Below are 121,896 nucleotides of genomic sequence, written 5' to 3'. Positions count from 1 at the left end.
GTGTCCAAGAGGCAGTTGGTAGTTTGAGACTGGGTTTCAAGAGACATCTTGGGACTGTGTGTGTGTGTGTGTGTGTGTGTGTGTGTGTGTGTGTGTGTGTGTGTGTGGCACAGTAATCTGCATTCAAATGATAGTTGAATTCATGGGAACTGATAATATCAACAAGAAATAGAATACAAAGAGAGTGTTTTGACATATTTCTATTATTACCAAGGTTGTATTTCAATGGGGACCACCACTGCTGAAGTTATAAGAGGTAGCTATAGCACCCCCACCCCCCATCTTCATTGCTGTCTGACCTTGAGATCAGTCTTCCCCCTTACGAAAAATTGTGGTAAAAAGGTAGTAGACTGAGGTGGAAATTAGAGACTTGCTTTACCATATAACCTTTTTTTTTTCATTTTTCCTTTCATTTTTGGCATGAGATGGTAATAGATAGTGACATAGAGATGGTGATAAAGTAGGGCAGGAGAGGCAAGTCACTGGCTCATCTTAGCCCTGCCTTATGTTAGTGGCCTTTTCTAAAAAGACATTCGTCAACCTATATGGCTTGTCTTCTGATCAATAAAAACCAAAAACAAAACCAAACATGATCAAATGGTAATTACTCCAACCTATGGTAAACAAACTTTCACTTCCTGTTCAATTTATATACTACCTATGATTCAGTAATTCTTTGAGAGAAAAACCCTCTTTCTTCTTCAGCTTCTTGTATTCTGACTACCTCTTCCATATTGCATCTTCTCTCCTTCCATTGTGCCTTCTGAAAATGTACACCTTATTTTTAATACACTCTTTAGCCATGGTTGTGTTCACAGGAACCAACATTTATTCAAATTAAACATCATCATTGGGCACCTATTCCAGGGTTAAATAGCATTTTTCTCATCCTCCCCTGCTCAATACCTGGGGACTCAAGAAAGAATTAGCAGAGTTCTTGCCCTTTTCAGGCCCCTGATATGCCACTATTAATCAGTACCCTTTCTTTTCTTGAGGTTCACCAGATTTTTTATATGATGTAATATAGATTCTTGCTTTCATCTACCATATAGAGGTCATTATTCTTCAATTCTTTGAAATTCTTTCAGAATTCCTCTCCACCTCAAACCTTGCCCTCATCTGTGGGAAATTCAACATCCTTATGAATATCTCTTAAATAGCCCAAACTTTGAATTTATTAACACCTCAGATCACTTGATTTTTAATTTCATAGTAACTCACTCACCCATAAAGGTGCCCATAGAATTGGATTCACTATCACTTTAAATTCTACTCCATCCTTGATCTTGAACTGTAAAATTTTCCTTTCTCACATGCTCTTATTTTTTCATATCTTCATTTCTTATTGCTCCCAAACCTATTCTTCATCATAACTGCAACCTCTAGTTCACCTTCTTTCACTTTTTTCATTCCAGGTCTCTCTCATTTTTCCTGCTGTTAAAGGCTTAACTTCATAGGTATCCAATTCCACCATGAATTGCCTTGTACTTATTCTGTTATTTATTGCCTGCTAATCCATGACAACTCCTCCATTCTAACTCTTAAGTTGCTGCATTCTTTGGGGGAAAAAATCATAGAGTCATGCCAAATATGTTAACTACAAAATCATGTTATCCAATCTTAACTGGGTTACCCCTGTTGCAAAGCAATTCTTTTAATCTTATATAATTGAATCTGTCATATAGCAATTTATAACAGCTATACCAAACTAACTCCTCTCTTCCAAAGAGTTATACTTACTCCATCCACCCTGTTTTTTTCAGTTGGTATAGTTGCTTTCTACTGTGGAAAGAGATACCTTCTCTTATGATATCACTCCTGTGTACTACTGAAAAACAAAAATATCTCTATATGTTAACATTCCTTTTTTGATGTTCTAAGAAGCAACAATACAACTTTTTATTTCCAAAACCAGTTCCTCTACCTGTGCCCTAGATTCTATTCTTTTTCTCTCCCCTAGTTGATTCACATTTCAATAATTTCCAAACATCATTTTTCCCTTAAGATATGAAAATTTACTTTTGGTTATGGGATGATGGGTGGCTTAAATCTGTTATTTTTAAAAATAGATTTACATTGATATATATGTTATGTGGATTAGATTTCCCCTATATTCCTTCTTCTTTTCCTTGAAAAAAAGCCATGCTTTATAAAAAGGTTTTTTTTTTCTTTTTTTTCTTTTTCTGTTTTGTTTTGCTTTGTTTTTGTTGGGAGAAAGAAAAAAAGCAGAAAAACCAACCAATTTGGGGATTTTTTTGTCTTTTTATAACATGCTATCCAATTATGTGTAAAGACATTTTTTAACATTCATTTAAAATTTTGAGTTCTGATTTTTCCCTTCCCCTTTCCCAAACCCTCCCAAAACATTAAACAATTTGATATGGGTTATAAATGTTCAATCATGTAAAATATATTTCCATATAATCCATATTTGAAAGAAGAAACATAATAAAGGGGAAAATATAAAAAAGTGATAATAGTATGCTTCAATAAGCATTAAGGCAAGAGCAGTTCTTTCTCTGGATATGGATAGCATTTTCTAACATGATTCCTTTAGAATTATTATCTTGGATCATTGTATTGTTTAGAAGAGCTAACTTATTTATAGTTCTTCATCATATAATGTTGCTGTTACTGTGTATAGTATTCACTTTGTTCTGTTTATTTCACTTTGCATCAGTTCATGTAATCCTTTCCAGGTTATTTTGAAATCTGCCTACTCATCATTTATTATACCACAATAATATCCTATTAGATTCATTGGTCACAATTTGTTCAGCCATTCCCCAAATGATGGATGTCCCCTCAGTTTCCAATTCTTTTGTCATCACAGGGGGAAAAAAAATTTCCTTTTTATGATCTCTGGGATACAGCCCTAGTAGTGGTATTGATAAATCAGAGGGTAAGCATAATTTGATTTCCCTTTGGGTATAGTTCCAAATTGCTCTACAGAATGGTTGAATCAATTCACAACTTCACCAACAATGCATTAGTGTTCTAATTCTCAAACATTCCTTCCAAAATTAATGATTTTAATTTTCTATAACATTAGCTCATTTCATATATGTAAGCTGGTACCTCAGAGTTGTTTTCATTTGCATTTCTTTAAGCAAAAGTGATTTAAAGAATTGTTTTACATGATTATAGAAAATTAATCAATATTTTGGGAAAATATGACATCATAGTAATGTCCTGCATCAGTTGTTTCCTCCCCAGGTCTGCGAATGATTGGTGGGCAGTGTCTTTTTTTTTTTCTTATTTCTCCTTTGGATTTCTCATTATTTCTAATTTTAATAGAATCATTTTGATTGATTGGTGGTATTTCCTCCCAATTTATGTAGTTGTAGTGATTGATGTATATTATTTTTCTATATCTACTTAGTATAATTTGCATCAGTTCATATATTTCCATACTTCTGTGTAATTGTCACATTCATAATTTCATAGCACAGTAATATTCAATCATATCCATATATCTCAGAGAGCTTAGTCATTCTCTAATAAGCTTTTACTTAATTTACAATTATTTTCTGTCACAGAAAAGTCAGAAACATTTTATCAAATCTAGGATCTTTCTTTTCTTTATAATCAATAACCTCCTTTTATTGTATATCTATGAGTGGAATCTTTGGATCATATCTTTTGGAATCATGGGTATTTTGGCCACATATAATTGGAAATTGCTTCTCAGAACAGTTGGAACAATTCACAGCTCTACCAAAATGCAGGACTGTTTCCAAAGCTCCTCCGAAATTGACTGTATATCATCTATATAAATTTGCTGGTTGTGAAGTGAAATATCAGTCTTTTAAAAATATATATATTCCTTTTACTATTAGTTATTTGGAGCAATTTTTCATATGGTTGTTGATAGTTTGTATTTTTTCTTTTGAAAACTTTATATTCCCATTGAAGAAAGGCTTTTGATATCCTAAATTTCTAATAAGCTGTATATAAATTTTATGTACCAAACTCTTGTCTGAGAAGTATGATACAAATATTTTCCTTTAGTCTATCACTTCCTTTATTATTCTAGAACTGTTAACATGTTTTAAAGCTTTTCCATTTCGTGAAATCACAATTTATTTTATATTCCTAAAGTTTTTCTTTCTTTTATTTGCTTAAGAATTTTTCTACTAATAATTTTGAAATAGATGAAAATATATTTTTCACCTAATTTTTATGTTATGCTTTAAAATATTCTGGTAATATCTCCAAATTTAATTTATCATAGAATGTGATATAATAAGTTTGTATTGTTCTTATTTTAACCATGACACTTGTTTTCCTAGAATTTTTTCAATCAAATAGAGAGTTATTTTACTAAGTAATTCTAGGTTTAATTAAACACTGACTTATGATGTTTTATTATTTGTTATTTCACATCTATTTTTCTAAATTGATATTTTCTATTGAAGATTACTGTACCATTATATTTTTTAAGATTTGGAAGATCTATTACTTCATCATTCCCATTTGGAAGATCTATTACTTCATCATTCCCATCTCCAAATGAATTTTATTATCATTTTTTTCTACATACAAAGTATTTTGTACAATTATTTTTCATCCTACCATATTACCGAATATTCTAAAAAATGGCAGTTTCCTCAGTGACTCAGTGGCACAACTTTATGTCAACTGCAAATAAGGATAATTTCATTTTCTCTTTGATTATATTCATGCCTTTAATTTTATTTTTCCTATATTGTATCACTTATACTTCTAGTACTGTTCAAAAATAAAGAGGAGAAGGTATATCCTTGTTTTACCCCTGAACTAACTGGGAATCTTTCCAGTGTATCTTATTTACAGATAATGCAAATTCTTGGTTTAGAAGTGTTCTTTTAAAAATATTAAAGAATTGCCTTTCCATGACTTTGTTTTTAGTGGTGTTTTTTAAAAATACAAATGACTATCTATTCCCTGTTTAACTTCATTGTTTCTCTAAGAATCATATAATCTGAAAATTTATAAGAGGTATCAGAAGCATTTTGATATAATCTGTATATAACATGAATTTTGACTAAAATGTACTCAAGTACAGACTTGCCTGGCCAGTATTTGCTTGACGATGATTACTGAGAGGGACCCCACTATTTTCTAAATCAACCTCCCTCTTGATAACTTTATTTGTCAGAAAGCTTAAGAGCTGAAGTTGCCCTCTCCAACTCTTACTGCTTATTGTTTCACCCTCTGGAACCAGAACAAGTCTAACCAGTGTTTACTCTGAAAGTTCTTTAAATACATAAAGGCACCATGCAACCCTACCTTTTCTCTTCTTCCTTGGGCTAAATATATTCATATAGAATAATCTCAAGCTGCTTAATAAACCTAGTTGACCTCCTGTGAATATACTCATATTATTCATGCTTTTCATACAATATATTCCTCAGAACTGGGCATAGTACTTCTTTTGTTTCATTTTTTTCAGTATAGTGGTGATCCATACTACCTACTTTTGATCACAGTACTATAAATCCATCCAAAGGTTGTATTATTTCTCCTAATTCCCATGATGAGTTGTTAAGCTCTATTTAATTTTCATATTACTAAGATTTCTTGATCTTTCTTTGATCATATAATCATAGATTTGGAGTTGAAAGGCATTGCAGTGGTGATTTAACACTTTATTCTATGTACAAATGAGGGAACTGAAGAAAAGAGAGGTTAAATAATTTATCCAAAATTGCACAGGTATTAAGTGGCAGAGTTGATGAGTTTCCCCTTGGCAGTACTTTCCTTCTTTTGTATTTCCTTCAAAGGTAGGAATTCATATTAATTCCCATTTAATTTGATTTTATTATATTTGGCTCAATATCCTAGCATGTGAAAGTCTTTTGGGATACTCACTATGTCATCCAACATGTTAATTATGCCTTTAAGTTTTCTATAAATTGCAAATTTAATAAGCATGCCATTTCTGATTTCATTCAAGTCCTTGATTAAAATAGTAAATAGTATTTCAACATTTCATTCCCAGTTTATATTCTTCCTTCAAACTGATCTCTTCTCTTTTATTTGCTAAACTCTAAATAAATAAATAAAAGTAATCTGCATCAGCTGCTTTAACTTTTTGCCCACCAACTCATCAACCCCTAGAATATTGTCTTCCAACTCTACCACCCTAACAGAATTATTCTCTAAATGGCATTTTCCCTTTTCTTTTTATAATTTTATTGTCTCCCTTCTCCTTATTCCTTTTTCTTCCTTTGACTTGAATGATGCAGCTTTTTTGTATTTATCATCTTACTCTTCTGAGTGTTACCTTTTGGTTTTCATAATGGTACATCATCCATTTTCTATCCTATAGTTGCAGGTATCCTTCAAGGTTCTACCTCTTCCTCCTCCCCCTTCTATATGCTCTCTTCCTTAGGATCTCATTAGGATTAGGATTTATATGGATTCAATTTCCACATCCATTCAAATGAGTTTCAAATCTACATAAGCAGCTGCAATCCCTCTTGTGAACTCTAGTCTTTTATAGCAAAGGAACTATACAATATATTAACTGAGTTGCCCCATTGGAATTTCAAAATGTACTGATCAAAACAAAGCTCATCATTGTCTCCTCATAACCCTGTCCTCTTTTAAACATTCCACTGTTTCTATTTAGGTTATTATCATTTTCCCTGGCTTCAAGAATCATATTCTTAGATCATAATTGTGTCATCGAGGTAAAAATTTAGAGCTAGAGAGGCAGGGAAAAGATGGCAGAGAAAAGACAGCAACTTAATTTGAGATCTTAGCAAATCCCCTCTAAATACCTTTAAATAATGCCATGAGGGGCAGCTAGGTGGCACAGTGGATAAAGCACTGGCCCTGGATTCAGAAGTACCAGAGTTCAAATTTGGCCTCAGACACTGGACACTTACTAGCTGTGTGACCTTGGGCAAGTCACTTAACCCCCATTGCCTCACAAAAACAACAACAACAACAACAACAACAAAATAATGCCATGAAAAACTTCTTGGAACAACAAAACCCACAGAAGGATAGGGTGAAATAATTTTCTAGCCAAAGACAAATTAAAAGGTTGGCAAAAAAGGTCTATCACACTATGGTAAAAGTGGACCACAGTCCATTGCAAGCTCCATAAAACCAGGAGCAGGCCTGGGGAGTCAATGAATCAGCAGCAGCAGCAGTAGCAGCTGTTGCTTCTGGTGCTTTCAACCCACAGACAGTATGGGGGTCAAAGAACTGGTCAGAAGATCACAGGGGTCTTTTTTGTTAGCAATAACACAGGACTCTGATGTTTTGCTCATAATTGGATCCAGGTCACAGTCCTGAGTGGAATTCCCAGTGCCAGGAGGAGCACTAACACACTAGAGTTTGTAGTTCCAATGAAGCAGGGACCCTGGTCACAGTTCAAGGGCAGGAAAAAAATGCCTGTGGTTTCTCACAGACAAGCCAGGAGAGTAGTAAACACACCTCTTCTTTGATAATACCACCTAGGAAGAACCAAAAACTTACAGGTCTATAGAAGTATCCCTGAAAACAGCTTCACAAAAAACCCTGAAGCTTGGCACAGTTTGCCCTCCACTTGGAAGCAAAACCCAACTTTGTTTCAGGATATTGAAGGACTTCACTTTTATTTTTTCCTTTTATTTAGAATTGTTAAAATTTTTTCCCCCAAATTACATGTAAAACAAATTTTGACATCATTTTTTAAACTTGTGTTCCAAATTATCTTCCTCCCTCCACCCAAAGAACTCAAGCAATTCAATATAAGTTATACATGAGTATAAATGCAAAACATTTTTACAGTAGCCAGTTTGTGAAAGAAAACAGACAAAAATTAAACTTTGGATAAAGGAACTAACAAAAATATTATGCTTCAATCTGTATTCAGGTACATTTTGAAAACTGAAAAAAGATTCAGTGCTAGAAGAGATTCTATTTTATTTTATTTTATTTTATTTTTATTTTATAATAAGATTTCTTGTTTCAAAATTTTGTCCCTCCCTCCCCTTCCTCCCCCCGCCCTAAGATAGCAAGTAATGGGGGGGGGCAGCTAGGTGGCGCAGTGGATAGAGCACTGGCCCTCAGTCAGGAGTACCTGAGTTCAAATCCGGCCTCAAACACTTAACACTTACTAGCTGTGTGACCCTGTGTGGCAAGTCACTTAACCCCAATTGCCTCACTAAAAACAAAACAAAGATAGCAAGTAATCTGACATAGGTTATATATGTACAATCACATTAAATATATTTCTGCATTAGTCATGTTATGAGAGAAGAATCAGAGCAAAAAGGAAAAAACCTCAAAAAAGGAAAACAACACAAAAAGAATAGAAATAGTGTGGTTTGATCTGTATCCAGATTCAACAGTTCTTTTTTCTGGATTTGGAGAGCATTTCCCATCATAAGTCCTTTGGAACTATCTTGGACCATTGTATTGCTGAGAAGAATCAAGTCCATCACAGTTGATACACACACACACACACACATACACACACACACACACACACACACACATATATATATTAGTGTTAATACTGTGTACAATGTTCTCCTAGTTCTGCTCATCTCACTAAACATCAGTTCATGCTAGTCCTTCCAGGTTTCTCTGAAATCTGTCTGCTCATCATTTTTTACAGCACAATAGTATTCCATTATATTCATATACCACAATTTGTTCAGCCATTCCCCAATTGATGGGCAACCCCTCAATTTCCAATTCCTTGCCACCACAAAAAGAGCTGCTATAAATACTTTTGTACATGTGGGTCCTTTTCCCTTTTTTATGATCTCTTTGGGAAAAAGACCTAATAGTGGTATGGCTGGGTCAAAGGATATCCAAAGCTCTATAGCCCTTTGGGCATAGTTTCAAACTGCTCTCCAGAATGGTTGGATCAGTTCACAGCTCCACCAATAATGCATTAGTGTTCCAATTTTTCCACACCTTCTCCAACATTTATTATTTTCCTTTTTTTTTTTGTCATATTAGCCAATCTGATAGATAGGTGGTACCTCAGAATTGTTTTAATTTGCATCTCTCTAATCAATAGTGATTTAGAGCATTTTTTCATATGACAATAGATAGCTTTGATTTCTTCATCAGAAAACTGCCTTGCTAGAAGAGATTGTAAAGGTTATTTGGTATAGTTCCCTTTTTCTGAAGATGATGAAACTGAGGAATAGCAAAGTTGAGTAATTTACTAGAACAAAGTATCTGAAGCAAGATTTAAACCTATGTCTTTATCACTCCAAGTCCAGTATCCTATCCAAACTTTTATGCCTCTCAAAGACTCCAATTTCCCTTATTCCCATATGTAATTGATTGATAAATATGGTTTCTTCTCTCACTGTAGCATTTCTTCAATCCTTTAGCTCTGGATGTTGAAGACCTGGGTTCAAATCCTGCCAGTAGCACTTAATACCTGTGTGACCTTGTGCAAGTTAATTTTCCTGACTAGGCTTTCATTTCCCCATTTATGAAAGGAAAGAATTAAACTATATGGCCTCAGAATTTCCTTTCAATTCTATATCTCTTATTCTCTCACCCTGTGAAATATGACCCTGGTTCATATATTCATCACCTATCACCTGTAATATTGTTATAACCTCCAAGTTGGACTTTGTTTCTAGTCTTTCTTTCCCTCCCCAATTCATTTTCCATACCACCATCATAATACTCTTCAGAATTTACTGTTATGGTCATTCCATTCACTGGTTCATGGATACTCAATGGTTTTGTATTGCATCTAGGATAAAACAAAACCAAAAACAAAACAAACAGGCAACACTCCTTAAGCTTAAATTTATGTCTTTCACAGGCTGGATTCAGACTATTTGATAGTCTCATTTCATGTTACTCTCCTTTATACATTTTTTCTCCAGACAAACTGGGTTGCTGACTCTTTCTCAAACTTTACATTTCACCTCTTATAAACCAAGATAATTCTAAAAGACTCATAATGAAATGTACCCTCTACCTCCAGGAAAAAAGATCTAATAAGCTCTGAGTGCAGATTGAAGCATACGTTTTCACTTCCTTTCTGGTTTTTTGTCTCTTATTATTTTACTTCTTTTGCAACATGAATATGGAAAAATGTTTAACATGATTTCAAATGTACAACTGATATCATATTGCTTTCTATCTCAATTCATGTGGAAAAGTAGGAAAGAATTTAGAGCTCTAATTTTAAAAATTAATTTAAAAATAAAACAAAATTAAAAATGTTATTTTCAAAAACTCTCTTTCTCATTCTTTTCCCTTCCTTGATTTTAAAACATTTGAATGACTCTTTTCTTACCATCATTATCACACTTTGTTGATCATCTCAACCCCTACCTTTAAATAGAAAGAAAGTAATGTTATATATTTATATCAGATAATAATTCATTCTATAGCCTGACAGAGATGTTAACTTGGGCTATAGAATGAATTATAGCATATACATACATACATTTAGTCATATACATACACCTATCTATATATGCACCCACACATATTTATACTGTATACATACGTTATTTTTAACATGGCCAAAATGGGAAACTGTTTTGCTTGAATATTATTATCTGATGAAAGACTGATATTCCCATTCTTTTTACTGTAAAACTTATACATAGACCACTTGGGTTGTGTCTATTTTGTGGGAGGAGATACTGTGTATAAATATCCATGGATCCTGAGGCTTGAGGTCTTTTGGTCCTAGCCCAGAGGCCAGTATTATTGTGAGAAAGTATCCCTCTCTCAATAAACCTATTGTCTTCGGTTTGGAGACTTTGGTTTTTCTTCATCTAACCCTGCAACTCTAGAAATTTTTTGCAACATCATTAGTAGTTCTTTGCAATCATACTTAGTCATTTCATTGATCAAAATTTTTAAGTCTTTCAAATTTATTTCCCTTATTTTTTGTTGTTGTTTTTTGTTATTGCATAAATTGTTATCTTGGTTATATGTTTATATCACAATTGGTTTATCCTTGAGAGATAAATTGGTACCACTACAGGTTTTTATTTATCTCTTCACATAGGTATAGATTGATAGATAGAAAGAGATACATAGATATACACTTTTTTCATTTTAAAAATATTTTTGAATTATAGGCCTAGGCCTAGGCCTAGACTCAGTGTCATTGCAGGTCAGAGTTTGATAAACTTTGAGAAAAGTTCCAAGTTGTTTTCCAGAGTGATTAGACCAGTTTTTAGCACCATCAATAGTGCATTAATATACCTCTTTCCCCAAAATAGTTGGCTCTTACTCTCATTTCAATTTTTGATACTTTTGCCAATTTGATGGAGGTAGAACATCAGAGTTGTTTTAAATTTCATTTTTCTTATTTTCAGTGAAATAGAACCTTTTTTTTTCTTATATGGATTTTGATAATATTCAATTTTTATGAAAACTTTTCCTTCATCAATTTACACTCTTTATGTATTGAGGAGTATCTCATGTATTTGAATAACTTCTTTATATATTTAGAAAGGAGACCTCTGCCAGAAAAATCTCTTGGAGATAGTTGTTGTTTTTGGTATTTTCCCCTACTTAACTCTTTCCCTTCAGATTTTAATTAAATTAAATTTATTCATGGATATTTGTCATGGACATTATTCACCAACTTTTAGGATATTTAAATTGTCTGAGCATTTAAATGGGAAGTACATGCAGTCCATATGTAAGCATATTGACAGAATATTTGATTTGTGAGGCTTCTCTATTCCTCACCCTAACCCTAGGGTTGAAATTCTACTCTTTTTACAAATGTGGTAGTCATCTCTTAGAGAGTGTTGACAAAGCACCCACACATTTTAAAAAAACATATTAAATTACCTCCTCAATTCAACTAAAAGAGAGGTAGTAGTTTTCTTAATCTATTGATTAAGCTTCTAAAATGTCAATGTCTATCTTAAAGATCTGGAGACTTTATTCCATGCTAAAATATACCTTATAATGAATAAATTGTCCTAATACACATTTATCTAGAGTTAATTGCTATTCACCAGTTATACTTATTTAAGTTTTCTACATCATATTACCCTAGAGAATACTCTGAGATATTTATATAGTTGTTTTCTTGTCAAGTCTCTATTTCTCATGTATTTAGATTATTAAAATGGAAGGAAGCTTTCATAAATAATTTAAGACATATGATGATGGTTGTTCTTTACCCCCTACTAGTCACTTAAACGCCTACACACTCAATTATTTACAGTGCCCTGCTCAGTAATAACCCCTTCAATATCTGGGTCTGAACTCCTTACTTCAGAAATCATGTTTTTTTGCTTCTCTAGTTGTTCATGATCTCCCATACTGTTAAGTCTTGAAAGATACACAGAAACACTCCTCAGTTGTGAGCCTGCTTGATTTTACATATGCACTAAGCAGAAGCTGGAAAATTGTGGCCAGGACTATAGGAATTGTGAAGGATAATTTAGTTTAATCAGTGTTCCATCCTTTTCTCACCACCCCATCAAGTGTGACCCAATCCTTCTCTCTCCACATTGATGGAATCTATATTATAAGATAGTATGTTTTAGGAAATAAGGCTTTATAACTATTCTGATAACTAATTTTATAAGGAGTGCAACCAACAGCCTTATTTTGGAATCTAAAATATAATTTTATTACATTTCAGCTGTTTTGCTCTTGTGTCTTTATATTAGTTTCTTATCAAATATCTCTATCTAAAGCTAGAGTAACCCTCAGATATGCAAATGATCCATAATCTCATTAAAAAGAGAGTTCAAACCCATGATACACATAGCATCCCATTTGTGCCTGACTGTCCTTTGTATTTTCTCTTTATTCCCATACCTTGCAACAAGATGTCCACCCAACAGGTTTAAACCTCCTATGATTTCTTTTGATGATGTCCTTGGAGTGCTCTGGCTGATTCCTCTTTTGTTTGCTTTGGGACCAGCCCATTTTTGTTTTTCTATCATACAATTCTTTGGTGACATCTTTTATTCCCATTTTTCTTTGGTGTTCTTCCTTATTCATATGTTAAAGACTGGTCACAGCTATCATATGCATTGTCACTATTTCTCTGTTATCCTCATTCTTAGTTCTTTAAAGGCAGTCATAGTTCACATTTCATTTCCACAGTATTCATGATTATTAAATGTTCACTGAATTACAGTTCAGTTCTCTGCATATAGATACAAATATAGGGTTCTCTATTTTGAGTGTTATGTATATAACAATATTAAGAATTTTTTTTAAATGATCTTTTGTCTTGCCTATAGTGCAAGTACTCAGCATCACTTGATTTCCTATTGGGCCTAAGAATAAAGAAGACCCTATTTTTATTCTTGAGTGTTTTACAGTCTATTTTCATGAGAAACATACATTTGATGTATACTTGTTTTCTTCTTGATGTGCATAGGGATTGCTTTATTCATTTTATTTGTATCCCTTGCACTTAACTCAGTTTCCAGAACATAGTAGGCACTTAATAAATGCTCGTCAATTGAGTGAAATCACTGAATATTTTTCTTTACAAAGATGCATTACTAATTGAAAACTAAATATAGTACAAACTGAATATGTAAACACAACCAACTAAGAAAATCATAAACAAGGTCAGGTAGACCTAATTGCATAAAATTTCATGGAAAAATAAGTTATATAAAGAAGGAGAAAAGCCATTTTGTGCATTTATATTTTGAGTACTGGAGTGGAGAGAATATGATGCAAGAGGTATTTGGGCTGGAAATAGAAACACCATTATATATGTGAAAGGAATAATACAGAACCACATTCGTAGATTTAAAAAGAGTTCAGACATCATCTAGTTCAAAACATTACTAACAAATATCATTTTATCCTGATATTTACAGTATTATCAACAAGTGGTCCTAAAGTCATTAGTTGAAAATTTCCTGTAAAGAGAATCCATACTTTTCCCAGGAATGCTATTCTAATTTTGAACAGCTCTAATCAGAAAGAAGGCTTTTCTTAATTAAATAAAAATAACTATCAATAAAGTGCTTGAGATTAAAAATAGATTTTACTTTCATATTTGTATCCTTGACACAGTACCATGCCACTGACATCAATGCTTAATAGATGCTTTTTGTTCATTCTTCTACTTAAGTTTAGAAGTCTTCTTCATCTTTGTAATGTCTGAAATCAAAATTATTAAGACCATTACTCCAAGGCTGGAATTTCTGGGGCTATTTAAGGACCCTTTTATCTTTTTATTGACATGGTAGTTTTGACCTGTTCAATTTTCTGACCTGGGCCAGTTTGTATCTTCTTAGGCAACCTAGTAAGGCTCACCATATTAATATAAAGCTTAGTGACTACACCAAATAATAAGCTCACTGCAGCTTAGAACTACTGAATTTTTGTAATCCACTTGTGTTTAAAAAACACATTACCAGTTTTGGGGATGTATAAAATCTTCCTTTAATACATGACACCTAATATCAACTTTGGAGAAAGATAAAGATTCAGAGAGCAAAGTTGAAGAGTGGAAATATATTAGGAATAGGTAAACTTGAATAAATGTATGGAAGCTGGATATGAAATGTCAACTTCAGGGAAAAGTGAACATAATTCAATTTTATTAAAATATGGACCATTAAAAGGAAGTCATATGAAATTACATTATAGTGGTAAGCTGGAGTCAGAACTTTTGATGCTTTAAATCCTATGATAATGACTTTAAATTTTTTTCTATAGGCAAAACAAAGCCACTGAAAGTTATTGAAAAGAGGAATTAATGTATATGATCAAATTTGTGTCCTAGAAAAATTATTTTGCTCCAGTGGGAGATTAGAGATAGAGAAAATGATTTGGAAAAAAAAGGTTGAGAAATTGTAATCATATCTTTTCCCTCCCCAATGTTTTGCTCCAGTAGGAGATTAGAAATAGAGAAAATGATTTGGAAGAAGACAGTTGATTTTTAAAACCTTGGGTTCCAAATTCTCTTTCTCCTTCCCTTTCCACCCACCTTAAGAACTCAAGCAATTCAATATGAGTTATACATGGGTAGTCATGTAAAACATTTCCACATTAGTCAGGTTGAGAAAGAAAACAGACAAAAACCTTTAGAAAAAGATGGATTAAATTTTTCACAAGTCCTTCAGAGTTGTCTTGAATCATTTTATTGCTGAAAATAAGTACATCATTTGAAACAGATTACTTACAATATTGCTATTATTTTGTATACAGTACATCTCACTTTGCATCAGCTCATGTAATTCTTTCCAGGTTTTTCTGATAGCATCCTGATCATCATTTATTTTAATACTAACCTACATTTAAATACTACTTTAAAGAGAGAATTCCTTACAATAAACTCATGAGCTTTATTATTGCATTAATAAAAATAGATAACATTTGTATAGTACCTTATAACTGACAATGAACTTTCTTCACAATAGCCCAGCAGCATCATCTTCATTGTCATCATTGTTGTTGTCATTATCTTACATTGCCCTTGCCTCTGCTTCAAAATTTTTTTCACATTTACTATTGCTAACTGTATTTCCCTCTATCCCATTCCCTCCCCATGCTATTTACTTCATTTTCTATCTTCTTTCACCCTATTCCTCCTCAAAAGTGTTTTGTTTCTGACTGCTCCTTCCCTCAATCTGCCCTCCCTTTTTTCACCCCTCCTCCCTTATCCCATTCCCCTCCTACTTTCCTACAGAGTAGAATAGATTACTATTCCCAATTCAGTGTCTATGTTATTCCTTCTTTGAGTCAATTCTGATGAGAGCAAGGCATCTCTCCCATCTTTCCCTTTACTCCGTAAGTTTTTTCTTGCTTTTTTAATGTGAGATATTTTACCCTAATCTACCTCTCCCTTTTCCTTTCCCTGAGTACATTCCTCTCACCTCTTAATTTTATTTTTAAGGATGTCATCCCTTCATTTTCAACTCATACCTGTGCCTTCTGTCATAATATATTCTAATCGGTTGTCCTAATAATGAAAAAGTTCTTATGAGTTACGAGTATTATCTTCTCATATATAAATGTAAACTGTTTAACCTTTTAATATCTCTTATGATTTCTTTTTCTGTTTACCTTTTTATGCCTCTCTATGGTCTTGTATTTGAAAGTCAAATTTTCTATTCAGCTCAGGACTTTTCATCAAGAATGTGTGAAAATCTTCCCTTTCATTGAATTTCTATTTTTCTCCCTGAAAAATTATACGCAGTTTTGCTGGGTAAGTAATTCTTGGATATAATCCCAGTTCCTTTGCACTCTGAAATATTATATTCTAAGCCCTCTGATCCTTTAATATAGAAGCTGCTAGATCTTGTGTTATCCTGACTGAGGCTCCACCATACTTGGATTGTTTCCTTCTGGCTGCTTACAAAATTTTCTCCTTGACCAGGGAGTTCTGGAATTTGGCTAAAACATTCCTAGAAGTTTCCATTTTGGGATCTCTTTCACGAGGTGATTGGTGAATTCTTTCAATTTCTATTTTACCTTCTGCTTCTAGATTACCAGGGCAATTTTCCCTGACAATTCCTGGGAATATTATGTCTAAGCATTTTTTCTTTTGTTTTGGTTTGGATTTTTGTTTGTTGTTTTGATTATGGCCTCCATGTAGTCCAATAATTTTCAAATTATCTCTCCTGAATCTATTTACCAGGTCAGTTCTTTTTCCAAGGAGATATTCAACTTTGCCTTCTATTTTTTTTTTGTTCTTTTGGTTTTGCTTTATTTTGTCTTGATTTCTCATAAAGTCATTGATTTCCATTTGCTCAATCCTAATTTTAAGGAATTATTTTCTTCAGAGAGCTTTTGTGTCTCCTTTTCCATTTGGCTTTTCAAGCTGTTGGCTTTTTTATGACTTTCTTGCATCACTCTCATTTCTCTTTCCATTTTTTCTCTAGCTCTCTTACCTTATCTTCAAAATCCTTTTTGAGAGCTTCCATGGCCTTAGACCAATTCATATTTTTTTTGGAAGCTTTGGATGTAGGAGCTTTGACTTTGCTATCTTCCTCTGAAGGTGTATTTTGATCTTCCTTGTCACCAAAGACACTTTCAGCATATTTTTCTGTGTGCTGATTTTCCCAGCATATTTCTTGACTTTTAACTCCTTCTTAAAGGGTACACTGCCCCAAGCTTCAGGGGGTCCCAGTCGGTAAGATTTAAGGAGAGACACATTCGCCACTCCCAAGGCTTGTGCTCTGGTCTAAAAGCAATCACAGGCCTGCTTGCCCTCTGACCTGGAAGAGAATCTTCTTCCCCTGTGTCTACCAGCTCTGGCATGCCTGCGACCTTCCCCCACCTGGGACAAGACTGCAACCTTGATCTTAGCTGAGGCAAACCAACAGAGTCTGGCTTCAGCACCAGCAGAGACTCCTGTAATCTCCCCTTGATCAACTATTTGACCCACTCACCATCCATGGACTCAGGTCCAGAAGCCGTTGCCACTGCTGCTGGTTCAGAAACTCCTCTGGAGTGGCTTGCTTGGTGCTGGGCCTCTGCAGTGTGGCTGTGCTTCCTTCTTGCCCTGGTACCACAGATCCTTCCTGCCAACCTTCTATCCTGTATTTGGCTGGAAAATGATCTTGCCCTGACCTTTTGTGGGTTCAGCCACTCCAGGAATTGTCCCATGGCACAATTTGAGTGTTTTTTTTTTTTGTTAGGAGGGGTCCTGGGGAGAAAACTGAGGGAAGTCACTGCTTTTCCTCCACCATCTTGGCTCTGCCCCACAACAAATTCTTTAATGATTCTTCAATGTCCTTCCTAAAGTGGTAATGGATTTAATACTCTGGATGTAAGCTATTAATGATACAAATAGAAAAGCATTAGCCATGCCCTCAAGGAGCTTACATACTAATAGGGAGAGACAAGACACGAAAGGGTATGATATACATAGAGAGGTACTTTTTTATTTTATTTTTTTACACTGTTGGTGAGTAGGATGATCCAATCTCTTAGGAAGACACTGGGCTTTTAACAATGTATCATAAAATTTTTGTTGTGTTTGACTATTGTATCACACTTAATACATACTGAGCTTGTGTAATACTAAAAAGTGTTTGTGGGAGTTGGTGGTAGTCGGTAGGTTTATCATGGGGGAGTGTGTGGAAGTGAGTTTTGTGAGTGGGAGGGTTAAGCTTGATTTAGTTCATCATGGTTTAGAAACTCCCCTTACCAATGTAAATCTGCAACAGCTTTGGAAGTTAGTGTTAGTGAGTTCCTAATATACTAAGAAGTTAATTTATTTTCTTATCTTTAGCATATGCAAGAAACAGGTTTTAAATCCAGTCATTTCAGAATCCAAGGTCAGTCATCTGTCTATTAGGCTACTATGTTTGCCATGATGCCTCCCCTGAATTTTTCAAAATTATTTTTGACTACTTTTAAGTATTTGATCTGGTACTCATCAAGATGATTTTTCAATGCAAAGTGTAAATCTTAAACTATATCCCTATCAATCAGGATTATTAAGCTCATTGTCCTAATTAAAGCTTTAGACTTTTTGGATCTAAACAATGCCATTCTCCATGTTAGCTATCCTTCCCAGCTTTTTGTCATTTGCATATTTTGATAATCATACCACAACTAAGGGTTTGTAAATGTATTCAAATAATGCCAAGAGGACAAATTTCTGGATACAATCCCTCCCTTGAGTTTGACATTTTCAAGGAACTACTCATTTTTGCTTCTGTTAATTCAACCAATTAAATTCCTGCATTATTGTTACCTAGCTCAAAGTGTCTTAAACTGTGGGTCACAATCCCACATGGGGTCATGTAACTGAATGTGGAGGTTGTGAAAAATTTGCCAACAGTAAAAGGTTATGTATGCCTCTTTTATATACCCATATATCCCAGGTCACATAAAAATTTCTTGGGCAAAAATGGGTTGCGAGTGGAAAAATTTTAAGAAGCCCTGCTGGAGGCCAGGTAGGTGGCACAGTGGATAAAGCACTGGCCCTGGATTCAAGAGGACCTTAGCTCAAATCTGGCCTCAGACACTTACTAGCTGTGTGACTCTGGGCAAGTCACTTAACCCTCATTGCCCTGGGGGGGGGGAAGCCCTGACATGGCTCACTTTTGCACATCTTCTCTATTAAGAAAGATTGAGACTATTGGTCAAACCTTTTGCTGAAATTCAAGTGTATTGTGCCAGTAGCCCTGTTATGACTCTAAACTCACTCACTAAACTAAATTCCATCTAGAGTTCTAACTGTTGAATAACCCTCTCATAAAAAGAAATATGTGTAGTCTAATGGGGCATATTGTTTTTGCTGAAGTCCTGCTGTACCTTAGTCTTTATTTCTCCCTTTTCTAAATGTTCAAAAACAATCACTTGGGGCAGTTAGGTGGCGCAGTGGTTAAAGCATTGGCCCTGAAGTCAGGAGGACCTGAGTTCAAATCTGGCCTCAGACACTTAACACTTACTAGCTGTGTGACCCTGGGCAAGTCACTTAACCCCCATTGCCTCACTAAAAAAAAAAAAAAAAAAAACAATCACTTTAGTGATTGATTCTAGAATTTTTCCAAAAATTGAAGTCATATTTACTGGTTTGTCTTTTGAAGATTTCAGTCTCCATTATTATTTGTCCTCCTCCATTTTTCCTATTCTTACTTTCTCTTCCTCCTCTTCTTTTTCTTCCTCCTCCTCTTCCTCTTTCTCCTCCTCCTCACCCCTTCTCAGACATTACTGTCTTTGTCCAACCCTATTTCTCCTTCCAATGTAATGTACTGTGTCTAGGCCTGGTGAATTGAAATTTTATTGTACCTAGCTGCTGTCTTTCTATCTCCTCATTTATGTTGGGTTTTATTTTCCTGGCAGCTAAGTGGTACAGTGAAAACAGTGGTATGCCTGGAGTCAGGAAGATCCAAGTTCTAATCTGGCCTCAGACACCATCCTCGTGACCCTGGACAAGGCATTTAATTTCTGTCTATCTTAGTTTTCTCATTTATAAAACAAGGATAATAGTAGGACCTACATTCCAGGATTGTTCTAAAAATAAATTAAGAGAATAATCAAGGGCTGGATAAGTTCTAACTATGTAAATATTATTATTGTTAAATATTTTTATTCTACCCTTACCAGGAAAAATTTCATTCTTCTTTGTGGGGAAAGACAAAACAGAAAAAAGAGTTAAGTAGCTCAGGCTTCTCTGCCATCTGTTATCCTTATCCAGCCATCACTAGAGTTATCCATTCTTTGGTTTTCTTCTCATGCGCAAACTACTTTTCTTATTAAAGTTATAAAGTACTCTGTTTTTCATTTTCATTCTGAGCCTAAACCTTCATCATGCTGTTCTTAAAGGACAATGACACTTTTGTGGCCTATCTTTTATTATATTTTCTATAAAGATTGTTTAATTTCCTGTATGACCAAATCAGAATCTGTAGAAAGCTTCCCTCCCTATTTTTGTTTCCTCATCAGATATATTTTCATTTTTATCTTAAGCATTTCATTCTTGATAGCTTTTTGTCCCTTACTGGATGATATTCTCATGAGTGTTTCAATCCAGATCCTGTAGCTTATCCTGTATCTGAACCCCTTGGGCATATGGTATATATGTCAGATGGTACCTTACCTTGCTCACCTCTGGTGAAATTTTGAGAATGTTGTAGTGTCCTCTTTATAGGGACTATGTGGTTTCTTTTTCAGGATTAAGCTCTTCTTTATTGATTACAGTCAGGTCCAAAATTGCAATCATCTTATTCTTCTACATTGGGAAGAATGAAGCTACCAATAATAATAAAGTCAATAATTTATCACCTGCTCTGTTTTTGGCAAAAAAGGGAAAAAAAAAGTATTTGTGTCCGTGCATGAATGTATGTGTATACATACTTTCATATGTGTATGTGTGAGAGAAAAAAAGAAATTACATGAAGTATATGCATCCTAGCAAATGTTGAAGCCTCTCACCACTTATGCTTCATAGTCATACCTCCAGGTTATAGCTTTGTTTTTCTTCCTGAACTCCAGTTCTATCTCCTTATATTGCCAATTTGTCTGCAGGACACATTTTAATCTTTCATTTTTATCTTGATTGATCCTGTAAAGCAGTGGTATCAAACTCAAATAAAAATGGGAGGCACTTATTTTTATCTAAGAATTGTTCTGGGCCTCATAGGGTTTGAAATATAATATTGTTTATGTTTTATTGCATTTTCATTTATTTTTACAAAATATTTCCAGTTGCATTTTTATGTGTTATAGGCTTCACTAATGGGCTCCAAGCAGCCATGGACTGCATGTTTGACATCTTTGCTGTAAAATACAAATTGGCGACCAGATGGTTCAGTACCTAGAGTGTGGATCAGGTATCAGGAAAAGCTGAGTTCGAATCTGGGTTTGTATAGTTATTTGGTGGATCAACCTGGGCAAGTCACTTAACCTCTGACTTTCTCAGTATCCTCATTTGTACAATGAAGAAAATAATAGCATGAAGTGCCTAGAGTTGTTGTTAGGATCAAATGAAATGTTTTAAATAACTATATAAATGTTAGCTATTATTAAAATATTCTTTTGCAGGATTCCTTCCTCTGATTCATTGATTGTATTAAATAAATATAACTTCTTTTTCTTTGAATATAGCTTCTTAAAATTCACTGCTACATCACCACTCACACGTATTGGGTTGTATACACACATATTCTTTTGAACAAAATATTTTTATTCATAGCCATATATATATATATATATATATATATATATTATATATATATATATATATATATATATATATATATAATATGTATTGATCTTTACTCTATTGATCTATCATCAATCTATGTGCATGTGTACATATAGACACATCATTTTCAAATATATTACTTATTTAGTTAGTTAAATATTTCCTAATTGTTGTTGTTGAGTTGTTTTAGTAGTGTCCAACTCTTTGTGTGCCCATTTGGGGTTTTCTTTGCAAAGATACTGGAATGGTTTGCCATTTCCTTCTCTAACTCAATTTATAGAAGAAACTGAGGTGAAAAAGATGCAGTGAATTACCCAGGGTCACACAACCAGTAAATGTCTGAGGTCAGATTTGAACTCAGGTCTTCCTGACTCCAGGCTCTACACCACCTAACTTTCTATTTCTCAATTACATGTAAAAGCTTAACATGCATTTTTAAATTTGAATTCCAAATTTCCCCTTTGCCTATTTTCCCTCTCCTCTCCTTCAGAAACTGAGTAATTTGATTTCTATTATATATGTGAAGTCATGCAAAACATTTCCACATTAGTCATGTTGCAAAAGGAATTAGAGACAAAAATCCCAGAAAAATAAAGAAAATGTACACTTCTTTTTTACTCACAGTTCACATTTCTCTCTCTGAAGATAGATAACATTTTTCATAATGGGTCCTTTGGAATTATCTTGGATTACTGACTTGATAAGAGCAGATAAGTCTTTCACAATTGATGCTCTTTATAGCATTGTTGTTACTGCATATAATATTCTACTATTTCTGCTCATTTCACTTTGTATCTGTTCATATAAATTCTCCCAATTTTTTCTGAGACTATTCCATTTATCATTTCCTATAACAAAATAGTATTCTATCTCAATCACCACTTGTTCAACCTTTCCCTAATTTGGGGGCATCACTTTGAATTACACTTCTTTTTCACCACAAAAAGAAATGCTATGAATATTTTTATACAAATAAGTCCTTTTCCTTTATCCTTGATCTATTTGGGATATAGAGATAGTGGTAGAATTTCTGCAAAGTTATGCCCAATTTTATAGGCCTTTGGGAATAGATGCAAATTGATTTTTAGAATGGTTGAACCACTTCAAACCCCATGATTAGTGAACCATTGTTCCAATTTTTCTTCACCTACACCAGCATTTGTCATTTTTCCTTTTTTGTCATGTTAAACAATTTATAAGTGTAAAGTGGTACCTCAGAGATATTTTAATTTACATTTTCTTTCTCCATTGCCTAATTTTTGCTTCTATTTTCCTATATTATTGCTATAACTAAAATTTATAATACAATATTAAATAATTGTGATGATAATAGATATTTGTGCTTCATTTCTGATCATATTGGGAAAGCCTCTAGCTTATCCTTCATCATAGACAATGCTTGCTCCTGGTTTTATAAAGAATTACTTATCATTTTAAGAAAGACTCCACATAGTCCTATGATTTCTAGTGATTTTATTCATAATGGGTATTGTATTTAGCCAAAAACTTTTCTGCATCTATTGAAATAATCGTATATTTTGGGGTATTAATTTTTGATATTGTCAATTATGCTGATAATTTTCATAATACTGAACCAGTCCTGCAATCCATAAAAATCCCACCTGGTCATATTGAATGTTCTTTGAAATATGTTGCTGGAATCTTCTTGATGGCTTTTTTATTTAAATTTTTGCATGAATATTGATTAAGGAAATGGGTTTATGATTTTCTTTCTCTGTTTTGGCTTTTCATGACTTAGGTATCAAAACATATTTGTATCATAAAAGGAATTTGGTAGGACTCATTCTTTTCCTGTTTCCAAATACGTTTAGTAAAATTCACATGTATATATACATATCCATCCATCCCTGTATGAGTATGTAAATACTTAATTGGTAATAGAAATGCATTTTATTTACATAAATATGTATATATATAATATTTAAATAAAACTTTTTATGTTTATATAAATTTATATTTCATATTTTAGATTCAGGTTTATGTTTATATGCACAATATGCTTATATATGTGTGTGTGCATTTCAATGTGTATGTATTCTTCTTTGACCTATTAGAGATGAGTGAGGTACAAGTATTGCTTACCCTCTCCCACCACCATTTCTCCCTTCATTGTAAAAATTTTTCCTTGTATGTCTCCTTATGTGAGACAATTTCCCCCATTCTCCTTCTTTCTCCCTTCCCCAAGAAATTCCTCTTTTCTGCCCATCCATTTTTTCCCATCATCCCAACATAATTAATTAATTCCTTTGCCTTCTTTCTATATAGAACCTATCTAACTGTCCTAATAATGATAGCATTCAGAGAAGTTACATTATCATCTTACCATATAGAAATGTATACATTTTTACTTTATTGATTTCTCTTTCATGTTTACTTTTTTATACTTTTCCTGAATTTTGTATTTGAAAGTAAAATTTCTATTCAGAGTTGGTCTTTCCAGGAGGAATGCTTGACAGTTTTATTTTTTTTATTAAATATTCATTCTATCCCTTGAAGTATTATACTTAATTTTGCTAGCTAGGTTATTATTGGTTTAATCCCACATCCTTTGCCTTTCAGAATATCATATTAACTTGTTAACTTTTAATTCTTGCGTGATCCTGAATGTGGCTTCATGGTATTTGAATAGGTTATTTCATGCTTCTTGAAATATTTTCTTTTTGACCTGTGAGATCTAGAATTTGACCCTGATATTCTCAGGAATTTTCATAATGGGATTTCTTTCAGATGGTGAGCAATTGACTTTTATAATTTTTATTTTACTCTCTGGTTCTAAAATGTTTAAGCAGTTCTCCTTGACTCATTTCATTCCTTATCATAGTTTTCATATAGTACAATAGTTGTTACATTTTCTTTCCTCAATCTATTTTCCAGATCAGTTTTTCTAATGAAGTATTTTATATTTTTAAAAATATTTTCATTCTTTTGACTTTGTTTCTTGATATCTCAGTGATTCATTAGGTTACATTTGTCTAACTCTATATTTTTATGGAATTATTTTCTCTGTGAGTTTTGTATTTCTTTTTTTCCATTTGTCCAATTCTTCTATTTAAGAAATTACATTCATTAGCAAATTTTTGTACCTCTTTTTTCATTTTGAACATTTGTTTTTAAAGTGTTATTTTATTCATTATGTTTGTGCCTATTTTGTCAAATTTTTTTTATTATCTTTTCACAATTTTCTTGAGTATTTAGTCTCACTTATTTGCCTATCTTTCTCTATCAATTTTTTTTGTTTAAAATTCTTTTTTGGCTCTCTCAAGTATTCCTGTTGGGCTTGTGTCCAGTTTACATTTTTTCTTTTTGAGGCTTTGATTGCAGAGGTTTGAATTTATTTTCTTCTGATTTTGTGTCTTGATTTTCTGGTCACTCTAGTAGCTTTTCCTGGCTCATGGTCTTTCTTTTCTACTGTGATTATTTTTTTACCCAATTTCTTGATTTTGAACTTCATTTTAAAGTTGTACTCCATTCCAGGGGGTAAAGGGGCTGTCTCAAAGTTCAGGCATTTTTAACACTTGTTTTCAGAGCTCGTTCTCAAGGTACAGAAGTTTTGACTACTTCTAAGGTAGTATGATCTAAAGAAAGGTGTGTTTGCTATTCTTTTGGGCTGTACTCTGGTCCTTTCACAGATAGGGCCCTTAATTCCTTGGAATATCAATGGATACTTTTCCTCAGTGCCCCCTTTCCTTTGAGACCAGAAATGACCCTGTGCCTCAGAGTATCTGATCCCTTGTGAACAAACTTGATACTGCTGCTCATTTCTCCACTTCTTCTTTACTGAAAGTGTGTTTCTCTGCCCTTGAATTATCACACAGAAGTGAATATTGGCAATGGATTGCCAAATATCACCTGTTTTTTTATTTGTCTAGTTTTAGCATGTGTTCTCCTCTAGTCTCTTTCTGACAATCTGCCAGTTACCCTCATAGCTTCTTTTTTTTTTTTTTTTTTTTAGTGAGGCAATTGGGGTTAAGTGACTTGCTTAGGGTCACACAGCTAGTAAGTGTTAAGTGTCTGAGGCCGGATTTGAACTCAGGTACTCCTGACTCCAGGGCCGGTGCTCTATCCACTGTGCCATCTAGCTGCCCCAACCTCATAGCTTCTTGCCTGAGAGCTCCTAAAGTTGCTACTGTTTCTGTTACCACCACCTATGTAAACTCCAGGCCAAAGCCCACCCCCATGTCATAAACCTCTTCTTCTGACCTAAGTTTTCATGAGCTTGAAGAATGGCATTGTGTTAGGTTTGAAACTAGAAAATTCAATCTGAGGCATTTTGAATTTTTTTAGAAAGGAATGCTTTTGCTACACCTCCATCTTGGCTCTGACCCATAAAGTATTACACATATTCTTTTGAATAAACTGTTCTAATTCACAGCTATATAAAAGTAATGAGAACAAAAATAATATCAGTAAAACCTAATTAAAATATCAAGTTCAGGTTGTTTATCTTGCATACTTTATGCATTTGTGTATAGACATCTGAGGCCATGGGTCTCATTATTGGCTTTCATCTTGGAAGTCTCTTCTGAATTATTGGTAGTGTCTTCTGAGAATCTTTGTCATATTTTGTACCTCTTAATCCGGTTTTATATGGCTTACCAGATTCATGTGGACATTTTTATCTCTAACACTTTATTTTCATGTGAAAACACTCCATGTAAGATACAAAATGATGTAGTTAAAGTGATTTCCAAGCTTCAAATGGTATATAAATGTCAGTTGCTATTATTGTTATCAGCATCATCATTATTTTAATTAATATTACCTTCCTTATTCCAGGAAAATATATTTTATTGACCCATATGAGGCAAACTACATCCTTTTAAAGGGGACCCACATATGTTGTGTTCTAAATACTAATATTTTAACTAGTAGTTTATTTTTCAAGCAGGCCATTTTTCCCCAAAACCCATTATCCTAAACTGACAAAAGTGATTCAAAACAAAACTATTGCCTATAAAATGGGGGGGGGGGTTGCCGAGGGTTTCATAATCACAATGAAAAGTAATGAAATTCATTTAAACAAAAATAAAAATATTTTATTATGACCAAATGGTTCAAAATTAACTTGATAAAAGTGGGAAGACTAATAGGAGATTGATGATATTAGAGTGAAAGGCTCAAGGAGTTGTATCTCCCTAATACTTTTATGTATATAGACCTCTCTTTCTCTTGCTAGCTCTATCTCTATTGTTGTCTATCTGTCTGTCTGCCTCTCTCTATATACACACATTTGCATATGTATATATACATATATGTATTCATATATGTGTATGCATGCATATATGTATCAATATTTATGTGTGTATATTATGTTTACATACATATGCATGTGTATATAATTCAATGGCAGACTAAGAAGTTTTGATTTCATAGTGTTTTTATCTTTTATAATATACTTACCTATGTGTTGTTTTTTAATAGATTGGATGGTAATGATAGAAATAGTTTTTGAAGCAAGTGAACGAATTACTTATGAATGAGTTAAACTGAAATGGAAGGACTAGAGGACTAGTAAGTTGGAGATCAGATAGAAAAGCATTATAGAAATCTAATTTTAAATACTAAGTAATGGCTATTTTTTAAAAAATAAAAATAAAATGTATATAGTTATGCAATTCCTTATTCATTTAATTTAAATATAAACTTATAGAAACATTTATACCATAAATTTTAATTCCGATTATTTTGTGGCATCCTCTTTAGTATTAATGCAATATTAAAATAAGTAAATTCATTAAGTAATATGGTATAGATATTAGTTTAAGGGCCAGCTAGGTGGCACAGTGGATAAAGTGCTGGCCCTGGATTCAGGAGGACCTGAATTCAAATCCGGCCTCAGACATATAACACTTAGCTGTGTGAACCTGGGCAAGTCACTTAACCCCCATTGCCTCTCAAAAAAAAAAAAAAAAGAAAGAAAGACAGAAAAAAGATGCTGGTTTAAGTCTAATTTCAACCATACCACTTTCCAATTTGCCCAGCAGTTCTTATCACATAGGGAATTATTTCCTAAGTGATTTATGTTTTGGGCTTTTAAAAACTTGGCTTAAGGAGTTCCATTTTCCCCCTGATTTTCCCTTGCCAAATATGTTCCAATGAACTACTTAATTTTATATCTTTTTATACAAATACTGATCCTAAATGAGTTGGATAATTACTATTTTAAAATATAATTTGAAATCTGGAATTGCTATCCACCTTTATTCCTAATCTTTTTGTTATTTCCCTGGAAAATTTAGTTCTTTTGTTCTGCCAAATGAATTTATAACTTTTTATTGAGTTCTTTAATGGTTCCCTCTCATTGTTTGATTCAGATTCCATTAAAGGCAAAAACTATTATTACAATGGCACATCCCAACCATGAACATTCAATGAAGCTATTTAATTTATTCTTCAGTATTTTAAGGCTCAATTTTTAATTGAATCCATATAGTTATTTTGTGTTTGTGTGTGTGTGTGTGTGTGTGCATGTATTTATTGTGTGTGTTTTAGAGATTGACTTCACTCTGTAGTATGTTTCACAGGATTTCATTTAACATTTAAATCAATATTCATCAAGAATATTGGTCTGAAGTTCTGTGCTTTAACCCACCCAGGTTTAGGTTTGAGTTACATTTGTCTCATAAAAGGAGTTTGGCAGTTCTCTCTTTTTCAAATTTTAGAATAGTTTGTGTAGTACTGTTATTATTTATTGTTTAGAATTTTGAGATAATTCTTCTATAAGTCCATCAAGACCAGGAGATTATTTTTCCTTTTATGGTTCTTTTAAACCTAGTTCTTTTTATTTTTTTTTATTTGTCAGAGACTGAATTATTTAAGATTTCTATTTGACCATATGCGAATTATGGTACTTTATATTTGTGAAGTTGATTTCATATTTCTTTTGTATTATCAGTTTGTTTAGCATGTGATTTTCCAAACTTGGTTTTCATATTTTTCCTTTGGTTTTGTTATTATCTCATCTTCGTTATTTGCTATTTTATCAATTTGATTTTGTGACCAATTCTTTTAAATGAGCTTTTAAAGATTTCTTAGTTTGGTTAGTCTATTCAGAGATTCAGCTTTTAGATTTGTTTACAATTTCTACATTCTTTTTTATTTCCAATTTTAAATATCATCAGTTTTGTGGCTATTTGGACTATGTTTATTTGTTGTGTTTCTCATTTTAAATGCACATTTAGTTTATGAATCCTTTCCATAGTTACTACATATTTTAAGAAGGAGAAGGAAAAGTATTCAGGGAGTATTTTTCAGTGGAATTCCCTACCATCACTAAATAGAGATCTCCTTTTTTTCCTTTGTTATTATTTTCCCTTCATTACTTACCATTACTTTGATTAATGTACATCACATACTTCCCCCTTCTCCTGCTCCAATTTGCCCCTTTTTGCATTTTTCCATGTGTCAATTTAGTCCTACATGTTTCATTGTTTCTACTAGGGGGAATGTAGCATTATAACCAAGATTATAAGGCAAGCAGAACTCTGGGAGTTTTTGAAACAAGTGTCTCTGATGAAGACCTCATTTCTCAATGATATAGAGAACTGAGTCAACTTTATCAAATTACCAGTCATTCCCCAATTGATAAATGGTCAAACGATATAAATAGGCAGTTTTTAGACAAAGAAAATCTCCAGTCATGTGAGAAAATCCTCTAGATCACTATTGATCAGAGAAATGCAAATTATGACAATACTAAGGCATAACCTCAGACCTATCAGAGTGGCAAATATAACTAAAAAGGAAGATTTTTCATGTTGGAGAGGATGTGGGAAAACTGGGATGCTAATTACACTGCTGTTGGGGCTGTGGAAAGCTCCAACCATTCTGGAGAGAAATTTGGAGCTATGCCCAAAGGGCTATAAAACTGTGCATACTCTTTGATTCAGAAATACCACTGATAGGCTTATACATCCCAAAGACATCCCCCAAAAGAGAAAAAGACCTATGTGTATAGAAGTATTTATAGCAACTTTTGTGACAGCTAAGAATTGAAAATCAAAGCATTGCTCATCAACTGGAGAATGGCTAAACAAGCTGTGGTATATTATGGTGATGGAATATTGTTATGTTATAAGAAATGACAAGCAGGATGATTTCAAAAAGGCCTGGAAAGTCTTGTTTGAACTGATGTATAGTGAAGTGAGCAGAACCAAGAGAACATTGTGTACAGAGACAGCAATATTATTTGATAAAAACTGGGAATGACAATTATTACCAACAACACAATGATTCAAGAAAATCCCAAGGGACTAATGAAGAAGCATAACATCCAACTCTAGAGAAAGAACTGATATATATTGAATGCAGATTGAAGCATGCTGTTTTTCACTTTCTTTCATTTTTTCCTTTTATTTGTTGCCTAATATGATACTGTTTTATATAATTGCCCATGTATATCTGATTGCTTACCCTTCAGGGAAGGGGGAAGAGTGGCAGGGAAGGAGGGATAAAATTTGGAACTCAAAAGTACAAATAAAAATGTTTATTATATAAAAATTAAAGAAAATGCTTCTTCAATAAGGGGTTAGACCTCTTCTCCCACTATTCCTATCACTATTCCTATTGCTTTAAGTATACAATACTGTATGTAATTATGTATAGAAGTCTCTAAATGGTTCCTCTGTTGTAATTTCTTTTTCTCTTTCATAATACACTAGGTGTTTGATTCTTTCTAGTTGTTTTTTTTTTCTTTAACAGTCTCTAGAAATGGGGCAATTTATTTCATTACATCTGCTTTTCTTGAGAGCTTTATATATTTACCTTTTTATGTTTCTGTTTGAGCTGTTTGTAAGTCGTATAATCTTCTCAAGTCTGATTTTTTGCAGGAATGCTTCAAATGCTTCTGTTTTATTGAATGCCTATATTTTTATCGATGACTAGGCTCCAATTTTCATGGTATTTGGATTGCCTCCTAAGTTCATTTTCTTTCTGAATACATTTTATTTAATTAATTCTACTGTATTTTGGTGAACATTGAAGAATAGTTTGCTATAGTAAATCCTCTTTCCTTTCTATTTGAAGATCTATTGTCTCATCACTTGGCTTCCCTAGATGATGACTTTGAAGACTGGTAGGAAGGAGGAGTCCTAATCTGAGGAGGGGCTTCCACTCCAAAAATACCATTCTCACCATTTTCACTTTCACATTCCCAATTTACAGACAGAAAATCTTGCCAATACAAGATGTTGGCAGGTTTAGAGAGAAGATAAATCATTTCAATTCCTGATCCCAAAAGCTCTGTTTGGAATGATGAAAGAGATGATTTCTCTGTTGAGAGAGAAGATCCCTTGGAGCAGTGTCAACTCCCAAGTTTCCAGAGGACTGTGATCAGGATGGCAATACATCTAAAATGAATGACTTTAGAATAAGAGATGAAGGCATCATGTTGTATAATTCTGAAGAAGATAATATTTAGTGGAAATGACTACTAATTAATAAGTAAACATTTATTATGTACCCAGTATATATCAGGCACTGTTCTAGGTACCTGGCATTGAATGACACAAATGGAATAATCCTTTTGTTCAAAAAGCTTACTTTTGGTGAGGTTATTTCTGTCTTTGAGCATTTGGAGAAGTATTGAATATATCCAGATCCTTGTATAGGGCAGCTAGGTAGTACAGTTAATGCCAGGCCTGAAGTCAGGAAGACTCATTTTCCTGAGTTCAAATATGGTCTCAGGCATTTACTAGCTGTGTAAATCTGGGTAAATCATTTAACTCTCTTTGTATCAGTTTCCTTATCTGCAAAATGAGCTGGAGAAGCAAATGGCAAAGATTTCTAATATCTTCACCATGAAAACCTTAAATGGGGTCACAGAGTCAGACGTGCCTGAAACAATTCAACAATAATGACAAAAACTCCTAATACAGTAACTGGAATAGATAAAAACTTAATAAGAAGTTTGTTGATTGAATGATTGATTAATTTTCCTTGACCTCAGAGAACAGAATTAAGAAGTTGGAAAGAAGCAGAATCAGTTCCATGTGAAGAAAAAAAAAAACTTCTTGATATTAAAAAGTTTCAAATATTACATGGGCTTCCCTGCTTTCCTCTCACATGAGGTCTCTAAGCAGTGTGAATCACTATTTCTAAGGTAGGCCATAAACAATATTCTGTTTTAGTTATGAATTCAATGGAGAACCCTCTAATATCCCTTCAAATTCTGAAATTCTGTATTCTGTAAAACCTTCCTCCCACCAGCCACAATGTCATTTTTCAGTTACAACATTGGATATGATCCTAATACCAGAGTGGCCAGTGCAGTAGGCAACTAGTGGGGACTCCATGTCTAATCAATTTCTGCTTTGGATTTTGCTCATTTTGATGTCTTACAAGTTTAATTTTAATCAGTTCAGGCAAATAAGAGTTAATTCAAAAAAAAAAAACCCTGTGAATTTGGCCCCACTGAATAATTAGTGTAATCTGTTATGTATGAAAGCTGTGCTGGCAGGACTTTGATTTTAATAATGCCCATGGTATCAAATCAACAATTTGTCATTATGGTTGCAAAATGCACAGATGGAGTGATACACAATCCCCTTTTTGGAATTTATTTTCTTTTTCAAAAAGAATCCACTGAGATCATTTGTCTTTTATTGGAATATTTTAAAAATTCACAAAAAGCTATTGAAGAGTAGAGTTTTTGAGCATCACAAATATTTTTCATTGTTTAAACATATAATAAACCCTTCACCCTACTTTCCTGCCTCATAACCATGAAGTGTGCTTGTCCCTATATGACTGGCTGGTGGTTGGGGAATATGGGTTAGGAAGATGCCAATCAACCAGGTTTATTGTTAAAGGAGAGTAGTTATCTTTTGAAAGTAATCTGAGGTCTATTGTTTTCACAATGTTGTAAACAGGAAAGTTTTCTGTTTGACACAGTGACCTCACAAATATGGAATGCTGATTAATTGAAAGGGGAGCCACAGAGAGCAATGCTGTAACTATAACAGCATTAATTGTGCATGGGACTAGGTGGACAGTTCATGTACCTTCAGTCTTTGCCACTAGCTCTCTAGGGATGAGTATTGCTTGTCTCTATGTACTGGAGGCATGATTGACAAAGTGTGGTGTTAAGAATATTTGACTTGGTGTCAAGAAGACCCACATTCCAACCTTGCCTCAGGCAACCTAAAGCTGGATAATGCAGGACAACCCATTTAGTCTCTCACCTTCAGTTTCCGTATGTGTAAAATGGGAATGATAATAATAAGACAACACTTAGGTAACAATATTGATGAGGCTTAAATAAGAGATTTGTGAAAAATACTTTACAAAATTCTCTATCTAGATGTCAAGAGATAAGGATGATGATAATGTCCACTTTATATGAATAGGGCATAAGCAGAAATTTAGAGTATAATTTCAGGGCTGTGATCAGAGTATAAATACAGAATTAACTATTGTAGCTGTTTTTAGCAAATATGACATTCTTATGAGTAACAGTAAATGTATACCAATGAGTATCAAGTAAATAACATGCTGGTATCAAAGGAATTTGAAATATTCTGCAGTCAGATAATTCATGTGAAACATTCACCTTGCAATGGGTTTGTGATGACCTCTAAATTCTCTTTTACCTCTAAATATCTGATCTTTTGAACTAGAATAGTGAAAATCCTTGGTAGTTAAAACAATCTGTGATCTTCATGTTGTGGTTATTATCTCCAATGATGCAGATTATAATGAATTAAAGGCATTTCATTCTTTGGAACCCTTATTCATGCCCTTCCATAAATTCTCCAGAAAGGGTAGAAGATTCCTACAATGCCAAGGCCATTCCTCTTGTTTTCTGAATGTTAATAGGAGACAAATACAATTCATAAATTGTTCATCTGTTGTGCATCCCTCTTAAACAGCAAGGATGTAGAAAGGCTATAATACTGATCTCACAGTCAAGAAGACCTGAGGTCAAATGGGGCCTCAGATACTTAGTAGTTGTGTGACCCTGGACAAATCACTTAATTTATCTGCCTCAGTCATAAAATGAGGCAATATTTTTCAAGGTACTTATGAGGATCAAATATGATCATATTTGCATAAAGTTACTTAGCACAATGCCTGACACAGTGACACATAGCAGGTGCTATTTAAATGCTTATTAGCCTTCTTTGCCCAGTTAACAAGAACAGCCCACATCCTTTTCTAGTCGTGCCTTGCTACGATGATAGATAAATTTTTTATTACTTTTCTTACACAATTATTCATTGGCAATATATTGCACCCTACTTAAATCTACCATGTAATTCTCCACTTCTTTGAGTAAGTCACAACTTTAGTTCTTCAGAAATTCTACTATTTCATGTCTCATAGTCATTCAGATACCTCAATAAATTTTGAAGATAAAATGTACCAGAGAGAAACCTGGCATGATTAAATGTATGGCACGATTTCTCAAAAGCAATCTTGTCTACTCTTCTACTTTTAAGTTCCCGACTCAGATAATTGTTTGTTTGCAATGTCAATACTGTATAAATATATCTGCATGTATTGATGCATGAATGCCATAGGTCATCCAACAAACTACGAATGGTAGGTTGAATAGGAGGCAAACTTGTTTTATTTTGTTTCTATTCTCCTTAAGTAGATAGAGTTAAGTGCAACACTTGTTTGATTATGTCTCTCCTTTTGGATACTCTGTAGTGTTCTAGGGCTTGATGGAATTGATGCAATGATATACACAAAACTGAGAACCTCACTAATTATAAACAATACCTCTTCAAATTACAACCCATCCTGGACATCATCCATGACAATAGAAAATAGCTCCAGAAAGTATATTTCTCTATGTTTTCTAATTCACATCTTATTAATTATCAGAGGGTAATTGAATGAGATTATTTCTGTTAAATTTTTCAAAAACACATTGTATGATTTTCTTATACACATGAAACAAGAGTCTAACATGGAAGGGTAATAAATGTCCCAACCTTGAAGAAAACGGGATCTAGAATTCAGGTGATAAGTAACCTTCTATTCTGGCACCCCAACTTTACCTTGATCAATTCTCCAGTTCTCCAGAACAGGCCACCTGTATTATCTGACACAGAAAAGTCATGACTTGATAGGGAAGAAGGATAATGCTTTATAGAGAAGGGAAGATTCATGACCAAGCACATCTGATTGGATTTCCACAAGAGGCAGGTTGAAGGCACTGATCTTGTGGGAGGCACCAAGATAATAATAGAATTCAAGTATATTTGTAATCACTCATCCATTCTCTTTTTAGAACAATAAGTGGGAATAGATATAATTTGCATCATAAGAGGTATTTGTATATAGATATAAATTTTCTGACATAAAAATTATTTTTTCTGAAGGAAAGATCACAAAAGGAAATTGGGAAATCAGATGACTTACTAGAGGTATTAAAAAAAATGGATAGTTCTCATTCATTTGGTATGACTTATGCAATTATATGCCTAGATCTAGGGCAATTGACTAATATGTCAGGACAGCTTCCATTTTTTGGTAATAGACATTTTTATTTTTAGTTTTGGGTTCCACTTTTTATTCCTCCTTCCTTCCCTCTCCTCCCCCCTTTCTGAGGCTGCAAATAATAAGATATGGGTTATAAATGTATGATTATGTAAAATATTGCCATATTTGTCTTTTTATACAAGAAAAGTTGATTAAAAGAAAAAAATAAAAGAGTGAAAAATAGGATGCTTCAATCTGTTCTATCAATATCAGTTTTTTCTTTGGAGGTGGTTAGTATGTTTCAACAATAGTCCTTAGGAATTGTTTTGGATCATTGTATTGTTGAGAATAGTCAAGTCATTCACAGTTCTTCATCAAACAATATTGTTGTCTCTGTGTATAATGTTCTCTTAGTTTTGCTGACTTCACTATACATCATTTCAAACATGTCTTTCAGTCCTTTCTGAAGTCATCCTGTTGGTCATTTCTTATAGCACAATAATATTCCATCACCATAATATACCACAACTTGTTTAGCCATTCCCCAATTGCTGGGCTTTCCTTTGATTTCCAATTCTTGGCCACCACAAAAAGAACTACTATAAATAATTTTGTACAAATAGGTCTTTTTCTCTTTTGGGGGATGTCTTTGAGACATTTCCTAATAATCCTCTTTATTTCCTCTTCATTGGTGGTGAGTTCACTCACTCTATTCTTTGTGTGTGTGTGTGTGTGTGAGGCAATTAGGGTTAAGTGACTTGCCCAGGGTCACACAGCTAGTAAGTGTGCCAAGTGTCTGAGGTCAGATTTGGACTCAGGTCCTCAAACATCCATGGGCCGGTGCTCTATCCATTGCGCCACCTAGCTTCCCCTCCTTTCATTTTTGATGCTAGTAATTTGGTTTTCTTCTTTCACTTTTTTTGGAACAAATTAACCAATATTTTATCTATTTTACTGAATTTTTTTCATAAAACCAGCTTCTAGTTTTATTCATTAATTCAATGGTTTTCTTACCTTAAGTTTTCTTAAATTCTCCTTTGATTTTCAGGATTTCCAATTTGGTATTTAGATGGGGATTTTTAATTTGTTCATTTTCAACAGCTCCTATTTTGATAAACATTTACAATTTAATTTATACACACACACATACACACACATATATATATAATATGTACAACACATATATATGTATGTAAGTGTATATTTATATATGTATGTATATAATTGACATTGATCTAAATTTTGCTATGCATTCAGATAAGATGCTGAATGAGTCATGGTAATTATTTCCTATTATTCCTATAAAATGTTGTTGTGGAAAGCTTCCAATCTCTACCTGGAAAAAATAATGGTATAATTTACAGAAATATGGATCTTAGAAAGAATGGTGACTTTATTGGTAAAGGCATTTTTGCTTTAGACAAGTTGAGCTTGAGTTGTGCTTGAAACATCCAACTGTAAATCCTACTAGGCAGTTGGAGAGTTTAGGGGAGATGCAAGCTGTATATGTAAATTTGGAAGTCATCTGAATAAAGTTGAATCTGTGGGAGCTGATGAAATAACCAAGAAACAGAACAAGGACAAAGAAAAGAATTGAGCTTGGGATAGACCCATTCTCAATCCCTCACCCACGGATAAGCCCATGCATTATTGGTATTATATGACATTATATGACAAAGAAGATGGAGAGTTGATCAAAGAAGAAGGAAGGGAATTATAATAAAACGTGGTCAGGGAAACCTCAAGAGCAGAGAATTTACACAAAGTTTCAAATTTGTAGAGAGGCTTAAAAAAGGCTGAGGATTGAGACAAAGCCATTGGGTTTAGAATTGGTGATTTTGAAAGTGTAAATTTCATTTGAGTTTTGAGGTTGGAAATTATTTTATATTAGTTGGCCAATTTTTAAGTGTCTACTATTTGTTAGATATAATTGTAAATTCAGTAGACACAAAAAGGGGCAAAAGACAATTATCTCTTCATTTTTTGTGTATTCCTCTTTTATTTCAAGGCAGCTGGGTGGCACAGTGGATAAAGCTCTGTGTCTCTAGTTCAAATTTGGCTTCAGGTACTTATTAGCTATGTGACCCTGAGCAAGATACTTAATGATTAAGGTAAAATTTGAATTTAACTCTTCCTGACTCAAAATGCAGAGGTATATTGGTTACTCTAGCTAATTGCTCACAAATCCAATTTTCCCATTAAAAATGTCCTCTTTTGATTTTTTTCAATATTTCTAGTTATATCTTTGAATTCTTGAGTTCTATATCTTCCATTCTATTCTTCTTGCTCCTTTGTTCTAAGCAGCTTTTTCTCATTACATGGTTTTATTCATGGTTCAGTAGAAAGAAAGCTGAAGCTGGACCTTAATTCAAGTCTAGGTTGGCTAAATATTCTTCCATCCCACCTTAAATATGAACCCATGTGAGTTCTGCTTCCATGTTCATGAACTATGAATTCTTTTATCTGATCAAAATCTTATATCATAACAACTGCCCTCTATTTAAGATCCCTGTTATCTATGTCATGCATTTCTTCCTTCTTTATTCTTTCTTCTGCAAGCTAAGGAGTTTGACAATTTCATTTCTGTGTTAAATTTGTTTTGTTTTTCCTCAGATGAGCATCAACATAATTTTGAATACCTTCATCCCCTCAATTTTTCCATAGGTCATGACCACATCACTGATTTCAATGTCTTCCCTAACCCATTTTGAACTTTTATTGAACTGTTTCAACTCTATATTATCCTCTACCCTTGGGTTGATTACTACATAGTCCCATTGGCAACATGCTCTGGTAAGACCAAAACTTGGATGACCTGAAATGCTGCTGCCATCACTCCTATTGGCTATTAAACAGAGCTGAAGAAAATTATAAAACTGTGCTGATTGGAATCCATATAAATTTATGTTACACATTGTCAACTGTAAGCTAGTGTAAGCATTGCAAATAATTTACTATCCTACTCACCATACTTGCTTTTCCAAACCTTTTCATCCCCCTCGAGTCTCCCATAATTAGCCTCATCACCCTGAACTGAGAATTTTGCCTCTTATTTCATTGAAAATATTGAAGCCACAAGTACTCTCTCAAGTGCTCTCAATTCTCTCCACCTCATTTCACATCACTATGATAACGTCTTCCAGTATTTCTTAATTCCTTTCTAATATGAAGAATTAGCCTTTCTCCTTGCCAAGGGAAACCTCTGCATGTACAGATGATCCTATCCCATTCCATCCTTCTCCAGCAAATTGCCCTACTTTCCCCAATCTATCACTTTTTAAAAAAAATCTCCCCCTTCCTACTGTCTGATTTGGGGCAGCCTACAAAGACATCTGTGTCTCTCTTATCCAAGCCTTCCCTTCATCCTATCATTATTTCTAGCTATCATCTTTCATATATCTGCCACTTTATGTCTAAACTAATATGCCATTTTATGTCTAACCTATAACCAATGTTTCTGACTTTCTTTTTGACTAATATTCTTTTTGACTTTCTGTAGTCTGGATTCCATACTTACATTCAACTGAAACTAACCTTCCAAAGTTATCAATGATCTATTAATTGACAAACTCAATTGCCTTTCCCCAGTACTCATCCTTGTTGACCTATATATAGGCTTTATCCATGTCAATCATATTCTTTTCCTGCATACTCTCTTGTCTCTAGTTTTTCATGACACTGCTACTCCAACATGATAGATAGATAGATAGATAGATAGATAGATAGATAGATAGATAGATAGATAGATAGATAGATAGATAGATGATAGATATGCTATGTAAGAATATAACAGTGTCATGTAGTTATATAGCTATCAACTATCTGCTGCCACCCTATACCCAAACTGTTGCCTGTCAATTCTTCCTTCACTACATTTCTTATATACACCTTTTTCCTTCCTATGACAATAACACAATCTTGGTTCAGGCCCTCATCACCTCATTCCTACATGACTGCAAGAGCCTTTTTGTCTTACTCCCAACCTAAATCTGCCTACCTATCTATCATCTCTCTCTATATATATACCTATACCTTTATCTATCTATCTATCTATCTATCTATCTATCTATCTATCTATCTATCTATCTATCTATCTATATCTATCACATGACACTGTTCCATTCTTATGTGTCTAACTGTTCCTTCTCAGTGTCTTTTATTGAACCTTCATCTAGGTCATACCAATTAGCTATGGATATTCCCAAAGGATCTAACTTGGGAATTTTTCTCAGCTCTATAATATAATAATTATTTTGTAAAACTAGCATTTTATTTTTGTTTTGTTTTGTTTTATTTTTAGTGAGGCAATTGGGGTTAAGTGACTTGCCCAGGTTCACACAGCTAGTAAATGTAAAGTGTCTGAGGCCAGATTTGAACTCAGGTACTCCTGACTCCAGGGCCGGTGCTCTATCCACTGCACCACCTAGCTGCCCCAAAACTAGCATTTTAAAATAAAGTTTAAAATAATTTAATAGCAAATAAAATGATAATGATTCTGCTTGACAAACCTATGGTATATAGATTGCAAAACAAAAACACTACTATTTTTTCTATATAAATTATTCTAACATCTATTTTTTCAGTCCTAATACTTCTTATGACCACCAATATTATTTTTTAAAATGGCTCTTGGGCATCTTAAATTGTATGTTTCCTAGATATCTTGCCCCATAGTTGGACAACAGCAGGTCTAAAATTTAAGGCATTATCTTTCCCACCAAACAATCCCCTCTTGCTAACTTTACCATATCTATTGAGAAGACCACCATCTTTCAAATCATTCAGGTTAGCTAGGAATCAGCATCACCATTGGTTTCCAAATATCTATTAGTCTCCACCACCATCACCCTATATACCTGAACTGCTGACTGTCAATTCTTCCTTAAGTACATCTCTTATATACACCTTTTTCCCTCCTCTGAAAATAACATAATCTTGGTTCAGGCCTCATCACCTCATTCCTACATTACTGCAAGAGCTTTCTTGTGTTACTCTGAACCTAAAGTCTCTTTCCACTTAGGCTCCCTCTACTTAGCTGTCAAATTAATCCTCATAAGCACAAGTTTCTTGATGTTACTCCACTACTCAATAAATTTAAGTGACTCTCCATTTCATCCAGGATCGAAGAAAATTGTGTTTTATCTTTTGAATCCCTTTAGAATTAGACCCTTCCTACGTGTTCAGTCTTCTTACACTTTTTTCATATAAATATTTTACTATTTCCAGTTACATTTAGAGATAGATTTCAACATTTGTTTTTATAAGATTTTTAGTTTCTAATTTTTTCTCCCTCCCTCCCTTCCCTCAACCCTCCCAAAGGGAGCAAGTAATCAGGTATAGGTTATATATGTACAATCACATTAACCATATTTCTGCATTAGTCATATTATGAGAGAAGAATCAGAGCAAAAAGGAAAAACTTCAAAAAAGAAAAAAACAACAAAAAGAATAGAAATAGTATGGTTCAATCTGCATCCAGATTCAACAGTTCTTTTTTTTTTTTTCTGGATTTGGAGGGCATTTTCCATCAGGAGTCCTTTGGAACTATCTTGGACCATTGTATTGCTGAGAAGAATCAAGTCTATCACAGTTGATCAACACATAATGTTGTTGATATTGTGTACAATGTTCTCCTGGTTCTGCTCATCTTACTTATCATCAGTTCATGCGAGTCCCATGTTTTTCTGAAATCCGCCTGCTCATCGTTTCTATTTTTTTCTTTTTCTTTTTTTTTTTTTTTTTTTTTTTGCGGGGCAATGGGGGTTAAGTGACTTGCCCTATGGTCACACAGCTAGTAAGTGTCTGAGGCAGGATTTGAACTCAGGTACTCCTGAATCCAGGGACGGTGCTTTATCCACTGTGCTACCTAGCTGCCCCCCTCATCATTTCTTATCGCACAATAGTATTCCATTACATTCATATACTATAACTTGTTCAGCCATTCCCCAAACGATGAGCAACCTCTAAATTTCCAAATCCTTGCCACCACAAAAAAGAGCAGCTATAAATAATTTTGTACATGTGGGTCCTTTTCCCTTTTTTATGATCTCTTTGGGAAAAAGACCTAATAGTGGTATTGCTGGGTCAAAGGGTATGCACAGCTTTGTAGCCTTTTGGACATAGTTCCAAACTGCTCTCCAGAATGGTTGGATCAGTTCACAGCTCTACCAACAATGCATTAGTGTTCTGATTTTTCCACAGCTTCTCCAACATTTATTATTTTCCTTTTTTTGTCATGTTAGCCAGTCTGATAGGTGTCAGGTGGTACCTCAGAGTTGTTTTAATTTGTATCTCTCTAATTAATAATGATTTAGAGCATTTTTTTTCATATCAGAATAGCTAGCTTTGATTTTTCATCAGAAAACTGTCTGTTCATATCCTTTGACCATTTCTCAATTGGGGAATGACTTAGATTCTTATAAATTTTATTTATTTCTCGATATATTTTAGAAATGAGGCCTTTATCAGAAGTACTAGCTATAAAACTGTTTCCCAGTCTTCTCTCTCCCTTCTAATTTTGGATGCATTGCTTTGGTTTGTACAAAACCTTTTTAATTAAATGTAATCAAAATCATCCATTTTGCATTTCATAATATTCTCTATCTCTTGTTTGGTCATAAACTCTTCTCCATTCCAAAGATCTGAGAAGTAAACTATTCCTTCCTGTCCTAATTTACTTATGGTATCACCTTTTATGTCTAAATCATGTACTGATTTTGACCTTATTTTAGTATAAGCTGTAAGATGTTGGTCTATGCCTAGTTTCTGCCATACTATCTTTGAGTTTTCCCAACAGTTTTATTAAATACTGAGTTTCTATCCCAGAAGTTGGAGTCTTTGGGTTTGTCAAAGACTACATTACTAGAGTCATTTACTACAGTGTCTCCTATGCCTAACCTATTGCATTGATCCTCCATTCTATTTCTTAGCCAATACCAGATACTTTTGATGACTGCCACTTTATAGTAAAGTTTCAGATGTGGTACAGCTATCCCCTCTCCCTGTGCATTTTTTTCATTAGTTCCTTTGAACTTCTTGAGCTTTTGTTTTTCCAGATGAATTTTGTCATTATTTTTTCTAGCTCTATAAAATAATTTTTAGGTAGTCTGATTGGTATGGCACTGAATATGTAAATTAATTTGGGTAGAATTTTCATTTTTATTATATTAGCTTGGCCTATACATGAGCAATTGATATTTTTCCAATTATTTAGATCTGATTTGATTTGTGTGAAAAGTGTTTTCTAATTCTGTTCATAGTGTTCTTGGTTTTGTCTTGGCAAGTTAACTTCCAAGTATTTTATATTATCTACCATTATTATAAATGGAATTTCACTTTCTATCTCTTGCTGCTGGACCTTGTTGGTCATGTATAGAAATGCTGATGATTTATGTGGATTTATTTTATATCCTGCTACTTTGCTAAAGTTGTTAATTGTTTCAAATAATTTTTTAGTTTATTCTCTAGGATTCTCTAAGTATAACATCCTATCATCTGCAAAGAGTGATAGTTTTGTTTCCTCCTTGTCTATTCTAATTCATTTAATTCCTTTTTCTTCTCTGATTGCTAAAGCTAACATTTCTAGTACAATCTTAAATAATAGAGGTGATAATGGACATCACAGTTTCACCCTTTATCTTTTTGCGAAGGGCTCTAACTTATCTCCATTACATATAATGCTTGCTGATGGTTTTAGGTAGATACTGTTTATTATTTTAAGGAAAGCTCCCCCTATTCCTAAGTTTTCTACTGTTTTTATTAGGAATGGGTGCTGTATTTTATCAAAAGCTTTCTTTGCATCTATTTAGATAATCATATGATTTTGGTGAGTTTTCTTATTGATGTCGTTGATTATTTTTACTAGTTTTCCTAATGTTGAACCAGCCCTGCATTCCTGGTATAAATCCCACCTGGTCATAGTGTATTATCCTGGTGATCACTTGCTGTCATCTCTTTGCTAATATCTTAATTAAGATTTTTGTATCAATAATCATTAGGGAAATTGGTCTATAATTTTCTTTCTCTGTTTTTGCTCTGCCTGGTTTTGGTATCAACATCATATTTGTGTCATAAAAGGAAGTTGGTAGAACTCCACCTATTTTTCCAAATAATTTGAGTAATATTGGAATTAATTGTTCTTTAAATGTTTGGTAGAACTCACTTTTAAACCCATCTGGCCCTGGAGATTTTTTCTTAGGGAGTTCATTAATGGCTTGTTCAATTTATTTTTCTGATATGAGCTTATTTAAGGATTTTATTTCCTCTTCAGTTAATCTGGGCAGTTTGTATTTTTGTAAATATTTATCCATTTCATTTAGATTGTCAAATTTATTGGCATACAGTTGGTCAAAATAGTTCCTAATTATTGTTTTAATTTCTACTTCATTGGTGGTGAAATCACCCCTTTAATTTTTGATACTGATAATATGGTTTTCTTCTTTTTTTAATCAAATTAACCAGTGCTTTATCTATTTTATTGTTTTTCATAAAACAAGCTCTTAGTTTCATTGATTAATTCTATAGTTTTCTTGCTTTCAATTTTATTAATTTCTCCTTTAATCTTCAGGATTTCTAATTTGTTATTTAATTGGGGATTTTTAATTTGTTCTTTTTCTAGCTTTTTAAGTTACATGCCAAATTCATTGATCTCCTCTTTCTCTTTTTTATTGATGAGAGCTCTGGCAGCTTGCTCTTTCTCTGCACCACCTTGGCTCCACCTCCTCACACTTTAGTTCCTGCAAGTATACTCTGATCTAGTGACACTGAACGTCCTTGCTGTTCCTCACACTGTATACTTCATTATTCAGCTCTGTATTTTCACTGGGAGTCTCCCATTCATGGAATGATTGTCCTCCTCACTTGCACCTCCTAACTTTCTTTACATCTTAGCTAAAAGTGCTATCTTTTGCAACAAATCTTTCATGGTTTCCCTCAAGACTGGTACATCCCTCTACAAGTGCCTTTCAAGGCTGTATATATTCTCATATACATAGTCATTTGCACAGGACTGCTTTTTGTCATTCTTTGCAAATCCTAGCATTTAGCATAGTATTTGGTTCATAATAATCCCTTAATACATGCTTATTGACTGGCTGACTGACCTCAGTGATCTTGAGCAGGCCATTTTACCCTCTGGTGAAATGATCATATCTGGTTGTATGACCTCTGATATTCCGTCCATCTTGAGTTCTAGGATCCCCAAATGTCTAATTTTTCTTTTATGATTCCCTATGTTTCTTTTATCAGGACATTTATACACTCTCAGAGTACCTGGAAATAACTAATACTCTTTTCTTCATATGTCTTATTATTGCTCAATTATTATCTTCTTTTAGAATTTTATTCTGTTATATTGATTCATGGAATTTCTTCATTAGATTACAGGGTCCCCCCTTATTTTTGCTCTTTTCTTCCATTTCTCCACTAGATATGGTTGAAAACAGTTACCTATATTTCTAGTTTCCTGGATTTTAAACTTCTCTTACTTCTGCAGCTGCTGCTGTTGTTCATAATGCTATTCCTTCATCTAGGGATTGGAGTGGGAATGGGAAGTGGTTGGATTGTAGCTACCATCCAAATTTTCTTACTTTTGGCCTCAATGCAATGGGGAAACTATAGCACAGGAGTCCTTCTCTTTTAGCATGGTCCCAAATGGTGGGGACACTGAGCTTTGTAAAAGTAGCCTCTGGGCCCTTATCTTTCTAACTAGATGGATCACTTGTCAAGCTGGGGGAAAATGGCCTCTTGTCCATAATACTCTGGATGTTAGGGATAGTCAAGTTGAAGAATTCCTCCCCTTTGGCCAGCAGTGATCCAGTAATTTATATTTATGTCCTTTGTTTGATGTTGGGTTTTTTGTTTCTTTTTGTGGGGCAATGATGGTTAAGTGACTTGCCCAAGGTCAAACAGCTAGTAAGTGTCAAATGTCTGATGCCAGATTTGAACTCAGGTCCTCCTGAATCCAGGACTAGTGCTTTATCAATTGTGCCACCTAGCTGCCCCCTTTGCTGTTGTTTTTTTCATTATCCTTCCTGTCAAATATTTTCTGTTTCATTTGGCTCATTTTATTATTGTTGTTGATGTGGTTTTAGAGGAACTAGAGATTAGTCATAAACTTTCATTTGATCATCTCTACTAGTATTCCAGACATTCCTTCTTAGGTAGTAAAATCAATATCTTTCTTTTAATTCTCTAACTTAAATTTGAAAACCAGCTCTTCCCATATTGCCCAAAGCAGCATATCCTTTAACTGTTCTCTCTAGACAAGGAAGATCACACAATAAAGGACAAAAATGGAAATGTAGTTGACTTAGATCACAGAAAAACAAAATTGTAATCCCATTTAAAAATATGTTCTGTGGCTATAGTCACTTTATCTTTCTGGACTTCAGTTTCATCATCTGAAAAATAGGGATAATATTATTTATAATACTTTCTCCATATTAATGCCATGAGACTTAAATGAAATAACATAAAGTGTCCCATAAGTCTTTTTTTTTTCCTTGTGTGGGGCAATGAGGGTTAAGTGACTTGCCCAGTGTCATACAGCTAGTAAGTGTCAAATATCTGAGGCTCGATTGGAACTCAGGTCCTCCTGAATCCAAGGGCAGTGCTTGATCCACTGTGCCACCTAACTGCCCCTGTTCGAGAAGTCTTAATGTAGTTTTAAAATTTTAAAGCTAAAAAGCATACTGAGAGTATTATGTGTGTGAGTTTTACATACATAAATATATATACATATATATGGCTGTGTATAGTGATTATATCTATCTATAAAGTGATTAATGTGATACATATACAATATTTAAACCATTATTATTGTTATTGCTGTTGTTATTATTAATAGTAATTTTTAAGCTCCATGAAAGTAAGAAGTATTTCTTATTGAGCTCTTTTTTGTTATTGATTTTTTTAACCTACTACCTATCATAGTACTTGCTTCTTAAGCTTTTGTTCAATTAAATAATAATCCAGGTTTGGTTACCAATGTAAGTTGCAGGGCTACTTTCAGGGATAATAATGGCACTGCACACAAGGGTACTCTTAAGAGAGACCTGTTTTATAGAATTTGCTGAGGGTAATTGGGAGCAATAATGTAAGAGAAACATAGAAAACTTAGAAACTTTTCTACATAGGGGAAATTAGAACTGGGGGAAATATAAAGACTAAGTGGTCACCATGTTGATGGAAGCCTTCCCCTTTGGTTGGACTATGGAGGGAGAAAACAAAAGGGGTTTTGCTCCAACAGCTTAAATTGGTCAAATAACAGACCAAGAGACCTAACTATAGGCAAAATCTAACTACAGCAATTATATGAATTAAAAGCCTCAACAGCTTGATTCCCAAAGCAGCCAGCTTTATTTCAAGCTTTCATGGCCCCAGCATTAGAGTTGGAGTCAGCACATAGGAAAGGTAGACCCTTTGCCAAAGGAAAAAGTCTCCCAGACATTGTGGGCATATTATTTTAGCTTTTAGGGAGACACTGTTTAGGATTAGGTTAGAAAAACATTTTTTTTAATAGCCAGAAAATACTTGTTACTTTAAATTTTAGTATCTGAATATACCAATTATTTTCACTCCTTATTATTAAGTCCTGCACAATATAGTTCTAAGCTACCTTTCTTGTCTTCTCATATGAACAAAGATATAAAAAGAAAGCTATATATGATATGGATAGAAATTATATATATATATATAAAATGAGAGAGAGAGAGAGAGAGAGAGAGAGAGAGAGAGAGAGAGAGATGGAGAAATGCAGATTTAGAGAGAGATGCGTGGGGACAACTAGGTAGAGCAATGGATAAAGCACTGGCCCTGGATTCAGGAGGACCTGAGTTCCAATCCGACCTCAGACACTTGACACTTACTAGTTGTATGACCCTGGGCAGGTCACTTAACCCTCATTGCCCCACAAAAAAAAAAGAAAGAAAAGAAAAGAGAGAGATGCAGATATAAATGTAGATATAGATGATATAGCTCTAGACTGAACAAGTAAACTGCTTCTTGATCTCAGCATTGCATCTCCCACTTTCCAGTCTTTGTACATGGGGTATATAATATTATAAACTCAAGACAACTCATACAAAAAGGTGAACTCCCAAAGCTATCTATCACCTATCTCTGCAAAAAAGTTTCTATGAACATCTGTCCAGTAAAAATCACTGTGCTCTCCCGTGAAATGTCATCCAGGATTTCCTAAGACACTGCGGAGCTGTCTGTCTATCTTGGAATATCCTCAGAAGGCTTGTCATTGATTAGACAACAGGACCAAACCCCTACAGTCCGTTCAAATGGCAGAGGAAAAGAAGTGAGGAAGCTATTCAAACTTCCTCTTCTTTTCTTGTGGCTCGTTGTCGCCACCACCGCCTCCTCCTCTGCCTCCTCTGTTTTTTTGTTTGGGTTTTTTTTGGTGGGAGGGGATTGTTTTTTGGCTTTTTTGGCAGGGCAATGGGGGTTATATGACTTGCCCAGGGTCACACAGCTAGTAAGTCTCAAGTGTCTGAGGCCGGATTTGAACTCAGGTCCTCCTGAATCCAGGGCTAGTGCTTTATCCAATGGGCCACCTAGCTACCCCTCCTCTGCCTCCTCTGAATCCACCCCAACCTCCAAAGCCCCCTTGGCCTCTGCTCCCGAAGCCTCAATGGCCACTGCCACAGCCACCCCCTCGGCCTCTGAAACTAGGCTTGACCCAGTCCAAGGTAACTTTGCTTCCATCGATCTCCCCATCCTCCATGGCCTCTTTCGCTGCATTAGAGTCTACCTCAGAGTTGAAATTCACAAAGAAGACCCTGCCTCTCTCTCTGTTACTATCCTGGTGCCCACAGAGACATGAAATGAATCTTTCGATGTTTCTTCCATCCTGTCTTCAGACAGGTCTTTGATGAACAAGCTTTTATAGGATTGGTTAATTGGGGCTGCATTAGAGGTTTTGTGTTCCTTCAGCTCAAGCCACATGGCTCTGCCTTCAATCTCTATTGTTACAAGAATTCAAAGTTTCTTTTGCATCTTCTACAGAGGCAAATTCAATGAACACATACCCTTTAGGTCAGCCTTGGTTGTTCTGGGGCAAGCTGATGGATGTCGCCTTCCCAAACACCTCCTGTAGACTCTCCTAGGTGGTGCTGTAGGTGAGGTTGTTCAGAACCAGGGTCTTGCTGTTGCTCGTGCCCCAGGAATTATTTTTCCCACCTCTAGAGTTCTCTTGTCCCTGGCCTTTCTTCCCTGTGTAGTCCAGAATGAGTGCCGATCATCAATATCAGTGTCTTGCTTCTCTTCCAAGGCCTTGTCCACATTGGCTTCTGTATTAAATTCAACGTAGGCAATTCCTTTGGGGGTTTCATCCTTAGTGCAAACCAGTCTGATTTCAATGGCATCTTTAAACACATCCTTGACCTCCTCTTCAGTTACTTTATACAGCAAATTTTTGACAAAGTGTCCTTGCGGCTCTTTCTTGTTCTCTTTTGCTTTTTCCAGCTTAATTTCAGAGCCAAACACTTTGGAGCCATTGAGTTCCAGGGCCTTTCCTATATCTTCAGAAGATTTGAACTCCACATAGCCAAACGTCCTGGTGGCGCCAATGCAGACATCTGCAACAGTAAGGTCCTTTTTTTGCAAAGAAGTCTGTGGTGCCAGTTTTTAGCTCAGAAGCTGATTTGTTGAAGTTCAGCTTACCAACAGAGAGATTGAAATTTGTAGACGCTTCAGTGTCCAGTTTCTGTTTGCCCATTTCCTTTTTTCTCTTTCCTGGTGCTTCCTTTATGAGCAATTCCTCCTCTTCCTCATCCTCCTCTTCTTCTTCATCCTCATACTCATTTCGTTGTCTTCATCCTCCTCCTCCTCAGATTCCTTGGCATTCCCAGCTTTCCCGGAAGTGGCTTTCACAGCAACACCTTTCCTTTGGTAGGTGCGGTGTCCATAGCTTCTTCTTTAGAGTCATCCTCATCTTCTTCATCCTCCTCACTGTCCTCCTCATTCTCATTTTCATGTTCCTCATCCTCAGAGTCTTGTTTGGAGGCAGTCACTCCCATCTTGGCGGCTTTGGGAGGCTCAAATTCTTCATCCTCTTCATCTTCACTGTCCTCTTCTTCAGACTCACTGTCCTCTTTCTTCACATTCTTCCCATTTTTTTGCTCCTTCAGCTGGTGTCATTGCTGCTTTTGCAGGGTTGGTGGCTGCTTTGTCACCATTCTTGCCTGGTCTGGCAACGGCTTTGGCGGGGGTGGCCGCCTTCTTGGTGGGTGTCACAGCTGCCGCCTTTTTATCAGGAGTCACAGCTGCTTTCTTGGCAGGTGTGGTGGCAACAATAGCTTTTTGGGTTGGCAGGACCTTCTTTGCTGGTGTGGCTACAGCTTTCTTGGCCTTCTTCTGAGGGACCACAACCTCTTCTCCACTGCTTTCTTCTTCATCTTCTGACATGTCCTCATCCTCACTGTCTTCTATTTCCTTTGGGAGAGGAGCCATTTTCTTTGGCTCACCTTGATTTTTAGCAGCCTTCCCTATTTCACCATGGTGTCTGCATGTGACTAGGGCACTGAGGGTGCAGATCCATCTGCCGAGGCCCAGGTAACGGGGCAGAGAGCACAGGAAGAGTCTGTCCTCGAGCAACCCGTAGCTGGCTGAGACTGAGATGGAAGACTCAGAGTGACTTTTACATGTAGTTTGGATTTTAAGCTTTATATTAAATAGAACATGGTAGGAACAAATTACCTTGACTCTCTGTGTCCCCTTCTGTTCTCTTCTGTGTATTTTTAAATCTTTCATTCTTCCATTGTTGTTGTTGTTTTTTTAATCTCCACCACAGCCTATCAAGACTCCCCCCTGCCAAATAAACTATCTTCTGAAACACAGAAGTATATCAAAGGAAAACAAAGCAGCACACTCACCATACCTTAAATATTATGTTTCATTCTAAAGGTCTGTTCTATCTCATCTCTACCCAGAGTCAACTAAATGGTATAGTGTATAGCATTAGACTTGGAGTTAGGATACCCCTGAGTTCAAATTCTCCCTCACATACTTACTAGTTGTGTGACCCTGGGAATGTCAACTAACATCTCTCAACCTTCATTTTCTCATCTGTCAAACAGTGATAATTAAAGCACCTATATTACATGAGTGTTGTGGATGTAAGAGAGAATCACACACAGAAAAGGCTTTACAAAGTATAAAGCATTATGTACTAGTGATTATCATAGGGAATGGGATTGTCATCAAGTCAATCTAAAAATTTATTATGTTCTTTGATTTGGGAAGAAATAAAAGTCTAAATATTTGCAGCCTCCTTTTTATTTTTCTATTGTGTCAGATTTTTTAGTCTTTATCGGGAAACCATTATTCATATTGTTTGCTGCAGTATACTTTTACAACAAATCAAATTGTTTCTCTCTTGGTTTACCCTCATTCAAATATTTTACATAGTTTTTCTACCCTCAGGGTTTAAAATTTCTGGTGAAGTGTATGGATCCTTAACATATAATACTACTGCCTTGTTTCTATTATTAGGTATAGACTTTTTAAAATTTAGTTCATTTTTGAATGATGCACACTTTCAACTATTTTATAATATCTTGGATTTCCAACCCATCAAGTCACAGCTACCTCTGGAACATGGTATGCTCCTCCTTGTTTTCAAATTTCAAATTCACTTTATATCTATTACTCATATTCTATATCAGTATGTAGTCATCTTTGAGTATCAGACTTAGAGACTTTTAGAGCTGGAATGGATCTTAGGAATTAGACTATCCTGTCTCTCCTTTCCCTCCATTTTAGAGATGAAAAAAAAAAAGAAAAAAAAAACTAAGGGAGATGAAGTGACATTACCAGATCAACTAGTAAAAGGAGCAGGAATTCAACTCAGGTCCTTTGACACACAGTTTAATACTCTTTCCAGCACCCCATGATGCTTTACTTCTTCCCTGAATTTTCTTGATGAGAATTACTGGGCACTTCTGCTACAATGGTTCTTTCTATGTGAAATGCTAGTTTCACATTTTACTTAGGAAACTTAACTCTTCCTCCTTCCCCTCCTCCTATGCTATATCTTCTCAAATTGAAATTTAACACCGCCCATCCCCTTAGTAAAATTGAGTCTTTTGCCCAATATGTATTTTCTAGTCTTTTAGGGATCCATTATTTGCCAAGAATTCATTCACTTATCATAAGTCAAGGTCCAAAAATCAATCCTATCCTTGGTACATTCTTCTCAGTAAACCTCTCATGAATTTTTCTTCCAAAGTCCTGGTCTTCCATTCAATGAGGTGATGAAAATCCCAAGTTTCTTATCAAGTCCTTTACTTGTCTATGTGCAATTCCACAGTTTCTAGATTCAGAGGCACATTCAGAATTTCATTCCTTCATAAATTTGCAGAAATCTTGTTGATTTGAGCATTTCACATCTTAGACCTATACCAAGAGAAAGTAAATCCTTGATCAGCTGTCTAAATTCTCAGAGATGCCCCCTGCCTCTCAGATCAGAATTCAACTACCAAGCCATGCTTGTTCTTTCTGTCCATGCTAACAAGATTTCACCTATGTGTGACTGCCTTTATATTTACCCTAATGTTCCACTTAATATAGAATCATGCTATTCCTTCATAAGATCCTGGTTCAACTTTATTTTATGGGCAGAGATTCCACATATTATACAGCTCTTGTGGTATAAGGTTATTCTTCCCCTATATTTTTTTTCTTATGACACATCCTTCTATGTATCAATTTATTTATTCTGAGTTTGATTCCATTTTGGCTCCTTGAAACTTTTTTTCTTTATTTTATATTTCAGATATACAAAGTACTATGTTTTATTTTCATTAATGATCAAAAAGTGGAGCAATGCCATATATAGTATAATAACTTTGGGGCTCATTCCCAAATTCACATCCCTCATCACCACTACAATGCCTATAGGACATCTCCAATTGGACATCTTTTAGGACTCAATTTAAATTGGTCTAATATAAATTATATTCATTTCCCCATATAAAGATACAAAGATCCCTTCTTGCCAGTTTCTCTATTTCTGTTGAAGGTAGTATCATATGGAATTCTACAGTGGAAAGAGTACTGATGAATCATTGAATAGATTAAAATGCTTTAGTGAAGAAAATGTTTTCTTATGCTAACTACCTTTATATCCTTGGTTCTTATTTAATGCTTTAGACACCAGTTTCTTCTGTGTTCATTGTACTAGATGGTTGAGTTAATTATACTAGATGGTTCCCAATGCCCCCACTAACTCTAGACTTCTGATCTTAGTATTATTCTAGCCACCAATTTTATCAACCTAAGAATCATTTTTCATCCCCCTCCCTGTTGGTTCACAAATTTTGTTGATTTAGTAACACCTCTACCACAATCTCTCACATGCCATGAGTTATCTCTATTCCAATAGCTACCAATTTAGTTTAGGATTCAGCTCACCAGGATATTTGCAATAACTTGTTAATTTTTTCCTTTCAAATCATAATCTAAAATATTGTTGAATTAAAATTCCTAAAGCATAGAACTAACCATGTTGTTCCTTGGATAATTTAATCATGCAGAACCTCTCTCTCTCTCTCTCTCTCTCTCTTTCTCATCTTTAGGGTAAAATACAAACTCTTCTGTAAGCCATTTAATGTCCTTCACAGTTTGTTCCTTTTTCACCTTCTGGGGTAATTGCATACTGCTTTCCTTCATGCAAGGCATGTACAAGCCAACTGCCCTTCTTGCCCTTCTACCCTATATCTGATTTTTTGTGTTCTTATCCTTATACAAGTTATTTCTCATTTATAAAATGCATGCTCTCCTTATCACCACCTTATAGAAATCCTAACTTCCTTCAAATATCAGATCATATGTATCTTCTCACGAAAAGGTTTTTTTTTTTTTCTGACCCTCTCTCTTCTGCAATTTAATGGTGCCCTGTTGGCAATTGCTTTCTTTATATTTTGTATTTCCTTTCTTTTGGATATGGTGTCCCCTTGTTCCCAGGTAGAATGTATGTTTCCTGAGGTATGTTTGTTTTTTATCCTTGTTTTGCCAGAATCCTGCACAGTGCCCAGTGTTTAATAAATGTTTGTTGAGTGAATGAAAGCAGGAAAATTTTGTAGACATAGTTCATGTTAATTTAAATAGGGCATTTGCTAATGTCCTTTGTGATAGTTTTATCAATAAACTCAAGATGTGTGTATCTAATAATATGTAGGTAGATACATTTTAGCTGGTTACACAATAGTATCCAAGGTGTGTTGATCAAGGAACTGCCCTTATCCTGTATTTTTATCACTCATTTGGATAGAGATATTTCAGACATGATTATTAAATTTTCCAATGATATAACACTAGTATGGATAATGAAAACAATGAAAGAGACAATCAGGGCCAAAACTATTTTAATAAAATAGAATGAGGACACAATAACAATAAGATAAAAGTAAATAGGAATAAAGGAAAATCCGTATACTTAGCTCAAAGAAAATCAATTACATAAATCTAAGGTAAGGAGAATTGGAATAACTACATTTTATGTGAAAACAAACTGTGTGTAATATAGCTGACCACAAGTTCAAAAGCAGACAAAAATGACAAATAGCTACTGAAAGCTAATAATGCATTATTAAGAAAAAAGACTGAATTGATACAACTACAGTTTCCAGATCAAAGATGTTTGTAGTCCTACTAAACTCTAAACTATGGCTATTATTGATGTAACATATTAAGGGGTTTTTTACACATGTGAATGTATTTTGACACTGTCCTATGGGGAATAACTGAAATTATTGAGAATTTTCAGCATGGAAAATAAAAATAACTTATGAACAACATGGTAGCAGTCTTTAAGTGCCCAGTCTTGTCTCATAAATATAGAGGTGGCAAACTAATTCTGTGACATTACAAAAGATAGAATCAATTGACACATGGGGATCAAATTTGAATCAATACATGAAATATAGCTTCTTATTTTATTTATCCATTCTCCAACTGAGGATTAACTTCTAATTTCTTATAGGTGCCACAAAATGTGACTTGTAGTACCCAAGAAGAAGCTTAATAGAAATAATTTGTCATGGGTGTTTTCTTTAGCTGTTAGGTTGTGAGTTCTATGATGTGAGTGATACCTTTTTTTTTTTTTGTACTTGCATAATAATTTCCCTCAACTCTGAGCAAAAGGTACCATACCTAAAAGGTGATTCTTTAACATGTAATTAAGGTAATTTAAAGAAATTTTGTATTATAAGGAATTCTGAGTTAGATGTAATCCAAGATAACTTATAGCTATCATCTTCCTTGATTATATTTGATTTAGACCTGAATCATACACAAAATTTAATAGAGAAATATTTTTTATCATTGTGCCACTTTTCTTTTTTTTTTTTTTTACCAGGCAATGGGGGTTAAGTGACTTACCCAGAGTCACACAGCTAGTAAGTGTCAAGTGCCTGAGGTCGGATTTGAACTCAGGTCCTCCTGAATCCAGGGCCAGTGCTTTATCCACTGTGCCACCTAGCTGCCCCCTCACTTTTCTTTTCTTTTCCTCCTTACTGATTCCTAGATTTGCAACAGTTAAAGGTTCAACAGATAAATGTGCATCTGGCCCTCTTTTCAATTTTTAAAGAAAATTAATTTATTGTTTAACATATTCAACCCCAACATATTGTTGTGTTCTTGCCACCAGAAGGAGATTTGAATGGGGAAAGATTGTAAAGATTTCTGAATATAGGCAACAGAAATAAGGATTCAGAGCAGCATAACCATCAGAGACGAAGCACTGGGTAAACCAGAGACTGTATTATGAGGTGGGAGCTAGTTGTCTTCTTAAATATATTATAAAGTTCTCAGTTCTGTTTTCAACATTATCTAGTTTTACAGATAACAAATTATCTTTTGTAGAGTCTTGTGCTATAATTGATTCAATATTTATATTGAAAATGTTGAGAAGCAATAGTAACAACTCAAATTTTTGCCAAGACACATTTCCTAGTACTGGAAGTTTTTTCAAGCATTAATAGATTTACTCAATTCTAGATCTGAGAATAAAATTATTTTTAAAAGTAATATTTAGACATTTTCTTCATTGTTATTTCTTTCTTCTCAATTTGTACTTTTGTTTCCTAATCATTTGTACAGCCTCTTTTTAGCTTTTCTGTGATAGGAGAAATGGTTAGCATCACAGCCAGATAGTGTTGTGTATTTGGGGTAACTGACTTGTTCAGCACTGAAGTGGTGGACAGCAACAAACCACTGACTGGTGGGCTGCATTGTTAGGATATTAGAGAAGCATTAATGAGGCTATTTAGGAAGGAAGACATACTATTATCAGAGCATGGAAATTCAATTAGGCTGGCTGCACTCTTTGCCTTTATGCCATTTGAATTGCCCATAGAGAAAAAAAAAGATAAAGCAAGAGCCCTATAAACATGAGGAGGAAACCACTGAATTATCTGTTTTTTCCCCAAGGAAAAATTCCTCTGACACAGACAGGCTTTTTTTTTAAAATAAGCATCCAGGATCATGTCTGTCACTTTTTAAAGTTTTATTAGATAATAGATTTATAACTACATTTAGAGTTTATTCAAGCCCACTTATTTTACAGATGAGGATCTGACCCTGAAATGTTAAGTAATATGCTCAGAGTCACCATGGTTTTAAAGTGACAGAGCTAGAAGACTTGAAACTAGAAAGCTAGAAGCTCAAAAACACTGAAGATTTCTGATTCCAAATTCAACATTCTTTCTATAGTACCATGCTGCCTCTCTCCTCTTATAGTGAAGTGCTTAGTACACTCCCATGTGAAAAATTTCAAAAAGAGCTGTGATGAAAGAACTTTTAGTAAGAAATTATATTCTAAGTTTATTGTGTTATTAGCTCCAAGACTCTAACTGCTCCACCCCAATGGTATATTTTGAAATTCCAGCCGTAATTCCCTTCACCAAATAGTTTAGGTCAAAATGCAAGAGCAACAGGAAAAAAATAACCTTTAAGAAACATCCTTTGAAGGACTGTATACTTTGACTTTGCATGAATGGAAGTTCCTTAGAGATAGGGATTCTGTCTTTCTCTACATTGAGCACTTGGCACAACATAGCCCTTAATGTGGAATCATCAATAGACCAAACATAGCAATCACTGTGTATCTCCAACAAGAGAATTTAGAAGAAGGTGACAGCTGCAGTCTACTTGAGATGGAGATGCCTTTGGGTTTCTTTGTCAAGTGACAGCCTGAGGCCCCTTCTGTTGAAGAGACAATAGAATGTAAGAAGTACCGCCAGTCATCTTAAACAAGAAAGGCCAAAAAGGAAAGGAAAGCACCTATAGGGCAAAGCATTTTGAAACATAATTTATGAGGGAAAAAGCAAACAATAATGCCATGGGAAATAAGATTGATTTTTCTCATTTGTCCGAGAAGTAAACACAATAGCTATAATTTAGTTCAAAGACTAAGTTTCCTCTTTGTTTTCAGCAGAAAGGCAGTCTTAGCTAAATAAAGCTTTAGAGAAGGAAGCCCGATGGACTGAACATCAAGTCTAAACTATGTATCAGGAAAGGAACTCTCAAATTCCAAAGCCATAGATTGTGTGAGATATTTGGCATGTGTGGGAATCATATATCTGTTGCAGAAAGAATGAATATTTCCAAGCAATTGTCAGGTATCAAACTACAATTCCTGGAAGGAAATTATATGCTCCATAATTGTTCCTTACTAATTATCCAGCTGCCCCAGTAGAAAAACATGAAGCCAAGGAATGAGAAAAGGGCTTTGATCCAGGAAATCCAGGAAACTACATTTTTTTTTACTGCTTATTCTTGGTTTTTTTTTTGTTTGGTTTTTTGCAGGGAAATGGGGGTTACGTGACTTGCCCAGGGTCACACAGCTAGTAAGTGTCAAGTGTCTGAGGCCGGATTTGAACTCAGGTACACCTGAATCCAGGGCCGGTGCTTTATCCACTGCACCACCTAGCCGCCCCCTGCTTACTTATTCTTCACAATTCTATTTCAACCCTTGGCTTTTCTTCCTCATACATCTGCAACTTAAACAGAGATAGATTTAAAATTGTGTAATTAAACAGAGAAAGATTTAAAATTGTGTAATTACAAAGTAAGAAAGTAAAATTAAAAAAACAAAAAATCACTACATCCTGAAGGCTTTAAGTTACATATACCCCCTTTAGAAGGTTTTCATTTATTCAATCATTCATTCTACTTTAAAAGGTTGTCTCATTCATTCAACACACAATTACTCTCTAGCTGTGGGCAGAGTAATATGCTAAAACACTAAAAGATAGAGGATTTAGATAATATACTACTTTGCTGCAGCTCATAAGGAGAGGAATGGTATGGTGGAAAGACCACTAACTGTGGAGACAGAGGAAACTAGGTTCAAATACCACCTCTCATACGTACTATATATATGACCCTGGAGAAATAACTTCACCTACCTGGATTTGTTTCCTAATCTATAAAATAAGGAATTATTCTAAATTGTTTTTAATAATATTCACACACATATATACACATGTACATATGTACATACATACACACTTAATATATATGTATATATGTGTTCATATATATGTGTGTGTGTGTGTGTGTTTATATATATAAAGAACATTCCATAAGCATCTCTTATTACAATGCTTTGAAAATTCTCTTTTAGGTAATGATTAAAAGAAATTATTTTAACTTTTGTTATCAATCAAGACAAAGCTTCAAGACCTTTTACAAAATGAATTTGGGTAAAAAAACAATTCTAGTTAGCAACTTTTTAAAAGAGCAAATATTGAGAAAGCAGAAGACATGTACAGAAGGGGGTGGGCGATAAACCCCTATACTTTCCTCCCTTTAGTATAGCTTTGAAAATGTTCTTCAGTCTTTTTCTCACTATTTGAAATGAAAAGTCCTGCTGTTAGAATTGGAAAGGAATAAGACTTATTAGGGAGAACCAAGCATCGGACAGACCATTTTTTTGGCTGAATGAAAAACATTATCAAAATCTGGGAACTTTCAAATATGACTTTACTTTCATCAACAAATCGGTATTCAATAATTTTGAAAATATATCCTTCACATACACATTCCCTGTAGAGTAACAACCAATCTGGCATCAACAGGAAGAGGTAATGAGAAGTGTAATTACCTAATATAAATGAGCTCAGCAGTGGCTGTTTTCCATTTTGAAAATACCACCTGTTTCGATTAGTACTTCCAGACTTCACAGTTACATTTTAGAGAGCTCAATATACTTACAGTAGCTAAGTGCAAACTCAAAACCTGTGTTTGGCTGAGGGGCTTGAGTTTGTGATTCTGATGATGTAAATAAAAGATAAATGCTTACAGTGAAACCTAATGTATGCTTGCAGAATTTGAAACTGCATAAAATGGCAGTTCAATTAAGAGGGAAATGTAGTTTAAAATATAACTTGAATTATAGAGAAGCAGAGATAAGAAGTGATACTGTGTGGCTGTTTGGTTAATAAGTACAATTGACAGCTTGACAAATTTCTCTTGTCAAATGAAGCTGGAACACATATTCTTCAAGTTCTTCACATTTCATGGTATTTTAATTTTTCTTCTTGAATTTGCAAAAAAATAACAACACAATTTCTTTCTTGCATTATAATAACATATTTGTGTATATATGTATATGGGGATCTATATGTATATATACAAATACATAGAAGATAGATAGATAGATAGATAGATAGATAGATAGATAGATAGATAGATAGATAGATAGATAGATAGATAGGCAGGCAAGCTCAGGCAAACAGACAAGATTTTTATATTGGACATTGAAATGTCTTTCCCCTGGGAATAATGAGACATTCTATTATCACACTAATATTGTTACTATTTTATACATTCATGCTTCTAGGAACTGTCATTTCTTAAGTCTGAGTATACCAATATCAACTACAACTTTTCTCTTTTTTAGTAGATCTATAGTCTACCTTTTTGACAAGAGAGAAATCATCTATTGACCAGCTTTCTAGTGGATGTCCTCTTCAGGTTATGGAGGCTTTCTTGGGATGACCAATGTATAATCTGTTGCTGGGCTTTTAAAAAGTGTTTCAAACTTGATAGGACCTTCTCAATGGGCAATGACTTTGAGAATCCAGGGTCACATCCATGACATGATGAAGCATTAGAACAACTCTTTGACAGAAGATCATTAATATTTATTGTTAATAAAATGAGAGATGTTTTCAATGCAATCTTTTTGAAATAGACTAGAATAAAATCTTTATTAATTCGGCACATAGTAAATATCTCTTAGTCTTAAGGAGCTTATTGTTGTTGAACACAGTTGTGTACTTAAATAAACAGCCAAAACTTTTACCAACTGTTGTTTGTATGCCCAACATAATTAACATTCATGCAATTCAGTATGTGGATTTGAAATGCAGGGCATTTTCCTGTGGCTACGCTTTGATAGTCTTCTAACATTAAAATTCAACAAAGTAAATTGAGTATACTAGCAATAGTAAAATTTCATGGTTCAATTAGGTATCTGTTTATCCATTTAGCTTGTCTACCTATCTGAAGAAATGCTTTTGCAAAGACTAGGACACACAGGGTTTTATGTTAAAAACTAATCAGATTCAAAGTTTTATAAGGTAATTTCAAGGGATGACTTCAGAACTGTAAATAGATTAAATTTTGAAAGTTGAACTTCATTATTTAAACTTAGAAAAGTTGAGGAATTTGCTTAATAGTGATATACCACTTCAGATCTGGACTGACTGAAGGCATACTTGTTAAAAACTATTAGATCTTCTAACCCAACAGGAAAAACATACACATAGAATTGACACTACCTATATCACCTCATTTCTTTTCTTAAATGGAATTGTCATGGAGTCCATATCACTTGGGATCTAAGAATTATAAAGCTGGAAGTAACTTTTTATAGTATCTATTCCAAATCATTCATTTTAGAAGCACACATATTCAAGTTCAACAAGTTATTGACATGCAAGGAAGGCCAAGAAATAAGCAATTATTAAACTCATACTATATTTCTGGCACTGTATTAAGCAGCAGTGATATAAAATATAAGAAAAGCAAGACAGGCCTTGCCCTCAAGGAGGTTGCAGTCTAATTGAGGAAGATAACAGAGAAAAGGGAGATGAAAAGGATTATGAGGAGTATCCATGATAGAGTAGGGTACTGGAGACCTGAAACTAGATTAGTGGCCTTATTAATTCCAGGTTACCATTACTCTAATATTTTTTTTCAAAATTTCCTTTGACGCAAGAAGTTAAAAATAGAAAGATTATGTTTTATATATACCACTGAAAATATTTTAAATGTATGGCTGTTTATAGGCAAATTCTCTAAATTTTATTATCCACACATTTCTTTTTATTTTTTCTTTGCAGGGCAATGAGGGTTAAGTGACTTGCCCAGGGTCACACAGCTAGTAAGTGTTAAGTGTCTGAGGCCAGATTTGAACTCAGGTCCTCTTGAATCTAGGGCCAGTGCATTATCCACTGTGCCACCTAGCTGTCCCTATCCACACATTTCAAGTTTCCTTCTTGACTATTTATTTCCTGGGCATTTGTCTGACAACAATTAGCTCTCCCAAGTGAAAGAAAGGTGTGTGATTTAAATATATGCATTCAAATGTTTCCCTTGCAAAGACTTTGCATTATAGGTGGTACAAATATTACCATTTCCATTTTCAGTGAAAGAACCTAGTATAAATTTTAAATGATTTTTTTATTGCTTCTAAGTGACTGAAATGGATTTTGTGCCCAGGACTTCATGCCCAGTGGGATAAAAATGTTATTTTAAAGGAGTAGAACCAACTATGAAAATTACTAAGCATCCTTCAGGAACGACTATAATGATGATGATGGTGGTGGTGGTGATTTATATAGCAAACTTTAAGGCTTGAAAATCACCTCCACTGGGAAGTAGTTGCTATAATAATCCCCATTTTACAGATGAGGAAACTGACAATGATTGAAGTTATGACTTGCCTAATAAGTGTCAGAGACTGGATTTTAACAAAAGTCTTACTGTGTCTGCAACCACCATGCCACCTAGCTTCCATATACTTTTTTATCCATAATATGGCCCTATCTTTGAACTTGGAAATAGTCAGTAGTCAGGCAAAATCATAGATGGTGTCTCAGACACATAGACACAGCTAGGGACCCAAACCAGAGATGCTTGGCTACATGTGATTTATGGAGGGAGGACTAAACAACTATATGATATGTACCGGGATCTAAATGCACTTAAGGAGTGGTGATGGATGGCTATGAAGAATGAAGGTTGGAACTTCAATTAGGGAGGGAAGAAAGGGATTCAGAACCTTAATAAGATAAAATGGAGAGGAAATATGGTTGAGCTCACTTTAATTCTTCAAGCTGCTGCATGTTTGGTCTAAAAGGTAAAGAAGACTGAGATACTAGGAGCTATAGGCACATAGAAACTATTTGGAATGATAGATCATATGCTAGCACAATGTGGTATGTAGCCTTTAGAAGTCCAGAGGAGACATGGAATTTGTCATGTGGGGAGGGATGTTTGATGACATATAGGAAGAGGAGAGTTTTCCTGATTATTAAAGAGTTTTATTTTGAACTTACCCTGCTTTTTTAGGGTAAAAACAATGACAACAGCAGCATCTATGTCGATATCAACAACTATTGGAAGCTAGATGTCATAGTGAATAAAGTGCACATAAGTGTATCACTCTATTCATTATGGAAATATAAAAATAAAGCCAAAGAAATTAGTTTCTGAGGTCAAGGAGCATATATTAAATCAATTATGACTCTGCTAGGTATCAAGATTTTTGATTTGCCAGACCCCTGAGGATCACTTCAAAAACTGAATAAAGACATTGTGGATACTACTATAACCCATTTATTTATGCATGAAAACTAATATTCTATTTTAATTATTTCTTGTGTCTGAATTTCTCTATTGCATCATAGTTGCTAAGAGAATGACCTTCCAAGGAATCAGCCCCCACTCCCTTCTTGGTCTCAATTTAGATATTTAATTATCCCAGTTGTTTCTTTCTGAATATGACTCAGTGGTTTCCAGACTTTAGAAATGATACTCCTTTTTCATGCAGGTGAAGAGCCACATGTTTTAAAGAGCTATCTATTTGCTGTTTGAGACAGTAGATGGAGTATTCAGCTTATTGTCAGGAAGACTTGAATATGAATCCTGCCTTAGACATTCATTAGCTATTGTGACTCTAAGGAATCACTGTACATAACCTGTCATCCTCAGTTTACTCATTTTGAAAATGTATACTAACAGTAACCATAGCACAAATTTATTGAAATGATTCAATGAGAGAACATACATAAAGTGCTTGGCAAACCTTAAAGTACTATAAACATGGAGTTATTAAGAATAATTTTCTATTTTGGAAATTTATTTGTTTTTATAACAAAAATGTCTAAATATAAAATAAGGTAACTTCTTTTTATTGAAAAAATATTTTATAATGTTCGTTGTTATAACATCAAATAATTACTTTGATGATAGTATTGATATGATAGATTGCATTCTTTGTGAAGAAAAGTTTCTCAAAAATGGTGCAATTAATTACATTGCTACTAATAATTCTTTGTCAACTACAAATAAACATCAATATTTTATCTCCATAACAACTAGAGCAGAAAACTTTTCCCCAAATCATATTTTAAGCAGTATTCAAATTGTATCATTCTTCATAAACCAGAGCAAAACATATTGACCCACAGCCGAAATATAACATGTTCTTATTTAAATCTTTGTTTCAATGTACTATCACAAAGCAAGCTAATTAAATGCTTTCATGCCATTGGAATAAAAACAGACACATAATACTTATCTAAAGTAAACGTGTTCTCTAACTGAATATTTAGAGATATCTAAATCTAAAATAATATGAAAATTGCTTCTCTAAATGTTGTGACATGTAGCTCAAATCTGATATGGTTCTTGTTCAGACTTTCAGTTGTGTCCAAGTCTTCATGATCCTATAGACAATACATTCAATGGGGTTTTCTTGGCAAACATACTGGAAAAGTTTGCCTGGGGATTAAGGCAATCAGAAGTTAAGTGACTTGCCCAATGTTACACAAATATCTGAGTATCTGAGGCCCTATTTGAACTCAGGAATTCCTGATTCCAGGCCCTTTGCTCTGCCCACTTATCCACCTAGCTTCCTCCTCAGTTTTACCTGGTCTTAAAATAATTTTTGTTATTCCTGAAAAGTATAACTTCCAAGACAAAAAGGGAGTTGTACCAAAACATATTAATAATTTGATATGAATAGACAATGTCAGATTATATGATACCACTTGAAAGCACATTAAATGACTACTTTTCATGGAAACTTTCTCTAACAACATTAAGATGTCATTTGTATTGGTAAATAAATTATATTGGATATGTCAAAGAACAAATGTTAAGACCATCTAATTTGAATTCAGCAGCCAAATTGAACCAGTGAATGTAATGTTATTTTAAAATATTTTGATCTTCCCCACGCCAGACAGATTGAGTTTAAGACTATCAAGAAGAAAGGTGAAACTATGTCTATTAAAATGCTGAAAGAAATATTGAAATTAAGGGTTAATGGAAAAACACATACCTAACAATAAGGATTTATGCAATACTGGTCTGACCATATAATTCCAGCATTATAAAAGGGGCAAAAAAGGGTCTAATAGTATCCAAATCAAAACCTGTATAATGTGAATGAAACTCTGAGCTCATAAACCTAAGAAAGATATAGAAAAAAATAACACTCCAAATAAGAAGGAAGATAACATATTTCTTCTCAGAGCCCATGACAAATAGATTAAAACTTTGTCAAAAGTTATGAAACAAATGGTCCTAACTTGACAAAACAACATGACTATACTTTTGGAATTTTTGAATTTAACTGAAAGTTGTTTATATTCAGATAGAGCCTGTGAATCAGTGAAAACCTACGAAAGGAATGAAAAGGTATCAATATGAACTCTACCAAACTTACAGAAACAAAGAAATATCAAAGAAAAAAAGGCTAAAGAGTGAAACGAAGAGAACCAGAACAATTTATGCAATAACAATAATATGACAAAGGTAAACAATTTTGAAAGGCAAGAATTCTGATCAATGTCACAACCAAACATGATTCCATAGGAACAATGATAAAGCATGATACCTACATTCTATAAGAGAAGTGATGAACTCAAGACACTGAATAAAACATATTTTTTGGACATGGTCAGTACAAGAATTTGATATACTTTATTATACACATTTGTTAAAAGGTCCTTCTTTTTAATTGGCAGTACATGGGAGGGAAAGAACATAGATTTGTATTAACTGAAAATAAATAAACAAACCAAGCCCCTCAAAATTGCTCCCCCGTGAAGATTTCTTTTTTTCTAAAAACAGAGGGTTTTTTGTATAGATTTAGTAACAAGCTATAGCCACCAAAAATTACAGAAACGTTTTCCTCAAGTTGTCCAGAATTGTTGACTGATACATAGTATAAAATAATGTGTTGAGAATCACATCAGCTATAGAGAACTAGAAAGCTATGATCACATGCAAAGAATTAGAACTCAAGTTTGCTATCCTTTATTTGTAATGGTGGTCTGGCACAGGCACAGATGGTATTTCCATGTGGAGGATGCCAGGGAACAGATGGCATCTTTCCATCTAAAGGATGCCAGGCAGCTGTTTCTGTGAGAATCATGATGAAATATGAGAGGAGTGATGTGGAAAGACTGTAGAGCATGTGTGGACATTGTATAACTGGTTCTGTTTGGATAACCATGGGATTGGGAGGAGCCTTTTTCAATTGGCTGTGGAGCCTATAGTGTTGTCATCTTCAAAAAAGTCTGAGTAAGCTTGAGCCTCAGGTTTGAGTGGCTGATTAAACCCTATTCTCATGGCATCTGCTTAGAGACTATGCTATAAGGGGCCTCAAGAAATAGTCCTGGGTGCTCACATTTTTTTTTCTTTCTTTTCCTTGCTAGGTGTTTTGGGTGTAGCCTTTGACCACCAGAGAACAAGCCACAGTAATCTGAAATGGATTCAAGATGGGGTATTGCAGTCATCCCAGAATCAACTAGCAAGAAGTGATCTTTCAAAATGACCTTCAGAATGGTAACCAAGTGTATCTATTAATCTACCAGTCATGCAGCATCTATATTTGAATTTAATGGGACAAATGCTACGTAGAAAATAAGCTAAGTGTTAAGCACAGTCCTTCTATAGAGGTAACAAAGGAGAAAGTATTGGGGGAAATGGTTTTATGTTTTTTTCTCATTATATCTTTGAAATAAATATGCTTTTATAAAATCCACTTGATGATAAGTGGTTAAATCAAACTGAGGTTGCTAGGCACAAATTCCTAACAATTGGGAGAACACAGCTGTTTAGGGTTCAAACCAATGGTGGAGAAAATAGATCTTCACAAACCCTTCAGGGGTATTCTAGCACTCTGAATGGGAGAGGTAGCAGGCAGATCCTGAGAACCTGGGGTCAGAACTAACCATAATGCATAAGAACTGACAGATGACAAATCCTCCTGGTACAAATATAAATTCCCAAATATCCTACAGAATTTAGGAAATAAACTGTTCTGGAACAAAAATATCATTACAGACAGACCTATTGTCTACAACTGACTGAACATAATATAGATACATAAAAATTCAAGAATAATCTTTTACAATAGATTCCATACTACTGAATATTCATAATTTCCAACCTGGATGATGTTTTCAAATATAGCTAGTTAGTGAAACCAATTTAAGTGAAGTAAGAATTGACCAATATAAATGTTATTCTTATTTGTGTTCAGGATGCTAATGGAGTTGTGCTGAAGATGCTTTCAATGACTAGTGAAAATGAAATTACAGCCCAATACTCTCATTCAATTACACAAAAATAAAAGGAAACGATTTTATCAATTTTCATAATAGGCTGCAAAATGTTACAAATATAAGAATAATTATAGAATAGCAAGTTGTCCTCAGACTACTTCTATCTGAAACCTCATCAAAAAAGAACTGCAGGCCTAGATAGGAGTATATACATATACTTGTATACTGCTTTAGGTTTTGCAGGGTGCTGTAGGCACTTTCTCTCAATTGAGTCCTCACCAATGCTGATGTGGAGATACTTTTATTATTACTACTATTATTATTCATACTATTATCTCCATTATTGAAAGGGAAACTGGGGCACATGACTTGTGGCCAGTCATACAACTAGTAAGGATCTTAGGTTTTGAACAGACATCTTTCTGAATCCAAGTCCAGTGCTCTATTCTTTATACCATGCTGCTGTTACCCACCACAGAACTTGATATTAGAGGCAATACTGAGATAAGGAGAGTGGGCCTAAATTTTAGAGTTTCTAGATTCTCTCATGTAGTAGTTATTATTTTTGTTTTCCTTGGATTTTCTAATTTTAGAAGTGATGTGCTTGAAAAATACCCCAATATTTGAAAACTATAAACATTTAGGTATGTCATAATTTAAAGAACATTTTGCCCTTATAGTGACATCTTTAGGATTTTTTTAAATGATGATATAAATTGGAATCAAGATATATAGCATGTCCCAAAAGTTCACTACAACTTTTGGGTCATCCCATACAATAGATAATAATTCAGAGGCAAGAGATATCAATATTAGACAACACAATACCAAAATTACTTTCTGTAGTTTGGGACTTTATCAAGAGAACGGGTTTTTCCATGAGGTCGTGATATTATTCCTATTTTAACAGTATGGATATTATATAAGGACCCTAGGGTTTTGGGCATTTTACAGGGTTGGCAGGTGTCCTTGCTGGAAACAAGAGTAAGCCAATGTCCATTTATTCTCCTTTTCTAAACTCAAGATACAGTTACATGAATAATTATCTATTTTTGCCCAACTGTATGCTAATAAATTTGGCAATCTAAATGAAATGGATGAATATTTATAAAAATATAATTTTCCTGGATTAACAGAAGAAATAAACTTTTTAAAATAAGGCCATTTTATAAAAAAATTGAACAAACCATTAATGGCTCTCTAAAGAAAAACAAATCTCTAGGGCCAGCTGGATTTAGAACATTTAAAGAACAATTAATTCCAAAACTATGTAAACTATTTACAAAAATAGGTGTAGTTCCACAAAATTCCTTCTCTGAGACAAATATTATGCTTATACCTAAACCAGGAAGAAGTAAAACTGAGAAAGAAAATTATGGTCCAATTTCCCTAATGAATATTGATACAAAAATTCTAAATAAAATGTTAGTAAAGAGATTACAGCAATTTATCACCACACACTAAAACAAGGTGGGAATTATACCAGCAATACAGGGGTGGTTCAACATTAGGAAAAGTAGCAACATATTTGGCCCCATCAATAACAAAACTAACTGAAAACATATGATTATCTCAATAGATGCAGAGAAAACTTTTGACAAAATATAACACCCATTCCTACTAAAAACACTAGAACGATAAATGGAGCTTTCCTTAAAATGATAAGCAGTATCTATCAAACACCATCAGCAAACATTATATGTAATGGGCATAAATTAGAAGCATTCCAAATAAAATAAGGTGTGAAGCAAGGATGTCCATTATCACCAATTTTATTCAATATTGTACTAGAAATCTTAGCTTTAGCAATAAGAGAAGAAAAATAAATTGAAGAAATTAGAATAGGTAAGGAAGAAACAAAACTATCATATTTGCAGATGATATGATGGTTTAGATTGAGAATCCTAAAGAGTCAACTAAAAATACTTGAAATAATTAACAACTTTAGAAAAGTTGCAGGATAAAAAATCAACACACATCAATCATTACCATTTCTATATATGACCAACAAAGTCTAGCAGCAAGAGATAAAAAGAAAAATTCCATTTAAAATAACTATAGATAATACAAAATACTTGTGAGTCTAACTGCTGAGGCAAACCCAGGAACTATATGAACACAATTATATAACACTTTTCATGCAAATATAATCAGATCTAAAAGAAATAAAAATAAATAAATTGCTCATGGGTAGGCCAAGCTAATATAATAAAAATGATGATTCTGCCTAAATTCATTTATTATTCAGTGCCATACCAATCACACTACCAAAAAAGTACTCCATAGCTAGAAAAAAATAATAACAAAATTCATATGGAAGAACAGAAGGTCAAGAATATCAAGGGAATTAATGAAAAAATGCAAAGGAAGGTAGTCTAGCTGTATTAGATCTAAAACTATATTATAAAATAGCAACTATGAAAATTATTTGGTACTGGCTAAGAAATATAGTAATGGATCAGTGGAATAGGCTAGACACACAAAACACAGTACTAAATGAATATAGCAGTATCCTGTTTGATAAACACAAAGACTTCAGCTTCTGTGATAAGAGCTCACTATTTGACAAAAACTGCTGGTAAAACTGGAAAACAATATGGCAGAAACTTGGCATAGACCAACATCTTACATGATATACTAAAATATGGTCAAAATGGGTATATGATTTAGACATAAAGGGTGATATCATAGGCAGATTAGAGGAGGAAGCAATAGTTTATCTGTCAGATCTATAGAGAGGGAAATAATTTATGACCAAAGATGAGATAGAGAACATTATGAAATGCAAAATAGATCATTTGATTACATTAAATTAAAAAAGATTTTGCACAAACAAAATCAATACAACTAAGGTTAGAAGGAAAGCAGGAATTTGGGAAATATTTAGAGCCATTGTTCCTGAAAAAGGCCTAATTTCTATATAGAGTCTGAATCAAAATTTTAAAATGAGTCATCCCCCAATTGAGAAATGGTCAAAGGATATGAATAGGAAGTTTTCAGGTGAAGAAATTAAAGCTATTTACAGCCATATGAAAAAATAATGTTCTCCATTACGATTGATTAGAGAAATGCAAATGAAAACAAATCTGAGGTACCAGGTCATAGCTATCTGATTGGCTAATATGACAAAAAACAAAAAGGAAATGATCAATGTTGGAGATGTAGGGAAATTGTAACACTAATGCATCATTGGTGGAGTTGTGAACTCACCCAACCATTGTGGAAAGCAATTTGGAACGATGCCCAAAAAACTATTGACCCACTACTAGTTCTATATCCCAAAGAGATTATGAAAAATGGAAAAGTATTCACATGTGAAAATGTTTATAGCTGCTTTTTTTGAGTGGCAAATAATTGGAAATTGAAGGGATGCCAATCAATTGGGGAATGGTTAAAGTTGTGATATATGAATATAGTGGTATACTACTGTGCTCTAAGAAATGATGAGCAGACAGATTTCAGAAAAGATGTTAACTGATGCTCAGTGAAGAGAGCAGAACCAAGAGAACTCTGTGCACAGTAACAGCAACAATGTGTGATGATCAACTGTGATAGACTTAGTTCTTCTTAGCAATACAATGATCCAAGACAATTCCAAAAGACTTATGACAAAAAATGCTCTCCACATTCAGGAAAAGAACTATGGACTCTGAATGCAAATTGAAGCATACTATTCTCACTTTTTTGTTTGTTTTTTGTTGTTTCTTCTTTCTTGTGATTTTTCCCTTTTGTCCTGATCCTTCACTCACAACATGACTAATGTGAAAATATGTTTAATATGACTGTAATGTATAACTTATATCAGACTGCTTTCTTGTTTCAGGAAGGGAGAAGGAAAGGAAGAGGGGGAAAATTTGGAACTCAAAATCTTACAAAAATGAATGTTGAAAATTATCTTCCCATGTAATTGGAAAAAACAAAATACTATTAAAATAAAATATAAAAAGATATAGTCCTATAATCTATTGTAAAATTTTAGGTGACAAACTTTGGTTGTAATTTTTAAAAAAATCTTTAAAAACAACTCAAAATTGATGAATAAATTCAGTTCAAATATCTAAACTCATCTGATCTTATTAATCTTAATTTCTTAGGAAGTCTGAAAAGATCAGATAATTCTTATAGTCTTTAAAAATTCTTCTATTTTCCCGAGGATAAAGATGGAACCCAATTGCTTTTGAAAATAATTTACTTACAACCTGTTCAGGCCACTTCTATGTGACTCATTTTCTTCATTTATACAATGGGTAAATTAATAGCACCTGGCTCACAGGGTTGTTGTGAGAATCAATGAAGACAGTTTGTATATATTCCTTTACATTCTGAGGTTTGTCCTTAGTAATTGGGGTAAGGACTATTATCTCTATGATAACATAGATACACACACACACACACACACAAATGAATGGAGGCAGAAGTGGAAGGAACCAGTTAAATCAACAATGACAACCTCTAAATTTTACAGCTGAGTGAAGATAAGAGCTTTAAATCAAAAGGCAAGAATCAGTCATATTGTAACATTTTAAAATGGAAATTTCAAGGACACTTAAAGGTACAAACATGCCTTTCTAAGATTTTCTGCTGCCTATGTTTCACCTTGGTACAGTTGCTGGATCAAGAAGGTGATAAAACTCCTTATGGGTCTTTTGAGTAAAGGACCCAAAATCTGCCAGGGAGAACAAGCTCTCCATTCACATACACATATTAAGCACAAGGACTTGTGTCTTTTTAGTTCAAGAAAATGATATTTGGAAAATCAATGAGAGGAAAGTGACAAGGCCACTAATGTTGATTGCATCAAACCCAGGAGGGAATTTAAAGAGGTCATTAACTAAGGAGTCAGCATGTCTGCTTTCCTAGGCAGATTTACCTATCAGATCTATGAGCATTCCTACTTAGTATGACAGTTGACTACAAGGGCATTCTTACTCAATTGGACTGACCCACATTTTAAGGAGTAAGAATTTAAACTGGAAAGATAGTGTATTCCTCCTATTCTAATCTATTGTTTTACAAAACAAAATAAAAACATACTGTATATTTACCTTCAATCTTTTCACTTATCTGGAAATTTAATTGAGGCTGGGGATGGAATGGTGACAGTGGTAAAATTTCTTAATTTATATTTCACTCTCAGATCTATTAAAATTCAAGTGAAAACCTTATGCTGGGATTGTGCTAGGAAAAAAAAAACTTGAAGACATTAATATTCTTAGGAAATCCTCAGAACTTTCCCTAAAGCTCTATTTCTGATGACTTATCATGACATGAAGGTAACCTTGGATTGTGGAAGGATAAGTTAGCAAAATGCAAGCTCTTAAGGGTCTTACCAAACCCTAGTAAGTGTCACCAGGCCTGGAATCACATGTATGGCATAGGACATGAGAACTGGGTGGTCCTTATCACTAAAATAAGAAAGCCAAGGTCTTCTTGAACTCTGTTCCCCATTCCAAAATAGAACTCTGAAGAAAGTCACTTAAACAGAAGATTTGGCTCATGTCTAGAGGCTTTCAAAAGTAATGACCACAAAGGTAAGACCTTTCTAGAAAGATACTTGCTATACAAAGAAAGTCAGGTATGGGGTAGATATATATTTCTTCTGGCCCAAAAGAAATGCTTAAAACACAAGAGAAACACATAAATGAACATTGCCAAATATTTGACATGATAAAGTAACTCTTATCACATGCTATACTCTTCCAAGAGATTGTTAGTTAAAAGATCAAAACATGAAACCCTATGTGGGACTGAACAGCTATTTTTCCTGTATTTCATATCTATTCTCTGAATAATTCACTCAATATACAAAAAGTGAGAGAGAATGAGGAAGAGATGATTACATTCAGATCATGAACCCAAGTGTCTATAAGGATGGTAGTGACCTCAAAAGTAATAAAGATTTTGGAAAGAGGGGTGGGTTGCAGAGGAAAAAAAATATTGAAATTTAGGATCTGTTGCACTTGATCATTGACAGCTTTACCTGGTATAACTCATTCTGCCTCACCTCAAATGAAAAAAAGGAAGATTTGGAGCTCTCACTGCATTGGAGAATAAAGCCCACCTTAGAGGAGTGGGATCCAGTCATGTTCATGAGGTAATCTGGAAGCAGAAAGTAGATTTCCTGGAAGGGCATCAGAATTTTCTGAACGCTGGCTGTAGCTATTGGTGCTCATGAGCATTTAAGTTATAAATTCCCTAATAGGCCAAATTCCAATTCAGAATGTGGAAAGTTAATAGTTTGCAGTGATGTAAAGTGGGGGTTGAGAGAGTATTGGGCTGTAATGCAAAGGGCAGGCATGGTTGTGCTGGAAATAAGCTGCATGATTCTCTATGAATGGTGGGATGCTTCCCATTTCCCTACCCTTTTTAATTTTTTAAAAAATTTTGTTGAGGCAATTGGGGTTAAGTGACTTGCCCGCGGTCACACAGCTAGTAAGTATTAAGTGTCCGAGGCTGGATTTGAACTCGGGTCCTCCTGAATCCAGGGCCAGTGCTCTATCCACTGCACCACCTAGCTGCCCATTCCCTACCTTTTTTATTGATCACATAGATACCCATTGGGGTTAAATCACTGTCCCTATGGGGGTTCTAGCCCTCATTTTGTAAAACAGTAGTGTAACCAATCCAATCTCCTAAAGAATTCTGAAACTGACCAGGGTTTTTTAAGCTCTATGACAGGACTAAATCAAAAGTTCTAGCCTCATTCTGGATCACAGTAGAAATACAGGTCTGCCCTAACAAGAGAATACAGAACTTAACTCTTATTATAAAATTTAAGGGATTCCCGGCGATCCAGGAAATACTTGGTGCTCTAATGGAGCGCACTGAACTGTCAGATACAACAATAAAAGAGAAATCAATAAGTAAACATTTTATACAACTATGCAACTTCTGAGGATATCCAAATACTCCTAAAGAGGAAATTCAGTGGGTCATTTTATTATCTCAGATCAGTTGTTATTTCTTAACATGTCTTAATTACATTACATATTGGATGGTATTCTACAAATCAAAAAAGATGCAATCCTTGCATGTCCCTTCATCCTGAATAAGCTTTGGTTCTATCCATTTTTATTTATGAAGGCATAGCCATCTTTTTTTCCTCGATTCCCCATTCTGTATTTCAGTTATAGTTGGATGAAGGAATAGAACATATATCCAAAATTCAACCTTTATCAGTTGGAACAAAGTCAGCTTTTGTTAAACAATAGCAGTTATGTTCATCTATATATTCTGAGATTGGTTATGAAACTGTATTTCTGGAGAAATTTTCCCCTCAGTAAAATCTTAATTTATTTTTAAAACATTATCTTGGTCTCTTTGGAACCCATATATTTGACACTCATGTTTTCTACATCAATTAAAATATAATTTTAGTAGATTTGGTTCTACTATGAACCCTGGTGATATTTAGGTCTTTTCTTCCCCAGATATTCTTCTAAACAATCATACAAAATTCAATCCAATTTTGCTTTACTTAACATTCTGTTCTAAAATTAAGATTTGTTTTCCATGATCTAGGGAGCATCACTGACTATACTGTTCTAATTCTACTTCCACCCTGTATCCTCCAACCTATTTGCCAGACACACAGGGATATTGTAACAATAGCTAAGTACAGTGAATAGTATAAGGAAGATGCAAATTACTTTTAATTCAAATAGAAATTTTATACTTTTAACAATGGTTGACCAAATGCAAATTTTCCAAAACTACCTTTTGGTTTCTCTATTTATCACAAGGAAATTTAGCAATGACATTTCCTATTTAACTATTTCTTACTTTCACAGTTCCTTGCTCCCAAATCTATGAACTTTAGTTTCCAAATCTGTTTGCAAGACATTTAGATACTTTCCCTATACATATGGCTAGCATTAAGTGAGAATGAGGATTGAAAGGAATCATCACCTTTTGCTTTTTTGGTTACCATCACAGAGTTAAGTGACATAATTTTCTCCTTGTTTCTTCTGGTCTAATCATTCTCTGACAATTAGATTACATGTCTCTTCAGACCAATGGCTATGGCTTTGTTTCTTTCAGATTCCCCATAGGACCAACCCAGTTCTTTGCAAAAAGTAGATACCCAATCAATACTTGTTCATCTAGTTGAATATCTGCTACCCACATTTTAAATGAATCAGTCTTGAAAATCCAGTCAAGAATACTATGTGGCTGAACACTTCAAGCAAAAGCCATTTTTGAAGCTATAGCAATAGTGAAGATGAAAACAGGATGACATTTTATCAACTTTTAAAATATCATAAACTGATTCAGCAAAATGTCATCTTCTATATGTCTACTTTCTGTTGTCACAGGAATCAATGTTTCTTAATTAGTAGATTGATTCCTATGATGAACTTTCCAGCCATTCCATAGGCCATATGGAAAGGGCTGCAAGATGTGTGTTGTTCTTGCCTTTACCAACACATTTAAAAACTTCATCTCTGTCATTACCTTGCTGTTATTACAAACAGAAAGTTAGATGCTTTTAAAAAAATCCAGTTTAGGGAACAAAAAATATCTATTTTTTAAATTTGTATTTTTTAAATGTCCATGATTGCTTGTGCTCATAAAATTTAATTGTGTAGGTAAAGTGTATCATGCCATACCCATTTTATCCATTTTAGCTATTTTATTATCTTTATGAATATGCACAGTAAATTTTGATACACTATTTTGCTTTCTAATTATTTTATGCTTAATGCTGTAAAATATTGTTTTGCCAAATGTAGTTATATTAAGCTCCAAAAGTTTTATTTTTATTTTGGGCACTGGTTGATGATTTTGTATGAATCATCTAGAAATTTGGGAAGACTAAATATCTAGGGACTGTGTGGTGTGATACAAAGATTACTGGAACTGGAATGAAACTGATTTCTAATCTCTCCTCTTAAACTGTTAAGATACCACATCCTAGTTACTTACTCTTCATGAGCCTCAATTTACTCATTTGCACAATGAAAATAATAATTTTGGCAGTATATATATATATGTGTGTGTGTATGTGTAAGTATATATACTTACTATCCAGTAGTTTCCACCACAAAAATGATGCTATAATTTTTTTTTTAGATATAGGACAGTAGTTTAGCTAGGTCAGAGGGTATGGACAGTTTAACAACTTTTAGAGCATCATTTCGAATTATTTTCCAGATGGTTGGACCAATACACAGCTCCATGAATGGGCCTGTTTTCTTGCTTCTTCCCTTCCATCATCTGTTACTTTTTTTTTTAATCAGCTTTGCCAATCTGATATATAAGGCAGAAGTACAGATTTGCTTTAACTTTCATTTCTATAACTACAGTGATTCTGAACATTTTTAATATGCCTATAAATATCTTGGGTTTCTTCCCTTGAGAATTAAGAAATGAAGTGAGCAGAAGCAGAAAAATTTATAATATAACATAAACATGGTGAAAATGAGCAATTATAAAATGAGAATTCTGATCTTCTAAAATATCAATGAGAGTACTAATAAAGAATGTTGTTGACCTCAACCTGATGAAAAATATCAAAAATAAGGAACATATTTTTGATTTTGGTTTCATTTGCTTATACTTATATGTTATAGGATTCCTTCCTTCATTTCTTCATCCCTTTGTTCCTTACTGCTTTCCTCCCTCCTTTCCGTTCTTCCTTTATTCTTTTTTTTTTTACATATAAGGTATTTTATTTTTTCCGTTACATGTAAAGATAGTTCTCAACTTTTGTTTATACAAGCTTTACAATTTCAGATTTTTCTCCCTCCCTCCCCTCCCTCCCCCCTCCTCTAGACAGCAGGTAATCTGATATAGGTTATATCTATATATCTATATACATATACATATATATACACATAATAACATTAATCCTATTTCTGCATTAATCCTGTTACAAAAGAAAAAATCAGAGCAGTGATGCAAAACCTCAAGATAGAAAAAAAAAACAGCACCCAAAACAAAAGAAATAGTGTGATTCAATCAGCATCTATACTCCACAGTTCTTTTTTTTTTCTCTTGTATTTGGAGATCCTCTTCCATCATGAGTTCCCTGGAACTCTTCTGTACCATTGCATTGGTGAGAAGAATATAGTCCATCACAGTAGGTCAACGCTCAATGTTATGATACTGTGTACAATGTTCTTCTGGTTCTGCTCATCTCACTCATCATCAGCTCATGTAAGACCCTCCAGGTTTCTCTGAACTCCTCCTGCTCATCATTTCTTATAGCACAATAGTATTCCATTGTATTCATATACCACGACTTGTCCAGCCATTCCCCAATTGATGGGCACCCCCTCAACTTCCAATTCCTTGCTACCACATAAAGAGCAGCTATAAATATTTTTGTATATGTGGGTCCCTTTCCCCCTTCCATGATTTCTTTGGGCAAAAGACCTAAAAGTGGGATTGCTGGGTCAAAGGGTATGCACAGCTTTATCGCCCTTTGGGCATAATTCCAAATTGCTCTCCAGAATGGTTGGATCAGCTCACAGCTCCACCAACAATGGATTAGTGTTCCAATTTTCCCACAGCTTCTCCAACATTTATTATCTTCCTTTTTTGTCATTTTAGCCAATCTGATAGGTGTCAGGTGGTACCTCAGAGTTGTTTTAATTTGCATCTCTTTAATCATTAGAGATTTAGAGCATTTTTTCATATGGGAATAGATAGCTTTGGTTTCTTCATCAGAAAACTGCCTGTTCATATCCTTTGACCATTTCTCAATTGGGGAATGACTTGGATTCTTATAAATTTGGTTTAATTCCCTATATATTTTAGAGATACGGCCTTTATCAGAAGTACTGGCCTCAAAAATTGTTTCCCAGCTTTCTGCCTCCCTTCTAATTTCGGATGCATTGCTTCTGTTTGTACAAAAATTTTTTAATTTAATATAATCAAAATCATCCATTTTGTATTTTATAATATACTCTATCTCTTGTTTGGTCAAAAACTGTTTTCCTTTCCAAAGATCTGATAGGTATACTATTCCTTTCTCTCCTAATTTACCTATGGTATCACCTCTTATGTCTAAATCATGTATCCATTTTGACCTTATTTTAGTATAAGGTGTAAGATGTTGGTCTATGCCTAATTTCTGCCATACTATCTTCCAGTTTTCCCAGCAGTTTTTGTTCTTTTTCACCCCTTAGCAATGAGTGGGAGGATTTCTGATGGTAGAAGCAAGATAGCTGAGAAGAGGAAATAGTCAGCTGACCTCTCCCAATATTCCCCTTCAGACAACTTTAAAACAATGTCTCAAATAAAATTCTAGAGCGGATCAGGGTGAGACATATTTCGGTCCAAGATAATTAATGTGATTGGAAGAAGATATATTTGTCATGATGTTGGAGGTTGGTCCAGAAAAACGTGGATACAACATTAGTGGTGTAACGATTGGGGTGATGCTACCTTTTGGAGAGTTACTGCAGAAAAGCTAAGCCATGAGGACAAGGTGTCTGAGGGCAAGTTGTGGTCAGTTCCTTGGCAACAGGAAGTGATATTTTCTCGTGGGTACTATCTATCAGAGCTACCAGCCAATTAGCTTAGAGCTGTGTGTGTGTAGGGATGAGCTGTTTTGGTATTCAACAATAAGCTTCTGGGAGGAAGAAAGAAGTGTTGGGTCCTTTTTGGTTCCTGACCTCACCATGGCAGGTCGGATGATGGGGTCTCTTAGAAATATTTAGATTTTTACCTTTCTCTCTGATCATTAGATCCTAATGCTCTTTAATAAATACTTAAATACCCTCACTAAAGATTCTAATTTATTGGTTACCACTCAGATATTTTAGACAGACTAGCTAGGATCTTAGCAGCTTTACAGAGGTGAGATCAAGAGGTGGTTACAGAAGAAACAGACTTGGGATCCCTAAGTCCAGATAGATTGGCAGTTCCATTGCCTCTTCTGGGTCATATTTCCTTGATTGAGGAGTACACTCAATCCAGATGGAGCAGGGGCCCTTGAATGCAGTATCTATTTTGATCCCAAGGAAAAATTAGATAAAGAAATGAAAGCAAGAGAAGAAAATTATGAGAAGACAATTTAAAGCTTGGTAAAGAGTCACAAAAATACTAAAGAAAATAACCCATTTAAAAAAATGTATTGGCCAAATGAAAAAAAAAAAGGAAATACAAAAGCTAAATGAAGAAAATAATTTCTTATAAATTAGAATTGGGCAAGTGGAAGACAATGATTCCAGGCACATTAGGAAAGATATAAGTTAAAAGAAGGAAAAAATAGGGCAGAGACAAGGTGGCAAAAGAAAGGCAGCAATTAAACTAATCTCTCCCCAAACCCCTCCAAAAACCTTTAAATAATGCCATAAGATAATTCTTTGAGCAGAAGAACCTACAAACAACAGAACTAAATAATTTTCCAGCCAAAGACAATTTAGAAGGTTGACAGGAAAGGTCTGCTGCTCCTGGGCAACAGTGAAGCATAGTCCAGCACCAGCACAGCCCCAGCCCCATCAAAGCAGGAACTTGCATTTGGATCCACTGAATCAGCAGCAGCAGCAGCAGCAGCAGCAGCAGCAGCAGCAGTAGTACTGCTGCTGCTTCTGAAACCAACAACCCACACACAGTAAGGGGGTTGAACAACTGGTCATGAGATTACAGGGATCCTTTTGCTAGCATTGATGAAGGACTCCATTGCTTTGCCCACTATCAGATGTTGCTTGCAGGACTGGGTGGAAGTCATAAGGCAAGAAGGATAACAGCACTTTGGAGTTTGTGGCCGCAGTAGAGGTATGACCCTCTTCATAGTTCTAGAACTTAATAGAGTACTTTGGTCTCTCACAGATCAGAGCACAAGCCAGGAGAGTAGTAAACACATATTTCCTTAGATCCCACCACCTTGGAAGAACTGGAAACTTACAGGCTCCTGATGGTATTTCTGAAAAAAGCTGCACAAAACCCTTGAAGCATGGCACACTGCACCCTCTACCCTGGAAGGAGTGCTACACTTTAACAAAGAATTAAGGGTCAAGAAATAGGTAGGGAAAATGAGCAAACAACACAACAAATTCTGACAATAGAAAGTTTCTACTGTGAAAAGGAAGATCAAAATACACCATCAGAAGAAGAACAATGTCAAATTGCCTATATTCAAAGCCTCAAAAAAGTATGAATTAGTCTCAGGTCATGGAATCACTCAAAAAGGATTTTGAAAATAAATAGAGGTAGAGGGAAAAAATGGAAAGATAAAGAAGAGTGATGCAAAAAAATCATGAAAAAAGTCAAGAACTTAGTAAAGGAGATGCAAAAAATACTGAAGCAAATAACACCTTAAAAAACAGACTACTCCAAATGGTAAAATAGGTACAATAATACATTGAGAATATGAATGGCATGAAAATCCAAAATGGCCAAATGTAAAAGGAGGTACAAAAGCTCTCAGAAAAACAATAACAAGGTGGAGCCAAGATGGTGAACAGGAGCCAGGAATTTGCCTGAGCTCTCCCAAGTTTCCCTCAAAAACAACATTAGGGGCAGCTAGGTGGCGCAGTGGATAGAGCACCGGCCCTGGAATCAGGAGTACCTGAGTTCAAATCCGGCCTCAGACACTTAACACTTACTAACTGTGTGACCTTGGGCAAGTCACGTAACCCCAAATGCCTCACTAAAAAAAAAAAAAAAAGGCAAAAAAGACCCCAACATTAAATCAAATCTCTAAACAGATTCTGGAACTACAGAACCTACAAAAAGACAGAGAGACACAATTTTCCAACTTGAGATAATTTAGAAGACTTCTGGAAATTTCAGTCTCACTTGGGTGAATGGGGAATGGAGCTCATCTCTGCAGCCTGGAGGGGATCTGAGCAAGTCAGCAGGAGGCTCTTGGAAACAGCACAGATCAGCAGCTGAGGCCCCTTGGTCCTGGCTCAGAAGGCTGGTGGCACAGCAGACCAGTTCTGAGACCTGCTAGCCCTGGCTGAGAGGGAAAACTGCCAGCTAGAGAACCACCCACAGTACAGGCATGCCTTGGCCAAGCTATCCCAGTGCAAGGAGCATGGCTAGTGCAATGAGGAGTCTGCAATTCACAGAGACCTCAGAGCAGATAGCCAGTTACCAGGCACCTATCCCCCATCAAAATAAGGTTGCAACAGTGGCTCCTGTGCCCTAGGTGCAGACCTCAACAATAAAAGTCAAAAAAATAGATTACAATATGAGGAACAAACAAAAAAGGGTCCATACCATTGAGAGCTTCTATCACAGTAGGGAAGGGCAAAACACAAACTCAGATGAGGACAATACTATCAAATTGCTTAGATGTGACACCTCAAGGGGGGAGATGAATTGGTCTCAAGTAAAAAAAAAAAACCCTCTTCAAAGAGCTCAAAAAAGTTTTTTTTAAATTAAATGAATGGTAGAAGAAAAAGATGGGAAAAGAAATGAGAGTTACCAAAGAAAATTACAGAAAAAAAATTGTCAACAGATTGGAAAAGGAAGCACAAAAATTTCCTAAAGAAAACAGTTCCTTAAAAAATACAAGTGGCCAAATAAGGGAAAAAATCACAGAAGAAATCAACTCCTTCAAAAGTTAAATTGGCCAAATGGAAAAGGAGATATAAAATCTCTCTGAAGAAAATAATGCCTTAAAAATGAGAATTGTGCAGATGGAAGCTAATGACTCCATGAGATACCAAGAATCAGTCAACCAAAATCAAAAGAATGAAAAAATAGAAGAAAATATGAAACAACTCATCAGAAAGACAACTGACCTAGAAAATGGAACCAGGAGAGATAATTTGAAAAGAACTGAGCTACCTGAAAGTCATGATCAAAACAAAGAAACAAACAAATCAAGACACCATATTCCAGGAAATAATCAAGGACAATTTTCCTGATTTTGAATAAAAAGAATAAAATAGTGATTCAAAGAATCCCCCAATCACCTCCTGAATGACACCCCGAAAGTAAAACTCCAAGGAATATTGTAGCCAAATTCTAGAATTATCAGGTGAGAGAGAAAATATGGCAAGCAGCCAAAAAGAAACAATTCAATTATCACAGAATCACAGTCAGGAGTCTCAGGAAAAGCCCAAAGAGTGGCAGAATTAACCCCTTGCATGGTATCTCTGGGGCTTTTAACAGTAAGTAGAACATTAATTTTTACTTATGGCTGATTGCCCTTGTAAATCTATTAGGTCATGATCTCCTTTGTAAACTTAGAGCAATTGTATCTTGTGCTCCAGATGGGGCTGTCTCCCTACAGTTGCCAGAGGATACTGTTCATTTATTACCAGTTTTGATTGCAGATGCTCAAGGAACAGTAGGGGATACATCCAAAATCCTCTCTGACATTCCTGAGTCCCTATGGGCCTCATCCTCTTCTGACGTGGGGCTCCTTAAATCTGCTATGCCTGTTACTATTAAAGTTAAAGGTGTACCACCTCCATCCATTCCACAGTATCCATTCTCTAAAGATGCTATAGAAGGAATGACCCCTATAACTGAGGCTCTAAAAAGCCAGTGTATTATTGTTCCATGCCATCATTCTCCATTTAATACTCCCATTTTGCCAGTTAAAAAACCGAAGCCTGGGCCAGATGGCAAACCTGTTTATCATTTCGTACAGGATCTTAGAGCGATTAATTCTTATGTTATACCGAGACATGCCATAGTCACATCTGGGCCACCAAACTGTAAAGTTGCTATCTGTAAGGGGTTAAAATTCTAGCTAGACTGTCTAAAAATCTAATGAGTGGTCACCAAAAATTATAAGCTTTAGCAAGAGTTTAGACTTTTAAGTATTTATTAAAGAGCATTAGGATCTAATGATCCAGAAAAAAGGTAAAAATCCATTTATAAGAGACCCCAGCATCTAACCTGCATTTGCAAGGTCAGGAACCAAAAGGACCCAATGTTTCCTTTCTCCTCCCAGAAGCCCCCTCTCCAACAGGAAACAGGGCTGTCCACACCTACAGCCCCAAGCAAATTGTCTGGTAGCTTTCATCGACAAGTCTAACAGGCGGCTCTACAGAGACAAGTTCCTGGTCTCTAAAGCCACATGGCTTATAAATAACATGTGTTCTCCTCATGACGGAGCTTCCCTACAGTATCTTTCCAGTAGGGGGTGCAATTCTATTTCTCAAACAGGATTACACAGGACCTGGCAGCTTCAACAGTAAAGGATCGCTGATATCCCGAAAGGCAAAGGAGCTTGGTTTGCAACTAAGAATCAACCACCCAGCAAAATTGAGCATTATCTTTCTGGGGAATAGATAAACATTCAATGAAATAGGGGACTTCCAAGGTTTCCTGAAGACCAAAAGTGAACAGAAAATTTCATCTTCAAATACAAGATTCAAAAGAAGTATAAAACAGTAAACAGGTTTTGGTTTTTTTTTTTTCCAAAAAGGTTAAACTGTTTATATCCCTACATGGGAGGATAATACTTATAATTCTTGAGAACTATATCTTTATTTGGGCAGATAGAAGGAGTAAACATAGAGGGTATAGGTATAAATTTATTTTGACATGATTATATAAAGAAAATTAAGGAGTGAAAAAAGGAGCATATGGGGAGAAAAGAAATGGGGTGGTGGAATGGGGTTGATTACATCAGAAGAGAAGCAGAAAACCTATTACAATGGAGGAAAAGAAGGGAGGTGTGAACATTGTTTCAACCTTATTCTCATCAGATTTCCTTCAAAGAAGGAATAACAAATATGCTCATTTGGATAAAAAATTTAGCTTATGCTTTAGGGAAATAAAAGGGTAAGGGCAAAAGGGGAAAGGAAAGGGAGAGGTCCTGATAAAAGGGAGGACAGATTGAGGGAGGCAGGGGTCAGAAGCAAAATGACGGTGAGGAGGAATTGGGTGAGAGAAGAAAAAAAAGTACAAATAATGGGTAAAATGGGATGGAGGGAAATAGACACTTAGTAATCAAAACTTTGAATGTAAATGGGATAAACTGTCCCATAAAATGTAATTGAATAGCAGAGTGGATTAAAAACCAGATTCCTACAATGTGTTGTTTACAAGGAACACATTTGAAGCAGAGAGATACACACAGAGTAAAGGTAATAGGCTGGAGCAGAATATATTACGCTTTAGCTGACCTAAAAACAAACAAACAAAAAAACAACAACAGATAAATCTTTATCTCAGATAAAACAAATGGAAAACATAAATCTAAATAAAAGATACAAGGGAGGAAACAACAACTTGATAAAAGGTACCATAGACAATAAAGTAATATCAATAATTAACATGTATGCAGCAAGTGGTATAGCACCCATATTCTTAGAGGAGAAGTTAAATTAGTTGCAAGAGGAAATAAACAGCAAAACTATACTACTGAGGGATCTTAAACTTCACCTCTCAGAACTAGATAATCTAACTACAAAATAAATAAGAAAGAAGTTAAAGAGGTGAATAGAATTTTAGAAAAGTTAGATATGATAGACTTCTAGGGAAAATTGAATGGGGATAGAAAGGAATGTAACTTTTTCTCAGTAGTAAATGACAGGTACACAAAATTGACCATTTATTAGGGTAAAATAAAAACAAACAAACACCTCACAGTCAAATGTAGAAAGGCAGAAATAATAAATTCATCCTTCTCAGATCAAGACGCAATAAAATTATATGTAATAAAGGACCATGGAAAGATAAGCTGAAAATTCATTGGAAACTAAATAATCTCATCCTAAAGAATGAGTGAGTCAAACAACAAATCATAAAAGTAATCAATAACTTTAGCAAAGGGAATGACAACAATGAGACAACAAACAAAAATTTAAGGGATACAGCCAAAGCTGTCCTTAGGGGGAATTTTATTTCTCTAAATGCTTACATGAATAAAATATAGAAACAGAAAATCAATGAATTGGGCATGCAACTAAAAAATCTAGAAAAGGAACAAATTAAAGATCCCCAATTAAATACTAAATTAGGGGACAGCTAGATGGCACAGTAGATAAAGCATCAACTCTGCATTCAGGAGGACCTGAGTACAAACCTTGTCTCAGACACTTGACACTTACTACCTGTGTGACCTTTGGCAAGTGACTTAACCCTCATTACCCAGGGGGGAAAGAAAAACTAAATTAGAAATTCTGAAAATCAGAGGAGAGATTAGTGAAATTGAAAGTAAGAAAAATATAGAATTAATCATTAAAACTAAGTGATGGTTTTATGAAAAAAATAAATAAAAAAGAAAAACATTTGGTTAAATTGATTAAAAAAAAGAGAGAAGAAATTACCAGTGTCAAAAAATCACAAGCGGTATCTACCTAAAGCCATCAGCAAACATATTTAATGGGGATAAATGAGAGGCATTCCCATTAAGATTAGGGGTAAAAGAGGGATGTCCAATACAATCTCTATTATTTAATATTTTACTAGAAATGTTAGCTTTAACAAGAAGAAAAGAAAAGGTAATTAGAATTGGCAAGGAGGAAACAAAACATTCACTGTTTGAAGATGATATGATGGTATACTTAGAGAATCCTAAAGAATCAACTAAAAATCTACTTGAAACAATTAACAACTTTAGCAAAGTTGCAGGATATAAAATAAACAAACCCACATAAATCATCAGCATTTCTAGACAAGGCCAAAAAAGTCCAGCAGCAAGAGAGAGAAAGATAAATTCCATTTAAAATGACTGTAGAGGGGGCAGCTAGATGGCGCAGTGGTTAAGCACCGGCCCTGGATTCAGGAGTACCTGAGTTCAAATCCGGCCTCAGACACTTGACACTTACTAGCTGTGTGACCGTGGGCAAGTCACTTTACCCCCGTTGCCTGTAAAAAAAAAAATTATAAAATGACTGTAGAAAATGTAAAATACTTAGGATTCAACCTGCCAAGAGAAACCCAGGAACTCAGTTACAAAACACTGCTCATACAAATAAAATCAGATATAAATAATTTGAAAAATACCAGTTGCTCATGGATAGGCCTAGCTAATATAATAAAAATGACAATTCTACCAAAATTATTTATTCAGTGCCATAACAATCAGACTACCTAAAAATTATTTTATAGAGCTAGAAAAAATAATAACAATTTGTCTGAGAGGACAAAAAGTCAATAATATCAAAGGAGCTAATGAAAAAATAATCACAGGAAGGTGGGCTAGTCACACCAAAATCTGAAGCTATATTATAAAGTGCCAGTCAACAAAATTGTTTGGTACTTGCTACAAAATAAAGCAGTAGATTAATGGAATAGTTTAGGCACAGGAGACACAGTAGTAAATGAATATAGTAATCTACTGTTTGATAATCCCAAAGACTCCAGCTTCTAGGATAAGAACTCATTATTTGACAAAAACTACTGGTAAAACTGGAAGATAGTATGGCAGAAACTAGACATAGACTGACATCTTACAATATATCACAAAATAAGTTCAAAATGGGTAGACGATTTTGACATAAAGGGTGATAACATAGGTAAATTAGGAGAGGAAGGAATAGTTTAACTCTCAGATCTACAGGGAAAAGAAGAATGCATGACCAAACAAGAGATGAAGAATATTATGAAATGTAAAAAGGATGATTTTGATTACATTAAATTTTAAAAAGTCTTTGTACAAAAAGAAGTAATGCAGCAAAATTTGAAAGGGAAGCAGAAAGCTGGGAAACAATTTTTACTTCCAGTGTTTTTGATAAAGGCTTAATTTTAAAAATATATAGGGAACTAAAATAAATTTAAAACAATGCAAGTCATTGCCCTATTGAAAAATGGTCGAAAGATATGAACAGGGAGTTTTCAAATGAATAAATCAAAGTTACCTATTGCCTTATGAAAAAATGCTCTAAATAAGTATTGATTAGAGAAATTCAAATAAAAAAAAACCTCTTAGATACCACTTCACACCTATCAGATTAGCTAATATGACAAAAAGGGACCATAATAAATGTGAAAAAATTGGAACACCAATGCATTGTTGGTGGAGTTGTGAACTGATCCAACCATTCTGGAAAGCAATTTGGAACTATGCTCAAAGGTATATGGGGTTGTACATACACTTTGATGCAGTAATACAACTAATACATGTATATCCCAAAGAGATTACAAAAAAGTAAAAGGACACATGTATAAAAATATTTAGAGCAGCTCTATGTTTCATACCAAAGAATTGGAAATTGAGGTGATGCCCATCAATTGGGAAATGGCCAAAGGTGTTGTGGTATATGACTGTAATGGAATACTATTGTGCTATAAGAAATAATGAGCAGGCAGATTTCAGATAAACCTGGAACGACTTAAGTGACTGATGCTGAATGAAGTTATCAGAACCAGGAGAACATTGTACATAGTAACACCAATATTGTGTGATGATCAGCTGTGATGGACTTAGCTCTTAGCAACACAATGATCCAATATAATTCCAAAGGACTCATCATGGAAAATGCTCTCCACATCCAGAAAAAAAGACCTGTGGAATCTTAATGCAGATTGAACCATACTTTTCCTACTTTTTTCCAGGTTTTTCCCTTTTGTTCTGATTATTTTTTCACAACATGACTACTGAAGAAATATATTTCATTTGATTGTACAACCTATATCAGATTGCTTTCTGTCTTGGAAGGTGAGGAGGGAAGGGAAAGAGGAAGACAAATTTGGAATTCAAAATAACATTAAATTTGTTGAAGGGGCGGCTAGGTGGTGCAGTGGATAAAGCACCAGCCCTGGATTCAGGAGTTCCTGAGTTCAAATCTGGCCTCAGACACTTGCCACTTACTAGCTGTGTGACCCTGGGCAAGTCACTTAACCCCATTGCCCCGTTAAAAAAAATGTAAAAAAAATTTGTTGAAAACTATCTTTACATGTAATTTGAAAATAAGAAAATACTTTTATGATTAAAAACAACAAACAAAAAAGAAAATAACTACTTAAAAATTAGAATTCAGCAAATAGAAGCTAATTACTTTATGAGAAACCAAGAAACAATAAAACAAAACTAAAAGAATGAAGAGATAGAAGGCAATGTGAAATATCACATTGGTAAAACAACTGACCTGGAAAATAGAGCAAGGAGAGATAAATTAAAATATTTTTTAACTATTTGAAAGCCATGATTTTTTTTTAAATGTATGAGGTATTTTATTTTTTCTGTTACATGTAAAGATAGTTCTCAACTTTTGTTTATACATGCTTTACAATTTCAGATTTTTCTCCCTCCCCCCTCCCCTAGACAGCAGGTAATCTGAAATAGGTTATATCTATATATCTCTATACATATACATATAGATATATATATACACACACACATATATATATATATATATATATATATATATACACATAATAACATTAATCCTATTTCTGCATTAATCCTGTTACAAGAGAAAGAATCAGAGCAGTGATGCAAAACCTCAAAATAGAAAAAAAAAAACAGCACCCAAAACAAAAGAAATAATATGGTTCAATCAGCATCTATACTCCACAGTTCTTTCTTTCTTTTTTTTTTCTTGGATTTGGAGATCCTCTTCTATCATGAGTTCCCTGGAACTCTTCTGTACCATTGCATTGGTGAGAAGAATATAGTCCATCACAGTAGGTCAACACTCAATGTTGATGATACTGTGTACAATGTTCTTCTGGTTCTGCTCATCTCACTCATCATCAGCTCATGTAAGACCCTCCAGGTTTCTCTGAATTCTTCCTGCTCATCATTTCTTACAGCACAATAGTATTCCATTGTATTCATATACCACAACTTGTCCAGCCATTCCCCAATTGATGGGCACCCTCTCAACTTCCAATTCCTTGCTACCACATAAAGAGCAGCTATAAATATTTTTGTATATGTGGGTCCCTTTCCCCCTTCCATGATTTCTTTGGGCAAAAGACCTAAAAGTGGGATTGCTGGGTCAAAGGGTATGCACAGCTTTATTGCCCTTTGGGCATAATTCCAAATTGCTCTCCAGAATGGTTGGATCAGCTCACAGTTCCACCAACAATGCATTAGTGTTCCAATTTTCCCACAGCCTCTCCAACATTTATTATCTTCGAAAGCCATGATTTTTTAAAAAAAGAACCTAGACATCATCTTTCAAAAAATTATCAAGGAAAAGTACCTCAATATTCTTGAACCAAAGGGTAAAATAGAAATTGAAAGAATCAAACAATCACCTCTTGAAACAAATCCCAAAATGAATACTCCCAGTAATATTATAGCCAAATTCTAGAGCTCCCTTGGGGAGGAGAAAAAATTGCAAGCAGTCAGAAATAACCAATTAAATTATCATAGAACCACAGTCAGGATCACACAAGATTTAGCAGCTTCTATATTAAAGGATTAGAGGGTTTGGAATATGATATTCCATAGGGAAAAGGAGCTTGGATTATAACCAGGAGTCACCTACCCATCAAAAATGAGTATAATCTTTCAGGGGAAAATTGAACATTCAATGAAAGAAAGAACTTTCAGGCATTCTCTATGAAACAACCAGAGTTAAAAAGAAAATTTAACTTTCAAATATAAGACTGGAGAGAAGCATAAATTGTAAAGAGGAAAAAGAAATCATAAGGGATTTTATAAGGTTAAACTTATAATTCCTAAATGGGAATATGATGCTTGTAACTCCTAAGGACTTTATCATTATTAGGGCAGTTGGAAGGAGTATATATAGACAGATGATACCGATATGAGCTGAATATGAAGGGATGATATCTAAACATATAAAATTAAGAAGTGAGAGAGGAATGCACTGGGAAAAAGGGAAAGGGAGAGGTGGAATGGAGTAAATTTTTTCACATAAAAGTGGAAAAAATAGCTTTTACAGGGAGGGGAAGATGGGGTATGTGAGGGGCAGTGAGTGAACCTTTCATCAGAATTGGCTCTAAACGGGAATAACATACACATTCAATTGGGTATAGTAATCTATTTTACCTTGCAGGAAAGTAGGAGGATAAGGTTAGAAAAGAAGGGGTGTCAGAGAAAGGGGGACAGATTGGGGGAGAGGATATTCAGAAGCAAAACACTTTTGAAAGGGGGACAGGGTGAAAGGTGAGAGAGAATAGAAAAATGGAGGTAATAGGATGGAGGGAAATACAGTTACCAATAGGAGCTGTGAAAAAAAAATGAAGCAATTTTCTCTATTAAAGGCCTCATTCTCAAACATATAGAGAAATTATTCAAATTTATTTTTCAAAAAGCAAAGCAAAAAACAAAACCACTGACAAATTGAGAAATGATCTTATATCAACAGTTGTCAGGTGAAGTAATCGAAGCTATCTATATCTATATGAAAAAAAACAAGGTCTAACGCACTAGCAATTGGAGAGATGCAAATCAAGACAATTCTGAGGTATTACATCATGCCTCTTAGAATAGCAAATAGGATAAAACAATAAAATGACAAATATTTGAGAAGATTTTGGAAACATGGAACATTAATACACTGTTAGTGGAGGTGTAAATTGATTCAAATATTCTGTAGAGTAATTTGGAACTATCTCTAAGTGGCTATAAAAACATGCATACTCTTTGATTTAGCAATACCAGTACTAGGTCAGCATACAAAAATGAAATAAAAACAAAAAAGGACAAGCATAAGTAGAAAAATATTTATAGCAAGTCTTTTCTGGTGGCAAAGAATTTGAAATTGAGGAGATACCCATCAATTGGGGAATGGCTGAACAAATTGTAGTATGTAATTATGATAGAACACTATTGTGCTTTAAGAAATGCTTTAAGGATGCTCTCAGAAAAACCTGGAAAGACTTACATGAGTTAAGCAAAGTGAAATATGCCATGCATAAAGTAACAGCAATATTATAAGATGATCAGCTGTGAATGACTTAAGAATTCTCAGCACTACAATGATCCAAAAGAACACTGAAGAGCCTACAATTAAAATGTTGCTCATGCTTTTTATGGATTTTATTATGTTATAATGAACAATATATCCCAGTGTAATTGGTGCTAGAATGATAACTGCACAGAAAACTACTACTACTACTACTAATAATAATAATAATAAAGTCCTAAAAGTTTTGAGACCTTGGAAATAATACAGAGTTCCTATACCTAGGCTAGCAATCAAGCTACAGAAAAGTAACACTATGGTTTACCTGTATAAGTTCTCTATGTCCTTTTTACTCCATGTAAGTATATTATGTTAAATCACAAGGATCATAGAGCTATCCCTGCAAAGGACTTTAAAAACAAGCTATTACAACTCACTATTTTTTGGTTTATTTTAATTTTCATTGTTACATTTAAAAACAGTTGATAACCAAAAAATAATTTAAATGAATCACAGATTATACTTTCCAAACAGTATTGAATTATTTATGATTAATAGATTATGCAAATAAATGCAATTATAATATATCATTTTAAAAGAATGGAAAACCTTGTAATAACTTAAACAATATCGAATCCATGTTCATTTCATGTTACCTGAATCTTGCTAATGTAAAATGTTTTCATCTACATAAATTTGCATAGCTACATAAAGCACATATATTTAATGTCCCTATGGTTTGGCTTTTAAAAATCAATCATTTCCCCCTCTTTTTTTTTTTTTGCGGGGCAATGGGGGTTAAGTGACATGCCCATGGTCACACAGCTAGTAAGTGCCAAGTGTCTGAGGCTGGATTTGAACTCAGGTCCTCCTGAATCCAGGACTGGCGGTGCTTGATCGACTGCACCACCTAGCTGCCCCTTCCCCCTCACTCATTATTTTTTCTTAAAATATTTTATTTCATTAAACATTTCCAATTATATATTAAAAACAAACATTTAAAGAAATTGAGTTTCAAATTTTCTCTCTCCCTCATGCCCCTTCCCATCCTTTGAGAAGACAAAAAATATGATATCTATAATAGATGTGATGTCAGGCAAAACATAGTTTGATACTAGCTAAAAGAAAACATAGACACACAAAATAATAAAGTTTATAAAATGATTAATTCTGCACACAAAATTCATCAGTACTCTCCCTGGAGATGGATAGAATTTTTCTTCCCTTTGAAATTGTTTTGAACTTTTTCTTCATCAGAATAGCTAAATCTTCCACAGTTGATCATCCTTAAAATTTTGCTGTTACTATGTACTATGTTCTCTTGGTTCTGCTCACTTCACTTTTCATCAATTATATGAATTTCCCAGGATTTTTAAAAAATATTCTGCACATCATTTCTTATAGCTCAATAATAACTGAACACAATTATATACCACAGATTGTTTAATCCTTCCTCAAATGATGCATATCCCAATAATATCCACCCTTAAAGCACTACAAAATGGAAAAGGAGGTACAAAAACTATGAAAAACTAGCAATTAGTAAGAACAACAATAGTAGTGATGATGATGATGAGAATTGTCTAACATAACCAGTTAGTAAGTATCATAGCTATAATTTATATTCAAATCCACTGATTCTAAATCTCACACAATTTTTAAGACAATAAGCTGTCTCTATGGTTACACTTATATTTAGGTTTTGTGCATGTGCATGTGTGTGCATGCATGTGTGCGCCTGTTCCAGTTTGCTCTCTAATCATACAATTTTCTTTTGTTTGTTTTTAACTCTAATAAATCTTTTAAAAACAGTTTTACATTTGTATTGTGTATTGATCTGTTTGCTTTTTCAATTTCTGCAACTCTCCACATCTATTACTTCCATGTTTGGAGACAGTAGGACAGAGCAGAAAGGACATTGTATTCACAGTTAGGAAACATTTCTAATAGGAGATCTACCACTAAGTGGTCAGATGAATTTGAACTTACCGTTTATCTTCTTAGGAGTTCTTCTTTTTTTCAGTTTTCCAGTTTTCTGTTTGTTTGTTTGATTTACAAGTGAAAGAGTTTTGATGATTGCTATGATTATCTGAGTAGATTTACATTTTGGAAAATGTGACTTTTGCTTTTTAAAAGATAGTGTCATGAGTGAACAGATTCAAATCATGCCAGCAGTGAAGCAACATGTAAGAAAAAAAGTTGCTTATTTAATAAGGGTAAAAAGATATTTAGATAAAGTCACTGAGTAGGGAAATGGTGTGAATGAGAAGTAAAACTATCTGTGACTTTTCTCCAAATATTTGAATTCTACTAGTATTCCACTGACAGTTTGGATAGAATAAGTTTATTTTGGAGGAACAGGAAAAAGACAAAAGCTGAAGAATTCTAAAGAAAAGGTTTAGAGGGTTGTAAATTGAGCTTGAATTTAGGAAAGTAAAATTTGAAACTTAAAGAGTTGAAAAATTCCAAGAGCTATATGAAATAACAGGAAAGAGAGGAGGCTAAACTGAAATTTAAAAGTGATTAATGTAAAATGTTATAGTTGGACTAAATAATTTAAAGTGACAAATTCAAAATGTCGCAGGTTTGAGAAAGGTGGAAGTTCTAGATTTTTATTTACTCATGAGTTCAAAAGGAATCTATAGTGATATGGCTGTAAAAAAAAAGACCTAAAGCAAATGTAACTAACATTTATATAATGCTATTATGATTGAAAAGTACAGTGGATGTATGTCTGTATTCAGATATATAGTAGACAAATATACATATATGTATTCATTGGGGTAGCTAGATGGCAGAGCTTGATTTCATAGGAAGGTTTGAGGAGGGAGGGAGGGAGGAAGAAAATTTAGAACACATAGTTTTAACAATCAATGTGAGAAAAATTGTTTTTTATTATTTTTTAATTTTTTTCATGTAACTTGGATAAATCTAAATTTTCTTTTAAAAAAGAAACTCTATCTGAAAGAAGAAATCTTAAAAGAGTTTATTGAGAAAATCTCATAATTTGTAAAGGTCTCTTTTGTATTCCAGTGAATTTCAGAACTATGATTTTAGTCCTGTATTTCATAAAGTCCCATGTGAGAAGGGTCATTTTTTTGGTTTTATCTTTAACTTTTCCGTGTTAGTATTGCATATGTATCTGTTTTATTTTGTTCAAGCAGTGCTTCTTTATACCTTTTTTCCCCTTGATTTAACATGGATAGTGATTAGCTATTTTCTCTAAAGTGGTGTCTTCTAATCAAATTTTTCTTTCTCTTCTTCCATAATCTCTTCCTTTCAATTTAAAAAAATGTAAACTGCCTGTGGCTTCCCTCCATGTACTATAACACACTAGGGGTTTCCCCACACCATGTAATCAGATGTAATTGTAAGCAGGTTTACAGGTCTATAATTGTAACCAGATTTACAATCTGTTGCTTCCAACCCAGTCTCAGGAAAAACAGGTAATTACAGTACCAGTTACAAGAGAGTAATAAGATATGATCAAAATGTAAGGATAGGGAATTAATAGTATACTCCCAGGCCATCTTTAGAGCAAATGATTGGAAGTCTCCTTCTCAACACACAAAATAGGTTTATATTTCTGAGTCTTAATGAAGGAGCTTTGGGAAGATCATATATCAAATAAACGAAATAGTATTACACCCCAGCATTTTCTTTGCTTTTCCTGAATCCATCCCATTTTTATTACATGAAATAGAGATTCAAATCTAATAATATAATTTTCCATTGTTCTCTCTATGCATGTATGTATGTATGTATATACGTATGCTACATATAGTAAATGTATATATATTTCTACATATACCTCCATCCATATATATATATGCAGACATGAAAATATATGCCAATTACATAGTATATAGATATATATCCTTTTGTATATTATACTAATAAACAATATTTTTATATACAATGTAGTATATTATATATGTAATATATATTATAGTATGTTACTATGCAAACTCTACTTATATATCTATAATGAAATATATCTCTGTCTACCTATTTACCTACCTACCTACTTATCTATCTATCTATCATCTGTCTATCATCTTTCCCTCTTTTCAGGAAATGCCATTTTTAGATTCATGGTTCACAAACATATGAACAACTTTTTTTATGGATCAAGGGTTATATCTATGCTAACTGCAAATTGATGGTGATCTCCTTTAGCTAACTAGTCAATTTTGATTTGAGACATTAATTCTAATTTAAAATATCTCACATGGCCAGTCATTTGAATATGCTGGTGAGTTGGTTTACTTCTGGGTCTCTAAAGATAATTTCTCACGTATAGATCATCTTTACACTTGATCAATCACCAACTGACACTGAGAAGACACTTTTTCCTCTTGCATTGCTGTCACAGTTATATATTTGGGAAATTTAAAGTGTCTCTTTCTCTTAGTAGACCTAGCACATAGTACATGTGCCCCAGACCTTAACGAAATTTGAATTGACTTAGGCCTGTTGAGCTGAAAAATAAAAAGTGCATTCCCTACACATGCAAACATACATGTGACCTAGTCACACAACTATGTAACTCAATTAAAGTCCTAGTATTATACCTCCCCCTAGTTCCTAAAGGCTATAAACTTATTGGACAATTTTTGTAAGGCTCTACCATTCCTTTATAATCAGGCAAGCCTCTTGATTATAAAGTACTGTGCTAGACTCTGAGGATACAAAGACAAAATGAAATTCATTTAGTATCCTTAAGGAGATTATGTTCTGTTGTAAAGATTTGAGGTATAGATCCAGGTACAGATTGTTTCTGTTTGCTGAAGACTGGCTTACCTCAATTTCACAAAGCCAATTATCAGGAAGCTGGCCACCAGCTGGTAGTATTTTCTCACCTGGAAGATTCTTGGAGATTGTCTACTATAGAATTGAAATTAATGGAGGGAGTACCCACACACAAAAAATATGGGTCTCTCACACTATAACTAGTACAGATAAACACATATTCTCCAATATTTATTCAACAATTGTTTATACTTCATATTTCATTGGACTTTTATGGCATCTTATAGATGTTCTAATTTTATTTTTAAAATAATAATAAAGATCTTTATTTAAAGTTTTGAATTTCAAATTCTATTGCTCCTTCTCTCTCTCCCCTGGCCCCTCCCTGAGGTTGTAAGCAATCAGAAATAGGTTATACATGTGCAATTTATGTAGACTCTTTTGATATTAGTCATTTTGTATAAGAAAACTTGAATTAAAAATAAAAATAAAAGAAAGTGAAAAATAGCATGCTTTTGTTTGTGCTCAATCAATATCAGTTCTTTCTTTGGCAGTGGATAGTATCCTTGATCATTAGTCCATTGTAATTTCCTTGGAGCATTGTATGGCTGAGAATAGTTAAGTCATTCACAGTTCTTCATCAAACAATATTGTTGTCACTGTGCACAAAGTTCTCCTGGTTTGGCCCACTTCACTACACATAATTTCATATATGTTTTACAGCCCTTTCTGAAATCATCCTTTTTGTTATTTCTTATAGCACAATAATATTCTATCATTATCATATAACACATTGTGTTTAGTTATTCCCCAATTGATTTTTAATTTTTAGCTACCACAAAACGAGATGCTATAAATATTTTTGTACAAATAGACCTTTTTCCCTTTTTTGGGGATGTCTTTGGGATATAAACCTAACAGTGGTATACCTGTATCAAAGGGTATGCAGAGTTGTATAGCCATTTGGGCATAGTTCCAAATTGCTCTCCAGAATGGTTGGATCAATTCACAACTGCACCAAAGGTGGATTAGTGTTCCAGTTTTCCCACATCCCCTCCAACATCAAAAATTTTACTTTTTTTGTCAAATTTGCCACTCTGATAGGTGTGAGGTAGTACCCTAGAATCATTTTAATATGCATTTCTCTAATCAATAGTGATCTAGAGGATTGTTTCATATGACTATAGACAGATTTGATTTCTTTGTCTGAAAATTGCCTATTCATATCCTTTGGCCATTTATCAATTGGGGAATGACTTGCATTTTAATAAATTTGACTCAGTTCTCTATTTTTTTTGAGAAATGAGGCCTTTATCATAGAGATACTAATTTCAGAAGTTCTTTCCTACTTTTCTGCTTTCCTTATAATTTTGGTTACATTAGTTTTGATTGTGCAAAAACTTTTAACAATTTTATTTAATCAAAACTATTTTACATTTTGTATTTTTTTCTGTATCTTCTTTGGTCCTAAATTCTTCCTCTCTCTGTAAAGCTGACAGATATACTATTCTATATAGTCTTAATTTGCTTATGGTATCACCTTTTATGTGTAAATAATGTACCCATTTTGACCTTATTTTAGTATACATTATAAAGATGTTGTTCTATACCTAGTTTCTGCCTTACTGTTTTTCAGTTTTCCCTTCAGTTTTTGTCAGATAATGAGTTCTTGTTCTGAAAGTTTGTATCTTTCAGTTTATCATATAATATATTACAATAATTATTTACTATTGTTTAATTTATATCTATTCTATTCTAATGATCCACCACTTTATTTTTTAGCCAGTACCAGATTGTTTTGATAATTACTGCTTTACAATTGAGTTTGTGATCTGGTGCTGCTAGACTACCCTCTTTCACATTCCTTTTCATTGAGTCCCTTGATATCCTTGAACTTTTATTCTTCCAGATGAATTTTGTTATAATTTTTTTCTAAATCTATAAAATATTTTTGATAGTTCAATTCATATGGCACTAAATAAATAAATTAACTTAGGTAGGATTGTAATTTTTAATATATTGCCTCCACCTACCCATGAGCAATTAATATATTTCCAATTGTTTAGATGTGACTTTATTTGTGTGAAAATTATTTTATATTTCTGGTCATATAATCCCAGGTAAACACACAAGTGTTTTATATTATCTAGAGTTATTTTAAATGTAAATTCTCTATCTTCTGTTGCTAGACTTTGTTGGTAATATATAGAAATGCTGATGATTTCTGTGGGTTTATTATGTACCCTGCAACTTTGCTAAAGTTGTTAATAATGTCAAATAATATCATAGTTGATTCTTTATGATTTTCTAAGAAAAATATCATCTCATCTGTAAAGAGTGATAGTTTTGTTTCCTTATTATCTATTCTAGTTCCTTTAATTTATTTTTCTTCTCATTGTTATAGTTAATATTTCTAGTACAAGATTAAATAATAGAGTTGATATCCTTGCTCCAGTCCTGATTGTATTGGAAAGGCTTCTATCTTATGCCGATTACAGATAATGCTCACTGATGGTTTTATATAAATATTCCTTATCATTTTAAGGTAAGCTCCACTTATTTCTATGCTTTCTAGGGATAGGTGTGGGATAGGAATGGGTGCTGTATTTTCTCACAGGCATTTTCTGCATATATTGAGATAATCATATGACTTCTATTGGTTTTGTTATTAAAATGGTCAATTATACTGATAGTTTTTTTCTAATATTGAACCAGCCCTGCATTCTTGGTATAAATTCCACCTCATCATAGTGCATGATCCTTGTGATATATTGTTTTAATTTCTTTGCTAGTATTTTATTTAAAATTTTTGCATCAATATTCATTTGGGAAACTGGTCTGTAATTTTCTTTGTTTTGGCTCTTACTGGTTTGAGTTTCAGCATCATATTTGTCTTATAAAAAGAATTTTGTAGGATTCCTTCACTTCTCAAATAGTTTATATAGTATAGGGATTAATTGTTCTTTAAATGTTTGGTAGAATTCCCTTTGGTGATAATGGATATCCTTGTTTCAACCCTGATCTTTTTGGGAATGCCTTTAACTTGTCCCTATCACATATAAAGTTGCTGATGGTTTGAGATAGATACAGTTTATCATCTTAAGGAAAGTTCTATTTGTTCCTATGGTCACTACTGTTTTTAATAGGAATGGGTGCTGTATTTTTTCAAAAGCTTTCTCAGAATATTTGAGACAATTTTGATGAGAGTAAAGTTTAAAGTTTGCCTGCCAATCTCCATCTCCCCCTTCATTATAATAGTTGTTTCATGCCTCTTTTATATAGGACAATTGACCCCATTCAATTTCCTTCCTCCTTCTTCCATGAAATTTCTTTGCACACCATTAATGTTTTTGGGGGGTGTATTGTGCCATAAATGTCACCAACCACACCCTCTGTCTATATATACTTTTTCTAATTGCTCCTATAAGTAATAAAGTTGTTAAGGCTTAGAAATATTATTTTGTCATATAGAAATATAAAGCTTAACCTTGTTGAATTTCTTACATTTTTTTCTTTTATTCATTCATTCATTCATTCGTTTGTTTATCTATTTATCCATATACTCATTCATTTATTTAATTTTCTCACACTACAATATTCCTGGGAGTTTTCTTTATAGGAACTTTTTCAGAAGATGATAAGTGGATTCTTTCACTTTCTATTTTACCTTCTTGTTATAGAATATCAGGGCAATATTCCCCGACAATTTCTTGAAAGATGATGTCTAAGTTCCTTTTTTTGATCATGGCGTTCATGTAGTCCGGTGATTTACAAATTTCCAATGAGATATTTCAAATTGCCTTATTTTTTTCATTCTTTTGGTTTTGCTTTATTGTTTTTTGTTTTCTCATAAGGTAAGTAGCTTCCATTTGCTCAATCCTAATTTGTAAGGAGTTATTTTCTTCAGCGAGCTTTTGTACCTCCTTTTCCATTTGATCTATTTGGCTTTTTGTACTTCTTTTACCATTTGGCTTAGTCTGGTTTTAAGCTGTTATTTTCTTCAGTATATTTTTTTGTATTTTGATCTTCCTTGTCACCATGGAAACTTTCTATGGTCAGAATTTTTTTTTCTGTTTGCTCATTTTTCCAGTCTATTTCTTGATTTTTTATTCTTTGTTAAAGTGTGGAACTGCTTCCAGGGTGGAGGGTTCTCTGTCCCAAGCTTCAGTGGGTTTGTGCAGATATTTTCAGAGATACTTCTAGGAATTTGTAAATTTTTAGTTCTGGCTTGCAAGTACTGGAGGGACTGCTTTTCTGCCCTGAAGCTATGAACAGAACTCCACTCCACTGTGGCCACAAGCTCTGGGTTGCTTGTGCTTCTCTGCATCCTGGGACTGACACCCAAAACTGTGACCTGGATCTGAGTATGGGCAAAACAACAGCATCCTGTATCAGATCCATGTAATCTCCTTCTGGCCAATTGTTTGACCCCCTTACTATCTAAAGGATGGATTCCAGAAGCAGTTGCTATGGCTGCTGATTCAGAGTCTCCCAAAGCCTGCTCTTGGACTATTGTGGCTAGGGCTGCATCTGTGCTGTGTCCTCTGCTGGGTTGTGCTCCACTCTCACCCTAGTATAATAGACTTTTCTTGACAACCCTCTAAGTTGTCTGGAAAATTATTTCACCTTGTCTTTTTGTGATTCTGCTACTCCAGAAATTGTCATATGTGTAAAAAAAATTAATTATTTTCTATATCTAACCTGGGAAAATTATATAATTGGACTTATGAAAAATTATAAGTTTATGAAAAATGATAAGTTTAGAGAAATTATAATTGGATCGTAAGTCCTGCCGTGGTTGCCATTCAAATGTAAGAATATTTTAAATGACTAGGCCTAATTTGTGGGGCTAATCTGACTGGGGTACTTAATCTGGGACTGTTGACTATTTGGCTATCTAACTGCTATTAATTTAGCATGGGCCATTTATAAAGTTCCACTACACTGCTCCCAAATTGATAAGCAAAATATTAAGAAGCCTCTTAACCAAATAATCGAAGCAGAGTTTATTTATGAGATACTATTGAAAATTAAGAATACAGGGAAATAAAATGTACAACCTTCCTGCCTTGTGGTGTGTCTCTTTCCACTGTCTCTTTCCCACCTGCTGTGCCTTGAACTTTTTTCATACAATAAGGGCCTTAGCCACCTCCGGCCTCAGGGCACGTTACAATTTCCCTGCTCAGCTACTTTCTTCTAACTCTGCCTGTACCCTTTCACTTTGTAAATCCCCAGCTTCTAACTTTCCTCTCCTCCTTACTGCCACCGCTGAACCCCTGTGTTTCTCTCTCACCGACCTTCTGTCTGTCTGCTCCCTCAGTCTGCCCTTCGGCCTCTCTTTTCCGCCCCTCTAATCTTGTCCGCTGGCCTTTCCTCCTTGCTCCTAGTCCTTTGTTACTGTTTGTCTCATCCCCCATCTCCTCATCTAAACCTCTTCTCAGCCTCTCTTGTCCATCCTTGTCCCCCTCGCTTATAACCCCCAGGTCTATATATACCTTTTCTTCTCTCCACTCAAATCTAGGGGCTTCCTGTGCCCCCACAGACCAAGCTAATCTGCTAGCCAAGGCTGCGACTGGTGGTGGGGGGTGTGCCTCAGCACAGGCTACGCCAGAGCCCAGCATCTCTCAGATACCTCCACTCAGGTCGGAGGGAGCTGGGGGCTTTTTCCCCCCAGCTGTCTGACCTGGCGTCTTGTACACCCCATGGGGCTTTTTGGCTCAGCTGAAGCTGAGGAGGAGGGGCACCAGCCCCTCCCACACAGATGAGACCCTGAAGGCCTAAGGCTTTCCAATCTCAGCCCAAAGGTAGGGTCCCCAAATCAAAATAAATTTCCACATATGGCATTATATGGAGGTATTTGGAGGGTCTTGGGGAGAGCTCAAGCAAGTCACTGCCTTTCCTCTACCATCTTGACTCCGTAACATTTTTTATTTCTTCTTTCTTTTTTTACATTTTTATGTTTCCTTGAGTCTTGTATTTGGAGGTCAAATTTTTAATTCATCTCTGGACTTTTAATCAGAAATGCTTGAGTATTCTGTATTTAATTAATGTACATGCCCCTCCACTGAAAGATTAAATAAAGTTTTACTGTGCAGGTGATTCTTGGTTGTAAAACTTAATCCTTTGTATTCCACTGTATCATATTCTAAACTGGGTTGTTCTGGAATGTGGAAGCTGCTAAATCCTGTGTAATCCTGACTATAGCTCCAGAATATTTGATTTGTTTCTTGATGGCTACTTACAGCACTTTCTCCTTGATCTGTGAGCTTTGAAATTTGGTTATGATGTTCCTGGGAATTTTCATTTTGGGATCTCTTTCAGGTGGGTAGATTCTTTTAATTTCTATTTTGTCCTCTGGTTCTAATATATCGGGCCAGTTTTCTTTGATAATTTCTTGAAAGATATTGTCCATGATTTTCTTTCTTTATTTTATCATAGCTTTCATATAGTCTAATAATTCCTATCTATCTCTTCTGGATCTGTTTTCTAGATCAATTTTTTCCAATGTTAAATTTCACATTTTCTTCTTTTTTAAATTTTTACTTTTTAATTTTGTTTTATTGTATCTCGATGTTTTAAATGATCATTAATTTCCATTTGTTTAATTCTAATTTTTAAAGAATTATTTTCTTCAGTGACCTTTGAAGTGACACTAGTCATTTTGGTACTGTTATCTTCCTCTAAGTTTATGTTTTGACTTTTCCTAACACCATGGTAACTTTTCATAATCAAGCTTTTTTTTTTTTTCTCATTTTATGCCTTTGTGTTTTCATGAGAGAGTTGAGTGCTATTCCTGCACTGTCCCAAGTTTTTGTGCTGAGGCTCTGTGTCTTACTGGTGACTTTCAACTGGGCCTCAGTGCTTAACTGCTTGCTTTCTCTGTAGAGTAAGCTTCTCTTCTGACAGGTATTGGTGGGTTCGATCCTTCCTTTTAGCCACCCCTGGGTGTGGATGACTTCTCTAGGGTTTGTGCTCTGCTGCTTGGCTGCTATAGTTAAGAGAGTCTTTCTGGAGGGTGACCCTGGAGGAGGGATTTTGTTGCTAGCAAGTTGACCCCAGGGGTGGCGACCTGCTGCTGGGTTGCTATGTTAACAGGGCCTCTCTGTTAGCAGGCCCCCTAGGAATAATTTTGTTGCAAATTTGCTCAAGGGTTGGGACCCTGCTTCTGGGTTGCTATGGTAACAGAGTCTCTGGAGGAACAATTTTGTTGCAGATTGGCCTGAGGGTTGGGGCCCATGCGGGCAGGCCCCAGGAATAGGATCTTGCTACTGGCCAGCCTTGGGCTGGTCAGCAATGGGATTAAAGCCTCCCTGATGATCTGTGCTAGTTGTGGGGTCACTGGTGAGGGTCCCTGCTATGCTGCTCAGACAACTCACTTGCCTTGGGGAATGCTGGTTTGATGGAGGGCAGGGCCTCATTTTTGAATTACCCTAGACTTAGTGCCCTGCTTCATGACCCCTGCTGTGAACTTAGCTCCTGCTGTTGCTGCTGCTGTTCTTGGTCCTCACTTTCCTTCCACAGGTAAGACAGGCCTTTCTTGCTTGGCTGGTAAGCTACTTCCTTGTTCCTGGTATGATTCTGATGTTGTTTTCTATTGGTTTGGAGGGGAAATTTAAGGGATCCTCAGAGGTTTCCTCACTTCACCATCTTGGCACCAGAAGTTATTTTTTTTTAAATTTTTAATGACTATTGCTAAGCATTTAGGTTTAAACTCTTGTCAAAATACAAATAAGTCACAAAGATTATGTCAATAATGATGTTATTGAAATAAGGGAAACCATCTTTTCCAATACAGGTCAGTATCCCCTCACAGCTTCTAGATTCAGGAGTTTCCTAGAATACTGAGAGTTTAAAGGACGTTCCCAGGGCCACACAGTCAGTATTTGTTAGAGGCAGAATTTAAACTCAGACTTTCTTGACTCCATGGTTCATTCTCCAGCCACTGCCTCCACTGATCCCCACATTATTAATCTTCCAAGTTTATAATATAGCATGGACATTTCCCCCCTTAATGTTAAAGGAGGAGAGGTTATACAAAATGTCCATTTACTTTGAAGCCTCATGAATTTTACATCATGATATCATGGAGCTTCCTCAGAAGTAATTATGACATCTATTTGACTTTCAATTGATTTCTCTTATAACTTCTATAATTAGATGATACCAAATTAATTTGTTTTACTTAATATATAAAATAAAATATTGCAAATGTCAGAATTCTGCAGGCTTCTGAAGGAATGAATGATGAAAATTTTCTGTATGTCAAATTATTGGACCACAACAGGTGACAAGAAGTACAAACCTTATTCCTTTGGCTTGCATTTCAATTCCTTCTGGGGGGAGCAATATTATCTATTAGATTCCCTTGTCATGGAATCTGAGAAAGTTTTTTCTGGAATCCCTTAGGGGGTCTGGATTAGGATATTTTTCAATTAAGTAATTGAAACTGTCCCCGAGCTTTGATTGCATCTGAGTACTAAAGTTCCAGTCTTGGCACGACTTCCTGTTTACCTAAGGGAACAAAAAGTCCTGCCTATGTGGATTCAGGGACCTTCACATTTTGTGGTTCTGAGCTATAGTACCTTGGCTTGCTTCACCTTTCAGTTTAGATGTAAAGGATGGCCCAAGGTAAGTGCTGGAATTGTTTGTTGAATATCCTTTGAATATTCTTTGTAGAATGTTCTTCAGCTAACTTAACTTTCTGTTGAACTACCTATTAGTCCCTTCTTTTATTCTAATGTCAGGCCCAAACTATGAGTATAGGCTTGAATTAAGTCTTTCCTACAACATATTTCCTCAGTCTGGGGTCCATATGGTTTTAGCTTCTTCTTTGTCCAAATTATTGCCCTCTAATCACACTTTTTTCCAATCAAGTTTGGCTTCTAGCATTTCCTCAGAACTTATCCTTCATCTCTACTTCCTTTCCTTAATTCAGGTTGCCCCCCATGGCTAGTATGTACTCCTTCTAATCCTGTGTTTCTTATCTTCATTATAGGGATAATTCAGGGCACTTGCATAAATGAGGACTTTCCTTGCTTTCCCATTGTTATTCTTCTCTCCTTACCTAAACTACTTTCTTTTCTTTTTCTCTTTTCTTTCTTTTTTTCTTTTTTTCAGGACAATGAGGGTTAAGTGACTTGCCCAGGGTCACACAGTTAGTAAGTGTCAAGTGTCTGTAGCAGGATTTGAATTCAGGTCCTCCTGAATCCAGGCCCAGTGCTTTATCCATTGTGCCACCTAGCTGCCCCAAACTACTTTATTTTGAAACAATTAACTAACAATAATATATTAAATCTCCTAGGGAAAAGGTGATATTATGACAGAAACTAAAATGAACAGACCAATATCAGATTAGCAGATGAGGAAGTCTCTTTCTTTACTCCTTCAGCACAACAAATTTTCCCCAAGGGCAGAGGATGACCATTTGGAAACAGAATGGTGTGTGTGTGTGTGTGTGTGTGTGTGTCTGTTTTGTCTGTATATGATAAATACCTGTCAGAGGGCTAGTTTTCTAACTCGATTTGCCCTGTAGAGACTTTTTGTTCTCGTTGAACCAGTATTTTTTTTTGTTGTTTGTTTGTTTTCCCATTCTATAGCTTGTACCTACCAATGGAATAATGTTGCTTTACGGACTTGTACCCTAAATTGGAAGTTGTAGAGAGGTTTTTGTTTAGTTGGTTTGTTATTTTTTAATGACAAATTTAATAGGCCATACAGGGAGTATGAGTTAAACAGGAGAAAGACTGGAAGTGGGGAAAAATGGGAGAGAGATATAATTAGACCTATCAGAATAAATGACAGAGAGAGAAATGAGACCGATACAGACACAGACACACAAACACACACAAACAGAAAGAGAGAGAGAATGAAGGAATGAAGGACAAATAGAAGAGGTATACACATATTTAGTAGTGTTAAGTCCTGAAATAAATCAAAGCTATGAGTTGAGGGATATAGCATCTTTAAGTGAGGTAAAGCAGGGTAGCACTCATGAGTGCAGAGCACAGTGGATTTCCAAAGACCCATTCAAAAGCTTCTTAGGAAGAAGAGAATAAAGAGGTAAAATGAGGTAGTAAGGCCTGGTTTTGAGACTCCAGTGGAGTTTGGCAATCTGGAAAAGGGAAACCACTTCATTCTGGGTCTTTTGCCCTTCATTCCATGAATCCCAGCAGAATGAAAAAAGGGCATTAGAAGCTGAGATACAGGCTGAACTACGTTTTGGGTTTTGTTTTTTGTTTTTTGTTTTTTGTTTTTTGTTTTTTTAAGTGAGGCAATTGGGGTTAAGTGACTTGCCCAGGGTCACACAGCTAGAAAGTGTTAAGCGTTTGAGGCTGGATTTGAACTCAGGTCCTCCTGAATCCAGGGCCAGTGCTCTATCCACTGTGCCACCTAGCTGCCCCTACTAAGTTATTTTTAAAGGTAAAATCTCTGGGTCGTCGTGAAGGAGATTTAGAGTATGGTACAGCTCAATTGAGACGTAATATCTTAAGAGTCAGAATGTAAGAACATTACTGACATTCTCACATTACTAGGATCATTAAAGGAATGGCAGCCTATATTGCATTTTGGTATTAACTATTTTTGTCATTATATTAACAATATTTTTCTGTCAGTAGAAGTGATATGGATGGGGCAGCTAGATGGCGCAGTGGTAAAGCACCTGCCCTGGATTCAGGAGGACCTGAGTTCAAATCCGGCCTCAGACACTTGTTACATACTACTGTGTGACTCTGGACAAGTCAATTAACCCTTATTGACCTGCAGAAAGAAAGAAAGAAAGAAAGAAAGAAAGAAAGAAAGAAAGAAAGAAAGAAAGAAAGAAAGAAAGAAAGAAAGAAAAGAAGGAAGGAAGGAAGGAAGAAAGAAAAAGAAAAAAGAAAGTAAGTAAGGAGGGAGGGTAGGAAGGAAGGGAGGGAGGGAGGGAGAAAGAAAGGGAGAAAGGAAGAATGGATGGAAGGAAAAGAAATAAAGACAGGATAAATACAGGAAGACAGGCAAGAAAGACAAGAAACAGATAGGAAGGAGAAAAGAAAGAAAAAAGGAAGGAAGACAAGAAACAGAAAGGAGGGAAGGAAGAAAGAAGGGAAGGAAAAAAGAAAAAAGGAAGGAATGACGGTAGGAAGGAAAAAGAAAGGATGAAGAAATAGAAGATGGAAGGAGGGAAGGAAGAAAATGAGAAAAGGAAGAGAATAAAAGGAGAGATGAAGGAGAAAAAGGAAGGAAAAAGAAGGAAAGGAAGGGAGATAGAAAGAGAAGGTAGAAAGGGAGGAAGAGAGGAATGAAGAAATGAGTGAGGAAAAGAAAAAAGGAAAGGGAGAGAGGAAGGGAAGGAAGAAAGGAAGGGAGGAAGGAAATTAAGGAATGCAAAGAGAGAGGAAGGAAAGTAAAGGAAGGAGGAATTAAAGCAAGGGAGGAAGGAAAGAAAGGAGGGAGGAAGGAAGGAAAGAAGATATATATATATGTTTTATATATATATAATATATATGTACGAATGCATACATATATATGTATACCTACATACACATACATATGTATATTCCTGATATTCATTAACTATAACTACGACAATTACTATAACTATAACCATAAGTATATATACCTGATCTAGCTTCAAAATCCTATCTTCCCATACTGTACTCAAGTATTCAGGTGTGGAGAGACTAGAAGTTCCTGAACAGTGAGAGCAAAAGATAATTTTTGGAGTTGTGAGACCTAGGATGAGGTGGAATGATTGAACCTGAGGTTTAGTTAAAGGGATTTCAGAATTCTTATTCTGGAAATGGCATTTACTTAAATGAGAATGTATTTTTGCCTTATCTCCTCCCTCCTCCCACCCTCAGTAGAATATAAAGTCTTTGAGGACAGGGACATTTTCCTTTTTTGTCTTTCCAGTCTGGCATTTAGTACATGCCTCATACAGAGTAGGCACTTATTAAATGTTTGTTGAAATCAATATATTTCGATCCACCCCTTCCCCTCAGTTTTTCACCAGACACAATGGAGGCCAGAGGCAGCTAGAGCTAGATTAGCAGGGGACGTATGTCCCAGGCCTCCTGACTCATAGCTCTGCATACTTCTCTCTCCATAATCTGTTGTCTCACAACATTGCTCCAACCACTTTCTGGAACAGATGGATGCCCTCCATTTGTAAGAATTTACAGTAATTCTCCCCTTTCCTTATGCAATGGGCTGGGCTGTGCCAAGACATTTGGTAACCCTCATCTCTGGACAATTTCAGCATTGAGAAGGAATCATTGTGTCACTTGAATATCTTCTGTCCTTTGTGGCATATTATCTAGTATTGATTAACAGCTGCCTCATATTGATCCTGGACAGCTGGGCATATTAGGAATGTACTGTACACTAAACTTTCAAATTGATTTTTAGGAAGAATAATTTCCATGTAATACAAGTCTGACTTATTCATGAATGTATATGTATAGTCATAGATTTTGGCAGTGGGTGGGGTATATCTTTTTTTTTTTTTAAGTGAGGGAATTGGGGTTAAGTGACTTGCCCAGGGTCACAAAGCTAGTAAGTGTTAAGTGTCTGAGGCCAGATTTGAACTCAGGTACTCCTGACTCCAGGGCCGGTGCTCTATCCACTGTGCCACCTAGCTGCCCCGGTGGGGTATATCTTAAATGTGGCATTTAAAACATTTTGAGCCAGACCAGCTATTAAATGCCTACATTTTATTTATTAAACTATGATAACAACAATTAAAAATGTTTATGTTGAATGATAAGCTTTTGTGCAGCAGCAGTCAAATCACAAATATTCTGGGCATGTATTTTGGCCCCTTTCAAGGGTCAATTTTAAACTAACATTTCACAAGAGGAGCAAAGTGAAAAAAAAAATTAATAGAAAAGGTTCAAAGGTAATGTGAGTTTCATACTACTGATAAGATAGAACAGATTGACAATACTTTCTATTAAATGTTTTGAGAAGTACTTGAAAGCAAATGTCTGGCATAGAGAAGAGAAGACAGTGGGAGGACATAATAGCTGGCTTCAGATTTTTTTTTGAAGATTTGGATTTGCAAATTTAGAGTTGAAAGAGACCTTCATGCTCATCTAATTGAACTGAATTGTTTTACATAACAGGAAACTGAGGCACTGAAAGGTTAAGTGATTAACCATTGGCATGTAAGAAGCAAGTAGTAGAGATATGAGAAGCTATAATGGAGAAAAGAGATTGTTGTTTCTGTTCAGTCATTTTTATTTGTGACACTTTGTCACCCTTTTGGGGGTTTTCTTGGCAAAGATACTGGAGTGATTTGCTGTTTCCTTCTCCAGCTTATCTTCCAGATGAGGAAAGTGAGGTGAATGGTGTTAATTGATTTTTCCAGTATCATACAGCTACTAAATATTTGAGGGCGATTTTGAACTTGGGAATTTGAATCTTCCTAACTCCAGGTCCGGCTCTCTATCTAATGCACCATCACAGTGCCCTTGTCAGAAAGATTAGGCTTTATTTGATCATAGGGATAAGAACCTGGATCAATGGATGTAAGTTTTAAAAAGCCAAACTTATGCGTAATTTAAGGGATAAAATTTTAAATTCTTTTATAGTAGAATTTACTGTGTTAAGAAGAAAACCAAAACGACAACAACAACAAAGTAGATTATTCAAATCAAGAATGAATTACCACATGCTAAAGATGGTTTAGATAGGAATTTTGGGGACAAGGGGACTTCCAGATCTGAGAATAATAGTTTCTGTGATTCTATGATTCCTTTTTTCCAGGAATGACATGTATGAAAAAAAAAGTTGACCTCTGGTGGCATTGTGGTGGAAGACCAACCTTACCCCCTAATTGGACTGGGACTTGGGGGTTGGTGCAGATGGCTACCCCCTTTACCATGGCATCTGAGCATTTCTCCAAATCTGAGTCTAAATCAAGAAAGAAACACAGCCCAGAGGGGCAAAAAGGGTCATCTGGTGCTCTAATCTGCCTAGATAGCAAAAGATTCACAGATTTAGACCAAAAGGCAGAGTAGATATTCAATAAATGGAATGAGAGGAGCCAAATAGTCATAAATAAAGAAGAGGGATTGTGAGAAAATGGGTAGTTGTCTCCTCTCAATGTGGATATAACTCCTCCTCACCCATTTGTAGGACAAAGGTCTCAGATCACCTCCTCCCCTTCAGGTTAACACAATCACATGGTTCAAGGAGCCCTGGTCTCAATAAGATCCGCTCCAGAGTTGTGTCCATATAAGGAAGTATAAGGTCCACTCCTGAGTTATGCCCATACAAGGAAGAGGGGTGGGAATACTGGGTTCTGATTAACTAATTTTTGCATGTAGATTGTAACCCTTGAGTAATCGGACTAGTGATGAGAAAGGGGAGGGTCCTTTCACGTTAGGGACTAGGATATAAAATAGGACCTGCGAGCCCCCTTTCTGGGTACCCACTACCTGCACACTAGGTTGTCTCCTTCCCATGAGAAGGAAATAAAGAACCTTTGTGATAAAAAAATTAAAATTTGTTTTGCGATACCTAATTATATTAAAAATGGACACAGTAACTTTTTAAAGATTATTCTTTTCCTCTAAGACTTCTTCCTTCTACACTGCTTGCATCTTGTATGTAGTGATTTCTAAAATGTTTTTCCCCCATTACAATGGAAAGTGAAGAAAAGGGATGGTTTTACGTTTCTTTGTTTCTTCAGCCCTTAGAATAATACTTGACTCGTAGGAATTCATTAACAACTTGATAACTGATTGATGTTCCTTAAGCACAAAAGTAAAACTTTTACATAGAGAATTAATTTTTTCAGTGATAGGTATCCTTTTCAAGATTCAGTTCCAGATATCCTCAGGTGTTAGTGGCTATTCTCATGTGTGTATTTGTGGTTATGTGTGTGTGTGTGTGTGTGCATAATATATCATGTTCACAGAGAAGCATATATAAAATCTATGCTATATATTCATATATTTCAATATTACTATTTTCCTTTATCAACCTTTGTATTATATTTTCTACATTTGCAAAACATTACTCTTATTAGGGTTCCATAGGCTTCACCAACCCGCCTCAACTTTGGTGTTCATGACAAAAAAATGTCTAAGAATCCCTGTCTTGGCAAAATGCATGATCTTTGAAGGAAAGGACTGCCTCATCTTTGCTTTGTAACAGCAGGGCCTAGCAGAGACTGGCATGTAATGGGAGCTTAATAAATTTAAGTTGATTGATAGATCAATCTGGACTTAGACTGACCAAATATTTCATGGTAGTATGAAAAAGCAAGAAAAAGAAATCTATATATAAGGAAGAGTTCAATTTTAGGGATTTTATGACTTCTCTTAGGCTACCTGCCAACAAATCAGTAGTGAGATTTCAGAGGACCAAAGTTATCCATAAAATCCTATTATTTGTATTGATTTAGTAGCTAGTAAACCTCATTTTCCACTCAGTGAAATGATAATGCTTCTGGCCATTTGAGCTTCTATCCCTGGACTCTAATTTGAGATGTTTCAATCATCTTTTAAAAGTACAAAATAATCTACCTGCTGATCTCCCAAGGGAGTATCATCCCTTTGGAATATCATCTCAGAATATATTCTGCAAGTCTAAACAATGATGAAAGATTACTGTTACCTTTAACCCATCCAAAAAAAAAAAAGAAAAGGAAAGGAAAACAAGAAAAAGTCCCATACAGTCTCTAATATGACATGTTTTGCTGGCTACCATAAAGAACTTCAGCCAGCCCATTAAGCAGGTTCAAGTTGGAAATGGAATGTTAACAATAATGTGTTCCATACAAAAGGATACATAAATTAATCTGTTTCTTCTTCTTCTCCTGATTAGAGCTGCCTGTAAGCTTCAAAACTTTAACTTAAAAACAAACAAAACAGTTTGAAGAACTGCTAGTTTTGGGAAAGGTCAGTAGGACCTCTATCTTATGAAGCACATGGTGAGATTTCACATTTTAAAGAAACTTGAAATGAAATCAAGTTTCCTAATACTTTTATGGGCCGGCATCTTTATAAATGAATTAACATCTCCAATATGTAAACCCTGGAAGAAAATACTGTTAGGGCCCAGCTTCCTCTAAGTTATTTTCCAAGCCATAAACTGATACAGACCCTGACATATAATTTTGCAACTGTGCTTCATCAAACCAAACTCTGTCTTCCTAACTTAATTTCCTCTCAGGCTAACCGTGTCATCACAGGAAGAGACTGTAATTTAAGTGCTACTAATCACTTTAGATTTAATTTGAATATAAAGCAGAAGATTAGCCTGAGAAGAGGAATCTTGTAATGTGTAAAGGTTCTGAAGGTGTAGTTAATTCTAAATGGTTTTAGCTTTAGTCCACTTTCTCAAGATGCCCTTCACACACTTTGTTGCAGTCACTCATGGGGAGACAAGACCAGACACTCCATGATAACAGAGAGTTCAGAGAAAAAACGTGTCTGCAGCTGCCAAATCTCTGAGGAAGAGTCAAATGATATCATATGTATATTTCCCTTGACAAGGGCTCGACTTACTCACTGATCTTTCCTACATTTGACCTCTTTCTTTGTGTTTCTTTGAAGAATTCTTCTTCGGTCTCAGTGACCATTTCTGCTTTTCAGTTCAATTTTCCAAAGAAATGGTTTTAGCTATCCATCAGGAACAGAAGCACTGGTTTAAAGACTAATGACATGGCCCCAGTCTCAAAAAAATACACAAAACTTTAGGAGAAATCAAATTGTGACTACCTTTACTTTAATTTATAAGATTCATATTCTTCTACATCTCCCTTGAATGCAATTCACACTTGACAGCAGCCTGCCCTTTTCCCAACTGTTGGACTGAGACAGAAAAAAAATCCTTGCATTTGAAGCTCTCAGTCAGTGGCTAGGGCAAGGTGAAACTATTGTATTCCTTCTTATAATACCAGTGACAAAAAACAGACCTCCCAATTAAAACTAAAGAGGAAGACAGGGAGACAGAGGAAAAGATAAAGAAAAAAAGGCAGCAGAGAGGTGCTAACCTGAATGGCCTAAAAAGTGTCTGGGTCAGAATCATTATAGGGACCATTTGCCATTAATTCTGTTCCAAATCAACCTGCTTTTTTTTTGGGGGGGGGTATTGATTAGTCTAAGAATTTCTATCCCTCTCATATTATTCCAGTTTTTATTATTCCATTTTTGCCTCTGTAGTTCCCCCATCAGGGATGATGAAGATTCCCTAATATCCTCAACCATTCTTTCATGAAAGTTAAGGTTGGAACCTTTTGAATCAGCTAAAATTAGGTCCAGTAAACAAGGGATATATTTGACCTGTGATGAAGAACTAAAACATAATTAGCAATTTGTTCATGTAGGGGAAAAAACAAAAATCATCTTCAAATCAATTTCTTAAAGCAAATTCAGTTAAGCAAAGCTCAAGTGGAGAGAGAGAGACCCTGTTCTATCTGTCAGCTAGTAACATAAACCTCAAGATATCAGGGAGAAACTATCTGGAGTCTTCTGATAGATGAGCCAGAAATGATCTCACCTGGATGAAGATGAGAGGAGTGGGCCTAGACTGCTGATAACTTCTTTTAATTCACTAATAATGCTTAATCCATATGTGCTAATCTCAGTAGTTCTATACTGCTGAGGGACTGCAAGTATTCTCAGTACCATCCAAATGTGGGCACCCAGAGATAAAGTCTCAGTTACCCCTCTCTACTTTTTGCTTCTGGTTGAACAAAGAGCTTGCTAAAAGTGAGGAGATTCATTTTAAATTGGAATTTACACATCAATGAATGTTATGGAATAGAAGGTATAGAGAAGTGGTAGGTTGATGTGGTTATTGGATTACATTGGATAGCTATAATTATCAATATGTGGCATATGTCTTAATTTGGGGGATATGGCCTTGAGTTCTCAAGGACTTTGTATACCAACAGAGCATAAGCTCTGGAAGCTTGTATAATGGAGAAACATCCAAAATATGTATCTAAAAATGAACTGTATCATTATATTATAGACTTAGATCTGGAAGAAACCCAAATCCAACTGGTTCAACATCATCATTTTACAGAGTAGGAAATAAAGGGACAGAGAAATTAAATTACTTGTCCAAGGTCACAGAGGTAGTACATATGAGAGGCTGGATTTGAAACCAGATTCTTTAACTTCAGAAGCAGTGTTCTTTCTACTGTACCATGCTTCCTCTGAGTATTAGCATCACAAATTTGGCAAGGCTAATCACCAGAAAGAGAAGAAGGATGTCACAGTGGCTTCACAATTGCCCTCAGAGTTAAGAAAATTTGAGTTCAAGTCTTACCCTTTGACATACCACCTAATAGACGCTTAGCAAATCACGTAACCTCATAGTTATCCAGAAAGTCTCTAAGTTACAAAGTAGGTACTGTACTACATTACTAAAAGGAGTTTCTGCATCTGGAACTTCTCTTCACCAATGATATCACAGGTCTAGCTTTTCTATCTGTCAACATAAAGATGGTCCCTAGGTACTTAGGTAATACATTTATTAGGTCTCTTTGAGAAAGGAAATTATATATATATTTTTGAAATAACAAAGGTATCAGAATTATCATAATTTTATATATAACCATATACATATATATACTATTTTATTTTATATATAATCTCATGTAATACTTTTATATGTATATATGTATATGTATATATATGTTTGTATATGTATATATATATGTTTGTATTTTATATACTTGTATACTTTTATACTTGCATACACACACATATATGACTATGTAATTTTATATAGTGCTTTATAACTTACAAAGAATATTCCCTTTATGCCAGTCCTGTGAAATAGGTAGTCTTAAATTCAGGAAGTTTCCCTTCATTTTTCCTGCATATGGATAAGAACAAATGGTAGAGAAATTTTGAAATAGATGAGAACTATTTCAAAGTTCTTTTCTCACATCTGGCAAGTAGATAGCACAAATATTCACTAGAGATAGCATATGGTATTTGAAGACACAGCTACTGTTTAAATTAATTGAATTTTATATGACATCTGGATGAACAGAAATGTCATGATAGCATTAGATATCCTTATTACTGTTGCCATATTTAAAGAGACCTCATAGAAAGGTAAACATTCTATGTGCTTCAAATACTCAATGAGGTAAATTATTTATATTAGTATTTCAAATTTTCCATATTTTCTTTTCCTTTATTTTTTGCTAATCCTTTATTGGTTCCTTTGTTTTTTACATCAAATTATTTTCTGAATATCTCTTGTCTGTCTTACTCATCTGAGGGAGCCCTTCTTTATTAGATAGATATAAAAGAAAAAAAGGGATTTTTATTTTTTTAAAAAATAGTTTAAGAAAACCAACTAATACATCAATCATCTGACTGTATAAACAAGGTTTCATACACATAGTCCTCTAGCTCATCAATGACGTGAGTAAAGCGCATTTTCTCAATAATTCTTCAGAGTCAAGTATGGGAATTATTATAAATACAGAGTGCTCAGTCTTTGATGTATTCTTTGCACATTTTATGATTTTGAATTCATTGCACACATTGTTTTCCTGATTCTGCTTGCTTCACTCAGCATCAGCTCATATAAGCCTTTCCATGTTTCTCTGTATTCTTTACAGTCATAATTTATTACAACATGGTAATATTCCATTACTTTCAGATAAGTGCAGTTTGTTCAGTCATTTTCCAATTGAAAGGTCCAACTGTTTTTAACCACAAAAAAAAAAAACTGCAATGATTTTTTAGGTATATAGGAGAATTCTTTTTCTCTTCTCATTTTCATTGATGTTCTTTGGCATACATGTTAAACAGTTAGAGCTCTGGGGTAAAGGTTTGGGTATTCCCCCCCCCCATCTTATATAATTCTATGCAATAATTTTCATTTCATGGTTCAAAATTTAACCACTTAAATTTTAAATTAGGTCCTAGTAAGATTAGATTAAATCATAGCATCCTGGGAAAATATTCATGGATCTAGTCAATAGTACTGAATAGGAATTTCAGGAAGTATTCTCATGTAAAACAAACAAACAAACAATGAAAAAAAAACATAAATCATCATGAAACTGGGCCTCCTGTCTCCCAGTTCATTCCCGACCACCACCCCTTCCACCTACCTCAGGAAAAATAAAAATGAGGAATCTTGCTCAAACATATCTTTATTGGTGTTTTCATGAAGAGTAAACTTTATAAAGATACCCACTATGTAACAAGCATTTAGAAAGCTTTGAATCTTGAGCTTCAGCTCAAGTTGGGATTAGGTGTGTATGTGTTGCTTCTCTTATGGAATCTCAGAGGTCTCTGATATTTTGGTCAATGTCTATTGTTGAATTAATAGAATCTAGAAAGAGGATGTTGTCTAGGAAATGGCAGTTATGACTCCCTTTTAAGTTTGGGGGGAACCTTTGCATCCCGAAATCTTATTTGAGTTTCTCTGATCATACTTCTATCTAATGTCTCAGTTTGTGGGCCATCATTCCAAATAATTGGAAATTTTAATCTATAAAATTGGAAATTGTAGAAAAAAGTCATTGCTCCCCCAAATTTCCATTAATTTCCCCACATTTAAAATTATTCCACTCCCCTTTTTTAATCTTGTATTTGTCATTGAAGATATTCATCTAAATAGTTCTATGCTCTAGTAGCTAATATTACTATAGCATGATTTGTTAGCACAAATTCCTTATTTGTTACAACCTATGTGAGTTCAATAGTGTAGGTATTTTGTTCTCATCCTACAGAAAAAGAAATGAGTCCAAAAGTTAAAGTGACTTGCTCATGGTCACAAAGTAAATGTCAAAAGTAGGTTTTGAATTCTACCCATCTTGGCTCCAACACCACAATGTTTGTTCACTACTCAGTGCTACCTCTTATAACCTAATCATTCAAAAACTGCCCATTCCTCTTCCTAGGTAGGGGATCTTTCCTAACCATTTTCAGACCTTCCTAAATAACTGAATTCCTACTAAATAACGTTTCCCCTTTCTTTGAAAGCACATATAATCATAGAAACAGTGAATAACTCCCCAAAGAATTGGAAGGTAATAGTCCTATGATGATTTCCCTCTCTACATATGAAAAAAAATATATTGTAGAGAAGAGAAACATGGAATCTGTTCACCTCAATCTGCTGTTCTCTGTCTTTTTTTCCTTCTTGTTGCTCCATAGAAGGAAGTCTCTAAGTCAGGAAAAGAGCAGGCAATCTATTAGTCTAGAAGTCTGAAGCCCATAATAGATAGGGGACAGGGCATTATGCAGCACTTTTTCTGTATATCATGACAATGCATTCCTCATATATACCACACAATGTCACAATATATCAAAGTGAGCTGCAAATTAAAGTGCTAGCTTAGTACTTCTCAATTTCTCTATAACTCTAGACTTGAGAACTGGGTTGACTCTTCCACCCAGTCTTATTTTCTGGTCTGAATATGCATATTTAAATAGGTGCTTTCTTAATAATAATAATAAGTAACTTATAAAGGTCACATCAGTTATTCCCTAACAAAGCAAACATTCACGTACACAATGCAAGTGTCCAGCATTTGAAAATTTGATAACAAGTCCCTTCTAAAATCACAACAATGGAAGCTTCATGGGTTTTAGATTTAGAAGTGATCTTAGAAGTTTTTTTTTTATTGTCTCCTTTTTTTATATATATAAAGATACCAAAGCCCTTAAATTTAGTTAATTATACTGAATGTCACTGGCCTAGTTTGTGGCAGAGCTGGAGAGCTGGAAGTGGAGCATATGCACCCTGACAATCAGGCTACTGATCTTTTCACTACACAGTTGCCCTTCCATTGTATTATAAAGTGTGCACCTCTAGCCCATTAGGTCCCCTTCTCCTTTGTCTGAGTAAACACAATGACAGGTCTTTATCTAATATTAAGGAAAATGGGAAATAAACAGGAAGAGGTGATTATTAAGAAAATTAGTCTTCTTCCACAGCTTCACAAAGTGTACTACTCTCACACTTGCTCATCCTTCCATAATCAATCAGCAAATGTACCCGTGAAATTTCTTTTAATTTCTAATCTCAGAGCTCATAAGAAGGGCTTCTTAAATTCTGAACATGATTTGAGAGTTTATTAACAATTGATAAACTATTTAATGAAGGTATGAAATGAAAGGAAAGTGGCATTTTTATCTAGGTTACTGGGAGACTGTGAAAAAATATAATTTTAAATAAAATGATTTAAAAGAGTATATTTATCTTCACAATTTTGGTATCATTTTATGTGGAAACTGAAGTATGCTATATGTTGGTTACAGAATGGGCCAAAATCTACCACCTATGATTATGATCTACTATAACCCATTAGTCAGATAACCACTAAAATCCATAATTCACTCTAATGTTGTGATAGCCAAGAATGACAAAAAGTCACTGTATGAGCCTCAGAGAGTTCAGATGAGTCATTTATTAATTCTATGCATACCATAAAAATGCACATAGGATATTTGACCATTGAAACATCAATAGGAAGTCCAATGAAATCTACTAAAATAACATGCATTGATAACTGTATACTTTTTGAAGTGCCTGCATGAATATATTAGTAATCTCTTTTCATTACTCTGATCATTCCTTCTTTCATGGAACCTTTAAATGAGAGATCTCATCAGAAGAAGCCAGGGAAAGTAATAAATTGCCCTGTCTTCCCTAACTCCCATATTACCTTTTTCCAGTCTAAAAAAATATTTTGTTGGCCTTCTTCTAAGAGAACCACAACTAGGTCATATAAGGTCCTACTTCAGTTATGAAAGGTACATATGTGTGTGTGTGTGTGTGTGTGTGTGTGTGTGTTTAGGATGGAGGGGAGAACACAGAATTTCATGATTTTTTTAAGGTAGTAAAACACAATGGTTTCCCAATGATATTAGTAATAATTTGATTTTAGGATGAGCCCTAGTTTAAGAAGGCATAATGTATGTACTGTTAAGGGCTAAAATTCTAGCTAGTCTCTCTAAAATATCTAATGAGTGGTCGCCAATAAACTATAAGCTTTAGCAAGAGTTAGACTTTTAAGAATTTATTAAGGAGAATAAGAATTTGGTAAAGAGAGAGAAAGGCCTAGATTCCTATCTATTAAAGGGAGAGCACATTTCTAGCTCTGCTCTCCACCAGAGTCCAAAGGAAAGAGATCGCCAGTCTCTTCCTTCCTCCTTCCACTAGTCCGCGTCACTTCCTGATGCCAAAGAAAAGACTCCTGGTCTTGCCCTCAAAGACCTTCGCTTCATGGGCAGAACTCTTCTACAGTAAGTATCCAGCAGGTGGCGTTATTCCAATCGTTACAGTACAAACGTGATTTTTGTAAAGATGAATATTACTTTAGTAATTAGTAATAATAATTAGTAGTAATGTTTCTACACACATGGGTTCAATTAAAATTGAAGAAGATGAGAAAAGAACTGGGGATAATTATTTATTCTAGGGAAAATGATAGATGTCATCAAGTATTTTAAAGGTGGAAGAGGGAATAGATTTAAACTGCTCTAATGCAGAAGACAGAATAGGTGGAAATTACAAAGGTGAATTTATGCTTGATGCAGTTATCCAAAAAGTAGAGTCAGTTGCTTTGGGAAATATTGGGTTCCTCCTCTTTGAAAGGGTTGAAAAGAAAGCTGCACAAATGTGTTGAGTATGCTGCTGATCCATTTTAACATTTTAACATAAAATAAAGGATATATCCAAAGTTGTTTAATTATAACAATTAGAATTATATTAATAACATATTTATATGACATGAGGAAAGCTAAAGCTAAGAATGAATTGAGGGTGCAGCTAGGTGGCACAGTGGATAGAGCACCGGTCCTGGAGTAAGGAGGACCTGAGTCCAAATCTGGCCTCAGACACTTGATGCTTAGTAGTTGTGTGACCCTTGGCAAGTCACTTAACCCCAATTGCCTCATACACACACACACACCAAAAAAAGAAAAAAAGAATGAATTAAGGCTGCCAAGGAAAACCAAGAACAACAAAAAAGAGGGGGTGATTTATTTTGTTTGGTGGGAGGCTATAAGGGAAAAAAAGAGGATGATTAAAGATGGGTTACATCATTGAAAAAATTGTATGGAAAAATGACAATGAAAGAAAGAACTGCTGCCAAATTGTGTTATGCTACTTTTTCCCCTTCTCTTACAAAGGAAAATACATGTCGAGTATAAGAAATGGAACAGGGGGCAACTAGGTGACACAGTGGATAAAGAACCAGCCCTGGATTCAGGAGGACCTGAGTTCAAATTCAGCCTCAGACACTTGACACTTACTAGCTGTTTGACCTTGGGAAAGTCACTTAACCTTCATTGCCTTGCAAAAAAAAAAAACTTTTTAAAAAGGTTGAAAAAGAAATAGAGCAAAAGTAACTGATAAAGATTTTAATGTCCATGGTAAATAGACAGTAAAAGTGCTCCCACATGCCCTTGATGGACTCAAAATGTTCAGCCCCAATTAACTACATCCTGGGGTACTGAAAGAACTGCCTAGTCACCATAAGCTCTCTGTGAAAGTTGTGGAGAAAGAAAGAGGTTGCTTAATACTGAGGGAAAATGATGGAATCTGTACACTATAGCCCATTGATGTTGGGTTCAATTACCTGGGAAAAATCAAGAAAGTTATAGGAAATGTTAAAGATAATAAATGTATGCAAAGAAAACATAATAAATGTATGATAAACAAATATCCCTGGGTTGTTGTGATGTTAAAATGAGATAATAAGTGTAGAACACTTAGCTTAGTGCCTGGCATATAGTAAGAGATAAAAAAGGTTAACTACTATAAATATCTATAAGAGGAACTTATGATCCCAAAGAGACAGTATGACTTCATAGGAAAAAAAGGCATGTCATACAACATTCAGTTCCATTTTTTACTCCTTTAATCAGCTGATTGGCATGCCTGAAGATGCAGTCTACCTAGATTTTAACAAAATGTTGACAAAATATTTTATGCTGTTCTGATGGAAAAAGATAAAGAGATGGTGAATATAGAAAAGTAGATTAGATGGATTCATAATTGGTTAAATGATAGAACTTAAGGTGTGTAGTCAGTATTGGTCTAATGTCAACTTGGAATAAAACTTTAGTGGAGTGTCAAGCAAATATGATTTTGATTGTATGTGTTTTAAATTTCTGTCACTGACTTGGCTAAAACACAAAGCATGAACACCAGTTTTCAGATAACATGGAGATAGGAGGGTTACTTGATACATTATTCACAAAATCTGTATCCAAAATACTCTTGAGATGTGATAGCTTTTGACTAAGTCTAATGAGGTAAAATTTAATAAGGATAAGTATAAAATTTTATAAATTAGATTAAAAACAACTTTATAAATATAATACTGAGGATAAATGTCTATATAAGAGGGTATCTGAGAGAAATCTGGTGTTTTGAGTGGACTGCAGGCAAAGTGATCCAATAGTATGATAAGACAGTAAAGAATAAAATGAAATTTTATTTTTCATCAAGAAAGGCACAGTATCCAGGGCTAGGTTTTCTTTCAACACGAGTCCCACCCGGTCGGCGTTCTCATATCCCAAGTATTATATTCAATTTAAGTCATCACATTTTAAGAAGGGAGTTAATAAACTAGAAGGTATCCAGAGGTGGGAATACAAAATGAAGGAGGACCTCAAGTTCATGTCATATCAGCGCTGGTTGAAGGAACACCGGCTATTTTTTCTGGAGAGGAGAAGATGGTGGGAAAAATGAAAGATGGCTTCAAGTATTTTAAGATCTGACAGGGGGAAGAGAAATTAGATTTATTCTATTCCAATCCAAATTAGGATTAACAGGTCAAAATTGCAAAGATTAAATATATGCTTGAGGTAGAGCTATCCAAAAAAGACGAATGGGTCTCTTTGGAAGGTGTTTGTTTCCTCCTCATTGAAGAGGTTGAAGTAAAATCTGGATCATATTTTGTGAGTATATTGCTTAATCATCAAGGCTCACTGACAATGGCTCAACAATCCCATATTTCTAGCAGTATAGACTCATTTGGCTTTCCTAGGAGTTGTCATTTATCTTGGCTTTCAACTTTTGGGAAGTATTCTCTTAGTGTATTCTTTCATTGAAATAGATTATAATATTGATAATATGACATGTTGAGTAGTTTTTCCTTCCCTCCATTATCTATAGTATTCAACTTCCTCTTTCTTTTTATACCCCTTATCAAATAGTTACACAAATATTTTTGTCTTCATCATTCATTGCCACAGTGAGAATTAAAGTTGCTTTAAGTATACTTATAAGGCCACATGGTATTCCTTATTTATTTTTCCATCACTTTTCACCTACCCTTGTTTCCCTATTTTATATATATTTTTTAAAAATCTAAGACAGTTATTGAATTTCTATCTATGATTATTAATTACCTTAGTTTCTGCAGAAAACTCTTTTTTCATATGGGAATTGTTTGTCTTTGTGTTTTCAGGATTTTATACCGAAGAATTTCTTGTCCATTTGGATGGATTATACTTGAAGAATTTGGTTCATGTCATCCTTTCTATCTATTCTTTGAATTTTTAAGTGCAATTCCCAAATCAAGGGTGTAGATTAGACTATGAACGTGTTTTATCCACTTTACTATAATGAATTTTAAGATGAAATATTTGTTCCCTTCGGGGTTTTTTTGTTTGTTTGTTTTCTTACCATTTCTACTTCAACAACCAGTTTTTCCTTGCTTGTAAGAATTAGATTCTGAATAGGAATTCTACTCATTACTTCCTCCTCTTTTGAGGAGTGAAATTGATATTTAGAAAACTTGAACTTTTATCAGCTTTTCTTCTTGGGGAGAGAGAGAGAGACAATGAGAGAGACACACACAGAGACACAGATACTGAGAGACAGAGACAGAGAAATAGAGATATAGATAGAGACAGAGACTGAGATAGAAACAGAGACTCAGAGACAGAGACATAGAGATAGAGAGACAGTGAAACAGACAGATGCATACAGAGAGAGACAAAGAGACAGGGAAACAGGGACAGAGACAGAGAGACAGAGAGACAGAGAGACAGAGAATAAGTACAGAGGCAGAGAGAGAAAGAGACATAAAGAGAGAAAGACAGAGAGAGATGGACAGGGACACAGAGACAGAGACAGAGAAACAGAGACAGATGGGGATAGGGCCAGAGACACACATAAAGACTCAATAGCTGTGTGGACATGTGCTAGCCATTTGATATCTCAGCCTCAGTTTCTTTAAATTGTGATAATAACATCTAGCATACATAATTATTTTGAAGATTAAGATACTTACTAAATGCTTTTAACTATTAAAGTCTTAATTAAATGTTATTTGTCATCATCATCATTACCACCACCATAATCATTACTAGACACTGCCTCTGTTAAAATTTTGTGATTTTTTTCTAATTCCACATATGGTTTCTTCTTTTGTCTAGGTCTTACTTATAATACTGTCACATAAATACTGCTTCTATTTCACCTTTAATTGATTCTCATCAAAATCCTCGTCACTGTGTTTTCTCCAGTAGGTAATAGAATTATTGGAAAGACAGTGCAAGTGAGAAAAAAAATCTATGAAATAAATGAAATAACATTTTCAAGCAATACAAAAATGAGGGATCTGAAAGATGGACTAAGAAGAAAAAAAATGAAAAACTGTTAG

The 121,896-nt window shown here is 34.6% G+C and overlaps 1 pseudogene; it reads right to left on the bottom strand.

Moving 5' to 3' along the window:
* Positions 1-7,053: 7,053 nt before the first annotated feature.
* Positions 7,054-55,276, bottom strand: LOC122732204 (annotated as a pseudogene).
* Between the last annotated feature and the right edge of the window lie 66,620 nt (positions 55,277-121,896).

The sequence above is a fragment of the Dromiciops gliroides genome, chromosome 6 (assembly GCF_019393635.1).
Source record: "Dromiciops gliroides isolate mDroGli1 chromosome 6, mDroGli1.pri, whole genome shotgun sequence".
In the NCBI taxonomy this organism is placed as follows: Eukaryota; Metazoa; Chordata; class Mammalia; order Microbiotheria; family Microbiotheriidae; genus Dromiciops; species Dromiciops gliroides.
The sequence above is the reverse complement of the archived record's forward strand: the minus strand, read 5'-3'. Positions and strand labels throughout refer to the sequence as shown.